At 40.7% G+C, this 122068-nt stretch overlaps 5 protein-coding genes across 5 annotated transcripts; 3 read left to right on the plus strand and 2 right to left on the minus strand.

Annotated features, from left to right (window-relative positions):
* The first annotated feature begins 9764 nt into the window (after nucleotides 1–9764).
* Nucleotides 9765–58058, plus strand: kcnq1.1 (potassium voltage-gated channel, KQT-like subfamily, member 1.1). The gene is given in 19 exon segments (XM_054616615.1): nucleotides 9765–10093; nucleotides 16921–17011; nucleotides 29312–29438; nucleotides 29945–30023; nucleotides 31020–31116; nucleotides 36178–36318; nucleotides 39660–39770; nucleotides 40626–40721; nucleotides 40896–41012; nucleotides 43058–43196; nucleotides 47990–48025; nucleotides 48296–48352; nucleotides 52897–52938; nucleotides 52941–53025; nucleotides 55556–55631; nucleotides 55956–56050; nucleotides 56746–56792; nucleotides 56889–56950; nucleotides 57748–58058. Coding segments are annotated over 19 exon segments (2097 nt in total). The 3' UTR covers nucleotides 58018–58058.
* A 5399-nt stretch (nucleotides 58059–63457) lies between these two features.
* cdkn1ca (cyclin-dependent kinase inhibitor 1Ca) lies at nucleotides 63458–64050 on the minus strand. Its single transcript, XM_054616625.1, has 2 exons — nucleotides 63657–64050; nucleotides 63458–63558 (listed from the first exon to the last, which is right to left on the minus strand). Exons 1-2 carry the CDS (start codon nucleotides 64048–64050, stop codon nucleotides 63458–63460), a joined length of 495 nt encoding a protein of 164 aa, XP_054472600.1.
* A 1444-nt stretch (nucleotides 64051–65494) lies between these two features.
* trpm5 (transient receptor potential cation channel, subfamily M, member 5) lies at nucleotides 65495–87737 on the plus strand. Its single transcript, XM_054613598.1, has 26 exons — nucleotides 65495–65521; nucleotides 67514–67581; nucleotides 67838–67994; nucleotides 68083–68263; nucleotides 68635–68807; nucleotides 68932–69109; nucleotides 70597–70661; nucleotides 71077–71262; nucleotides 71583–71682; nucleotides 71953–72071; nucleotides 72950–73297; nucleotides 74184–74327; nucleotides 78524–78647; nucleotides 78822–78967; nucleotides 80042–80154; nucleotides 80254–80355; nucleotides 80899–81157; nucleotides 83987–84105; nucleotides 84290–84422; nucleotides 85258–85432; nucleotides 85609–85777; nucleotides 85914–86092; nucleotides 86345–86477; nucleotides 87146–87218; nucleotides 87361–87451; nucleotides 87592–87737. Exons 1-26 carry the CDS (start codon nucleotides 65495–65497, stop codon nucleotides 87720–87722), a joined length of 3693 nt encoding a protein of 1230 aa, XP_054469573.1. The 3' UTR covers nucleotides 87723–87737.
* Nucleotides 87738–88041: 304 nt separating this feature from the next.
* traf6 (TNF receptor-associated factor 6) lies at nucleotides 88042–95766 on the minus strand. The gene is made up of 8 exons (XM_054610600.1): nucleotides 95679–95766; nucleotides 93579–93904; nucleotides 93277–93427; nucleotides 92668–92826; nucleotides 92459–92530; nucleotides 92117–92194; nucleotides 91656–92015; nucleotides 88042–90617 (listed from the first exon to the last, which is right to left on the minus strand). The coding sequence occupies exons 2-8, from the start codon at nucleotides 93902–93904 to the stop codon at nucleotides 90018–90020; spliced, it is 1746 nt and encodes a 581-aa protein (XP_054466575.1). The 5' UTR covers nucleotides 95679–95766; the 3' UTR covers nucleotides 88042–90017.
* Nucleotides 95767–95922: 156 nt separating this feature from the next.
* Nucleotides 95923–115881, plus strand: ttc17 (tetratricopeptide repeat domain 17). The gene is given in 26 exon segments (XM_054615526.1): nucleotides 95923–96130; nucleotides 98763–98852; nucleotides 99356–99525; nucleotides 99652–99763; nucleotides 101718–101849; nucleotides 102212–102321; nucleotides 102425–102572; nucleotides 103831–103970; nucleotides 104465–104625; nucleotides 105084–105196; nucleotides 105291–105443; nucleotides 105939–106054; nucleotides 106204–106357; nucleotides 106504–106575; nucleotides 107122–107349; nucleotides 108727–108946; nucleotides 110603–110722; nucleotides 111072–111370; nucleotides 111481–111634; nucleotides 111749–111869; nucleotides 112244–112403; nucleotides 113667–113720; nucleotides 113722–113751; nucleotides 114368–114487; nucleotides 114578–114721; nucleotides 114883–115881. Coding segments are annotated over 26 exon segments (3624 nt in total). The 5' UTR covers nucleotides 95923–95959; the 3' UTR covers nucleotides 115015–115881.
* The last annotated feature ends 6187 nt before the right edge of the window (nucleotides 115882–122068 follow it).

Raw genomic sequence — 122068 nt, forward strand, 5'->3', positions numbered from 1 at the left:
CGACAGTTTGAGTTTGGCTCTATTAAGAACAGCGACGGGAGACCAAAATGTGTCTTCAGGTGCTAGCAAAGGTGCTAGCCATGAAGCTAGCCAAGCTAAAGCAACATTTGACTGGAATATCGGCGCTAAACAAAGTGGCATTAACATGATTCAAATTGAAATGTCTTTCTGTTTATCACTATCTAATAGGTCTATAATGTTATGGTTGAAAGGTTTTAGAATACAAATAGTTTTAATGGCATCTAATAGTACTTATGGTAGTAAGCATATGCCTAATCGTTATTACGATTATGATTAGGTCCTTGGACAATTTTCTTCCCAGTAAGGGGTCCCTGGGGCCAAACAATGTGTGCATTAACAGCAGTGGGAAAAAGGTATGAGTCAATATATACAACAGCTCCTTCATTACGCGGCTGTGGCGTAGTGGAGAGCAAGGTAGTTCTCCGAGGGTCGGTGGTTCGATACCCGGCTTCGGCAGTCGATGTGTCCTTGGGCAAGACACTTAACCCCAAGTTGCTCCCGAAGGCTTGCCATCGGTGTGGACTGGATGTTGCATGAATGTTAGTTAGAGTCTGATGGTGGCACCTTGCATGGTAGCCTGTCATCAGTGTGTGAATGGGTGAATGATATGTAATATACTACTGACTGTAAGTCGCTTTGGATAAAAGCGTCTGCTAAATGACTGTAATGTAATGTAATAAAGAACATGGCATCCAGAACAACAATGTGGCTAATTTGTGTGTTTTCATAGATTTTTATTCAACAGAGAACTACGCCATAACAGGGAGATAGTTATTCATAAAAATGGTTTTATTGTTGGTCATTTTGTGAGATTTGTAAAAATCCTTTACATTATTCTCAGCCTTATCCTGTAAGCTGACCAAAAGTCCCACCACCATGCTACTGTATTGTTATACCATGTGTCAGGTTCAATACGTGCAATCCTACACCAAATGAAATCAGCTGTAACAATATGCTTCCACAGCCTCTGTCTCTCTGCTGACAGTATCATAAATGCAGGCTGCCCTCGCTGCCTCTCTCTAGGACACACAGCAGCGGGAGGCACGAGGAGCACAAGCACCCCGAGGACACAACAGCAGCAATTACTCTTAACTCTTGGCATTTGAGCGACAAGGAAACTGATTCAGAAATAACCTGTAGCACCGAGGAGTGTTAAGTGCTAAAATCTTTGCCTGAGGGGGCTATCATGGAGCTTGGCCAACACAACAAGCAACTTGAGTTACTATTTTGAACGGAAACGTCTCCCCTTTGTGCGTTTCAGAGGGCTGGAGACATACAGTAATCTGCTTTCTGAGACGCGGCATGCTAACTAGATGAGACCACATATCAGCGTGGACTATGGGTTTACCAGCACCAGGTCTCCAGCTGGGGAGCGGATACAGGCGGTACTTCAGCTCCGATTTCATGGGATGAATGTTTAAATCATGAATTCCACTCTGCTAAATCAGGTACATGAACAGGCTCTGGGTAGAGTCCCGGACCGCATAGATGTTTGTGTTCCTTATTGACGTGTTAAGGGCTCATACATTTTCTGAACTTTAAAGGTACATTTAAAGGAAACAAAGGCATCATTAGTTTCCAAAATGGCTATTTGGAGACTGAAAATATTCATACAATTGAGTGAAAGGCCCGTAAATCAATATTTATTGTTCCTGCGCTGCAAGTTCCTGCCCTGCACAAATGCTTATCACTTTGCAGATGTATGTGGTTTGAATTAATTTCCTCAACAACGTGCACCCAAAGTTGGTGAGCGCTTTAAATATTACAAACTTTTAAAAAGCTTTATTTCACTGGAATAGTCTGGGAGTCCCGGGAGACTAAAAAGGCTGTGTATTTAAAGTTTGCATATGCAAAACATGCAAAAGTGCTGCACAGGAAAGTGATGCAGCTAAAACATATTGCCAGGAGCCATAAATAAACAAGTACCGCATTTGCCTAAAACGTCCTTGGCTTTTAAATGGAGATTGTTTAAAGAAAATAAATATGTAATTCAAAAGTATTCAAATAAAGTGAAACATTTAGAATCAGCTTTATTGGCCAGGTATGAGTACTCATTCCAAGAGTCAACTTTTGTTGGTCTTTTTGCACTCACAGAAAGCCTGTAAAAACACAGCTATAATCAGGAAAACAAAGCTGAACATAACTTAAAATTAACGTTAACATTCTTTCACATTAGTCTTTGTGACGCGAGACATTTGTGTAGTTAGTCACACGACCCAAGTGAGTCATAAGTCAAGAAGTTTATTTTGAGAAGCCACTGAGTATATATAGCGATTCAGATTTATAGGGGTGTTTGACAATTATATGAACAAAACAAATGTATCTTCAAATATGTATATATAGGTTGTCATTTAACTGATGTAAACTGTTCTTCAGAGTGACGGCCAATGGAATAAAATGTTCTTGTGTCTGGTTGTTTTGCCGTTCAGTGTGGTGAGTGTGTGATCATAGGGCCTCAGAGGTTCAGAGGTGGAGCGGGTCGTCCTTCAATCAGAAGATGGCGCTTCAATCCTCCGCCTTCTCCCGTCCATGTTAATGTGTCCTTGGGCAAGACACTTAACCCCCAATTGCTGTATGGATGGCTGTGAATGTTAAGTCCTGATGAGCAGTTGGCACCTTGTGTGTTAATTGGTGGATGACGTTTAGTGTAAAAGCGCTCCTATATAAATTACAGGTCCATTTACCATTCGTTTAGGCCTTGCAGTGATGCTACCTGCCTGCTTCTCGACTCTGGAGGTGTATTTAAGTCCATGTTGGCACCAATTACTTCATCCTGCAGGCCTGATTGTCGGCTGTAGTCCCTTCTTGTGCTGTTCGGTGGCTGATCCAAACCACACAGAAGCCCTAAAGCACCGGCGCAAAGAAAAACAAATGTCAGAAACGGCCCACAATACATGCAGACATGCCAAATGGTTATCTGTGCACATATTGCCTGAGGTTGCAATAATCTCTTTAGTTCCCACAACGCTCAGTCGCATCCCCCTGCCTCTCTTTGTTTATGTGTTTATGTCTCTTTTTTCAGATGCTGACATTTCCCACCTGTCCACCAGCCACCCTAACTGTGTTTCCCCTTGAGCCTGACTTCCTGCACAGCTGGTTCTCTTATCCACTGCTGTGTCACAATGGTGTATTATACTCCAGCTCTGAGTATGTAGCGGTTCACACTGGGAAAATAAGAAAAAGTGTATTACGCTGTCGTGAACAAGTGTTTTCTGTCACCATATAATCTGTAACTAAATGGAGGTAGAGCACATAAAGCGTTGTGCAACCTTGTTCGAATGAAGTGGGTCGTTAAAGTGGTATTATGTAGTTTATTCTGTTTCCATGGCACTAAACTGTGGTTTACTTATGTTGCTATAATCCTGAATTTGAACATTGATTCAAAGAAGATGTATGTTGTTTTTATGAAGAAGGGGAGAAATAATTCTAAACTATAATCGTGTAAAGTGATCACAGGGACAATCCTTGTTTGGTCAGATGAAACAATAATCAAGAGATGAATCTTGAGTGATGATAGTATATGTTTTTTCTCCGGTTCTGAGTGCTCTGAATACAACAGCATAACTTTAGCATTGATGCTAACCAGGAGCCTTCCCACTTGGACAGAGTTTACCATTTTCCGTATGAATACGTCTGTGAAGAAAATACAGCTTGACAGTGACTTACGTGCACTCCGATGGCCTCCACAGTCACTGGATTTCAACCCGACGATAAACCTTAGGGGCCTCAGAGAGTTACAACAGATTAAAGAATCTGCAGGGGACATGTGATGCTTTCATGTCAGGATGGAGCAAGATGTTTGTGTGATATCCACAGCTCTTTGTTGAACCTCTTCCTTGAAGTATCGGCCATAAATCAAGGCCGATGCGGATGAGTAATAATGTTTCACGTTAGGATGATGGACAATTTGCAGGCCACAGCACTGGTAAATATTCAATGTTTGTTTCAATTCATTCATTCATCCAGACCTGGTGTTCATGTTAGCCTCATACCCTTTATGTAAGAAGTGGTCGTATTCACTTTGAAGTCCCCCCTTTTTTTTTTGGTGGACTGCCATTTTGAAACCTAGTTTTTGGCATTTAGGGGTTCACCTTCTTATGTTCCCGAAACCAGAAGGGACAGGAGAGGGTGGAGCTAAGTACGACCGAAGGTTGAATAAGACATTTTAGGCAACTAAGATGTTACAGTTCACTTTCATGAAATGAAAACACAACGTTAAAGAGTTAAAGATGTAAGACGAAAACACAGATAACTCTCAGACCGGACATTGGTGAGGTAGCGACCTGTCAATCACCAGGTAGCCCCGCCCTAAAGCATACCCAGCTTTATGGTCTATTTCACTCTAAATGGACCATCATTTACTAAATGAACATCATGCTGTATTGAAGAAGACTTGAAACTAACAATTAAGACCATAAACTCATGTTTACAATGTTTACTGCGGTCAAAAATAAGTGAGAAGTAGGGTCATTTTCCCATAGACTTCTATACAATTTGACTTCTTTTTGCAACACGAGTAGCTCCCTGATGGACATTAGAAAGAATGCAAATTCAAGGCACTTCTGTATTAACTTCTCTTTTCAGAAGAACTGGAGGTTACTGACTGTTAAGCCCATTTATTGTTGGAATGAAGGGAAGTTTTACCTTAACCAATTAAAGTAAAATGTAGCTGTTCCGTCAAAAAGTTTCAAAGTTGTGGTAGCAATCACTAGAGGAAGGTAATGGGTTTTTTTTCATGTGTCAACTTTAAGATATAGTAGGTCGACTTAAAACAACCTCTCCTGCTTTTTCAGACCATTTATGTGTTGATCATTTTCATGGATGTGGCTACCTAGTTAGCTTGCCATGAAGGAAGACGACGTTCCCATTCCCACAACACACAAAGCCCTGATTGGTCAATTGTGAAGGAACATCAATCAATGACCACAAAACTAGAACTACTGTACATCTGCTGAAGAAATCAGAGATGTGGGTCTTGATTCAACAGCTTGGAAACACTTCACTGAACATTTCACGAATAAGGTTTGGTCACATGATTTGTCCAAACTTCATTATTTGACCGGGAAAACCAGAAAGTGCAGGCGACTGGTGTGTAGGAGATTTTGGGATAATAGCCATTTTGGTAGAGATTTGCAATTGCTTTAAAAAAACATTTTGTTTCAGGGTGGTCTTTGAGTGGCTAGTCATATAACTGCAACATAACACCAAAGAAAGAAAAAACAGAATTATTTTCCAGCCAAAGCAAGACAAAGTTGTGCAGCCAGAGTGTTTTCATATGGGACTCGATGACAGCCAACTCTTTGGTTTGAAGTCTGCAGTGTGATTTAGCCCCGAGTATCGGCTCGTAGAATGAGGGTCACAAAGGATACACCAATTGTGTCCTTCAGATCCAAGCAGAAGCGGGACCCATTGCTCGGTCTGCATTCAGAGGAGCCTTTGGAGAGGGACAGCCTTGTCATATTCGCTCTAGAAACGGAGACTTCAAAGAACGCAGCGCCCTGAAATGGGCCACAGTGAATATGTGCATAACAGCCTCAACTCAGCGAAGCACATGCAGGAGACTCTTCATCATTAATAATTGAATTTTGCCACAAAATGTGAAACCCCTCACCTATCTTCACACGTTATACACAGAGGGTTGATTGGCCATGTGTTTACATGAATCAGGTAGTCACTGATAATTTGTTTATACGACCATCGAGGGAAAGCTCCCCCTTCCCTTTATGTGTTTTTTTTTTATTACTTATGAATATGGAGGACAATGCAGTCTGAGATCCCATGACTAATTTCTACTGACTGCCCTGACTGCTTGGACAGAGGCTGTCTGTGCTACCCTACAGAAACATTTCAACCTTATATAACTCCCTATGAGTTCAAAGCATTTATGACAAGGGAAGTGTTTAGGATGCTATCTGTGTAACGTCTCTCCTTCTCACTGTTCTTTCTTCCTTTTTCTCTCTGGCTTTCATTTGAGATTATCAATTAGTTCCCAAAGATGTTATTGTGTGTTTCCCCTTTGCTAAAAAGTTGCTGCTGTGTCAGCTGGGGCTTGGAAAAATAATATTTTAAAGCTTGGGTGGTGAATGTGTTTTAGGAATCTTTTTTTGTTGCATTTGTTGAAATTCTCAGATCATATTCTCTGACAAAATAGAAAAGAAAAACATGATCTGTAGCTGTGGATGTTGCAAGAAATGTTCGGCTGCCTGCGTGCTCTCATTGAGCATCGCCAAAGTCTTCCACGAGCTGCTGGCTTGACAGAGGCCTGATCGGAAGGGCTTGGTGTTGCCTTTGCATCTTTCTCGCTAGATTCAGGGACTTTTGCCGCTAGAGCCGCTACTTTCATCGGAAAAGAGTTGGCAACGCTTTTTAAAAAAAAATAATTATTACCATTATTATTACTAGTCACATTACTATTACTATTACCTGTACCATTAAGCATTTTAGCTTTACTTCCACCCTGAAGCCCTTTTGCTTTCTCGTTCTGCAGGTTTCCATGAATCGTTGTGGTACCTGGACCGTAGTCGTGCCTCCTGCTGTGAGCCGACTGACACCCACTGCTACTTCAATTATTATTATTAGTCACATTACTATCCCTATTTTCATAACTATAATTCTACTGTAATAATTGCTGCTGTTATTATAAGTAGTCTTATTATATGAATCATTTATGTCATATACATTGAATGTGTTGTATCTCTGTTATGCTGCTCATTCTGTACACATGACATCTATTGCATTCTGTCCATCCTGGGAGAAGGATCCCTCCTCTGTCGTTCTCCCAGAGGTTTCTTCCTTTTTTCTCCCTGTTAAAGGTTTTTTTTAGGGGAGTTTTTCCTGTGCCGATGTGAGGGAAGGACAGAGGATGTCGCATGTGCACAGATTGTAAAGCCCTCTGAGGCAAATTTGTAATTTGTGATTCTGGGCTATACAAAATAAACTGAATTGAATTGAATTGAATACTCTCTCATAATAATCCCAGTTTTGCTAAACCTGTAATCTATGTGTGTTACATCAATAGTGCTGCAATCATATGCATTACCTATGAAATGTTGGTATTCTGGAGATACACGGTTTTCACATGAAAGAAACAATATGTAGATTACTTGAAGGTTTTCAGTTAACTATCATAGAAAACCAACAAATATTTACATATTAACCATTTTAATCTTTGACATTTATGCTTAAAAACAACTTATACAATTAATCTTTTATCAAGATGCTTGCTTTTTAAATATTAAATTATATTAGATATTTATATTTCCTTCACACAATCAAATAAAGGGGTGACCTTCAAGACAACTGCCCTTTCTGTATGAAAAACAGAAACTCAAATGTAGTTGGTGGCATCTAACAGCAAGAACCAGTAATATATGTGTTTAATGTCTACCTGGCAACAGATCCTGTCATCACATGGATGTCACTCGACTCCTATTAAAACCCGCTGCAGCAAAGCTGTTTCCTCCTCCTTGGACTAGCATGTCCAAGGTCACTGCAAAAAAAAAAAATCCACAGGGTGACCTTGTCAAACTAAGCTGCATGTGTCCCCAGAGCTCTCTAGATTACACCAACACCAGCGTTGACGGTGTTACTTTTAAACCGTAATGAATCACGCATAGGTCAGGAAAAAGGCATGCATTTCGAGCAGTAACGTGTCATGTATTAATCCAGATTAGGTATGTGATTATGGTAATACTATCTATCTAGCTATTATTTATGTGTAGGTGTTTCCTTTTTCTTTTTTTTGAACAGCTCACTGTGGAGGAAAGTATGTGAATTGAAAGTTAAATCCTATAAACACACAATTCAGAGCTGCTCCGTGACCAAGTTGCTTCATCTATGAATATTTACAATCTCAACAGGTGCACAATTGAGTGCTTTTGGTGAAAAGCAGTGGCGTACACAGACTCTCTGCGGTCCAGGGTAGTACCCACATGTACCCGACCCAATGCAGAACTCTGCCCCAGAGGGCACTCCATCACATTTTCCTCACTGAAAGGAAAACCTATATAGAAATCCATCACGTTTTCCCCTAAACTCTACAACGTTTTCTCTACTGAAAGGCACAACTTGGAGGGCACTTCATCACGTTTTCTCCACTGGAACGGCACCCTAGAGGGGACTTCATAATGTTTTCTCTACTGGAATGGCACACTTTATGGCATTTCATTACATTTTCGCTACTGGTAGGCTCACCCTACAAGGCACTTGATAATGTTTTCTCTACTGGAATTGCATCCTTAAGGGAACTTCATAACGTTTTCTCTAGTGAAAGGGCCTTCTTGAGGACTCTTAATCACCTCTTCTTCACTGGAAGAGCAACAAAGAGGGCACTTCACCACAAAGTCTATCAGTTTTGACATTTTGTATGTAGAGGAGAACTTGGTACAGCTTCCAAACATGCCAGAGACTCTCTCACAATGAGTGTCGCTTCCAACTTACTGCCAACTGACAGTTTAATGAGGGAAAGCGACTGTATGTCTGTATGTCATCTCAAACAATGGGAGGCCGTTCTGTACACTTCGGCACAAATGAACTCAGCAAATCAACACTTTTTCTTAAGAGATTTATCTCACTGTACAAAAATTAAAAGTTCAAACTTTCAAATGCATTAATTGAGGGATATGAGGGGGATATGTGTGTGTGCATGCATGTGCAAACCACACAGTTTACTGCACATTCTGAAGGCCTTGAATCCACCTTGAATGAATCTTTGGTTACTTTTTGACGTAATGGTTATTCACTCATTGTCTATATACATTGTTGTTTTCATATAACTTATTGTAATGTCCGTACACAAGTTATTCATCATATAGAAAAATCAATTCAATCATTTGGTCCACATGCATATTAAAGCTGCTTACACACATTATTGTTTAGAAATTGACTTACAAATAAAAATAATTGATGTAACAGACACATTTTGTTGTTTTTTTATTGATATTAAAAGTCATGTTTATCAGTTTAGGAGCAGGTTCCAATCGTGTGCTTTGACGTTTGCTGCTGGGGTCATCCTTTTGTTTACATGTGGGTTAACCCTGTGCCTTTAGTGACTTTAAGTGTATGATTACCCAAGTGTGATGCAAGAACTTTTTTCTTTTTTTTTTACAGTATTGCAACATAGATCACAGGAAATGTGGATGTATATGAGAGCTTTGTTTGCTGCTCATTTGGTGTTGGTACATCTTAACATTCACTTCAACAGATGTGTGAGATTCAACATCCCTAAATATTTATCAATACATCCCTAAATATTTATGTAGTGAGACTCTCGTAAACTGTTTGCATTATTATAAAATATGTGTCTTGCATTTTGTGTGAAAAGTAATTATTGGGAGGGAAGACAGCTAATGGTGTGGTGCATATCTCACACGGATACTGAGGATGGAGTTCATCAGCTGCAGATTGCTTCTGAGCAGTTTTGCAAAAACAATAAAATCTCTGAACAGCTGGCGACGCACAGCTCCCCAGGCTGATAAGTGCTCTGGAAGAGGTGGGGAGAGATTCATTCAGGGCTGAGGCTGGGCCATAACCTCAACAACCAAGAGAGCTGTAAAAGTTAAATGAAAGAAACACCGTCCTGGTGATCTAGAGCATTAATAATAACTCGGTTTATCTCACAGTGAGATCAGGCGCACGACAGAAGGTAAGCGCACATGGGAGAACATTTGAGTCAGTGAGTCAGTGAACACACAAGTGTGAAAAAAGTTAACCCAGCGCCAGAAGAAAGAAAACGGGAAGCTACAATGTCTAACTCACGGAGGTCTTCTGGTGTGGCAAGAGGGAAGAGACCACCGGATTTGGAGCTGTCGGAAACCAGGTTTTGCGCACCTGGACCAGGGACCCCAGATGCATTTTTTGAGAGAGACAGAATGCCAGAGGACCTCAACAGTCGTACAGATGTACCAAATGTCCACCTCCACCCGTACTTGTCTCATCCCCGGATGTCTGTGAGGATGTCGGTGTACAGCACCGGGGTCCGGCCGGTCCTCACCCGAGCCTTCATCCAAGGACGCGTCTATAACTTTCTGGAGAGGCCGTCTGGCTGGAAATGCTTCGTGTATCACTTCACAGTGTGAGTGTTTTTTTTTTTTTTTTTTTTTTTTTTTTTTAATTTTCTTTTCCATAATCATCCATTTCCTTGGGGTATTCACGGGTGTAATTGCAACTCTGAGATCCTAATTAAACAGGGAGTTAATTGCGCATGTACTCTTGGAAGCCCTCTCTGCAAAGAATTGTTAATCCTGTGAATTTTAGAAAGATGCTGCACACGGTTATAACAGAAGGACTGGAGATCCCTCTAGGAATATTATAAGGATATATATATAAGTCTAGCAGATTAAAAAAAATACCATATAATTCATCATAGGCAAGAGAAAAATACATCCTCGTAGGAGTACGAAAGGATTATTATAAAGATCTTTCATCTGGGAGACTATTTTCCTCAGCACCACTGAACACTTTGAGGACAACAACACAGAGGGCTTTGCTTTCAGTTCAACCTGACAGGGAGATGTTTCAGTATTTGTTATCCTTCCTGACAGTATGACAGGTATGTGACACTACCTGGTTTAATGAAAATGAAACATAAATAATACAGCCATAATGAACATAGATCCTGGTGTAATCCAGTGTGGGATGGATTGTACCTGCCAAAGCTCCTACAATCATGAAGATGTCACATTACGGTTCACCCCCGAAAAAACTGATGTGACAGCTTCTTGTCAGGTAGCTTGAAAAATGAAGTGTTACTCATGATAAACGTCTCTCCGCACACCACTGATGTAATGCCAACGGATACATTTCACTGGGTTATTTATTTTCTTGGTATCACCCACATCCGGGTAACTGACAGCCCAGTAGATCCAGACCGGAGCGTTCAGGCAGAGGTTTAGGAATGTGGGACATGGTCCTCTGGCTCAACCCCTGTGTGGGCTGTCTGTCCCCACTTGCTGGCACTGATAGCAGGCAGCTAAACTTGGCAGTGTGTGTGTGTGTGTGTGTGTGTGTGTGTGTGTGTGTGTGTGTGTGTGTGTGTGTGTGTGTGTGTGTGTGTGTGTGTGTGTGTGCGTTCTGTGGAGGAGGTAGCAGGCCCCTGTCCGGCGCTGCCACCCTGTGACCTCACAGTGTCGGAGGGGGACGCATGGGAACGCGGCCTGTCGGAGCGGGTTAGAGTCTCGGTGACTCAGAGGGAGCATGAGCTAACACGGTGCAACTCAAACACATAGGAGCATTACCAGGAATAGCTGCACAATGCACAATAAAAGAGGAGCTAGTTGGCTGCTGGCTGGGATCACAGGCAAATCTTTAACCGTGCATTAAAATATCAAATACTGAACTATTAGACTGAGGGTGCAGAGCAAGATGAGGTGCCTTGACCTTCCTGTAATGGCTCAGACTGAGCAGAATACAGGAAATGCCACAAAGTGCTTCTTGAAATACAAAATCAATATGTTTTTCAAAAGTGACAGTGTCAGTGGCACATTTCTGTTCATCATTCGCTGGTGACAACTGCTGTAACATTATGATGTGAGGGATGAAACCAGTGTGCAGAGTGTCACTCTCAGCTATGATAGCTGTTTGTTTGCTGCAACTCAGCTCCAGCAGGACCCCAGAACGGTTAAAAGCTGCACTATATTTAAAGTTACTTTGAGGAACTTTTACCTGGTTATGAAAAAGTCTCAATTCAATACTGATGCCTATGATATGACCTACAAAAGTAAAGGAGATCATCCGCAAGGATAGAGAGTGCTCATACAACATTTTCTACTGCTACAACTACTCAGACGCGGATGGCAGAGAAAATTGAGAACTTTGTGGAGCTTTGAGAATGTCTGTTTGCCAAGATAAGAAACCTGTAGAGAGTATAGAGTATATATATATATATATATATATATATATATATATATATATATATATGTCATGATTCAGCCAATGTTCGTGCGAACGTCATGGTGGAAGGTATAACCGAGACTCTGATGCTTGTCATCAGTGCCTCAGGGTCTGATTCAACGTGAAATCTGACAAAATCGTGCACGTTCACAAGAAACTCCTTCAGCTCAGACTCCAGCTGTGCCGCGGACAGACCCTCAAATCAGCTTAAACACAGTGCTGGAGACCCCAGGCTGTATTGCTGGGCCTGCTGGATGGAAGGAACCACGGGAGGAACACACCCAGGACTGAATGGAGCAGACCGGCAGACCCTGCTGGAGGTTGAGAGGTTTTCTGAAGGGAATCTGGTGCTCAGAAACACTACCGCTTTTGTCCACAGGGACCGCCAAAATCGACACAAAATAAAGTTCCTAAAGGTAGCTTTAAAAGACACATGTCTCTGAGGTGTTAGTAAGCAGTGTACTCAGAGTTGGAGTTTTGTGAGATTTCATCTGGTAGATTCAATTTGAGAGTATATGGTAGAGTAGTTTAGACAACTCTCTCAGTACTATAATACAATGAGAGGTTTGTTGTTGGGTTGTCCTACCATCCAGCAGGTTATTGGGTCAGTTCAGTAGCTTGTTTTCTAAGTGTTTTAGTGGGAGGAAAGCAGTTAAGAACAAGCATGGCCTTATCTCTGACCCAGAACTCTAACGTCAGAGTGACCCGAGTCCTTATCAGAGGTTTCCTTGCGTGTGTGCGTGTTTGCATATGTGAGTTTATGTGCGTTTAGTCATACAGTTTGCTGGCAGGGACTCAGGTCGGATTCATTATGGTTAAAAGGAGAGCAACAGTTCAAATCACTGGAAGTGAACACGGTATATATTTTTAGCTGTAAGCAATTAATAAAGTATATCCCCAAGCCCCCACTGGGTGTCTGTCTGCAGTGTGCTACAGTCAAACAGTAAATGCAGCATTTTCTGCTTTGGAGCGGCATGGATCCATCCCACATGCTGGTTATGGATGAGCTGATCAGTGGAGTTAAGAGAAAACAAAAATCTGAAAAGTGTTTTTCAGACTCGGCTCCATTAAACTGAGCCATGTATCTGTCAAACAGCATCAAGTAGAAAGAAGACAATTCTGACACTAGTCTTTTAATGACTCAACAAACCGGCTAAGAGTTTATATGTTGTTATTTTCAATTTGAAGATTTTGTATTTTTCACTCCATCCTATATTTTAGTCACTGGGGAAAAGGCTTCCATTATTTTTTCTTGTCTTTTACAAAACACAGGAGCTTGAATTCCTAATGGAGCGCATATCACTTTTATCGCCCAGCTTTTAACCCAATACAAGCCAAAGTCTGCCCAAATGACAGGCAAGGCCTTAGATCTTCATCTTTTATCCCTGAGTATTCATCTAAACCTGTGTTCTTCCGTTGCATTGCTTTTGCTTGATTTGTGTTTTGTCCTCACTAAAAAGCAACGGTGATGCAAACAAAGTATGATAGTCCGTCTAAAACAGGATATTTGATGGTAACAGCCGGTGACACGGTCAGCAGCTTCACTACTAACCCTGGTACTTCTGTCCCCTGCTTTGTCTCTACACTCGCTGCACAGCAGACCGCGAGTGAATCTGCCCATCAATAATGGATGGGAGCGATGCTTTGAGCTTTTTGTTGAGAGTTCAGCGGTGTCTATGTAGCCGAGCCAGTGTATTATTTTGTCTGTTGCTCCGCCGAGCCCCACTTGAGGAAAAGGAAGTGAAATATGATGGTGCAGTTAGTGTAGAGAAGGACTGACAAGTTGGATCGTCTCAGACGGATCCAAAGCGAGGCAGAAGTGTGTGTTCAGCATACTGAGTGTGTGTGTGGGTGTGTGGGTGTGTGTGTGTGTGTGTGTGTTTGCTGGCATTTCAAACGCCCTGGAAATAATTTAAGCAGAGCTTTCGCCGACAAATTACCGCCATTAGCATATCGGAGTGTTTGGCTCGGAAAGTTTGATGTTCATTTGTATTTCTTTTGATCCTGTTTTTTCAACTGCCTCTATCATGTATTGAACATACGATTGTGTAAATTGCACCGCAAGCAATTTTGTTTATGCCCGATATTCCCGGCTCTCCTTACTGGACAAATGTGCTTCCATTTACACAAGTTGTTATGGCATTGACTATTTCTTCTGTTTCTTTCAGACAGAACCAGCTGCTTTGTTAGCTGTGTAACACACCAGTTCATTTTGCCTGAGCAGGTCTATCTCTGTCTTTTATCTGTGTTGACGTGTGGCGTGCACGGTCAGGCGTGTGCGTGTGTGTGAGTGTGTGTTACTTTAAAGTGGGGTATTTGGATTCCTGGCCAGTCTACAATAAACCCAGGCTGTAGCATGCGGTGATAAGAGCCTCCATGGTGCAAACGTTGACTGGAAACTCCCTCTACACATAGTTTCCATCAAATGTGCTCATATAGGAACAAGACAGTGGTTCTTCAGGGCTGTTTTTTCCTGAAAAATAGTTTGAAAACATTGCTGAGATGACAGAAAAGCAATCTTCCAACAACACTTTGAGGTATTCTCAAGATATAACAGCTCCATATTGGGTGTGTTCCATGCCCCAGTACAGGCTGTTCTCTTGCTTGTTAATTAATGATATTATTATTATATCCCACAATATCAATTCATCTGTAAACCACGTAATCATGAACCAGGAAGTATAAAGAGTGACAACCTCCACATCGGGAGGAGGTGGGTCCACAAACATCGGACTTTCACCCAGGAGACCTCTGTCTGTGTCCCGTGTGAAACCAGTAGTCGACTTGATATATTCATCCCTTACCTTCGGTACTAAATAACCCAACTTCTGTAGTTATTTCAACCAAAACTATGATCTCTTCCAAAACTTCACCAAGTAGTTTTGCTGCGTTAACCTAACTAAGTTGTTTCCTGTGGAGGCGGAAGTTTATTTTTAATAGATCATATACATGTAACGAGCCAAAATCGACACATGTTGCTGGACTTTCGTAGGAACACGCACAAAAAATGAGGAATCATTTTTTGTAAGATAAACTGTTGCATGAAGATATGTAGCCCAGTAACACTTGCAATTGTAACAACATTGTCCTTGGTATCTCTTTTTCAGAATTTCCTGTCACCTCTCTACTGTCTTATATTAAATAAAATGTCAGAAATAACCCCCAGAAATTAAATTTCAAGCCTTCTAGCCAGTTTTCAAGCTTATGAAAAAACAAAAACATCTGTCAATCCATCTTTTTATATATATACACGGCAGATGCATGGAACACATATTATAGTAATCAAATCATTCAGCTTTATTCTTGCTGACTAGGCTTCTGTCACATACACCAAGTTTTGAAATGAACACTGGCAGCAGAGTTACATCTAAACAGAAGGCCAACTTTCCCCTGCCTCTATGGGTTTTTTTTGGGCCAATCATGGATGTCGGTTCTGTCGATGACTGACTGGCACATGAATTCAGATGGTGTCATGTGAATCCATTCAGAAGTTTTCGCCGCCAGCGGAAATTAAAAGTTAATCAGTTTGCCCTTGCCACAATGCCAACCGTCTCACAAAGTCTAATGCACATTCATTATTCATTTTCTAAGATATCTCGCTAACAGACAAACATAATGAAAGGGGGTGAAACACAACCCCAAAGACGATACTGCAGTAACTAAAGCAGAAACAGGAGCTGAGTCAGTTCGTGGCCCTGCGGGCTAAATCACTTGTGAACGAGGTCATGAGTCTCATCACCTATATTACAGTCAGCCCTGCTTTCCCATCATCCTCCACTACCATCAATTTAAACAGGATCCCCTACTCTGACTTTTATGAACAGCAGTGAAAAATAACCACTAGAGTTTATTTGGTGTTATAAATGCACTATACGTAGCGCTCTGTTATGTAAGCCGCTCTTTAAAAAAAAAACTGATTCCTGAAAAGTTTTTGTTGAAGAGTTCAGTCAAAAACTCAAGGCCACCTAACAAAGTGTTAGTTATGTTTTTGTCACAGCAGCTTGAAGCCTGATCTCAAAGAAATAAAATGTCTTTCTCTTAAGTAGGTTGAGGAGTTACAGACGTCTTATTGTTGCTGCAGTCGAAATACTTGTGACCTTGAGGGGGGGAATAAGGAGAATGTTAAGGAGCAATTCAGTGTTTGTTGACTGCGTGTGTGTGTGTGTGTGTGTCTGTGCGAACCAGTGTGCTCATTATTTGACAACTTTATCATGCGCTTTGCATTCGTATGGTGGAGTTCAAAAAGTTCACAGTATTTCCTCCAGAGAGCTGTCCTTGAATGTTTGCTCAAACGCAGTCGGATAGTTTTCATGATAAAAATATAAAGTAATGTTTTGCTTTTTTCCCCCCAAGTTGTTCAGAAGCTCAGACGCGAATCCGACACCAACGTTGACTGAAGTTTTGCGGTTTAAATCAAAGCGTGAAATGTTGACATGAATATGAGTTTGAAAGTTTATGGATTTGTGTTTGCTTAGCTCGACTGACGACAAGTTAAATCAAGCTTTGATTTGAGGAAAATGGAGTTAAACAAGAGCTGGTTGGACATTATTATCCAATCGGATTGTATAAAAATATAAAGAAAGGAAATAAGAATGACCACCAACATAAAACTTACAATTATGACACTTTAAAGTTACTACAACAAACTTTTAACGGGTTACGAAGCTTGCTCAATTTAATACCGATGCCTCCATATGACCTATATAAGTAAACAAGACCATCAGTATGAAGATTTCTATATATTTCCATTTCTATATATATCTGTTTAATGCCTGTCGTCGGTGCCACCGAGTTGGATTTGACATGAAATCAGACGAAATGATGCACGTTCAACAGAAACTCCTTCAGTCAGAACCTGATGCAGTAAAATAAGAGGTTTTGTCAAGGGAGTGTGGTGCTCGGAAACACTCCCACTACTGACCACAGGGACCGCCGAAATCAACACAAAATGAAAGTTCCCCGTAGTTACTTTAATCAAGACTAATGTCTGATCTGCTTTGTGTCCTACAGGTTTCTCATAGTTCTGGCCTGTCTCATCCTCAGCGTTCTGTCTACCATCGACCAGTACCAGGCCCTGGCTCACACAACACTCTTCTGGGTGGTGAGTGTTGAATTTGCTTAAATTGAAAAGCAACTCCTGGGATTAAACATATACTATTGTCTGTTATTTGTCTAATTGTCAGATTGGATCAGATTGGATCTACCTTTAATTAAAAGCTAAAGATTGATTAAATCACATTAAACCGTCCTCACCTTCACAGTGGAGAGCAGTGTTTGGGGTCAAATGGGTCTAACTTTTGCTGGAGGTAATGTTGGCTCAAACCAAGGGAGCAACTTCCAGGTCTGAAAAGTGAATCTAATGCCAAACTGCATTCTTTATAATGTCCATCAGGGGGCGACTCCTCTGGTTGTATGGAAGTCTATGAGAAAATGACTCTACTTCTCTCTTGATTTATTCCCTCAGTAAACATTGTAAACATGAGTTTATGGTCTCAATCTCTAGTTTCAAGTCTTCTTCAATACAGCATGATGTTCATTAAGTAAATGTTGGTCCCATATGAGTTATATAGACCATAAAGCAGAGTATGCTTTAGGGCGGGGCTACCTTGTGATTGACAGGTTGCCACTACAGTGTTTTCCTGTCTGGGAGTTATCAACGTTTTTGTCTTAGAACTTTAACCCTTTCACATTATGTTTCAGTTCATAAACGTTAATTGTAACAGTTTCGGTCTTTTTCAGCATTCGGTTGTACTTAGCTCCACCCTCTCGTGGCACATCTGGTTGCAAAAAAACAAAGATGGCGACAGCCAAAAATGCAGAACTTAATGCTTCAAAACCATAGTCCGCAAACCAACGGGTGACCTCACAATGATTAAGTCCACTTCTTGTATGCAGTCTTTGCTCAAAACTAGAGGCTTTAAAACCCTGATCCGACCAAAATCGTCTTTGTGAAATTAATTAGGTGGTGCTGACACGCTTGATGCAGTGATTATTGATGGGGCTAAATCTCGCCTGGTCCCAAACAAACAGGACAATTAGTTTACTTCATTCAAGAGACGTATTGGTATGCTGCTCTCTCACAACTGCAGTCTGCAGATCCATCTCAGTTGTGGGGCAGTTTCCACTCCAGCAGACCAGGGTTATATAAAGTTTGACTCAACTAATATGATTAGTTCTCTTTTTCTTGGACTCTGAAGGTCTCTTTTCCCTAAAAGATCAGCAAGATATATTGCAATAAGTCAGTGTTAAATAACGTAGTGTGAAGCAATCAAAGACTGAAATCTGTAGGTAATCCTTGCAACACCTATAGAGAGTTAGAAAAAAATAAGAGAAAACTTGCTTCAACACTAGCTCTGTGGTATACTCCCATAACGATTATATAGATTAGTGCAGCACTTAGATAGAGACAACAACTTGTGTTCCTGCATGTTAAACTGCCTCACTTTGTGCTGCATAACGTAAATCTGCCCATATCTAACAAATTAAATGAATGGTAAATTTTCACACACAGAATAAGTTTCGACTGTGGATGGAAGCGATGCTCCATAGAAGGTAGCAGGGCACAAATAAAAGAGGAGAAAGAGAAGAGAGCCAGCCCTGTTAATTACGCAGCTTTCAGAACAATTAAAAGGAATCAACCAATCAGATTTATGGATATTTTATGAGGTAGCCTGCATCCAACGTTTTTTGTTGGACCTTTAGGATGTGTTTGGGAAAGAAACAGTGAATATAAAGAAACGCAGTGTTGTTTTATAAGAAAACTCCTCGGTGTGTGTTTAATGATCCAGTTCAGTGGTCCATGAACCACATGTGTCAGACAGATACTGTACTAGGAGAGTTATTGCCCCTTAAAAGAATCCAAATATCTATCTAATCTAAATGTTTTCTTGTAAAAGCACTGTTTGCATTAGATACAGCCTGTAGTCTGTTGTTCCCCTGCGGCATCCCGATCTGGTCTTTGCTTTGACTTTCACCATCTGCTCAGCACTTCTGTTTTTTTTTTCTTCTGTTTTTTTGTTGTTGGCTGGCATCTGCAAACAGGCCCGATTCTGATCTTCTGATTGTTTTGTTCCCATTGCCATATGTCATCTCATGCATGAATCAAAAATGATAACGACGCTCATGAAACAATGCAGTCAAAAGGTGTTGAATCATTATAAAGTTATTTTAAAAATGACATAATGTTGTTAAACCTTAAACACGGGATACATTTGAGAGTAAACAGAGATGTTGAATGAATCCCAGTTAATATTAAAGGTGTTGCTGCAGCAATCAACACCACGATTGTGAGATTGTTTCTAAAGCAACAAATATCAAACTTCACTTTCTGTTGTTTGAAAAGCAATTCCATGTGTTGATTGACCTATCTGCTGCCTGATGGAGAAAAACAATTTGGGGAAACTTTAGGTTGGACTACATCGACCTTTTCTTTTACCCTGCAAACAATTTCAGGGCGTCCTGCTGGCCTAAGAGGGCAACGGCTCCTCCTCTAAAGTCAATAATAAATGGGAAAAACTTAACCCTGAGACACTAGCTGCTGAGCGCAGGAACTGTTTGGGTGATGGGTGAGCCACTCGAGCTCCAACAAAAGAAAAACCTCAAGAAAAGGATGAAAAGGACTTGAGGATTTTCCTATAAGAGGCCCCGGAGCGTGCCGCATGTGACAAGTTCACCTTGGCCTGAGGATAATGGGATGAAATGGTCATGGTGTTTCATGAGCCGGCACATCACAGTCTCAAATCCTACAAGTCCATTGTTGGATTCAAAGAGGCTCCTGTGGATAAATCCCGACCTGTGATTATAAAGAAAAGTGTGATATTTGTCGATAAACACCAGAATATCACGTATTTTATGGCACAATGTTTCTCTGCCTTCAGTTCACCCGGGATAAATGTAATCTTCTTATTCTTCTCTTCAACACAGATAATGAATAATTAATATTTGCCATGCTCCTAAACCTACCAAAATCTCAAACATACATCTTTTCCATCCTCCGTCCCAAAGGGCCTGTTTTGGTACTTTGTGCCTTATAGTTCAGAGATTTGCTGTGACCCTGCCACCCTTTCATTCTCTCCTCCTCCTCCACCGAGGCATCTTCTTTGTCTTGCTGCTTTCTTCCTGCACACTCAAGGTTAACAGAGACCACGCTGTTTCTTTACTTGGAAATGCAGCGCCGGCTGGCAGTGTTTGTAGTAGTGTGTTTGGCCAGATGCTTGGCGGTTTGCCCACAATCCCAAAAGGTCTCGTTTGTTGTTTTTTTTTGGATCCAAAAAATGAGTGTAAACTCTGAAAAAGAAAAAGTATTGCTGATTTTTATTTCATTCTGGAAACAAATCCTGGTAACACAGCCTGGTTTAGTTTGATTTCGATGAAATAAACCATCAAGTCACTCACTGTATGAGTGCAAATTGCTATATTGGAAAGGGAGGATTAATGAGAGTTGTGGACAGAGGGGTGACAAGGATCAAGAATGTAGGCAGGGACCAAATGAGGGGATGAGCCGAAGGGTCGAATGGGGATCGATGATGGGCTTATAGGTCGATAGATGTTGTGGAGTGAGTCTCAGTGTGGAGACAATGACTAGATGAGATGTTTCTTGTGGATTCTGTAATGCGAGACAAGGAGGTGAGGAAGGATTTGAGGGCTGAGGGATGTGAGCACCTAGAGATATGGAAGATTAAGGGTTTAGGTAGAGGTAGATGGATGAGAGTAGGTATTGGTGTTTGTTTCTGAACTTATAATGATTTATATTGAATTTGTAAATGGCTAAGGTGTAACATAGCTGTAAACTGTAAACCCAAACTAAGCAGAGAAATCCTGCTGCAGCATGATGGATTATCAATCAACAACAGCTACGATTGGGAATAGCATTACTATAATAATAATAATAATAATAATAATAATGTAATTATTAACGAATAAATTCAGATAAACTGCTCGGCCCCCAAAAAACGTTGAGACGCAGCGCCACTGCCAGCCACCGGCCCGCTGTTCAGCTCATTTTCTGTAACTAGTGTAGCATGGTGGCATTCGCAAGCTAGCTAACTAGCCACCTGTCAGCTAGCTAGCTCATTAATTCCACCATGCTTTAATGCTACACTGGTGAAAGAAAATGGGCTGAATACAGTGATAGCAATGTGCTTTCCTATGCTGCGATAAGATTGTTTTCGCATTAAGTTGATACATTTTACTCATTCACTCTGGCTCTCTACGCTTCGTAACGTTACTACTCCACTGCTTATTTTAGTCAATACTGCAAAACCTGTCCTAACTAAGTCTGCGACTCTCTTAAAGTCTGTTTTAGTTATACCAAAGTTAGCCTGCTACCTGCAATGGCAAAGGTACCCGGTACCGCTCTGACCATCCTGCTAAGTTGATTTGAATGTAAATGTCAGTTCTACTCCTATTCCTTTTCTACTGTGCCTTGTATTTCGTGTATCCTTCGTTGGTTGGGTTGGTTAGGTTTAGGCAGAAGGAGGGAGGTAAGTTAGGTATAGGGTCAGAATATCAGTGTTAGTCAACCAAAGGCAGGGTAGTACGTGTCTTGCCATCCACATGGTAGAAAAATTAGGTCGATGACGTCATTTTGCACAGTAATTCGTTGCATGGAGAGTGTATTTTCAGACGAATGGGCTTTCCAATGGGAATTGTTTTTGATTATTGAGGTTTCAGAATAAAAGGCCTTTGGAACAATGGCATGGCACCATTAGCAGAGTATAGTCTGGACTAGGTCCCATTTGGGTCCCCGGTCGGGTCTCATTTCCTCAGAACCTGAGTGGTTCGGTAAGGACAAACCTTTCATCAGCAGCCAGATGGTATTTGCTCACTTGTCATGCTGTAGGTGTTTGAACCTTTCATTATTCTGAACACACTTAGGATGTCTCTTTCATGTTGGCTTTGACGTTGAGTTTGTCAGATCATTCGTGATTTTGGAAACATCTGTTGACAACACAATCTCAACTCCGGGTTCACATTCTTGATTGTTATTGATTTTTTTGGACCACACAACCTTCTGTGTCCGAGGTGATGAACTAATCGTTAAGCAAACACTGAAAATTTGCGTTAAACAGTCAAAAGCTCTGTAACAAGCCAGTAAGTTGACTCAAGAGCCAACTGCTGTTTACTAAGGTCAGAATGAAGTGCCCGGCTCTACTATGACTACTATTAGTACTATATATAGTAGTATATAGTAGTAGTAGTAGTAGTAGTAGTAGTAGTAGTAGTAGTAGTAGTATAGTATAGTATAGTATAGTATAGTATAGTATAGTAGTATAGTAGTAGTACTATATATAGTATATAGTATACTATATACTACTACTACTATATTACTACTATATCTACTATTACTATTACTACTATTTGTTTCTGCGTCCCTTCTGTTTGTTGATGTATTGCTCTTTTGAATGAACCATTTCTGTTTCAACCTTGAAGTAGAAATCCTCTGAGAATAAATTCAGGAATAGAAATTTTTTTCATATTCTCTTCCAAGAACACAATTTATCATTTTATGAATGCATTTTGTTGGTTTTACTGGAATTGCTATTTCATATTCACTTAAGTTTTGATCTTTGGCTCTGATGAGGGACAAACACCTCCGATAATTACAGCTTGAAAACGTGACCATAAAATAAATTTTCTGCCTGAATCCCCTAGTTTGTTCATCCCATCATTTACTGAAAAAGTGATCATGTTACCATTCAAAATCTATGAATAGGTATTGAGTCACCAACAGACAGTCTCATTTCCAAATTCTTGTCAATGATTAAGAGACAGTGGGGTACTTTCATTCGCATTCACACTGCAGTTCATTAATTTCCACGTGTTGATGTAATTGTGTGCTGTAATTGATTTTCTTTTAATCCATTTGTCCTCGGGGGGCACTGGAGGAACTGAAATGGAGCAGCTTTAATTGAGAAGCCTTAATTGTACAAGCTTAATTTTTAGCATTGGACACACGCTGTTATGGCTTGTTTCACTTTATTGTCATGCAAATGAAAAGTAATGAGAGGAAGAAAGAGAGGAAAAGGAGGGAGGAATACAGATGTGTTACGGTAAATATGAATACTGCCTGCAGCCAAGCTTAGCCTAGCAAAGAGACTGGAAACCGGGGGAAATGGCTAGCATAGCTCTGTCTAAAAGTTCCAAAATCAGCCTACTCACAGCTCTAAAAGCCGCACGTTTAACTAACTCCAATGTAAACCCAGTGGTGTCATTATTAGACTCTCAGAACGAACAACGTACTATAAAGAGCAAAAGAGTGTGGATGGGTCAAACACAGTACAAACCAATAGGAATGTTGTCATTTAGTAGTTCAGTCGTTAGTCACGCGAGCTGTTAATGTTGTTAGTCATGTGACTCACATGAGTTACTAGTCACTTAAACCACTTCAACCACACTCTTTTCCTAAACCTAACTAAATGGTTGTGTTGCCTAAACCCCACTTCCTGTGAAGACGGTCATTATTTTGAAAATAAACACTCACAAGTCAGTTAACGATAAGTAACAAAGTCCTTTATATATGCTGGCTGTCTCACAACTCTCTTAGAACGAGACACAGTCTGCTTTGGCTCACTGGGGTCCATAACTAAAACAGTCCCTGTTTCACCCGTGACCCATGGCTCCTCCGCCCCACAGTCCCCCTCAGGTGACCCCTCGTCCTGGGGAGCATGGTGAAGAGAAGCCGGGAGGCTACTTGTAGAGCCAGCAGGCATGAGCAACGTGTAGGGTTTCAGTCTATCGTAATGAACCACCTGCTCTGGTCCGTGGAGGTCCAAAGGACTTCCAATACGGTAGATGCGTCCCGGTTCTCCCTGAGACTCCAACACAGCCAGGACCCGGTAGCGTCCTTTCCAGTGGGGAGCCATACTAGATCCCCTTCTCCATACGGCTGATGACGTGACGTTCCATCATAGTACAGTTTTTGCTTCTCATGGGCGTCAGCACCACACTGTCTGGCACCACAAAAAGCAGTCTCCAGCCTCTCCGTTAGAGACGTCACAAAGTCAGTATGAGAAAGAGGCAAGTCGGGGCGCACCATGTGAGATGGCACCAAAACATCCACGGGGACACGGGCCTCCCGTCCATGGGTTAAGAAGTAAGGAGTGTAGTTAGTGGAGGCATGAACAGATGAGTTATAGGCAAAAGCCACCTGTTTCAGGTAGTCATCCCATTCACCTCCACAGGCAAGCAATGATTTGGCCAGCTGATCAATGAGAGTCCGATTAAGTCGCTCGACCATGCCGTCTGATTTTACTGGTTATACGGCCTGGTGCGTGTTTTCTTAATCCCTAACAGTTGACACAGTCTCTGAACAATCCCAGCTTCAAACATTTCTGGCACGCCATGTACCAGCACGTAATCCTCAAATAAACACTGCGCTACTGATTGGGCTGTTTGATTTGGAAGGGCATACAGGTTTACAAACTTGGGAAAGTAGTCTTCTACTACTAACACATATCTGTTGCCCTTAGAAGTCATTGGTAATTCCAGAATGTCTGTTGCCACTCTCTGGAATGGTCGTGTAGCTTGGGACCCTCCCATGGGAAGCACAGGGGCTCTCCGGGTCTGACATGGGAGACACTGCTCGCACCACTGTCGAATGTCTTTGAACATAGAGGGCCAGTAACAAGTTTGCCTTGCTCGTTCCCACACTCGTTCCGCTGAGAAATGCGCTGACACAGGGCCTCCATGAAGGTGCTGCAGCACATCAGAGACGAGCGAAGAGGGCCCGACCACCTGGTACTGAGCACCCCCTGTGAGGGAGGAAGTCACTCTTCGGCAGAGTAGGCCATTCACCACAGAAAGACGAGGATATTCAGTCCATAATTTCCGCAGCCACCTGGAGCTACCTCTCATTTGCCCCCGAGGTGGACGAGAATCAATCCAATCCAACACCCTACCAATATCTGGGTCGGCCTGCTGCAGTTCTTTCAGTCCATGTAAGAAAGGCAAGTCATTTGTCTCACCGTCCGGTTCCACTTGTGGCCCACCTATGATGAGGTCAGAAGTTTGGGGGTTTACAGTGGGTGCCGGGGACAACAGAGTGTCTGTCTGCGGAACACCTGACTCCCTGTCTGAGCCTGTGGCATTCACCTGTGTGGTGGTCTCTTGTGAGGTGTCATTAACCGTACCAGCCACCGGATCCTGTGGCCGCCATGAGAGAGCATCAGCATTAGTATGCCGTTGTCCATCCTTGTGTTGTATGACCCAGTTGAAGGGATCCAGCTCCAATATCCACCGTGCTCTTTTTCCTGTGGGATCCTTGTCAATAGACATGCCCCAGGAACACCACATGATCTTGAGCAAGATGGCACTTCTTGGGATTTAGTTTGAGACCTGCCATTTGGATTCTGGAGAAAACTTCACGCAGACTGGAGAGGTGGTCCTCAAAGTTGGGGCTGTATATCAGAATATCATCGAGATACACCATACACACATGCCATGGCAGCCCTCTGAGAACCAGCTCCATCAGCCGCTGAAACGTTGCAGGTGAGTTGGTGAGGCCCATAGGCATCGACCGCCACTGGTAGAGGCCCCTACCAGTCGTGAAGGCCGTCTTCTCTCTGTCGTCCTCAGCAACCTCAACCTGCCAGTAGCCATTAGAGAAATCCAATGTGCTAAACCACAGGGAGCCCGCCAACGCATCCAAGGAATCATCCACCCTGGGAAGGGGATGAGAGTCTTTCACGGTTACACTGTTCAAGCGACGGTAGTCAATACAGAACCTCCACTCTCCATTCTTCTTTACTTACTAGGACGACAGGCGAGGCCCAGGGGCTGCAGCTCTCTTCAATGACCCCGTCAGCCAACAGGGCTTCCACCTGCCTGTCTATTTCACCTCTCTTTTCTAGTGAGGTCCGGTAGGCACGCTGTCGCAGGGGAGGATGATTGCCAGTTTTGATGTGATGTTTAATCAGTGTGCATTTGCCCGTCACCCCTCCTGATGTGCTAAATATCTCCTTGTGTTCTGCCAGCGACGCAACCAATTGTGCTTTCTGCTGCCGACTAGCCGGAGACTCCTCCAGCGATACACAAGGTCCTTCAGGGGATGAAATGGCGGAGGCTATCTCCCCTGGGGCCCCTGGTAGTGACACTAGCTCGGACTCGTCCACAGAGAAAAACTCTCCTAGGTGCAGGCCCTCTCTCAGTATAATGTCTTGATCTGTAGGATTTAACACACGGGCGGTAGTAACCCCATCCTTCACCAAAGTAACTGTGTGAGCAACGACACACTCACTTTTACTCTGGAGGTTTGGCGCCAAGTAGCCCACAAAGTCAGGCTGCTGGGCAACGGGTCCGGCACGGGTCACACTTACTGGAACCAGCATCTCGCTGAGGGCTGGCAATGTCATAGCAGTTGTAATGGAGACATTACAACACTCAGGACACTTAAAAGTGGCATATCAGTATCCCATAACTGCAGTCTGCCACGGGAAAAATCCAATAGAGCACGATTAGAGACAAGAAAGTCCAGGCCCAGCAGTGCCTGTGTAGACCCCCTTAGTACGTAGAACACATGCTGCCAGGATTCATTACCCAGGTGCAGGGTGGCAGTTATAGAGCCTAAAGTGTCTGTCGCTTTGTGGTGTCTTGTATCAGTGCATTACTGGCTGGGCGAGCAAACCGATCTCCCTCTAAGGGGCCTGTTGGGGTCGTAGCTGGTGTTTGGGCCACAACATCAGCTACATCTCTTTTCCCGACTGGTCGGCTTGGTCCCCTCTCTTGGGAGAGATAAAACGCACTCCCCTCTTCCTCTGCGTTTCATCGTTAATGGGACCCCTGGTGGGTCTAGGGCTCCTCCAGTTTGGAGAGCTGGCTCGGTTATCATAAGGCATCCGGTAATCCTGTCTTTCCCCGGGACCTCCTTCTGCTCCACGTTCCTGCCAGGCGTAGTCAGGGGAGCGCCCTCTTTGTTCACCCCGTGGGCGGCGTGACTGGCACACACTGACACTGACCTCCACGTACTGAGTGAGAGGTTTTCCAGTCGTCCTTCCAGCCACTGGATCTCAGTCGACTGTTCTCCTCTGCCATTCTCATTTCCATTCTCATTTCTCTCATGTCTTCAGTTATTCTGTCCACAGTTCTGTACAAACCACCTCCATCAGATATGGACTGTACCATTGGCGCTGCACCGCTTCCTGTAAGAGCCTGGCGTGCATGTGTGTTGACATAGTCCATCTTTAAAGTTTCTCGGGCCATCTCACAACGGCCAGCGATGACTAGGGCCTCCTCCAAATCAGTAGCTCCCTGCTCGTGGCATTTAGCTCTCAGAACAGGATCGAGCCCAGCCAGAAATCTTCTGAATTTCTCCTCTCTCTGAGCTACATCACCGTAGCTCGGGAATGCTTCTTGAACTAGCTTGCTTATGTCTGCTGCATACACTTCCAAACTCTCACCTGGAGCACGGACACGGGCAGAGAGGTTCGCTCTGAAACAGTCTAGAAAATGTCTTTGTCCAAATGCCTCCTGCAATTTCTCCTTTACTGCAGAATAGTCGGTCTGCACGGCCGCTGGCAGGCTGTCCCACAAGAGAAAAGCAGCCTTGGTCAGCCGCGTGGGCAGAATCCTAGCAAGTTCATAATCATAGTCACCGCCGTTGCCTCCTACCAGCGCCTTCACAGCTACTTCATACTGTCGGGCCCAGCAGGGGAAGCTTTGATGTTCCTCCCCACCGAAGGGCGGCGGAAGTTCAACCCTGACGTTACTGGTGAAGGGCCTCTCCCCGCGCCGCACAGTGAAGTCCAGCGGGTCCTCGACGTACTTCCAAATCTCTGTTGCAAGGAAGTCCTTGTCAAGATGGCAGCGTACAGAAAAAACACAGAAAAACACATATATCCATAAAACATAAATCCATAAAACTTACAAATGAAAGACAGACTTAAATCAAAACAGGAAATTGCATCAATCAATCGCCTTTTTATTTTTTATTTTTTTTTTATTCATTGTTCTACTCTCTCTAGCTACTACGGTGTGGAAACGAGATGTATCCCCACGGAGAAGCGGAATCCTGGTCGCGCTAGCTAAACACTGTACCACGTTAAGCTAAGCGCGGGTTAGCAGTGGCTAAAGTTAGCTAACTAGTTTAAACTCTTCTACTCTTATCTTACGATGGGTCTTGTGAGCAGGAAAGAAATCCCACCGCTGCCACCAATGTAGCCGAGACTTATGTTGCGCCTATACTTTATATGGATAATAAAATAATAACACCGGGGCTCCATCATTAGCGCCAAGATGGACACAACTTTATTCCCCTCAACAAGTCAAAGCAGAGACACCTTCTCCTTCCTCTCCTTCCGTTCCAACCTATACCGTTCCAAACTATACCAATAAAAGCCCCAGACATATACAAAGGGAACACTGTTTCCTGGAACGATCTTGAGGTAATTCAGGACCTTCCCATAGCAACTAACAAAATAGCTTACAATACCAAAGAGCTATGTATCTTTTCCTTTTAACTTTTAACTTTGAAGCTGTTGCTCAGAGGGTATAGCGGCTTGTCTTTCAAACACAAGGATGGCGGATAAATCCCCCCCACCTCCGCATGTCGAAGAGTCCCTCAGAGAGACAATTTGTTTCCCAGAAGGTTCACAGCATCCTAAAAGGCTTTGGATGGGTTAAATGAAGAAGGTCACAGAATTCTAGCATGTATGTGTATGTAGCATATAGGGATTGGTGATATGGGGAAAGTCCCCCCATATAAAGACATCTTTCATTAATTATTGTGAAATTGCGACGATATTGTAGGGTTGAATATTGGTGCTTCTCAATATATTCAACCAATGAGATTTTTTATAAATAATCATCAGTAATGACTATATAATGACTTAGTGTGTTAAGGCAAATAACAGATTATAAATTACATCAATGTACTATAATGCAGCCTTTAAAACCACCAGGAAAGACAGCATTTATGCCATAAAACCATATCCAAAATCTAAGATAATATCTAGTCTCATATCACAATATTGATATATCGCCAAGCCCTATCTGTGTGTATATGGCTATTTTAATAGGGGTCAAACAAGTCTTTTCCCCCAAATTCTGAACTATACCTTTAAGAAAACACATTGGGTTTAAAAAAATATCGATAAATATTATCAAACTATTTGTCAAGGTGACAAAATCACTTTTTTCTATCAGGGCCGAGCACATGTAGCAGCGGAAATAGAGAATGAATCAATGTTGTGGTACAAATTAAATAGGGACAAATGTTGCAGCTGCTTGGGAATCAATGATCCTTAATGAATTAGATGGAGAAGCTGCACTTGATAAAAAAAAAAAAAAAGAGGAAGTCAAGAGAACAGTTGTGCACAGTGTGTGAAGTCTGAAGCTGCGTTAAATAACTTATTAAACAACTAATTCCGATGTTGTGTATTTGTCTTTTCTCTCATTACTCTGGCAGGAGATCGTCCTTGTGGTGTTCTTCGGGGTGGAATATGTCGTCCGTCTCTGGTCAGCCGGCTGCCGCAGTAAATATGTTGGCATCTGTGGCCGACTGCGCTTTGCCAGGAAGCCAATATCTATTATAGGTGGGAGCACAACCCCCATACACACACACAGACACACAAACACACATATCTATACGCACGCACACAAACAGTCGTGTCGCTTCTCACCCACACACGGTACTTAAACAATATCTGCAATATATCCTGAGCTGCATCCCAAAATGAGATACCTCAGAGAAATTCAGCATGAAATTAAAACTGTCACTGCAATATTTTTTTTCCACCTTCATCTTTTTATTCCTAAAATTGGACCCTCCAGGTGATTTTTTTTTTTTTTAAATATGCAGCAATGACTATTTGCATTAACATTATTTGTAACCTCTCTCACCTCAACTGGGAATAATTTTTTAATGAAAAGTAATAATTATTTCCTAATGGAGCACTTTTCATCCACGTTCCCTTTGGACTTTTTCAAACCTTATATGGAGTGGCTAGAATGCTCTTGTTATGCTGAGCTTCCATATATTGAACATCTGCATGTTTTTGCCATATTTATAGTTATAACCACTCATTTTCCGTCAATACAGATCTGATTGTGGTTGTTGCCTCAATAATTGTGCTGTCAGTGGGCTCCAAAGGCCAGGTCTTCGCCACCTCTGCTGTAAGGTAAGAGAAAGTGTATGTGGTCAAAAGTTTGTGGACACTCTGGCTCGGTTGCATGAACAAGGATTAATATACTCTAAGATTAGTTTTAATAAGAGTTAACCAAAACTGGGTTTGAAATGAGTAAATCCAGATTTGAAATTAAGCAGAGTTTAATTAAAAACTAATCTCTGTTTCGTAAATCCAATTTTAAACCCAAATTAAATAGTTTAATGAATATGGATATGCTTGCCAACCCCAATAAAAAAAATCATGAATAAAAAGATTTGCATACTGTAAGAGGACTGTAAATCTCAGGCTGCTCTGTATTCCTTAACAAAGAAGTTAGCTATCTAGCTAAAAGGTCACGATGGCCCAGCGGAGAAGATGTAATTTCTCTTTCTTCGAGAAGAACTTGGTAGCCGAATTAATGGAGCAATATGGCCAAATAATAGAAGATAGAAGAACAGAAGGAAATCTTCCACTCTTCCTGTTCAGCTCCATAACAGTTTCCTTGCTGAACTTGCTAATTTGGGGAACTTGATTGATTTTGCTCAATCCATCTAAAAAAGTGACAGCCATTTTTAAAAGTTGAAACTATTCAAGATAAGTTTAAAGTAAATTCTGCATCCCATCTTGAAAAGGAGTTTAAAGTTTTGGTGCAGCAGAATCTATTTTTTTTTTGTTATAAAATAGGAGTCATAATTAAACTGAGGTTTGAAATTGATGAGAGCATGTGGTGTTGTCTTAGAGGCAACAGTTTAATGTTTCCAATGTCAGCATGACAATGCACCACTGCACAAAGCAAGGGCCCCATAAAGAAATGTTATTCTCAATTTGGTGTAGAATGGCATGCCAGACCTCCACAAGTCCCTGACCTCAACCCCATCCAACACCTTTAGGATGACTTGGCCAACTGTGACCTCACTACACAAACTTGTGGCCTCCAAATGTGTTTTTTAACACATATTTCTGGTCTGAATACAATGTTGGTATTGAAACACTTTTGTTATTTTGCAGAGGGATTCGCTTCCTGCAGATCCTGCGAATGCTCCACGTGGACCGGCAGGGAGGAACCTGGCGTCTCCTCGGCTCCGTGGTCTTCATCCATCGGCAGGTACTCGAGCTTTGATTGAGGATATAATATAACAGCAGGAAATATCTGTCACTATGGATACGGATAGATCCCTATTGTCGGTTAAGGATTTGTTATGTTGCATTTCCGTGCAAATGGATAATGTTCCCATTGCAATCACCATGTGCAATAAAATAGATGGTCCATTCTTTATTAAATGATGGAAAGGTGCATATGGGTATAATGCAGCATTAACATGAAATCAGACGGACAGGAAAAACGAACCAACACACCAACAGAATGGCAGGACTGCAAAACAAAACACGCATCACGATTGGTGAGGGAATGAATAAAATAAAGAAATATTAATAAAAAAATAATAAATAAAATATATATATTTTAAGATGCAGCTCTCTCTTAATATTACATTGTAAAGTTAAAGAACTTGTGAGGGAGCTACGTAACATCAAGTTGTAAATTATGCCGTAGAAGACGGCAAATAGCTGAATGTTTTAACCTTGGAAGGCAGTTATTTTCTGCTGGCTTCACTTAAATCTGCAGCAATAAACATATTAAATAAATCTAGATCTTATGTTTACTTTTATTTTATAATTCTCTAATTGAACATTCTGGGATATTGAACCCAAGGCCTTGGTTGTGTGCATTATTTTTCTGCTTGATTCTCAATAAAACATTTTGAATCCTAAAGCAGTGGCACTCTCCAATATTCAAGGGCAAACCTGAGAGAAAAGTCAGAGATGAAATGCAGAAAATGTATTTTTCTTCTTATTCCGTGAATCATCTTGTGAACCCATCAGATTTATTGCGCCCCAGGCTGAGAGCCTGTGGTTTAGGCTACGTTCATGACCAAAATATAATTATGAAGATTTCTAATTCATATGAAGTTCCCTCCCTCATCAACACCAGTATTTTTCTATTCATTCAGGGTAGTGAAGGATTAGAGGGTTGAAGTTGTCAGTGACTACTCCAGACTAGCTGGTTTGGAATGGAAAATAATAATTCACCTGAACTTATGTCAGAAACACAGGAGAGAGTTTTTTTTACTATCAATAAAGCCTGTTAAAACACAAAAAAACCTGATGTATTGATCCGATGAGCTAGAAGAATCTGTGTAAATTTTTTAATATATTTAACCTTTTAATATGGTGCATCCGGCACACTTATTTGATTATGATTTTATCAAAACTTAATTTATCCAGGAAAATCTCATTGAGATTTTAAATCTCTGTTGCAAGGAAGTCCTTGTCAAGATGGCAGCGTACAGAAAAAACACAGAAAAACACATAAATCCATAAAACATAAATCCATAAAACTTACAAATGAAAGACAGACTTAAATCAAAACAGGAAATTGCATCAATCAAATAATTGTTAATAATGTGAGGGCAAGTAAATATGGTGCTTAAATATTACTTCATCCTGTTTTAAACATCTTCCATGCTTATTGAATCATTTTTCATTTCTCTGTAGAAAAAAAGCTACAGAAAACGGTACAAGATACTAGGAGTGACGAACATAATTTGTCTTCAAAAATGAGGGTGTAAGTGTGGCCATAATGAGATTCACTTTGGTACAGGCCATCATGCAATTAGTCCTGATTGTGCTTTTAAAGGCATCAGATGTGTTATGTAAAGGAAGCTTCTCTGTCAACAGAACACGGGATTATGTTATTCTGCCATTATCTTCCCTCAACACGTGGGACTGCATTAACAGCTGGAGTTTCAGTCACTTCAATCAGCATCTAGTCTTTGTGTTATCACAGCATTTAAATACACGCCGAGTAGCATTCTAGCTCTTGTGGCTTGTAAACGCAATTTGCACAGTTGCTCCTCGAATGCACGCTGGCAGATTGGAAGCACGTGTTCCCTGAATGTGTTCGGCGGGTCACGGCAACAGCAACATATCTGCTAAACCGCTGGTAGTGACATAAGATGTACCCGAATGCATCTAAAGCTGTTTACACATTCAAGTTGCAAGCAGTGGTGTTACAGGCTCTCATTTTCACTGACAAAGGTTTGATGGCCAAAACCTTCAGGGAAGAAAAGTGTAGTCATATGAAGAAATAGCTGAGTACCAATGGACCATAGTACATTTTGTGTATCATAATGCAGGGATAGGTTTATGTTATTTCAAAGGAGGCCATTACACATGTATATTTTGCAATAATGCTGCTGCTCCAGGAAGAAAAATTCTGAATGTGACAGTTTTGGGCTGAGACACAAATACGAATTTCACTCATCAGGAATTCGGGCCGATTTTATGCCGTGAGTGCTCCGACGCTCCGAGCGGTTAAACACAGTTTAAATTACGTAGAAGGTGGGTGCAGAGGGAACGTTCACTTAAAGAGCTCTTTCGGAAAGCAGTAGTCCAATTACAGTCAGGCAGGATAAGAGCAAAACCCAATTAGACTTCCTGTACAGATCACAGACAGCTCCTTATTGAATCTGCAATAAGATGCTTCATAGATATTTTAAATACACCGGCAGAGATCAGCTGTCTTGGTTACAAACAAATGTATAATGATTTAGTGCCCATCTGAATTCAATAAACACCCCTCCAGTTATTATTACGGAACATGCTTCCAGTTTAAACTTTGTTGCACTTGTGGTTTCTCCGTAACCTTAATATAATCTTTCTTTTTTGGTGCTTATGTGGCACTTTTACATCAGTTGCAAGACAAGAAATAAATATATTTAACTAATGGAGTTGGAGTTTTTTCAGCTTTTAGATAAAATGTAGTCTAGATTTCAAAAGTATGTGATAGTTTTGATCATATTTAGTCAATTTCATCCTTTTTATCATCCTAAAATTCTGTACATTTTAGTCCAGACTTTTAATCTAGATAAAGTTGAAAACACTTGACAATTCATTCATTAAAACATTTGTTACAAAGTGCTGCAAGTCGACTAAGAAATGTCATCCAAATGTTTTCAGGCTTAAAGAACTGGCATTGAAAATTAGCCACAAAATGATTAAGAATGCAGCTTTGCAGGGAGAGATGTTGTTAATTTAAGCAAAACATCCAAGCATGAAACATTTTCTGATTTGCATATTAATATTGAACAAACACCGTTCAACAAACGAGGCCCCCGGGGTGAATGGAACATATGCTCTTGACAATAGACACTAATTGACCCTTCGCTAAGCCCCGCCCCCGGCTGCTGCTCAGTCAATCTGTCCGAGCTCCGTTACCATGGTGACCACACTGTCAATTACTACACTCCCTGAATGAATATTACATATTTTTTTTGGGGGGGGGAATGTAAGCGATTTCAGAGAGAAGAAGACAGAAGGCTTAACAATATGTGTTTGAAGATATGACAGGATGTCAAAGTGCTTCAGCAGTGAAAACGGGTTGAAAAGATAAAGATTAAAGATAAAACTACAGATCAAAGTGTTAAACCTGGACATTGAGACAGAAGACAATGAATTTAAGAGACTGTAAAGCCGATTACGTCTTTATTCACTGTTTCAATCATAAAAAAAGTGAAAGCGGCATCTGTATATTTAGTGTTCCTTAGCATAAAGCATAAAGTGCTAATGCTAGTTAATGATGTGCTAACTCTGCAAGTGCCACAATTTTTTTTATGTGTTATAGAACATTTAAGAAACATATATCTCCTTTCAATCTCTCAGGGCAACCAGTATTAAACAAATATTAACCATGACTAGATCCCAAAAACACAAAACCAGCCTAAAAATGAAAGAAATCTTCATCTATTTTTAAGCTGTCTTCTATGCTGAATCAGTTAGACATTCTAGATATATTTTTCAAACGCATATTGTAGACCCTTCTGTCTCTTTTAGTTTTTTTCAAATAGTAGGAGTGCAGTTAGTGACAGTGTGGGCTCCATGGTAGCTCTGACAGCTGGGGGCGGGGCTTAGGGAAGGGTCAATTATAAAGATGGTCATCAACAACAGCAACAGCCACCTCCTTTAATGTCTGCTTTAGTGATTGCGTTGTACTAGACTATGTTGTACACTGTGTTATATTCATAAGTGTTTACAATATTTTATACACTAACAAATAGACTACATTCAGCAGTAATGGAGCCATCGAAAAGCAACCTATTACATGTATTTTAAGCAGGCTTTAGTAGAGATAGAATGTCAACAAATGCTATGAAAAGACCAAAATCAGCGCTGAATTGTTACAACTAACAAGCGTTATCTGGGGAGCCTAAACCTGATATGAACTCTATTGTTGTTGAAAACATAAAGACGTACAATGAGCCACACTGGTGCAGTGGGTGACATGTTTCTTCATTACAATATACACGGCCACTGCAGTTTATTTTGAGCCAATCCCGCATGCACCATCCTGCTGACATAAATACTTTATAGCACCATACTTATGTATTAATCTGTGGCTAAAAATAGTTAATAAAAGCTAATTAATGCACAATGTGATCCTGTTTGGGAAACATTTGCGAAAAACTACAATGCCCAGCTGTTTTAAGAAAGTTCTGAGCCTTCTAAAAAAAATATATATATATATTATGACCCATTTTTAAAGATTTATGTCTTCTGAAAGAGCAAATGGGCTTTGGGCTGAGAGCCACAGTAGTAAATGGACTCACACATTGTTGGTTTTGGTCTTTTCACTGCATTTGCCGACTAATGGAAAAAAAACATTGTATAATGCCAACCTTCTCCTTAAAGTACAACATCATTACCAAACTGATAAGTAGCCACTGCAGCTTAAAGTGTAAATCCACTTTCAGTTCATTATCAAGCCAGCTGAGACAGCAGAAAATGAAATTGAATCATCACATTCACAGCACATTCACATGAATATTCACATCCATATGTCATATTAATAGCAACCACAGCCACACTGGTCTCCAGACATGTAATTATAAAATGGTATGACTGACACAATGTGGCAATCAGGAGAAGCTGTGTCAGAAAGTACATATATATTCACAGATATATCATTTAATGGTATTGTGTTCTTTGAAATGATCCCTTTGTTGTTTATTGAGTTTGAGATATGTAATGTGTTTGTGTGTGTGTGTGTGTGTGTGTGTGTGTGTGTGTGTGTGTGTGTGTGTGTGTGTGTGTGTGTGTGTGTGTGTTTCAGGAGCTGATCACTACCTTATACATCGGCTTTCTGAGCCTGATCTTCTCCTCGTACTTTGTCTACCTGGCAGAGAAAGACGCAGTCGACAGCAGCGGCTCCACCGAGTTTGGAAACTATGCTGATGCCCTGTGGTGGGGAGTGGTAAGAATCTGTGTCTGTGTGCATATGTGTGTGTATGCATATGTGTGTGTGTGTGTTTGTGATGGTTGTGAGGAGCTTAGTCAAAAGTCAAAAGTGAGTGTTGACCATCTGTATGAGACACATTGGGCTTTCTAGTAACTACAATGTATACCCATCCGCGTCATTATGCTTGGTAGTGTGATGACGTAGTATAAAGAACAGCAAAAAAAAAAGGGAGGGAGTGGAGGTAAATGGGTCAAACAAACACAGGACTTTCAACCAGGTGACCGGTGTTCGTGTCTTAAAGTGTTGTAAGATATTTTGAAGATACGTGTTTTCCGTACTTTTGTGACATTGGTTACACTTTACTTAGTTTACATACTTATTTTAGGCCCAACCGTGATGTTTTTCCTAAACCTAAGTAAGTGTTTTTTGTTGTTTGTTCACAACGCGGGGCTGCACGGTGGTGTAGTGGTTAGCACTGTCGCCTCACAGCAAGAGGGTTCAATTCCCGGGCTGGACAACCTTCTGTGTGGAGTTTGCATGTTCTCCCCGTGTCAGCGTGGGTTCTCTCCGGGTTCTCCGGCTTCCTCCCACAGTCCAAAGACATGCAGCTAAGGTTCATTGAAGACTCTAAATTGCCCGTAGGTGTGGATGTGAGTGTGAATGGTTGTTTGTCTCTATATGTCAGCCCTGCCACAGACTGGCGACCTGTCCAGGGTGAACCCTGCCTTCACCCATTGACAGCTGAGATCGGCCCTTAACTGGATAAGCAGGTTACGGAAAATGAATGAATGAATGAATGTTCACAACGTTAACCCAGTGTTGACTGCAAGCGTAGTGGAGCGCCATATCTTGACGCACTGGGATACCCAGTGTGTTAGAAAGTGACGTCAAGAGTGTCAGTATGTGACGAGTTGGGATGAAAACATGTTGGTTTTTTTCACCACTAATAAACCAGGGGCATCAAATTTATATTTACATCAGACCTAGTCCAGCCACTTTTGCAAACTATTGTTGTATATATGAAGGATATGATGAGGTTTGATTGACTGTGTTTTTATTAAAGAATTTCAAACTAATATATTCATCAAAGGAGCAGTTTGACATTTTGGAAATATACTTTGATTCAACTCTCATGTCTGGACGATCACTAATATAAATATATTAATATTGTGCTTGACTATTTCTTGGCCGGGAGTAGGAGACAAAACCAGGCTAGCTGTTTCCCCCTGCTACCAGTCTTTATGCTAAGCTAAGCTAAGCTAACTACCTGCTGAATGTACCTTCATAATCAAGAGACAGACACAAGAGCGGTATTGATCATCTTAATTAACCCTCAGCAAGATGGTGAATAAGAGTACTTCCCAAAATATGAAAATATTCCTTTAATTATCAGTTAATTAAGTAAACTTTGTTGATTAAATACATTTTACTCATTTCCATTATTTGTAAAAAAAAGTATATTAATTGATTATACATATATCATCACACACTTTGATCAGACTCTACAGAAATATTATCTTATGAACATTAACATTAAAATTAATGTATTTTGTTTCGGAGAAAGTGTAATTAACTTCTAAATATTGTTTAAGTCATTTTCTCGTCTTGCCAAGAAGTAAGATTTTGCAGAAACACATTGAAGTGTTTTTTTTTTTACAGTATTTGGCAAGTGAAAGGTGAAAACACAAACTGTTTTATATGTACTACTGTTGTTACAGTAGGAGTTGTGTGAAAACCCTTGGGCACATGCAGTGGGCCGCTAATACGAGCAGCAAAACAAGTAGTGCAGAGAATACAGGGTAGAAATTTATTTTCAGACAATAAGTCACCACCCACTCTGCTTTCTGAGAAACTTCAGGGACTCTGATATTAAAACACGTACACACACAGCAGAGTCATAACCCTTTCTCTCATATAAATGAAGGTTTATTTGCAATATTTACGCTTTATATTCACCAAAAGTTCGGGTCCACTCTCACATGCTCAAATCAGTATTGAATACTCTCAGTGCATAAAGATGTAGGTGAGAGTCAAAGGCTCGAAAAGGTTAGAGTTGTGGTTGAAGGGTCAGGGAAAACATGAACCTCATTCGCTACAGCAAACACTCAATATAGATTGATCACGACCCATTAGAGCTGTTTTTTTGGGTCAAGTCACCAATCATTTATATGTCAAGCAGTAAAATGATGAATTTTTGAAGCTGTGCCAGGTCTCTTTGTTTGAATTGGTGATGCTTGGTGTAGGCATGGTCGGACTGTGATGGACAGTGTTTCCCTGATGTCGATTCCTAAAAGGTTAAGATGCCGGCCATGTTATCTGCCCAGAGATTGGGCAGATCCACCTGCTGTGAATAAAAAAAAAAAAGCACATTTCTTATTCTTATTCTTATTTGGGATGGCAATGACGGTCAGTCAGGTTAACTTGGTCTTGACTCATAGAACTGTTTAATGGATTGCCATGAAATTTTGTACATACATTCATGATCTCCTAAAAGTGAAAATGACTGACTTTGACGATCCCTTATTTTTTCCAAATGCGCCCTGGTTCACATTTTTGTTTGGCGGGAAATGTCTCAACAACTATTGGATGGATTAACATGAAATTTGGCACGGACAAGTGAGTCTTCCAGGCGCCAACCTCCGGTTCTGAAAAGTGCGGCCAATGCGGTGTGCCTTGCATTCTTTCTAATGGCCATCAGGGGGCGACTCTGGTTGTGAAAAGATGTTTGATTGTGTAGAAGTCTAGCAGATAATTATGAGTTTATGTTTTCAATCGCTAGTTTCAAGTGTTTTTTTCAATACAGCTTGATGTTTATTCAGTAAATTATGGCCCAATTTAGAGTAAAATAGACCATAAAGGGTTTGCTCTAGAGTGGGGCTACCTTGAGATTGACAGGTGGATACCACATTGTTGTCCAGTCTGGGATTTGCTCTTGTGTACGTCTTAGAACTTTAACCCTTTCGTGGTGTGTTTTCAGTTCATGAAAGTTAGGTGTAACATTCCGGTTTTCTAAGAAAGTCTCATTTGGCATTTGGTTGTATGTAGCTCCACCCTTCTGGACACTTCTGGTTGCAAAAAAACAAGATGGTGACGGCCAAAATGTTTAGTCTTACATCCTCGATTGTGTGACTCAATTAAGTCTCAAATCTACAGATCTTTGGGTGCTTCAAAAATGCTTAAAACATTAAAGATAGTTTTTGTTGTTGAAAGTTTTTCTTTCTTTCCTTTTGCAAAAGCTATGAAACAAATGTTGTCAAGTGTTGGAACATTCTGACAGGCGTGTTAGCTTATAAATAAACTGCCAGAATGAAGCTTTTTGTTTTAATTCCCATGTTTGTTTGTTTTTTTCTCTAAAGGTGACAGTGACTACCATTGGATATGGAGACAAAGTGCCCCAAACATGGATTGGAAAGACCATTGCATCCTGTTTCTCAGTCTTTGCCATCTCCTTCTTTGCTCTGCCTGCAGTAAGTGGAAGGAGACATTGCTGAGCCAGGGCTTCTTTCTTGCATATTTGTACTATTTCCTTCAGGTGAATTCCTATTGTACTCAATTTGTAATTAATTTGGTCTTTTAGGTATGTTTTACGAAATCACAAAGTGCCTCATTTTGGTTCAAGTGTAGCTATAATTCATGTGTGAATCGCAAAACCATTTTACAAAGCCGCCTCGCACATGTTTTACCAGCCACTACAGTTAATTCTTGTAGAGAACATTCATACTGTCATAATATTGTGATTTAAGTGCTGTAAGGACCTTGAAAAGGGCTTAACATTGTGCTATAATTCTCCCAACTTCAGTTAACAAGGTTAAATTAGATTGTTTTTCATTTTCGTTACTGAATGTTGGTTAGTTTCAGTTTGATTTTAAAAATTTTCAGTGTACTGTTTATGCTGATTGCGGGTTGTTCCCTCGCACCATCTTACATTATCAGTAAATATTAATATTAGTGCCTTTGGTCTGAAATAATTAGGATTAATCATAGTTAGCAGTCATATTATATTCAGTTTGCAATGATGTGAAATTTAGAAAAGCAGGGAACCTATCACATTTAAAAAGATGTAACCAATAAATAATCTAGTTAATCTTTGGTTGAGAAAAGACCTAAGTGATTAACATTTTAATCTATTGTAAACTATTAAATTCCATTTAGGAACAGAGTGAATAATAGACTCAAATGTTTCGCATTAAGCAGCCCATTATTCCTTAATTTTTGTTTAACTTTCTGTTTATTTTGGTCTTTTGAGTCATGCTGCTGATGCCTGGAAGTGTGTCGTTAAAACTGAATTAATGAAGTGGTATCTGCTGTGCTCATGCTCACAGGGAATCTTGGGCTCAGGCTTTGCCCTGAAGGTGCAGCAGAAGCAGAGACAAAAACACTTCAACAGACAGATCCCTGCAGCTGCCTGTCTCATTCAGGTATTTCACCAAAGAACGCTGAAACAGAACCGCAACACAGCCGGCGGAGTGAAGTGTCTCCGAGCCTCGGCCTTATTATTGTTACCATCCTTTCATGTCGGTTACTTTCTGTCTCGCATTGGCATGAAATTAGTCCTGTCCAACTAATATTTTGCTTTTTTCATGCCCCTTCAGACATCCTGGAGATGTTTTGCGGTGGAGAACTTTGATTCTGCCACATTCAAGATGTTTGTGAGGAAGAAATCACACATCCACGCCTCCTCGCTGCCCTCCCCCAAGCCCAAGAAATCGGTTAGTTACCATTTATATAGATTTCACTGTAACTGCTTCTTACTCTGTTTCCAGTTTAGTAGGTACACCGAGGCAAAAACTAATGCAATATGAAGCAACATCACTGCAATACTGTGAATTCTGCTTTAAACAAGGTTATAATGGTCAGTTTTTGGAAAATGTTTTTTGAGGGTTTTTTATTCAACTCATTGAGTGAAATAGCCGCTGGCAATCGGGGGATTCCTTTTACATTGTGCTTAAGTCTTACACAAATAGGTAAGCAGACTAGATCCTACATGATTTCACGGGTACAAGACGAGGTAATGAACCAGGCTGTAAGCACTTTGCAACAACATATCCTCATGTGACGGTTCGAATGATATCTTTTGAAGAAGTTCTTCATGATTTTTTTGTGGGTTTTCCAACAAAAGCCAGCAACACCCCGCTGGTTATAAGAAAAAAGCATGTCTTAACAGGAAACAACTTATTTGCGTTTAGGCAACAAAGCTACTTGGTTAGGTTTAGCAAAAGATTGTGGTTTGGGTAAAAATATCTACAGAATTGGCGTAACTTAAGGACGGCAGTTACAATTAAATCAACGTTTCGTTCCACACAGAGCACAAAAATCAGTCACCTGGATGAAGGCCCAGTTTTTGAAACAGCCTGCTTTGCACACACATCACCAAGGCTTTATACTATAAACAATAAGGCCACTTACGCAACAACCATGCCCTGCAAACAGAATTCACACAGCACACACATCCTTTCTCTCTCTAACCTGACACACATACACACAACTGTGTCGCCGTACAACTCTTTGTCTTATGTGCAGCAGGGCTATCACAATTCAGTCACAGCAAACAAAGACTTAAAAAGAGACACAACATTTGCATTGCATATCATTTGCGAGAGAGTCATCCATGGAACAAGATCTTAGTAGAAACAATACACACATACCCCACTTATTGTAAGTCGCTTTGGATAAAAGCGTCTGCTAAATGACTGTAATGTAATGTATTGTTCTGTATTCATTTTGAGAATGAATACTGCTGGAGTGAGCTTTTAAAAGACGTTTAATGACAATTGCAATTGAAAAATTATTCTTTTAATGATTTTTCCAGAGACCCCCTTAAGTTCTGCTACTGAGGCTATCAGGGATTCTCAAGTGCCAATCAATGGGTCTGTGACCCCCCCAAAGACTCTCCATTTTTTCACCATTGATTCAACCTTTGAGGGCTGTAATTGGATTGAGAAAAGTGCCACAAGTGGACTTTTGTGATGCTGTAGTTCATAAATGAAATAAATCAAAGCCAAAAGTATAGCCACCACATCAATTACTGTCCACAGATTTAAACGATCAAAAACTGGTTGATGAAACTTGAAATTTAAGTTTGAAATAATTAGCATAATCATTTATGTTATGGTTTCTATGATGGTGTGAAATTTCTAGGGGGAAAAAGAACAAGAAAGTGAGTAAGAAAACATATATATATATATATATATATATATATATATATATATATATATATATATATATATATATATAATATATATATATATGCAATTAAGACAGATAGCAGCAGTTTAATATTAATATTCATTATTCAATTCGATGTTGCCGCAGACCATGCCCACGCTAATCATTACATTTTATGCAAATGTTGATGTGTGTCAAATGTGTTCCCATTAGACTGAACAGGGTCTGACCTCAAGTTGTGAATTGTCTGATTAACAGCAATATAAAATATGTTAAATATATGATATGAATATAATAATATAACTGTAATTCCTGTGCCGCTGCACTTAGACCCTCAATCAATGTTCATGCATTCATTATACAATCACATATACATAACAAGAATATAAAACCTCATCTTTGACTGCTCCTTTATTGGCTCTATTAACATATGAAATCAGCGACCACAGATTCCTAATATTGCTGCAAAGCTGAATTATTTTGTCCGTACCGATTACAGGCTATGAAATTGACAAGTATATGAATATGTGAAGGTGGTTTTGCTGTCCACAGAAACACTTGAGCTGAGATGTTTGCATTTCTTGGGCAGGTGAAGATAAGGAAGAAGTTCAAGAGCAACGACAAGGACAACGGTCCAACTTCACCCACAATTCCGACCATCACCTACAGCTCTGTATTTGACAGCGGGAGGGAGCTGAGTTCAGATGTTTACAGCACCGTGGGCACAGGTACCAAAGACAACAGTAACAGTACAATATGCTCATCTCTGATTGTGTTCTAGTGAACTTTAATCGGTGAAAACAACTTTGTGTACAACAGAACAAATGTAAGAATACAATTTTGCTGGATGCTTCAAAAAATACCGTCTTTTTATGAGTTTTTAAACAATTTACACGGCTTCATTTCGATCTGAATAATCTCTCACTAAGTTGCTCAAGATGCCGCATAAGCATGACAAGAAATGACTGTAGAACTTTCTTTAAAAAATAAAAAACACATTCAGGGATGGTACTGTAAAAGGAAAATGTTTGATTTAAACTTCAGTTGTGCAGGGTTGTAGCCTCAGAAGGGGGAGAGGACAAAGTGCAGACATTAAAGATGAATGAGCACATTGGCAGCAATACAACTTGAGGTTTCATTGATTAGCATGAACTCCAGTGCTGCACTGCTGAACTTACAAAACCCCACACAACATACTGTACTGGATCTTTAGTGGAGAGCTGAAGACATTCTATGCACTTTGTGTTGCACATCCCATGTGTCTGTCCATACATTTAAAATGAGTTGCAGTTGCCGTTTCAATTAGGAGTATTGGTTGACGGAAAATGAAACAAATTCCAAAAATCTCAGTTGACTTTCATTTCACAAATGCCTTTGCGATCACTGTTCCGTGCACTCAGAGACGTGGAGCAGGACTCACAGGCAGAGTAGTTCAAAGCGATCAATCGTTTACTTGGTTGGAAGTTCAAAGCCGAGTTCAGCAGCAAGCAATCAGTCAGCAAGGGCAAGCTTAGCAGGCGAGGGGCAGGCAGGCGGGAACGGGGAAAACACGCCGGCAAGAGACGGAAACAAGGGCCGGACCACCATGACTGTGCAGTGGGTCTACGCCAGACTATCTGGAAAATGACTGGTGGAGAGAGGGCTCGTATATATGCAGGGGAGGTAAAGAGGAAATGGGCACCAGGCATAGACTGTATATAAGAAGTGGACGTAGTCATCGTGACCTCACCCATTGGTTTGTACCAACCCATACCTCAAAGAACTTCTCAACATACATAGCACAACACGCTCCCTCCGCTCCACTCACTCTAACCTCCTCCACATACCCAGAACCAAACTGAGGACCATGGGAGATAGGGCCTTCAGTGTTGCCGCCCCACGCCTGTGGAATGCCCTCCCTGACACCTTGAGGGCACCACAATCCACTGATTGTTTTAAAAAAGGTCTTAAAACTTTTCTTTTTAAAAAAACCTTTGGCTCCCACTCTTAGATGTTTTTAAAACCCCCTTTTTATTTTTATTTTTGCTTTTAACCTGTAGCCCTTTGAGATCTTCGGATGAAAAGGGCACTATAAATTAAATTTATTATTATTATTATTATTTGTGGACTGCGGTTTTGAAGCCTCGAGTGCAGGGATTTCAAGGTCGCCATCTTGGATTACAGCTGTAGCCATGTTGTTTTCTTGCAGAATATTAAATGGAAGTTACCATATTTGGTATGCGGAGTAGTGACGTAGAGACGCCATTTATGTCTCTGGTAGCGGCAGCAACCTGTCAATCACACTATAAAGCATACTCCACTTTATGGTCTGTTTGACTCTAAATGGAGCATCATTTACTAAATGAACATCATGCTGTATTGAAGAAGACTTTAAACTGGAGATTGAGACCATAAACTCATGTTTACAATGTTTACTGAGGGAATAAATCAAGAGAGAAGTAGAGTCATTTTCTCATAGACTTCCATACAAACGATCTCTGTTTTGCAACCAGTAGAGGTCAGTAGAGAGCAATGCAAGTTCTGAGACACTTCCGCATCGGCTTCACGCTGCAGAACAGGAGGTTGCCGCCTGGGAACAGGTGTGCGTGTCGTGACTTTGGTGATCCCTCCCTCACATCAGCTTAAGTGCTAATTGGCAAATGTAAGCATGCTAATTCACTAAACCAACATGGTGGACGATGTAACAATATATATGCTTAAAGGTTGACTTATGTATTTTTCAACCTGGACCCTATTTTCTCATGTTTTTGTGACTAGTTGGGACAATTTTAGAAAATGGTCCAGTATTGATTTAGAACTATGGAGACGCAGTGTAATCGATGCAGTGTAATCGCTCCATTTGGCATCATTGATGTTCATTCACTAAAGATGCTTTTTTTTTTGCCACTAAGAGGCTCGGATTGTTATTATAAGTGTCTGATTCCATTATGGAAAGAAATAAAAGAAGAACAGAATAATTATACTTCAATGATGTTTCTTACTGCGAGTAACCCCGACCTGGGTTTGTTTTTCAAGGGCGGATTTAGTGATTTGGAGCAACGGGTAAAAGCTTTCTTGCTTCACTTAGTCAGTCAAACCTTTTTTTTACTATTAACTATTTATAGTAAAACTACAAATACTGCACAGTAAAAGTCCTGCATTCAACTTTTTTATTTCAAGTGGAGAATGAAAGATAGTCATTGTCGGCATAATGCTCTTACATTTCCTAACATCTGTTCAATGTGGAGTTTTCAATTTGAATTGAATACCGAATAATTAATGAATAATAATGTATTTGTATATTTTTATTGTTTTTTTATGTTCTGGCCAGGTTGCCTACCTAGAGTAAAGTCTGCCCCTGGTGTATTTCATCTATGTTTCTGACTGTGAGAAGCTTTGGTGTGTGACTGAACTATTTCATGGTGGTTTTAATGGTCAGGACCTAAGAAAACCCAGTGTCGAGTGTGAAGTTGTTTGTATCAGAGGTTCTGGAGAGAAATGCAAGTGAAGAACACTGAAGGCAAAGCATTCAGCCCGTTCTGAACAGAAAGGTTGTGAACTTGTGTTGCAAATGTGAGTCAGAGCATAAATGATCCTCAGTGACCTTGTGAAAGTCCTTGTCACAGACTGGGGATGAAAGTAACTGAGATGTTTTCATCAAAACTAAGCACTTATCCAGAGCAACAAACACTAATTAAATATCATCTTTGAAATGACCTCATTCATTTTCCACGTTTATTCAAGTTAACCTTCACCGCGTCCCTCTATGTTTTCTCCTCATTTAGTGTTTTACATGTATTTGTAAACCCTACCTTTTGAAAGGATTTAAACAGATTAAATTAATCTTCGTTACCCAAGCAAAGGAGGATTTGTGTTTGGTTCTGTTTGTTGTTCTGCTTTTCAGCAGGATTGTGAACAAAATCACCCAGATTTTCATGAAACTTGGTGGAAGGGTGTAACATGGGCCAAGGAAGAACCCAGTAGATTTGGTTGTGGATCAGCCTTGGCTCTCCGATGTCCTTGTAGTTATTATTATAGTCAGTGCTGCATAGACCTGGGCATTGGTACTCGATAGCTTTAAGGTCTTGAGCAATAACCCGGTACCAAGTTGTATCGAAACTCTTCCCGTCAAAAGAAGAGTTTCCCTTTTTATGTCCAAGATCTAGAAAAAAAATTTGGGTTTTTTTTCACAGCCAATCACTGCCAGCCTTCTTCGATTTAATGAGACATTACAGATTGGCCCATTATGGTGAAGTCGAGCTCTATGTATTTAAATTAGCAGTTCAGCCTGTCGAGATGTCACCAAAACCCTTATTAGTGCGGCTTTACTACGCGTCTGAGGCGTCTGATGGAAAGACATATGCTTGGTGGCCAGCATGTGCCTAAATTCACATGCTGGATATCAAATGAAGTAGAAAAAAAAGTTATTCTTAAATGAATTACTCTATTGGTATTGTTATCACTCTAAGAGTACTGGTAGTGGTACTGTTATCGTAACTTTTTAGACAATCCCCAGCCCTACTGCATGGAGGGCATTGAGGGACTTTCTGTTCAATGTAGATGGACGAAATGAGATACTAGAGGACAGTCTGTCATATATGGACAGACTGGTTTATGCCTATATTATGCAAACATCGAATTGGTTCTTATTTTTTGTTGTGCTAAGTAACATTTCCCCTTTAGTCTCACACAAGCTGGTAACCTGAAAAGCCGCTTACATGTGCAGCAACATCTCTGCCAACGACACGTAGCCACACAAATGGTTTCTGCTTTGCACTCACGATTCCAGCACAACGGCAGAATTTAATTTGCCCAGTTGCGAACACGTTTCCGTGACTGTTCGCTCCATGTTGAATGAAAATCAGCGTCTTTGATTTGAAGCTGAATAGATTATACAGGTCGCGCTGCTCATCTTACATCTACTGCATGCTGCTTTTAACGATGAATCATTTAACTAAATTGCCACGTTGCCATCTGGTGTGTGAGTACATTGACTGGATGCACAACGCGCTCAGCTGTTTACAGAGTCAGTTAACGCTAGTGGCCTGGGTGGGTTTTCACAAAAACATGTATTTAAAATTCAGTAATTTCAGTAATTATTTTTTTTCATGCTGGTTTTGAGCAGTGCTGGACATATTACTACTTACAATTACAAGTTTATTAGGTACACCTTGCTAATAATAATAAAGTCTCCTACAACAGTTCTGAAACTAATCCGTTGTCAAGATTATAATGTTAAAAAAATTGTACGAACTATTTTAAAGAGGTGTTAATTCATCTTTATGATGATTTTGGAGAATGCAGTTTGTGGTACTGTTGAATTGTATTATGTTTTACTGACACTGCATCATTTTTGTCCACTCCATTTATAACAATTAGGGTAGGATACATGGCAGAAACAACTCTCATTGCATATATATATGTGTGTGTGTGTGTGTGATAGTGTGTGTGTGGTCTCTACATCTGCTTATTTAATCCAATTGAGCTGCCTTTTTTTCTTGCTTCTCTCTTTCTTTCCTCTCTCAATGTTTTGTCTTTGTAGCTGGTTCAGCAGGATCCCACACTCTGGGCGGATGTGGTGAGCTGCTGTTAGTGTCCACGTTCTGCACACGTCCTCAGTGCACTTACTGTCCTCTCTCACAGCCTCCATTATTATCTTTTCACTTACTCTAACAGCATTTTCTTTATTTTACAATCCATGCATGAACCAGTGAGTAATGAATGGTATTGTATGCTTAGTTAGAAACGGAGTATGTGACTAACATCATTGTTGTTGTCCTATTTTTATTTTTTTTACCATTTGGTAAACATTGATCATGTTTGTGTTTTGTCGTCACGCGGGCCTCAGATTGCCAGCAGTCCTGGACGTCTTTGTCTTCCCTTCAGTTCAACTCACAGCCTCCAGGTAACAACATGTGTTCACCTTTTGTTTTTGGGTTGATTTGTCTCTCCAGACGTTCAGAGTTGCATTGCATGGGTCAGATGTTGATATCTCAGGAGCTCGGACCAGGAGGTCTGGATATGTTGAGTTCATCTGTAACGTTATGTTTGGCATTTGTTTAAAAAAAAGAGATTATAGAAGTTTTACTACGGGAATCACATTCACAATTATGTATCAAGAAAATCATGTGATGTGAGTTTTAACTGTTTGATTTTAAACATGTGTGAAAGTACCACACAAGTACCACACAAACCCTCAAAGTGGTCAAAGCACTTCTCTCAAAATGGCCTTGTATTAATGAATATTTTTACAGTACATTTGTTTTTGTTTGATTTGATTTTATAGAGTTTTAACAGCTTTTATGAACAAAAACATTTTGTAGCTTTGGGATAAGATATCATGAAATAGTTTACATTGTTTTCCTGGCTTTCCTCGTTTTAATGTTTCTGTTTTCTTTCTTACCATGTCTCCTCCTTTCTCAAGCTGATTGAGAAATATCAATCAGCTTGTCATGGTTTGTCGTGTCGCATGTGTTAATCCTGCTTGACAGCACCATTTACATCCATTCAATTCAAAGCCCATTTAAAGCAGACACATTTATAACCACGTTTTACCTTTCTGACCGGTTGTATCATACTTCTCTCGCTGGTGCAGTTTCAAAACACAGCATTTTGCAGATACAAATCATTCTCAAGGCTGCCACAACAACTCCGCCGTCTTTGCTGTAGACTTCTTGTTGTTGTGGGCTGCGATCAAATAGTTGAAAAAAAATTGACGTCCTATGTCTTTTCCTAACCACTTTTCTTTGACCTTAATGGAAAACGTCACGAGGTCAAGGAAAGATACGATGGAGAATTCATAAGAAAAACACGGTTTGGTAGTTGTTTTTTAAAGCAACACATTGAAATGATAGAGCATAGGGAGTAAAGATTCCTGTCCAAAAAAAACGAATCACACCTCCTAAGAAGGATGTTTGCAATTTATTCATAATGTACAATTAAACAACAACGGTGACCAATTGTTGTGTTGCTTTAAATGTTGCTGCTGCAAGGAATTGTGGGACTTCGCTATGTCCTTTCCTTTGGTATAGGTGGTTCAGTGTTTCCTATGCTAAAGGAGATAAAAAAGGAAGCATTGAAGCACCTTTCCTAAGCATTCAGAGGATTTGTCCAGCTCTTATCAACGCTGCCACTGAGATACTTCACTCAGTTAGAAACATCCGAAGCATCGTCAAAGACAAATAGAATACGAGTTTGTTTGCGAATACATATATTTGATTTATTTTTATTTTCCTGTATTCATTTACTCTTTGCACTTCAGGGAATATCAATCAAACTGGTGGGGGTTGTTTTGATTAGATATCTCAATTTCTGTTCATTTTCATAAATCGTGTTTATTTTTGTTGTGCACTCGAGGGAACATCAATCAAACTGGTGTTGGTTTATTCATCTCAACAATATCCTTTACCTGATTCTGCAAATGAACTATTCTGTGCACAAAGTACGCTTTCTCACAAGAACAAAATGATTTTTGATATTGCCACGTTATACATAGAACTAGAAAAGGCAGCACAGCAGAAAAAACACAAGTAGCAAATAAACTTTTCCTCTCAGGTTTGTGGAAATAAAACAAAGCAAGCTAATACAACATTAAGGCTCATATGTTTTTCTTATCCTGATGGGCATTGTAGGACACACACCATTGGTGCAGCAAGAGATCAACAGAGACTAATTAAATAAATTACATTGTGAATCATCAAATCTCAACCCGACGTGAGTCCAAAGCTATAAAAAAAAGCAAAGCACGGAGGAGTGAGGTAGTTACGATGGGCCCCAGTGCACGCTAGTTTGACGGTACACATATACACACATACAGTGGATATAAAAAGTCTACACACCCCTGTTAAAATGCCATGTTTTTGTGATGTAAATAAATGAGACCAAGTTAAATCATGTCGGAACTTTTTCCACCATTAATGTGACCTATAACGTGAACAATTCAATTGAAAAACAAACTGAAATCTTTTAGGGGAAAAATAAAAAATAAAAAAGTAAAATAATGTGGTTGCATAAGTGTGCACACCCTCTTATAACTGGGGATGTGGATGTGTTCAGAATTAACCAATCACATTCAAACTCATGTTAAATAGTAGTCAGTACTCACCTGCCATCATTTAAAGTGACTCTGATTAATCCCAAATAAAGTTCAGCTGTTCTAGTAGGATTTTCCTGACATTTTCTTAGTTGCATCTTACAGCAAAAGCCATGGTCCGCAGAGAGCTTCCAGAGCATCAGAGGGATCTCATTGTTGAAAGGTATCAGTCAGGAGAAGGGTACAAAATAATTTCCAAGGCATTAGATATACCATGGAACACAGTGAAGACAGTCATCATCAAGTGGAGAAAATATGGCACAACAGTGACATTACCAAGAACTGGACGTCCCTCCAAAATTGATGAAAAGACGAGAAGAAAACTGGTCAGGGAGGCTTCCAAGAGGCCTACAGCAACATTAAAGGAGCTGCAGGAATTTCTGGCAAGTACTGGCTGTGTACTACATGTGACAACAATCTCCCGTATTCTTCATATGTTTGGGCTATGGGGTGGGGTGGCAAGACGGAAGCCTTTTCTTACCAAGAAAAACATCCAAGCCCGGCTAAATTTTGCCAAAACTTATATGAAGTCTCCCAAAAGCATATGGGAAAATGTGCTATGGTCTGATGAAACCAAAGTTGAACTTTTTGGCCATAATTCCAAAAGGTATGTTTGGCGCAAAAACAACACTGCACATCACCCAAAGAACACCATACCCACAGTGAAGCATGGTGGTGGCAGCATCATGCTTCGGGGCTGCTTTTCTTCAGCTGGAACCGGGGCCTTAGTCAGGGTGGAGGGAATTATGAACAGTTCCAAATACCAGTCAATTTTGGCACAAAACCTTCAGGCTTCCGTTAGAAAGCTGAAGATGAAGAGGAATTTCACCTTTCAGCACGACAACGACCCAAAGCATACACCCTAATCAACAAAAGCATGGCTTCACCAGAAGAAGATTAAAGTTTTGGAACCCAGACCTGAATCCAACTGAACATCTGTGGGGTGATCTGCAGAGGGCTGTGAACAGGAGATGCCCTCGCAATCTGACAGATTTGGAGCTCTTTTGCAAAGAAGAGTGGGCAAATATTGCCAAGTCAAGATGTGCCATGCTAATAGACTCCTACCCAAAAAGACTGAGTGCTGTAATAAAATCAAAAGGTGCTTCAACAAAGTATTAGTTGAAGGGTGTTCATATTTATGCAACCAGGTTATTGTAAGTTTTTTATTTTTTATTTTTCCCCCTAAAAGATTTCAGTTTGTTTTTCAATTGAATTGTTCACGTTATAGGTCACATTAAAGGTGGAAAAAGTTCGGACATGATTTATCTTTGTCTCGTTTTTTTACATCACAAAAAACCTGGCATTTTAACAGGGGTGTGTAGACTTTTTATATCCACTGTATATATTGTATGTATTGTAAAGAGCGCTTCAGGAATGAGTCCTAAAATCAGGATATGAGTCTGTATATTTTAGCCTGAAATAGGGTCTCTGGTTAACACAGGCTTGAGAGATTTTAAATTTTTGTTCTATGATATAAAGTAAATAAACCTCTTGTAAAGCTTGTACATGTCTTTAAAAAAGATATTTGCTAACAAGTGGCTAAATGAGTGAATGTCATCACGTCAAGCCTTGTTGTGTATTAGCACGCTCTACAACCGTGGTGCAGTTTGTTTATAGCCTAATGTTAGCTATTAACTTGCATTTGCAAATATCGTTATGAAAATAATCCACATGGATTTTGTAATCAGTGCGATGCAAACTTCTGGGTTGGCCTACAAAAACACAAACTACAACATGGTCACTTCACTTCACGTCACCGCCACTAAGCTAGTCTCACTAAGCCACTTGTAAGCAACGGCTTTATAAAGCACATTAAAGCTTGAAAATTCACGAGTTGGGTATCTACTTGCATATTTAATGTTGTAGAACTAAACGTTAAAATCTCCCACCGCAGGGTATCGGAAGTGCAACAATGCTGACTCATTCCTGCAGCACTCTATTGAGACAGTATAGAGATCAGAACATCAACATACACATTACCAAGCAACAATCATTGCATATATGACAAAAAAAAACAAGAAAAATGCTTAATTAATTTAGCGTTTTTGTAAAATAACCATCAGATTCTGTTATGGATTTCTTCTGACTGAAAAAAAAGAACTTGACAGAGATGGGTTTGACTTTTTGAGGGCATATAAAGCGAAAGGCACCAGATGTGATTCAACTGAATTCCTTGAACTCAGGTGTTTTTCAAAGGTGCCAATTATCGTGTTCCGTTGTTGAAGGCCTGCTCTCCGTATGGGCCCCATGCCTGCAGTGTCTGTATTTACGCCAAAAAAATAATCAGCAGAATCACTGATTCACAGATGTGTTATACCTAAAGTCCAATGCATGTGTGCCTATGTGTGAACGCGCAGCCAAAAGAAGCCCCGGCCTCTTGGACGTCCACTCCCCCGGCCCCTTCAGAGGAACTGCAGCTTTGCAGACGACCTGGAGCTGGAGGCGGAGCGATACAGCGAGCTGGCTCCCGTCAGCTCCGTGTCACAGTGAGTGCAATACCATTGAATTGATGCTGTGTTGGACGTGCCAATGATGTTTTAATGAGCATGCTGGAGAACGTTTTCACATTTTTTCTTTTTTTTTTTGCTCCTCGTAATTAACCATTGTATGTGCCAAACCCCAGAGTGCTCCTGTATCTGCTCTGAAGTGAGCCTCTATTAGAAGAAAAAGCACTCGGCGCCAACCGAGGCACTTGCACAGCCAGAGATGGAGACCCGATATGAGGAAATGACTGTTAAGTAACTGTAGTGCAATGCAAGTTGCACAGTAAGTGAAACAAATGGCGCGACAGTTTTGACCCGTGGGGATTTCCTTTCTAGACGGTGGGGTAATGATGCAGAGTGGGAATTGCATGCAGCAGCGTTGCTGGCGAGGATCGCTCTGTGCTCTGCTGACTCCAAAATATGTAACCAGCTGTTCACACAGAGCAATGCCACATCAAATCCCATGCTAAATTGAACCACTACGAGATACTGCTGCTTGTTTCATCCATGATGAGAGAACACATTGTTTAAAAAGCTGGGAAATGTTGCTTCTTTATCCCAGGTTGGATTTCGATTTTGAGCTGAATTGCAGATTGAATTCCAAATTGCCCATATTGTGTACAGCAGTGGAAAAAGCTCAATTTAGATGCAGTATGGACTCTGGTAGTTTACAGAAGTCATATTTCTGCAGCTGCCCTGGTATTGACAGACACAGTGTTGGTAAATTGAACACTGAGGTATCAAGGGTTATAACAGAACTACCACACATTTATCACAAACAGAGACAAATTACACCTCTAGTCACGCAGCGGCACACATGAAACAAAAAAAAAGCTGTGATTGTAGCAGTTGGGGGGGGGGGGGGGGGGTAAAGGTTTACAGACTACCAGAAAGATATTTTTCATGTTTCTCACGTTGTAGTGTTACTTCCGATGTCCTGAAGCAGCTGGAGCGATCGCAAGAGAAAACTCATGGTGCAAAAAAAAAACCATCAATACTTTTCCTCGATGGTGACAGAAGTTTTAATTGAAGACAGTGAATCATGAATAATGCATTTTTTTATCCAGCCAGCCAGTATTCAAGAATTTCTGCACAAGTTAGAGATAACTGCAGAACAGTGAAAAAATATTATACTTATAGTGATTAAAAAATAAGGTTGACAAGTTGGGTCACGGTAAGAGAAAAGGGCTGTACCTTCTCAGAAATGTAGATTTACTGTAGTTTCTGATCCATATACAGCAGATGTATTTTTAACATTTAGTTAATTTGTAATAAACCCCCAACTTTCTCTTCAATGTTATTTTAAGATTAACACATGTTCCTTAATGTCGGGGTAAAGATAAGGAAAAAAAACTACGGTTCTGCCGAGTGGAGCCGATGCGGAAGCGTCTTTTAACTTACTTGCATTCTCTCTACTGACCAGCAGGGGGCGACTCCTCCGGTTGCAAAAACAAGTCAGATTATATGGAAGTCTATGAGAAAATTACTCTACTTCTCACTTGTTTAGTACCTAAGTTAACATTGTAAACATGAGTTTATGGTCTCAATCGCTAGTTTCAAGTCTTTTTCATTACAGCATGATGTTCATTTAGTAAACTCCTCCACTACGTCACTCCTCCACATTGCAAATACTCTAACTGTTCATTTGCTGCAAAAAACAGGGAAACGGCGGAAATCCAAGATGGGGAGGGCGAAATTGCCGGACTCAAAGTTTTATAACGGCAGACCACAAACCACAATGGGTGAAGTCACGATGACTACGTCCACTTCTCATATACAGTCTTTGTTCAAACTGCACTTTCAGTAGTATTCATTAGAGTCTAAAGACCACCTGTTTGACTCATTGTCTGTTTCCATATAATAGGGTCACGGAGCACTTTACATTTCACGATTTGACAAAATGTTATGATTCATTCGCTACATTTGAATGTCAGACCGTTGCATAGCCGGAGAAAAATCCATTATGAGACACACACACAGCCTTGTTTCTCTCGTCTTTCACCCTACTGGACTTGACAAAGAGCTGCTCCCCACCTCCCATACTCATTTACTGCCTCTGACTGTGAACCCAGATGAGTAATAGCTCCTTAATACTTCCCCACAACATAATAATGGAGGCCAAATGCACTGCGACTATTCTGGGCTTTTTTATTAATGATTTTCAGAGAAAGACACAGACCCCACAAATTACAGTAGCTCACCTTGACGTTCAAAGGAAGTCATAAGGTAGAGGCTTTTTCTTGTAGGCTGAACAGTAATCAGGGAGCTGTGCTGCACTGAATGCTTTCCTCTAAGTTTGGGTGTGAAGGCCATGTCTACCATCCTTTCATAGTGATGTGTTTCATAAAAGGAAAATAAAGCAGAGGTCTAAAGGAAATCGAAGCAGACTAACACAGATGTTAAAGTTGTTCATGCTTTATTTTTGATTTTCTGTAAAGAAAAATGAAGCAGTCATTTTCACCATACTCCCAGTTTTGTTGCATTTTTTCTTGAAAGAAATTCAAACTGATTCATATTAAACTCTTGTACACAGACTGACAGAGTCACACCGAAAAGCCATCCGGGTGATCCAGAGAATGCGTTATTTTGTGGCCAAGAGAAATTTCCAGGTATGTAAGATAGCAGATAAAAAATGTCATGTTTCTCAATTGCTAACATTTTAGTAATGCAGTCAGCAGCAGAGATTCTGGAGACATGATAAAAATTAAAGTTAAATCTACAGGTGGATGAATGTTGGGCTTATTATGATAGCGCCAGTGGAAACAGCAAGTGTTTCAGCAGAGCGAAAAAGCATTTTACAGCAAATTAGCACCTCAGCAGCAGCCGACAGAACAAAGAATTGGCAGCGCTTTGACAGCTTAAATTGCCCAAAAAAACATTTGTGATTTATTTGATGTAACAGATCCAAACCTTTTTTTTGGTTCCTGTTGTAGCAAGCTCGTAAACCGTATGATGTGCGCGACGTGATTGAGCAGTACTCCCAGGGTCACCTCAACCTCATGGTGCGGATCAAGGAGCTGCAGAGAAGGTAAAGCGCTTAACTAAGAAGAGCTTCATGAGAAATATTACACGCCTTTGTTAAATATTCGCCGTTATCATTTTACAAAAGAAATTCCTTTTTAAATGCTTAAGAAACCTCAAAAAGGGCCTCAAAATTTACACTTGAGTAAATGTTTTGCAGCCAAATCCAGTTGACCTTCATTTCATTATTATGAATTTTTATACTTTGTATAAAGTAGACTTTATAAAAGCAAAAAAAGTAGTCCACGAATATAAGATATGAGTTTAGTTAATTACAATTCTGCCTCGACATTGGGGAGGTTGGTTGATGGTGTTTTGCTTTTTTAAACTCATCTTCTTGCTTCTCCACAGTGCATTTTGATTTTATGCCGTCTGGCGTTTTCTGAGAATAATGCAATGAACAGCGCGTTGAGCATCATCGCCCCTGTGTGTACTTGTAGATAGCGTACCATCTGCAGAATCTTGCGCTATGGTGTAACATGCAAGTGTAAACAAAGCTTAACAGACTGTTGCTATGTCTGTTTAAATCAATGAAATACATTTTAAAATCAATATATTGTGTTAAATTAGTTATTTTAGAGTTGCAAACATGTCAAAAAAACCTCAACAAAAGAAGATGGTGGGGGAATGACGTGAAATACAGAGAGAGAGGGTGTGTTTATATATTTTCCTCTGACATGAACCTCCCATTGTTTTTCTCAGACTGGACCAGTCTATAGGGAAGATAACGTTGTTCCAGTCGGGGAACGGTAATGAATCACCCCACTGCTCAAAATATATTACAGTAGTTATGGACCAAACCACAGTCCTAATCCTCCTGTCTTATTATTTACTTCCCTCTGAAGACAGAGCCAAAGACAAAGGCACCAACTCTATCGGATCCAGGCTCAACAGGATGGAGGACAAGGTGGGAACTTGTGCAACTTGAATGGAAAATTGAAGCAATATTCCATTGCTTTTTACTGTTTCAGATTATCTCTTTTGTTTGTGAAAGAGCACGGTCAAATATTCACATGGTTGTGTTCCTTACTCATATGATAATGCAACTAATAAGCCTCTCTATTGACCAAACACTGGCAGTTTCACTTATCAAAATAAGCTCAAATTGAGAATAGTTTTGGAGAATGCAGCAAAAGTTTAACTGCCTTTGTTATATGGAACATCCGTGCATAAGACATGTGGCACTAGAATCAAATACAAAATGTTTAACAGCTTGTGCCAGTTCTGCAGCATAAAAAGAGGAACATTGATGTTGTGTTTCTTTCTGTTCTTTTTAAGATGTGTCAAAACAAAAATGTTGAATCACAACCTCCCCTTAGTGTGCCTCATATTACTGCCTATTCAACCATGCATGAAATTACACAACAAAAATCTTTGTTTGGGTTGAGAAATTAGTTTTGTAAATAATGGGGTGGTTTGAGCTTGTCATTTTCACAGTTAAAGTCGTATTCTGTCATTTTGAATTCTAATGAAAGCCTGTTATTTACACTGTTGTATTCCTTCTTGAAGTGTTATTTTGTTTGATAGGCCATTATAGTCCAGTCAATGACATGCTGAAGATTAAAACTATAATACTTATTGTCAAATGCAACAAAGGACATATTTGTAAATTTGAAAGTGACTGAAAGACTCATAAGTAGTGAATCCAAATCAGAGCCAGTACATGTTGCTTTAATTTATCAATATTTGATTCGTCTGTCATAGATAACGCACATGGACCGGACTCTAAACAGCATCGCCGAGTCCATCACCTTTCTGCTGGACCAGCGGGACGTCGGTGAGGGCGAAGGTGGAGGCAGGCTGAGGCCACGGTTTGGACGGAGCAGTAATGTCCTCCCCAGCCAGGACAGCCTGCCAAGCTACGACCAGCTGTCCTCCTCACCTTCGTCCTTCTCCTCCAACGCCGCTGGCACCGCCACGGCCTTCACCAAGCAGCCCGTCAGCGGCACCGCCAGTCAGGACGAGAGTGGCTGAAACCTGGGAAAAAAACAGCCTCAAAGTTTTTCCTCTTTTTAGTGTAATTTATGAAATGCAATAAGATCAAATGCAGTTTTTTACTCCATCTATGTGTCTATCTGGCTGATCAAAACTGAGTTATATATCAAATTCTGACTTTTTGACCTATATTTTACTAAATATTTTACTCTTTAACCAAAGAATGATGTTATGCCATCACAAATGCAAAGTATCATTTCTGCAAAACTAGCTTTTAACATTTGCAGTTACTATAAATTATAACAAAAAACTAAGCTTAACTGCAGTATCTAAACTATTTTCCTAATCACTGAGCTCTTACTGCACTTATTGCACTCTCTGCCACAGAGACATACACAACTATAAAGCTAAGGCTACAGAGGCATAACAAGTAAAAGATAACTAGCTGGTTAGATGAACACAGCTAGTCAACTTAATTAGATTTTCCCTTGGTGTTTTCTGTAAATTGAAAATACTCATTTTAACCGACATATCAGTTTGTTGTACTACATAAGTAAAGCTAAAGCTAAATCCATTCATGATGAAGAAAAACTCTCCAGCTAGCTATACTCCTGCTAAAGCTAATGTGACTAGTTTAGTGGCCTTTATTTCCATCATCTCAGCTATTGACTCAAGTAAATTTCATGTGCTGCTGCTAGATACTGGGTTATTCTCTTGCAATAGGTCAAAAATATCCAAAGGCCGATAATTATTATTACCCTAGTCATTATTATTATTGTAGGGAGATACAGACAACAATAAAGCTTACGCAACAGACGCAAAACAAGTGCAAGGTTGCTAGCCAGAGAGAAGGACACAGCTAGTCAATTTTACTTTATTTGATTTGTCCCAAGGCTTTTTCTGTTAATTAAAACATATATCAAATTTGAACAGTTTGTTGTACCTCATAACGAAATGAGGCTAAGCTAAACCCATCCATGACGAGGCAAACTCCCCAGCTAGCGGAAATCCTGCTAACGCTAAACGCTTTGTCGCCTATATTTCTGTCATCTCCGTTTTTGACTCTAGTGGAGTTCATGCGTTTTGAGTTTGATAAAGAGAGACACCCAGCAAAATAGATACACTCAATTTCTAAAAGCTATGGACTGTACACATTTTAAAGGAACACTTTGTAGCATTTAGGGGGCTTTATTGGTAGGGATGGAATATAATGTTAATACGTTGGTTTTCTGTGGTCTATGATTGCCCGAAATACAGAATCTTAGTGTCTTGATATGTGCAAACATTACATTACATTACATTATAGTCATTTAGCAGACGCTTTTATCCAAAGCGACTTACAATCAGAGCAGACCTGCATGTTTCTGCAGTGGCCCAGAACTGAAAAAAACAACCTTCAGCTTACACTAAATTAACTCTCTTATGCCCTGCTGCAAACTCATTCACTCATGAAAATGCGCCACCACTCTCTCACTCTCACTACTCACTTTTCAGTACACACACACACACTGCTATTCTCCAAATGACCAGCTTTAAAATGCATAAAATGAAGGCATTATTACATTTTTTTATCTGTTACACAGCATGCCAAATAATATGTGAAACATTTTTCAACCTCATTGCGTTTTATTACTATTGCCTTTTTGCTGAATGTTGTCCTATTTAAAAGAAACATCTCCTCAGATCCATTTGTGAAAGAGAGTTATGATTGAACTCACAACATTGGTTTTTCAGTATATTTTATTGGCATTAGTTTCATAACCTTGACGCTTAGAGTCTTTTAGAAATTATTTCCTGTAGGGTTCTTGTTGCCTTTTTTAAAAATATTACTTGAATGTTGTCAGGTTAATGCCAAAGAAGTTGCCACTGCCACGGCATAATAAACTGTGATTCAATATGCTGTATTCTCTTGAAAGTAACACATTTAAGAAAATCATATTTCAATACTTCACTTGAAAGATTTCAGTTAAATCAAATGGTGTTTTCACTTTGGTAATATTTAGAAATATTCTTCTGTTGCAATAAAAGATTGTGGTAATTATTACCAAGTGTCTAATGTCTTGTGTCTGGTGCCTTGAGGAGAATATCTGACAAAAACAAATTAGCTAAATATTTCATTATATAGTGAGTTTTCTTATGATTTTGCCAGAGGTTGTTTGATAAAAGCAAAAAGTTCAGTTTCTGCATTAAAATGAGAATGTTTTAGTAGTTGCTTTTATCCTCAGTCATCAATCAACATGAATGCATCGCTTCAGTTTTAAAGTTTCATTCAAGTTACTTTATCCTTGAAAACCGCATATCACTCGTGCTGGCAGCAGAGTTTTCTTTCTTGTGTGGAAGAGGGTGTCTTTGTTGTGTCTTCACTGACTTAGGGAAATAGCCGAAAGCAGTGTGGCTAAAACGATACTCCTTACATGGGTGACCTTTGGGCAGCAGATGGTGACCTTTTCCCCGCTGACCATCCATGGGGTGTCCAGGCATTCCTTCACACAAGTGGCCATGTGGAGAAAAGGCCCAAGTGACCATCTGCCTCTGGTGTCCGCAAACAATGGACCCCACCCTCCTAAAGTGTGCTGAGGGTGCATGGCCTTTGTGCTGACCAGGAGGTGGGGGAGGGCAGAGTTTCACAATAGGGAGGGTGTTGAGGCTTTAAAAAGACCCCCCCCAGGAAATGTGTAAAAGAATACAACAGTTGTCAACACAAAACAGAACTTAATCGTCTTGTTTGTGAAATCTGATTTGTTTAAATAACTATATTTAAATGGCTGAATCATCAGTATGAAGAAAATACACAAAGCTACGAATAAGATAAATTCTTTATGATTTTTGGCGTCATTTTTATACACCTTGAAATTTCAAAGCTGTGCATTTCTGAATCTACACTCCAGGTTGGCTTATTTATCAAATTAAGGAAACTTACTATCTTTAATTAAGATACGTTTTAGACTAGCATCTGCCTCCCCTGCAGTTTTTTTTTCATTTAGCTCCTACTAATTTAAAACAAATCTGATAAGAATCAGCAGAAATCATGCTGATTAATACAATTTCCATTCCTGAGTAGTAAAAATGACAGCGTAGGTTTTAATTTAGTGTGTGAACATACACGGTACATATCTAATACATTTATCACCATTACTGTATTAATTGACACAATCTTTGCATTCTTAAACTTAATTAACTGAAGATGTACTGAGCAGCTTGTAGTGTACGTCTTTAAGGGAATATAATGAAGGTGTTGGGTGGAGAAATTGGGATCCCACGAGACCATTTGGACCCAATGGGATGGTTTGATTATTGATTTCTTGTCTGGTATAGACACAAGCCCATTGTAGCAGAATGTAAGATCATCTGCTCCCAATGCAGAAATAACACACTTAACATTGGCTGTCCTTGGCATTTAGGCGTTTAAAAATGTAAATGTAATGTTTGCTCTTTCCTTTTTTTTATGCTTGAACACACTTCCTTTGCTGTAGTAGCATGCAAGTAAACATGAGCCAAAGTGAGAATAAACATTAGTGGGATTGGTTTGGGCACATGTCAATGATAATAGCCGCTTTGACTTTGAAAAGGGGATTGAGTGAAAAGAGAGAAACGCTTAGAGAAAGACCTGGGGGGGGGGGGGGTCTAGGAGCTCCAAAGGCTGATTTGCAGGTGAAATAGACGGCACACTCTTCTTTGTGGCCATTGTCCTGCTCCGCGGACAGATGGCCTCTTGGAATTCTTTAGAGCTGAAAAACCCCAACACTGTGGGAGTGAATACGCCTCTGTGGGATTTGGCCTCTCTAATGGGCTAATTTGGCAGTTACAGCTCATATTAACGGATATAATTTCAAGCCTGACAGCACAGTCCTTATGATTGTGATTATGAAACATCTCATAATACAACCCAGAAAATGCAATTACTCCAAAAACGAGTTTTTTTTCTCTCCCTTCGATTGCCAAACTCGCAACTTGAATTGATTTCTCCGCGACTTCAGAGGCACACTTATTATTAGCTTACTCATGTGTGGCTGCCACGGAGTCAGCACAAAACCAAAGATGTGCCTTCTCATAAGACTGCAGTCATATTGAAGATCTAACACTTTCATGTCCTCTTCATAAATCGCTACAATTGTACGAGCCTAGGGTTCAGCTTTTTATGCCAGTAATTTAACACAGCAGCTTTTTCATTAAATGTTAGTCGCGCTCATGATGAGGACATTGCTTTTTAAACCTGAAACTGCCCTTAAAGTAACATTTTATAGGAAAAGAAGCAGTTAAAATGTCTAAAGGTGGAATATACGGCCTTCAGAGCATTAAAACAACTTTTTCATATGTAAAGCTAAAGTAGAGTAATGTCTACCTGGGCGAAAATGAAGTCACTTTCCCTCTGTGTGTGTTGTTATCAAAGCTTTTCAGAGCTTAGATGACAGTGTTCTTGCAGAAGCGTAGCACTTTTGCCGTTGCATGCACTGTGAGCACTGTTAGCACTGTTAGCTGTGAGCCGCCGGCTCAGCAGTCATCATGTTGAGGCAGTAGAAATGCTCCCAATCTCTTATATAGCACCTTTAACATATAAAGGCAAAGGCTGACAAGATGTTGCTTCAGGCAAACTGTCTCAATACAAAGAATACATGTTGTTTTCCAATAAACATAGGCTACTCTGTGTTGCATATAACAGCTCAGTGTGTTTGAAATACTTATTTATCATTATGTGCTGCAGGGTCCAGTTTACTTGGAAGCTTGAAGTCCTTGACTTTAGAATTGGGAGGCATTGTTTGGAGAACTGATTAAGTTTTTCTGAGCTATTCATCCTCGTTTTCCACAAGATAGGAAACAAAATGAAGATGCTAATAATGTTCTACAAGACTGATAAAATCACTTTGATGGTTGGTGGTTGCTAAATTGAATAAACAAATTAAAATTAGACTGCGGATAATTGCATTTTCGTCTGTATATGAAATGTTTCAATGCGCCGTATCTCGAAATTGAAAGATTCTCAAAGGAGTCCTCAGCAAATATAATAATCACCCAACCAAAAGTAGAATTAGTGTCACAGATGAAACAGTTTATTAAAATTGAAAACATTTGCAGTCATTCACAGTTAATTTAGGCAAACATGACAAGGACAAGACAGTGCTTTTTCTGTAACGTTAACAGAAATAGCTCATATTACAGAAATCCACCAACAAGATTGACAAAGGAGATGAAACATACAGAAACAAAAATGCATGTAATTTATCAATGAGAAAACAAACACATATAAATAAACATATTTGGAAAAAATGATCAATGAGAAAATGTAAAGACATTAAATTAAAAGTCCATAAATAGAATAAATAACAGAAAATGGTAGAATTTAACCCCCGGTTAAGTAATACAAAAACTGGCATTAATAAAATAAAATAAAATAAAATAACATTAAATACAATCCTTTGGTGCAGTGAATAGGCCTTGGTCCAGTCCATTCATTATAAATAGTCCATGTTCAGCAGCTTGGTCACCTTATCGTTTTGCATGAAGCTGCTTCACTGGAACTTGTGTGGAAAGGATTCTGGATGCTTTTGGTTTCTGTCGTCCTCCTTCTCTTTGCAAAGAAATCTGCCAAAAAAAGAAATGCATTGAATAATCTTGAGCTTTCAGCATGAAACTTTTTTTAAAGTCATTACACATCTGCAAGACTCTCAGGTGTTTCTCACCTGTGATTCGTGCGTAATTGCATCCAGGCTTGGCTGCAGGTTTGGAGAGCATCCTCTTCCTCCGGACGGGCGTCACTTCTGCGGGACACTTGTGCGTATTGGAGACGCTGGAGCGGTTCTCCTGGTCCGTCCCTGCACTCAGCCTGTCCTCCTCCTCCTCCTCCTCCTCCTCCTCCTCCTCCTGATAGACTACCGGAGCGCAGTCTGCGGGTATTTCCTCCCACTGGAACCGGCCGGACAGAGGTGTCTCAGTCTGGAAGTGGAAGTTCCAGCGACGGCAGTCCTGCTCCTCCATCTCCCGCAGCTTCAGCACCAAGTCCCGGCGCAGCTGGTCGTGGTCCACCGGGCCGAACAGACTCCTGCACACCGCCTCTCTGGGATCCATCCTCTGCATGCTTCTTGTTGAGTTTTTTTTTTGGTGGTGGTGGAGGAAAAAGTCTTTGGTGTAGTTGCAGCTGATCTCTGCTCTGCTCTGGACATCCAATGCTTTTAAAGGCTGCAGGAACCCACGTTGTCCTGTTTGTACACAAAGAGCAGAGGATGCTGATTGGCTGCAGCTCTGTGAATTGGCAGACAAGGGGATGGAGGGGGAGGGGGGTTGGAAATTCATTCATTCATTCATTCATTCATTCATTCATTGTGTGATGAATACCCCCAAGACCATCAATAAAAGCCCCCCCGGATCCATTTGGGATACTTTGTGTATTGTTGTGAATCCTCTTCATGTCCTACTTTCCATTTGAATGACTTCAAGCCGATTAGCACGAGGCACAACAATCCTAAACAAACCTCAGAGTTGTAGTAATGACATTTCTGTTTATGTACATTATGGGGGTTTTTTTCTGAATGAAAAAGGAACCAACATGCAGCAGTTTATCCTCGAGGGAACGGTGATTAGTGGCCATTAAAAGGAGTTTCTCCCAGGAGGCCATAGAGACAAAAGTCTGCTTTCCAGAATGAAGTAGAAGTTCATGTAAGGTCTGAGTTTGAATGAGTTTTAGTTTAAGCTGCATGTAGGTCAAGATTACAGTAATTAAGTCTTTGCTTTAATTGCTTTGGTTTTACCCATTGAAAGAAAAAGTTCCCCAGAGATTGGAGTGGTCCTAATTTTTTTGCAATTGCTTTAGAAAACACAAATCAATTTAGCCGTTATATGCTAATTACATCATAATTATTACTTGATTAAACAGTTTTTGTCGTTTCTCTGAGGAAGGCCCTGTTCTCACTCACACAATTAAACACACTAATAGGGTGTTTTCATGCTAGAAATAATAATCATAGTTGGCAATGTGAGCCACAACCCTGATAAACTACTGCTTCTCTATCTATTGTCTTTGCTATAATGATGGCTGAGTAAAGAATGTAAATATAGAGCGATACTTCAACCAACACGCACAATAATCTGAAATTCATCCGACAATTACTTTGACATATATTACATATTTGTCTCCTCATATTAGATATTGCAAAGCTGTCAAATTGACCGAATGTGGATCAATGCTGGAGCTCAATGGAGGAATTAAGTTCATCTATTTTCCTCATTGTGCTATCTGGAAATGTAGACAAAGAAAATATGTAAAATAAATAAATACAGTAAAGCAATTGAAATAAATGCAGGAGTGTGTTTGGTCCTGATGAGAGCGATTTGCAGCGGCTGACCGGCATGCAAAGCGACGGTGCTCAGCAGTGTCTGGGATTGGCCGGAGGGAGGAGAGCCCCACCTTTGTGCCGCTTCCTGATCGCCCAGGTAAGCTCACCTGAGGGCTGTGCAGGAAAAAAACCCTCAGCCCTCACAGGTGTGGTTCAGCAGGAGGACGAGAGGAGCATTCATTGGAGCCATGCAGGAGAGACAAGGAACACCTCTGGTGAGTACGGACAGAGCAGCAGCTGTTTGTTTGTTTCTGTTAAACACTGAAGGGACATCTGCATTTGGCAGTGAAAATATTTATGTAATATTTGTACACGATGGCCAACATTTTCCGCACAAAACAGTGTGTCTTTTCGTAACACACATCCGGCCTACATTGTATGTCAAGGGTGATAAAGCAATATGGGAAACATCATCACTATGATTTGTGTGTTGTGTAATGGAAAACAGTTTATGATTTCATAGCTAGAGGATGCAATTACAAAGTTTGACTTTGAAAATGAAACACAAGTTGTTGGTTTCATCCTTTTCTTAGCCATAACAACCTATACTTATGTACCTACAGGATTCTTTCTCAAGTATTTCAAAAATGAATTTCATATATTTCTCCCCTGAGCTATTCTTATATCACTCATTTGTTATGTGCAATATGTTTTCTCTTTTGGTTTATTAAAGTGAAAGATTAATTATTCTTCCCATGACAATAATATTTCAAGTGCTTGACATTCAAAAACAAATATTGATTTTTGGAAACACAGTATTGCTTTTTCTCTCATGAACGCATCAAATTTAATAGAGGTTTCGATATGAGTCCGAAGGGGGTTGCTGGGCCCAACAGCTCGCTGTAATTAGATTTGGACATCCCAGATCATCAACTTGTCTGCAAGATAGAAAGACAAGTTCATTATACCAGACTTTAAGGAAGATGTAAAGTTTTTGCGTCCTTGTTATTAGTGCTTGCAGAAAGGTTACTTCTGATTTGCAGGAAAAAATATTGTTCATTCTCAGTTAAAGTGGCCATGATTATTTCTGCCACATTTGTACTGCGGATAAATGTTTAAATATTTATGACAGTGAGGTGAAATTATCCCTTTTTGAAAGAAACAAAGAAAGTTTTTGTGGAAAACGAACACTCAGTTGGTGAAATAATGGATGCCAGCAGTTCCACTGCCATATATGGAGGTCCATTCTTTGATAGGAAGACATCTCAAGGATGCAAGACCTCTCTTGGCAATTTCTTAAAAGAAAAAACACATTTGCAGTGATATTCTGGGAAAAAACCTTAGAAGAAGAATTTACCAGAAACAGAGGTCCATATATGTGTGTATTGGTGTGATGGTCCACTGTTGGTCATTTAGAAATGTATGTGTGTGTGTGTGAGGGTGTCTGTGTCCGTACCTTTGCATGCAAATCGTCCTGTTTGCATACCCAATAGTCTTTTCCCTCCCACATCCAGACCTGTAGTCAAATTAAGGCCTCCGCAACAAGCTGCTCACTTACATTAGAACAGATGGCTCAACACAAATTGACTCTCAGTGTGTGTGTGTGTGTGTGTGTGTGTGTTAACCATCGCACCAAAATTCTATTAAGACACTGTTCTTACCCAGGGAGGCTCTTTGTCAAAGAAATATGTGCTTGTGCTGCATTTTTTTCGTTCTAATCATCTTTCACAAACAGCCCACGCAATAAGGCTGGCTGATAAAAGTCTGTGTTCACTCAGGCAAGCGGATTATCTTATCAATAATGAATGAGTTTCCTTTCTGAACTCAGTGTCATTTATTTCCATGAATATAAACATTCAGAGATAAACAGACTGTGGCTGTTTTCATTGTAAAACAATAACTCCAAATGAACCAGGTCATAATGTCAAAAGCAGACTCCAGAATGCTTAAGAAAACCTAAATATTTTATTGTCATTCGACAAAATATCAGAGAGTTTTGTTTTGTTTAGAGATTCTGGTGGGAGCCCACAGTATCGTGGCCCAGTTTTCTTGGTTTCATGTATATGACTGACAGTCTTTGACAAATTTCTAGTTCAAGCATCATGCAGGAAGCGTGTTTTGCATATGAAGCGAGGATGAAAATTCTGCCAACTTTGCATTGACCACAAGTATTTCTAAGAGCCTTTCCCCTAATGTGCAAAAGAGTGGTGAGCGGGTCATAATGGATTTAGGGGGAAATTGTTATCTGTGAATTCATTTGTTTACAGGAGATTCTGCAGCCACAGACTCGATGTCTGCGATGTGGGGACGTACTGGAGTGGTCAGAGGAGCACAGGTGGGTGTGTAGAACTCAGAGACAACACAAACAGATACAGTAGACTCAAATGCTTGCTACACTATGGGAGATCAGGAGGAGAGAGATAGTCTTGGTGCATGTTTCTGAGGAACACAGTGAGACGGATGTCCCAGATGAGCAGGAGATCACAGATCATGCTACAGACGTTGTTGGTAGTTGGCGTGTGTTGGTAGAAAGGACTGTATGATAAAAATATCACATATCCACATATCCACTGAATGCATGTTTCTCTCAGTGTCCTGCTGGGCTGTTCCTGCTGCTCTACAGTGGATGAGACGCTGGAGAATGTCGCCAGAGGTCTTGCAAGCAGAATGAAGAAGGAGAAGAGCCACTGGGCGTCCGGAAGAGTGGGCGACATTGACTTCGTTGGCCCTACTAAGACGAGAGGAAAGGTGAAACCAACAAATACTAAAGGTTATATAACGACATTGGTAGATCTTTCAAGAACAATGACATATCGACTCGTTTCTTTATTTCCAGTTTTTGAGGGTCCGCAGCGACACGGACCCGGTGCTGATCTACCAGATGTTGACGGAGGAGTGGGGCCTCTCTCCCCCACACCTGGTGGTGGCGCTGGTGGGCGGAGATGAGATGACTCAGATGAAGCCCTGGCTCAGGGACACTCTGAGAAAAGGACTTGTGAAGGCTGCACAGAGCACAGGTGATAAATCAGTGGGCCAAAACTGGTCTTGGCTTTTTGAAAACCAACAACAGATGACGGAGAATGTGATGTCTGTCGCCCCATGTTGGCTGGTAGCAGAAAAGACCAAATCCTAATTTCTTTTTTTCATGTGTTTTTTAATGGCATGAAGAGTAAAATATTTGCATGACTTAAAGGTCTAACACAGAATGCTTCATATCCACTAAGGCGGTAACCTAATTAGCACAACCAATAGGTCGACTGGAATCCAGGACAAAGCTCTCTGGTTTGACACATAGAGACTTGCTTTTACTTCTCATAGATCCTGCTACAAGGGGCACAAAAAAGTGACCAAATGCACACTTACATACAACTTCTTATCTGTTCTCCAGGGGCATGGATTCTGACTAATGGCCTTCGCTTTGGCATCACCAAGCACTTGGGCCAGGCGGTGAGAGATCATTCGTTGGCCAGCACCTCCTCTAAAGTCAGAGTAGTGGCCATCGGCATCGCGCCCTGGAACATGATCCACAACCGAGAGGCGCTCACCAGCAACTACCCCAAGGTCTACGTCATAAACAGACGATATGTAGAGATAATCAACACAGCAGCAATGTCCAAAAAAAGTAGATATTTACACCTCGTGCCATCCTCTTGTCTCTCTGCACACCCTTATTCCTGTTCTCAAGGTGGACGAGCCTGCAGTGTACAAGCCGGAGGACTTGCCCCACGGGTCGGTGTATTCTCTGGACAGCCACCACTCCCACTTTGTGCTGGTGGAGGAGGATCCCAACAGACCAGGAGCCACCAGTGAGATGAGGGTGAAGCTGCTCAAACACATCTCTCTTCAGCGCACCGGATATGGAGGTAAAGCCCCTTTAGGTCCGGAGAATCCTTTACATGAGCAATGACAACATACCAGGATTTAAAATATTCAATGTTGAAGTGCTGCATTGACTTCAATAAATAAACAATATAAACAGTAAAATGCACTTTAATATTAAAAGTAGGAGTATTCATTTTATTTAAATTATAGAAGCGTTAACTATATTTTTCTGTCGAGCTGTTTTTAATACAGGAGGCTGCTTCATATACTGATGGTTTAATGAAAAGCCTGCTTCAGATTTTATGACCTTATCATATAGCTGGCTGTAAAATCATAAGCCTCAAAATTGTAAAGCTCAGTAAAGGCACATCTGCTCGCTTTATGCAATACGTCTGCAATTGAATTTATGTATGTTGGGAATGCGCTCTTTACTGCCCAAGGGGAAGTAAATATATGGGATTGAAAACAAACTGTCTCCAAAAGAACAGAGAGCGAGCAGAATCCACAACATTAGCACTCACATTAGTATTCTTTGACTCTAAAACCACAAATGAGCTAAGAGAGATAACTGGTGCTGCTTTGCAAGATTTAAGCAGAAATCCAAGGTGGAGTTTTACTTAATAACAAACAAAAGTTATGTTTACACTCATTAAAATGCATTGTGTGTACGCTTGAGGTCAGAAAACATTTGCAAAGCCATTTTTAATGTAGTTTATAAATGTAAAATTAATTCTTTGTGAGTCAGTGGAGGACCCTTAAAGGAGCATCATGAATGTAAATTTGACTTTATTTGTTTATGTAGCTATTTTAAGCCCAACCATGATGTTCTTTCATCAACCCAATGAGGTGGTTGTGTTGCCTCAACCTAAAAAAAAGTGTTTTTGTTTGAATTCACAACATGAAACACGTGTTTACTGCAACCATGCACCGGGCTGACCAGTTTAAGATAAGATAAGATAAGATAAGAAAATCCTTTATAAATCCCACAGCGGGGAAATGTGCAGGATTGGACAGTGCAAACAAGAGACATAAGTAAAAAAAACATGATCAAAACAAGTCAAATAAATAAGTAATCACACAATAAGGAATAATAAATAAGTAAAAATTGTTAAAATCAGCAGACAGACAGAATAATTGTTTTCGAGGAAACCCTGGCCTAGCACGTGCACATATTAATATATTGCTTTCCAATCTATGAGTCGGGACCCCTCAAGGGACCACAAGATAAATATGTGGAGTTGTAGGAAAACAAAACGTGCCACGGCGTGCACATTCTGCTAATGTATCCGACTTTTCCTTCTACTCAATGTTATTTGATTGTTCTACTCTTGTTTGACCCCTTGAAGCCTCCAAAACGGTTCCCATGTAAAAAAAAATTGGGAACATCAGTCTTTGGTGACAGGCTACCATGCAAACCATCAGACTCTAACTAACATTCATCATCCAGTCCACACCGATGGCAGAAAATAATTTGAGACAATGCACAAGATATTATTATTATTGATGTAAGATACTTTGGTGCTTTCAGGCGTGGGCAGTTTCGAGATCCCTGTTCTGTGTCTCCTGGTCCACGGGGAGCCCAGAATCCTGAAGGTGAGTTTAATTTCATTAAGCTGCTTGTTAGTCACTCAATAACTTTAAAGCCTAGACCACAAAGAGACCTTTTGAGAGCTGGATATCTGTTTGTCATGTGAATGTGCACAATCAAACAGTGGCTTAGGCTTGAGAATTAGGCTCCGAATCAAATTTTGGATGTGCCACCTTCCTGAAGTTGCGGGCCAAAGCCAGACTGAGGAATCAATTCTGTTTTCATAAACCTAATCCCTTGGGCTAGAAAAGCCTGTCAAAGCCACCCAATTTGCATAAACAGAGCCACAACCACAATTACGAAACGCGGCTGATCGATATAATGCTTTGTTTATGTTCGCTGTCGAAGTTATTCAGTGGAAAACGAGGGTTGTTTTCTGAGTTTGCTCCTGAGTGGGAACACTGTGTTCCCTGTCTGCAGAGAATGCACAAAGGCATCGGCAACTCGACACCGTGGCTGATCCTGGCTGGCTCGGGAGGCGTGGCCGACATCCTCGTCACGCTGATGAATAGCGGCTGCTGGGATGTGGACAGTGTTCACGAGCTGCTGCTGGACACCTTTCCGAATGCCCACCACGGCACAGACATCAGTAACTGGGTCAAGCTGGTGAGAGCGATGTGCAGTGCGCAGCGTGGAGGCAGGCACACACACACACACACAAATATCACGCGTTCATGCTGCCAGAAAAATGGGGCACAGTGGGGAAGATTGTGAGGGAAGCTAGAGTGGGATTCTTTATCCTTATCTTCAGAATGTGTTTGTGATGACCTAATTAAGGATATGAAGGTGGGGAGGGAAAGAAAGTAATGATGTTCTTTTTTTCCAAGCTGACACACACACAGTGAAGGGATTGTCATTTTAAAGTAAACAATGCATTATCAAATGTGGAATTATCAATAACTGACTGTTGATAACCTGCCAATCAGATCCAGAAGATACTTGATCACGGGCATCTCCTAACTGTCCACGACCCTGGGCAGGAGAGCTCCGAGCTGGACACGGTCATCCTCAAAGCTCTAGTCAAGGGTAAAGTACCTTGTCAGAGATATGTTGTCGAGAAACTTGCAATTTTTCTCAGGTTGTACAATTACAGCTCGGGTTTTCGTGACTTAACAGCTTCATGGAGACAGAGCGAGATAGCCTTGACACTTTGAGTACTTCATCGTTCGTGAACATGTTGACATCTTATATGTTGTGTTTGTTTGTTTGTGTGTGTGTGTGTGTGTGTGTGTGTGTGTGTGTGTGTGTGTGTTGTGTGTGTGTGTGTGTGTGTGTGTGTGTGTGTGTGTGTTTTAGCTTGTAAGAGCCAAAGCCAGGAAGCCCAAGACTTCCTGGACGAGCTGAAGCTGGCTGTGGCCTGGAACAGGGTGGACATCGCCAAGAGCGACATCTTTAATGGAGATGTGGAGTGGAAGGTGAGAGGAACAGTCATTTTGAGAAGAGGTTTGTAATTAAACTTCTTCTCATATTCAGAGGTGTTAAAACTGTCAAGTTTGAATCGTAAATCATGTCGAAGTTTGGCATTTTAAAAAAAAAATGAAATGAACTGTACGAGCAGTGAGGCTAGTTTAGCTTACACAGTGAGGGTTCTAACATAATTTACTTAGTTTAGTGTTAACCTGCTAACACTTTATGCCTTAGATTATCTTAAATAGGTGAGTTTTATTTACATTTCAAACTCTGTCTTGTCGTGAACAGGGAAATTAGCCTAAAAGACCAAAAACATTCTTAAAACCAACATGTTTATTTCTGTTGTAGAGTTGGGCATTTTAACATGATGGTTTATCAGGACTGACTCACTTTTGGAGCCAGCCTCAAGAGGCCATTTGAGGAACTGCAGTTTTTGGCACCATGTTGGCTTCATTTCGCAGCCACTTGATTAACACACATCCATTAACTCATTGACGAGACATTTCACTGAAAACCACAAATGTCAACCTGATGAGGAAGCAACCAGGAGATAATTAAATTAATGAAGATTCATTCTCTGGGGATCATGTATGTCTGTACAAAACTGACAACCCACCCAACAGTTTTTGAAATAGCTCTGTCTGAACTGAGTAGTTGACAGATCAACCGGAAAATTCCCACCCCACGAGCTTAACAGCTGGCGTAGCTAAAAATAAGTATAAAAAGACTAGCTAAATTATATAGTGCACAAATATGAGTGGAATGCCAGTTTACATGACAGTAAAGGAGGGAAAAGCCTCACCATTACAAGGCCTTTTCACAGTAAGAAGAAAAGGATGTCTGCTTTACGAGTCATTCTAACAAAGACGCTCCATCTTTACAGGCATGCGACCTTGAAGAGGTGATGATGGATGCGCTGGTCAATGACAAACCCGACTTTGTGCGCCTCTTTGTGGACAACGGCGTGAACCTGGGCGAGTTCCTTACCTACGGCCGTCTGCAGGAGCTCTACTGGTCCGTGTCGGAGAAGAGCCTCTTTCACAACCTGCTCCTCAAAAAGTACGAGGAGAAGCAGCTTCTGCTCGGAGCCGCCAGGACGCCCGGTCCACCTGGGCACCACCCGCCCGAGCAAGGGGACCGGAAACCCCGCTTCACCCTCTACGAGGTCGCCAAAGTGCTGAAAGACTTCCTCCACGACTCCTGCAAAGGCTTTTACCAAAAGATTCCCACAGTGAGTGATACGCTCTGTCTAGAAAGTTCCAGTAAATCATATGTACTGCACCGAATGAGAGATCCTTTTCAACTGATGGATTAAGTTCCATCTTGTATTTATTTTTGCAGCGGTTCTCATCCCTTTCAGCTTGTGATATCTTAAAAAGAAGCGATGTTTACAACATTTCTGCTCCCCTGTCACAGTAAGAATTTGTCTTTGAGTTGTGAGCGGACAGGGATTTTCACTTCTAAACCTCTCAGACGGTTTCATTTAAAATCCTTAAATGCCTGAAAGATGCAAGAAAATATACAGACTTCATGGTAAACTCACTTCCTGGGAAACAGTGAACCTTTAATGGTGATGTCACCTTTCACTTGCAAGGGTTAAACATAAAATCTAACCAACAAAACTCAAAAGTCATTTCAGTTCTTTATATCCTGTTAGCCAAAGTGCAACCCTTCAGATTGTTCCTGTGACTGAGGCCCCTCGATTCACCCATAATTGCAGAAAGAAAGAGATGGATCATCACACATCAAACCTGGTCTCACACCTTAAGAAATCACATCTATATATACCCTCTGGGTTTGCAGTTAATTACCCATCTCTGTATGTTGTTAGCACTGTATAATGCTGTAAAAAGGAAACTATAGCACAGTTCAAGACTTAAAATCAAATTGCTTCTTGGCAGAGAAGCTGCCAAGAAGCTCGTTTCATGCATTTATTTTAAAAAAAAACCTACATATCCTGTGGACAGACCAACAGAATACCAGGTACCAGAGGAAGTGATTTGTTTTGCAGTAATGACCATAGATTGTGTGACTCATGTAAGAAATGCACACTTCTGTAAACTGCGTGCAGCTACTCTGTGAACTATGCATATTTAATAAAGTGTGTGCGTTTATAGGAGAAGCCAGCGAAGGGCCGACTGTTCCACACCCAGAAGAACCTGGCCGAGTTGGAGGAGCGCTGCGAACATCCTTGGAGAGACCTCTTCCTCTGGGCCGTCCTTCAGAACCGACAGCAGATGGCCAACTACTTTTGGGCTATGGTCAGTCTCGTCAGCTTCTTTAATACACTTGGGCTCCGGCTCGTACACTATCTCACTCTCTCTGTGTGGTTTCAATCGATGAAAGCCCAAAATGTGCCTGGCATTGGCAAACACTATTCTAAACCAAAGTGAAGTGAGTTAAATGACGCTGTGCTAGTTTGTATTCTAGGTTCAGGAAGGGAACGAGAGTGATGTGGGCCGGCGCAGCACAGGTGCAGGTCAGTCCTGCAATATGAAAATGCCACCGCAGATAAAAGAGCCCTGCAAACGGCATTATTTATGAGGAAACTCAGGTGAACCAAAAAAAGCTATCTTATCTCCAAGAACATTATTCAAACGAAGGTCATGCTGCTTCATGAGGCAGCGCATTCAACGAGCTGTGAGGTAGTGCGGGCGTATCTAAAGTCCTGATGAGGTTAACATCCTGACACGGGATTGATGCACTATGAGTAGTTTAAAAGACACCAATCAATGATAATTACTCTTTGTTTTCAACGACTCTTCAAGGCACCTTTCATTTCCTTATTGCCCTTCCCCGAATTAAGGGAACCAATTATTTTAATCTCACAAGCGGTCACCCTCATGTGCTCCTTTTTTCCTGCGTCTTATTTCAAACATTATCTGAAATTATGGTAATTGCATTGAGTGTGTGTACAACCCCCACTGCAAATCTTTTTTTTTCTTTTTTTTCCCCTCTCACACTCTGGCTGGGATATCTGCATTCATAATTTCATTGTTTGAAGTATCTCTCATGGTGAGAGCCTCATCACAATTATCCTTGCCGTCTGGCTTATGCTTGCAAAATACCCCCCTATATAAATGAACCCGGGAGGAACATTATACAGCTTGGTGTATGGGAATATCGATCATTTGAATAAAGAGGGTTGAGGTCCACACCGCTAAGTGTAGCTTCAAATGGAGAGACCTCTGTTTTAGTATGTTGCTTCTTCAACATATAGGGCCATTAAAGGATACATACCATGCTCATTTTCAGATTCATACTTGTATTTTGGGTTTCTACTAGAACATGTTTACGTGCCTAAAGCTAAAAAAACACTTTCTTATACTGTCTGTCTGAATATACCTGTTTTTCAGCCTCTGTCTGAAACGTTTTAGCGCATGTCTATTTAAGGCACACTACAGAAAAAGCACAGTCTGCTCTAAGGGTCTGATTGGCAGGTTGACAGTCAGTTATTACTAAAGGCAGTTCATGTGACACAGGAAGTCGAGCTAAATTTGAAAAACTTGTTGAATCTCATGGTTATGGATCCAGGCAGCCCACAAAAACTACTCACTGGGTTGTGTTATTTTACCTTTTGTGAGTTGGTAGGAAACTTTAGTGCACAAGCACTAAAAAAGTCATTCATGATATGTCCCCTTTAAATGTTACTAATACCTGTTGATCATAGAAAGTTACAATATAATCCAACAAACATAATCTACTATAATGCCATAATAGACAAGTCCAATGTTTTACCAGAGAGAATTAAAGATTTTATATTTTGAAAGAAAACACATTGATTATCACCCTCTTATGACTAAGTTGGTAAAATCAACGTGGTGGTGTTAAAACACTGGTTTAAAGATTCAAATTTCACCTACTAGGACCCATTAAGATCACTAATGAACATGTTACATCTTATTTAATCTGTGCAAAATCAGAAGTGTAAAAAAACAAGTTGTAGTTTTACAGAGTGACGTGCCATTACAATTTCTTGGAGCAGTTTTGCTTCAGAGAGAAAAAGAAAGAGAGAGAGAAAGAGAGAGAGAGAAATCCTTCGGACTGAGCCAAAAAACTTTGTTTTTTTATTTCCAGTCATTATGCAAAACTAAGCTAAGTCTCTCTCTGCTCCTGCTTCATTTGTGCATGGAATGATATGAGAGTGATATCTATCTTCTCATCTCACTCGCAGTAAGAAAAGAAAAATGGTGATGCATATTTTGCAGATCAATCATGTAACTTGCAGTGAGTAAAGTGAATGAAGACATGATGTTCCTCAGGTAAAAAGTAGGCTGTTACATTCCGGTGCTACTAAAAGATTCAGTGCCGGTGTTATGTCGAAGTTTGTTCTCCAGATGAATAGTGTTTCCCTCCTGTTAAAGTGATGTCCCCCCCGTCCTCCTTATACAACAATCTGTCATGATCATATTTCAACAAGAAATCCCATCTGCTAACATTTAGGGTCCACATAAACAACAGTTAGCTATGCTTGTCTGTTTGTTTGTCTGTTTGCTAGAAGAAAACAGACTAAACTACTGATCCGACGTGGCGGAAACACAAATTATGTTTCACTTTCAATGAAGTTGCTGAAGGACAGTGCACAGTGGCGACCATGAGCTAGCTAACATGCATTAAAAACATGCACTGCCAGCCCTGCTTTGTGAACACAGCACTGAGAAACTCTGATAACAACACACACAGAGGGAGAGTGACTTCATTCTCTGCTCAGCTAGACAGTACTCCTATATCTTTACATATATATATACATACATACATATGTATATATATATAGTTATTAAATGCTATATTAATGCTCTAAATGTCATATAAAGACAGTTTAACCCTGCGAGACAGGCAATTTGTGCTGCCTTCATGTGGTGTTGGAATAATCTGAAAATGTTTTGATGCTCCCTGAAGTCAGATCGACAATTCAGAAACAGCTAACCTGTTATTTAAAAGCTCTGAGCAATAAAATAACAACACATCTTATTTGTAGCACTCACTATTTGTTCTCACACAAACACACTGATTTTGGAAGAATGACTTCCTACGAGGACATAAGGGATGTCCTCTTCAGTAAAATGACTTCCATTTATGTTGATTTCTTTTGGCTGGATGATTATGAAACACTCGAGTTGCGTTTTAGGAAAGGAACCTTCTTTGTCGCAGATTGTATTTGCCAGGCCGGAGGAGAGAAGACAGAATGTTTTCTTTAAGATGGAGCGCTGAAGCAACATGTTATTTTGTAATCAAATGTGACTTGATGAGATGTGGATCCACTGCAGCTGTATTGTTGGTGTCTTGTAAACCCATGAAGGTTGGGCACGTTTTTTGTGCATGACACGAAAATAAAAAAAATATCATATCTATATCTATCCATCCTAACACAGGAAATGGGACCATCCAAGGAGCATGTGAATGCACCATTGTCTGCGCTCTAGTTTTTCTTATGAAATTGCTTCTAAATTCTTCCAGTGTCAGTGTGTTTGTGCCCAGTACAGACCTGCGGGTTTTTTAATCCTTGCTGCAGGGAACCGCGCTGCCTTTCCAGAACAGTTTCTGCTGGCAAACGTCATCTTCTGCTGCAGCTCGCTGTCTGATATCGAGTGCTGTGGGGTTGTTTGGCAGCCAGCCGTTCCTTTGCAAATAATCTTTCCAAGTGTAATGATCGACAAAAGGCCTTGATGTTTCAAGATGAGTTTTATTCCAACTACACGGACAGCAGGTCAAACGAGCTGTAAGACTCCCGGGACTCTGCTGGCATCCCGGTGTGCGTGCACATCTTTACTTCCTGAACGCACACTGTGCATGCAAACGGTGGATGAATTTAGCTGAAAGTTTGTTCCAATTAAAAAAAAAAAAACATTCACAAACAATTATTTGGCACTTAAACAGCATTTAAATGAATCATTTCCTATTAGTTTAAATGAATCATTTGCCATTTGACCTCAAGTGTTTCTAATTGTTTTTCTACATCACACATTCGTTAACAAAAAGTTAAGTATGCATGAATCATAGCAAATGGGAAAAACACTGGCAAAGTCCTTTAAGTTTGAGGGTAGTTTTTCTTTATTTCAGGTCTGTGAAAACACCATTAGAGTCATGTCCAAGGTGAGATGAGTCCACAACCAGAATTCAAAGCATAGGGTTTGAACCTGCTATCACACTCAAACTGATTGACAGGTGAAGACAGGCAGAAACTACATCTAAGAATGTTCTCCACTGCTGTTCAAAAGTTTGCTCCCATCAGTGGTAAATACAGGGTAAAGAGGTCTATCATTTCAAATATGATCACTTGAGCAACACAGGAATGCTCGCATTTTATGTAAGTCGTGAACTTATGCACCATATGTGTGTGTAAGTATTGCAGCCGGATGTACACAGTACTAGGTAGCTATCTAAAATTCTTAACTAGATTTCTCAGATCCCTCTCTCAGACCCATTTCTTGGATCCAGCTTTCTTTTAATCCTTCAGGGCCCTGAGGCGGTTGCGGCAGCGCTGGCGGGTTGTAAGATTCTGAAAGAGATGGCACGACTGGAATCCGAGGCAGAGTCTGCACGCAGTATGAAGGAGGCGAAGTATGAGCAGTTCGCCCTTGGTGAGTACATCAACCATTCTGTGACAAAGCAAAAAAAGGACAAACATAGCAAGAGGTACACTCACTGACCTCGAACAACACAAAGAATGGAAAGGGAATGAAATATGAATCTGCAAATTCTTCAAATTCAGCCGAGCGGCTAACACTATGTACCTACTGTGCTAATTGTGGCAGATGTCTTTGGAGAGTGCTACTCCAACAGTGAAGACAGGGCTTACGCTTTGTTAGTGAGAAGAACACATTGCTGGAGCAAATCTACGGTCCTTAACTTGGCCACTGAGGCGGACGCCAAAGCCTTCTTTGCCCACGATGGAGTTCAGGTAACAAGGACACACGTCCATATGCTACTTCGGCTCCAACTGAGCTGATTCTTTCAGCTATTGTGAAACATTTAAAGGGGACATGTGATGCTCATTTGTCGGGTTCTAACCTGTATTTTGGGTTTCTACCTGAACATGTTTACAAGCTTTAATGCTCATAAAACACTTTATTTTTCTCATACTGTCTGTCTGAATATACCTGTACTCACCCTCTGTCTGAAACGCTCTGTTTTAGCGCCTGTCTCTTTAAGAAAAAAAGGTGCACCCTTGCAAAGGTAGTTCTATAGCTGCAGCTCGTTAGATAAATATGTTTTCTGATCTAGGCAGCCCACAAATGCTCACTGGGTTGTCTTATTTCACAGTTTGTGTGTTGGTAGGAAAGCCAGATACCCAAATGTATGCGCACTATCACTGACCAAGTGAGTGTCCTCTTTAACTTTCACCCAAATATTGTGTATTTGATTATGTAGGTCATTTTGCTGCCTTATCTATTGAAATACTGTGATGCTGTGCACTTAGATACGTATTTCAAAGTCATATCACTTCGCTTGTCACTAGACTCCATTCTTTATACAATTTTACAAAGTTAGACGCCCTTGTCGTTTCAAAGTCCCCATTGAGAGTTAATCGGGATTCAATGTCAGAAGGAAAAGGACAGTTAGTGTGCAGAAAACTATCAAAAAAGACCTTTCTGAATGGGAAAGTGCTTAATGTTTGGAGAGAACATGAATTTTACTGTTCTGTTACAAAAGGTGGACAAACCCATGACTGAGCATCAGGTGTCCTTTTCATGTAAGTGACTCATCAGACTGCAACATGACAGCTGCGAAAAAGAAAATGGTTCACACGTCATATGAAATGGTGTATAGAGGAGGGAAAAATTAGCATTCTTCATCTGATAACCAGCTGGGATAGCTCTCTGTTTCTATGCTGCCATGGATTTAGTCACAAGACTGAAAGGCAGAAATACTCAGAGGCCTCTGATGCCCTCTTGTGGTGAACTTCATTCAGACGTTGAGTTAGTTTTTCCCCTGCTCTGATGTTTAATGATACAAAGCTAAACTTTTATGCCAGGCCCTCCTCACAAAGATCTGGTGGGGGGCGATGACGACGGACACGGCCATCTCCAAACTGGTGGTGTCTTTCTTCTGTCCTCCGCTCATCTGGACCAACCTCATAAAGTTCAGGTGATCAATCCTAAGTGATTCTTCTCAGCCATGTGGATGCACTGTACATCTTTTTTTGTTGTGTGCTCCAACACACGCTCTCTTTCATGTGTTTTTCAGCGATGAGGAACTTGATAACCGAAACAGCCGTGAGCAGTTTGTGGAGCTGGACAGTCTGGACACGGAAAAGGCTTTACTGTTAACTGACGACGACGACCCTTCGTGAGTTTGCAGTGGAATAATACTTAAATTGCTGATAAATAATATGAAAATGAACTTCATTATAATTATCTCAGATGTTTAACTGCTCAATTTCTTATTTTTATTCTCATCCTTATCTTTCTGCATCGTATACTGACAATCAAACTGTACCTGACCCGAGCTTCATTTCAGCTACAGCATAAAAGTCAGATGCACCACATAGATTCACATTTTCATTTCAACTTCAAATGTATTTTCCCCAAGTGACAGCCAAGTTAGACACCAGCAACACAAAGACTTGAGCAAAAACAGGATTAAACACATAAAACATATCATAAAAATGTGTAAAACCCCTGCTTAAAACAACACACACACTCACATAAGACAATGTGATGACATAACATAAAACCCTGAGTGCATCCTGACTGCATCAACAAACCAGAATCATCAAAGATTAAAAAAACATCAATAATATTCCCATGGTCCAGCTTTTAAATCACTATATTGCTAGTTATGTTTTTTGTTTGTGAAAATGGTTGGAGAGTCCTCTGTTTGTCTTCATAGGGACACGTCTCCTGGAGGTCCGGCAGCCCAGAGCTGCGCCTCGGTCTGGTGGCGCTACCTGCTCCGCCGCTGGCGCCGCTTCTGGAGCGCCGCCGTCACCGTGTTCCTCGGCAACGTCATCATGTACTTCGCCTTCCTCTTCCTCTTCACCTACGTGCTCCTGCTGGACTTCCGCCCGCCCCCGCCGCTCGGCCCCGGGGCCGCAGAGATCATGCTCTACTTCTGGGTCTTCACGTTGGTGCTGGAGGAAATCAGACAGGTGACTCTCTGGCCCCTTTATAATCCTGTTTCCCAACACATTTTAAGTTCCCACATCATTGTTTTGTGATATATTTCTTTTGTTAAGGACATATATCCATGCAGCTTATTTAGATGTGATTGCATGCCAGCGTTCATGCCTGAAAAGTCAGCGTGAGTCGCTACAATAAGCACATCCTCTCTGGGGTTTTAAGGATTCATGAGCTTTTCACCTTTCCGCTCTGACTCTCTTACCCCGTGAGCCTCCCCCCCTCCCTTGGGCTCAAAGTCCCCAGATGGGACAGGCCTCGTTCTCCCTTCTCGCTTTTTATTTTCAACACGCCTCTCAGAAAGTCCCCGAGCCGAACAGAACCACGGCAAAGGTTTCCAAATAAAGAACCACACTGCTTCGGGGACCCTATCAAGCTTCCGAGCCCAGGGGTGCATGGTTCTCCCCAAAGGACGACAATAGCATAGGGGCCTCTATTGTTTGTCATAAAACGAGGTGACAGAATGGGATAGATGGGCTGGTGTAAGGCTGCTCGCTCTCATAAAGATGTTAAATCCGATATGTTGTTGCATCAGTTGATAGGTAGTAATATATGGTAGATATGTAGACATCACATGCTGGTTGAGGACATTGGCGTATTATTTCATACAATTTGTATAATGTCATTCTGGGAGAGATTTAACATAATCAGGGCTGATTTATAGTAATTTACACATTATCACTGCTTTCTATTAAACTGACACCAATTCATCTGATGACATTTGATTAGTTAGCCCTCACTATCTTACTCTACACCTTAGACCTTGAAACTTCCAGCTCTTTTTGCAAATCATGTACGCTCTGAAAAGGTCAGATATCATCAGCAAGAAAAAGAGCAAAGGAAGACCAGACTCCCCGCCTGCTTTAATTAAAATATTATGGTGGGGAATTATTTCTCTTAAACACGCTGAAACCGAACAGGTCTGAACAGAAAATATCTAGTAGAAGTAGATTTAGAGTGGCTTGCCAAAGCATTCATGTTTCATATTGTTTTGCATTATAATCTGGAGTTTGATTAGATTTGGATTTTATTTATTGGAGCTACACAAAATACTCAAAATTGGTGAAGTGAAATGTAATAAAAAAAAAAAATTTATTCACCCACTTTGCTATGAATCCTGAAATGCTACCAATAACCTTTTAGAAGTCACATAATCAGTTAATTAAAGTCCACCTGTGTGAATGTCACATGGTCTCAGTATGTATACACACCTGTTCTTAAAAGGCCCCATAGTCCTAAACACCAGAAAGACCAAGGAGCTCTCCAGGGACAAAATTCCGGTGAAGTCCAGATCAGGGTTGGGTTCTAAAAAAATATCTGAAACTTCCCAAAGAGCATCACTTAAATCCATTATTACAAAATAGAATCAGAAGTCAGAAAGAGGACCAATACCCTCAGCGGGCCAGGAGAGCATTAATCAGAGAGGAAACAAAAGAACTACAGATAACCCTGAAGGAGCTGGAGGACATCGGTGTAGCTGTCCATGAGGGTGGCCATTGCTCAAAGAACGAAATAAGAAAACACATTTGAATTCTCACACGTCTTTTGGTTTATTTTTTTATTAATCTGGACTTCACAAGAACTTTGTCCCTGATCTGTTGGGAGAGCTCCTTGGTCTTCATGGTGTTGTGGCATTTTAGAACATGTGTGTGGATATAAAGTGAGACCATGAGACAGATCATGTGACACTGAGATGGCTAACATGGGACTTTTATTTAACTAATTATGAAACTTCTGAATCTAATTGGTAGCACTAGCTATTAATTAGGGCCTTCATGGCAAAGGGGATGAATACTGGATGCAAATATATATATATATATATATTTTTTTTTTTTTAATTTCTTTTCACCAATTTTGACAATTTTATCGAGCACCATTACATAAAATCCAAATAAAAACCCTTTAATTCCAGCTTGTAATGCAACAAAAAAGGAAAACACCAAAGGGAATAAATACTTTTACAAGCCACTGTAGCTGTGATAGTGCTGCTGATTATTACAACTGTGTCTTGTGTAGTACTTCGATTACTTGGTCTTTGTTGCAGCACAGCCAGCTCTTACACAGCAGTCCATAACTTTATAAAAGCAGCGTACTTTCCTCACCTTGTTCTCAAACCAACTGCCCCATCGGGGGACCAAGCGGCGGCTCTTGATGCACTTACAGGTGCTCGGTTCAGACCACAGGAGACAACTCAACCTCACACTCTTAAGTGCAAGAGACATTTTTACAGGATTGAGAATTTGGGACACATGCAGGTGCTTCTAAAGCAGCGGGACCGTGTAATTGCTAACTCCCTTTAGGCCCCGCAGGCGTGTCTGAGGAGGACTCCAGCGTCTGACATGGCAGATAAAAATGTTAGTTGGTTTAAAGAAGTGCAACAAAAAGCTTAATTTACATATAAACCAGGACTATTAGGGTCTGAATGTATTACCATATGAAATGGAAACTTTACAGCAGCATACAACCTACATTTAGAGACATTAAGCTATGTTATTTATATTTCATTCCCATAGCAAAAATGTGTTAATAGCATCCCAATATTGAATAAAAAAATATCAAGGAAACACATTAACACTATCAACTCTGTACACGTTGTTTTTTTATTCATCTTATCTCAAAACAAAACTGTTTTATCACTTTCTTTTATTCCTTGTGCTACAAAAGCAAACGATTTTGGATGTAGAAACGAAAGCCAGACTCAGTCTTGCAAAAGGAATAGAACACATCACACTTTTCATATCAAGTATAAGGTTGCTGGACAAAGAATTATAGTAATATGTGAACTATCTTTTATGACACAGAGCTTCTTCACGGACGAAGAGATGAGCATCTTGAAGAAGTTCAAACTCTACGTGGAGGACAACTGGAACAAGATGGACATGGTCGCCATCTCCCTCTTTGTCGTCGGGGTTTCATGCAGGTAACTGGTATTAAAGTGCATTAATGATACCAGAGAAATACAACATGACACAACAGGCTCTAGATTTGTTGTAATGTTGGTTTAGAATTGAGCGATAAAACAAAGGAGTGATTGAATGAATGAATACCTGAATGGAAAGAAGGAATAAACCGCACAGTATCGTCGGTTTTCTTTGACTTTGCAGGATGGTTGACGGAACGTATGAGGCGGGAAGGACGGTTCTGGCGATAGACTTCATGGTGTTCACTCTTCGTCTGATCCACATCTTTGCCATTCATAAGCAGCTGGGCCCCAAGATCATCATTGTGGAAAGAATGGTGAGCAAAACAAAAACATTGCTATTTAAACAGTCTGATTATGAACATTTTTAAAGGAGACGTATCATGCTGGTTTTAAGGCTCATACTTGTATTTGGGATTTCTACTTGAACATGTTTTAAATGCTTTAATGCTCAAAAAACACTTTGCTTTTCTCATACTGTCCGTTTGAACATGTCTGTGTTCACCCTCTGTCAGAAATGCTCCGTTTTAGCGCCTGTCTCTTTAAGTTTTCCTCCCGAAAAACGGATACCTTTTAGCGATGTTCAAGGGTATAGATGAAGACAATGACTGCGTTTACATGCACACTGATATCCGACTATTGTTCAGAATATGACAATATTTCTTTCCCTTTAAGACATGTGGAATATGACCGTAATATTAGTTTCATATTCTCAATGGGGGTTTTTACTGCAGTTTGCAACACAAGGCCTGTTGCATGTTAATGGTCAGCTCTGTGCGTTGTACAGTTATCCAACTGCCAACAGTTTTCTGAGATGCATGCCCAAAAGAAAAGCTCATATTTCTGGTTATAAGGACTTGGATATCAACAGGTTTTTGGATTTGCACACATACTATGGCCCACCTTTTCAAAAGGTGGTTGTAGGAATGAAAGAGGGAGGCTGTGTTCGAACAGTCCACCACTGGTAACATTAATGGGAGTATGCACGGCTGCATGTAAATGGTAATAATAGTGGAATAAAAAAAATTCAGCCATATAAACAGCCTGAGTGAAGACAAAAAACACAATATTTTGTTCATGTAAATGTAGTCAATGTAGACCTTGTGTAGCCCATTGAGAACATAAAAACATGTATTTTTTTCTCCTATACAGATGAAGGACGTTTTCTTCTTCCTGTTTTTCCTGAGCGTGTGGATGATTGCGTACGGCGTCGCCACCCAGGCTCTTCTCCACCCCAATGACCCGAGGATCGACTGGGTGTTTCGCAGAGCCTTGTACCGCCCTTACCTGCACATTTTTGGCCAGATCCCCCTGGAGGAAATAGATGGTAAAATAACAATAGATGCTATTTTTGCAGTTTTTTAAACGTGGATTCATACATATAAGAAATGTGCGATGTTGTGTGAAATGTTGTTTTGTATTTATTTATGCAATCAGGGATGCTCACCATTGGCCTGGATGTTATGTTTTCTAATCTAATTTTCTCCATTTAACGGAGCACAGCTGCTCGCATGCCTGAAATCAACTGCACCAATGACTCAGAGGAGATTATCATGGGCCTGAGGCCGCCATGTCCCAACATCTACGCCAACTGGCTGGTTATCCTGCTGCTGGTTATCTTCCTTCTTGTCACCAATGTCCTGCTGCTGAACCTGCTCATTGCCATGTTCAGGTCAGAGGCAGTGTAAACAGAAAAACCCTCCTTATGTTTGTCCGTCTGATGACATGCATTGACATATGCTGGTGGCATATTTGCAAATTTCAAACTCCTTGATTTTGTCTTCTTGTTCTTCCTTTACAATTTGCAGCTACACATTCCAGGTAGTGCAGGGCAACGCAGACATCTTCTGGAAGTTCCAGAGATACAACCTGATTGTGGAATACCACAGCCGTCCGGCACTGGCCCCGCCCTTCATCATCATCAGCCACCTCTCTCAGCTCCTCCTCAGCATGGTCAAACAGCCCGGGTCCAAGCAGGAGCATCTTGGTACGAAGGTTATATTTGTACTTCCATTAGGAAGCCAATTGTAGTTAATTTCAATTTGTCTAAATTAAAAGAAATTAAATACTGGAAACCAACTGTGTGCTTATCTCTGTTCTTCACCTGCTCTATGCATGGAAATTGCCTGTTGGTTAATTGGGCTGTTACCTTGTGTATGTGTGTGTGTATGTGTGTGTGTGTGTGTGTGTGTGTGTGTGTGTGTGTGTGTGTGTGTGTGTGTGTGTGTGTGTTTTCCAGAGAGGGAGCTGCCGGCGGGGCTGGACCAGAGGCTGATAACATGGGAGACGGTGCAGAAAGAGAACTACCTGGCCAAACTGGAGCGCCAGCATTGGGAGAGCAGTGAGGAGAGACTCAAGAGTACCTCCTCGAAGTAATTGTTGTTTTGTAATTATTGTAAAAAAAAAAATCTGTAAACCTGTCATATAGTTGGGAGTATGAGAGGATATAATCCTTTTAGCAAACAAGCTCTAAATACCCCAGTGGACACTACCATAGCGGAGGTATCGGTTTGTAGACGAGTTTTTGGCCATCGTCATCTTAGTTTTTTGCAACCAGAAATGACATGAGAGGGTGGAGCTAAGGATAACCGGAGGTTTAATAGGGCATTTTAAGGCAACCAAAAAACACACAAGGAAAGGGTTAAAGTCTGAAGACAAAACATGGACAACTCCCAGAAGGGACAACGCCGTTGTAATGACCTTTCAATCACAAGGTAGCCCCGCCCTAAAGCATACCCTGCTTTAACGTCTGTTTGACTCTAAATGGAGCATAATTTACTAAATGAACATCATGCTGTATTGAAGAAGACTTAAAACTAGAGATTGAGACCATAAACTCATGTTTACAATGTTTACTGAGGGAATAAATCAAGAGAGAAGTAGAGTCATTTTCTCATAGACTTCTATACAACCAGAGGAGTCGCCCCCTGATGGTCATTAGAGAGAATGCAAGTTTTAGGCACTTCAGCATTGGCTTCACTTTTCAGAATGATTGCAGCACTGAATATGTTTATAACTTTTTCTTTTGCTTGTGACCAAGGGTTCAGAGCTTGCTGAGGATTGTCGGTGGCTTCAAAGACCAAGAGAAACGGCTGGCGTCCATGGACGCTCAGGTAAATCTGAAAAAGTGACAGCACCATGTGACCCGTATTCACCTTTTATGCATTTTCCTAAGCCTGTTTCATATACCACTATCTTTTAAGTAATCCAATATACAGTTTGAATAACCACTCAGTCATTTCTGGCGTTGTCTAGGTCAGATATTGTGGAGAGGTGTTGTCCTGGATGGCAGAGTGCTTTGCTCAGAGCACACTGAAGTGCGGGAAAGAAGCTCCAAGAGCGCCAAGTGAGTCTAAAACCTGAATGAGTGACTCATAATTGCATGTGACAATAGACAAATACTTCTCTCATCTAATAGTACTGTGATTATGCTCTTGCACTGCTGTATGTATTTTGATCTAATGAATCATCAATATATGACTGCAGTGTCTCTAACAGGCACGAAGGACGCACCTCAAAGTCAACCAGACAGAGAAGTGAAACCAGAAGAGGATGAAGCCAAACCAGGTCACTCCGGATATGGAGCTAACAAGAAATTCCCTTACATTGATGAATAAAGTGATAACAGTACAGCACAGCTATTTATGATACAATATATATATATATGATTTTTTCGAGGTATAATGATTGGGGGGGGAAAGGGGAAATTGATTTGCATGGACTTTAAATGAATAAAATGATGTTTTCTCAGATGTCTCGCTGGTTTTTGTCGCATTTCCTAATAAACAAATTCACTTAATTCCTCTCAGTCTTTTTTACGAGTTAAGCTTTCGAGTTTAAAAAGACTTACTAAATCTTCAACATCTGAAAAAAGAATAACTTTAGCTTCTGTAGGACACATTAATAATTGTCATACGGCACCATGTTGTTGTAAGACCAGACTTATCTGAATGTACCTTTATTAGAGGAAATAAGCTCCTTTAGGAAAGCAAAAAGTATAACATTTTGTCCGTGGAACACAATTTCATATTAGACATAACAGTGGAGGTGACTTAAAGTAAGCTTAGGGCTATTTTCATCAATATTGGATAATATAACATCTCGTTACATTTTTTTTACCACAAACAGATATCATTTTTTTTACACAGTCATATTACTTTGAATGAGAATCCTAATAAGGCAATGTTACAGATGGAGAAACGACATTATAACAAAGAAAACAAGATATTAATTACGTCACGTAAAGGCTTAACAGGCAGCATGTTGGCTTAAAGTAAAGACACCGACCCATGATGGAATATTTATGTCTGCTTTTGAAATATCGGGTTGAGGTCACGTTGGGTATGAACTTGTGTGAAAGGCACCATGAATTCTGTCAGAAGCAACATGAGCAGCTTAATGACCAACATGCACAGCTGTAATGTAATATAATATGCATGAATCTGCAGAGGTGATGAAACCGTGTTAGCAGAAGCTCCATGTTTAAAAAGAAAAGTGTCAAGAACAACACAGTCAAAAGTAGTGAAGCATGAAATGCTGAATTCGGAATACACATGAATGTGTCGCTATTAATTAAAATGACATTACTTGAAAAAGTGTTTTTTTGTGTCAACAAAGTTTCTCATCAAAATACACATGTATGTATGTATGTATGTATGTATGTATGTATGTATGTATGTATGGTTGAGGTGCAACAAATAATACATTTGCGAAGCAGATTTTTGAATATTTTGCATTTTTTTTCCAGATATCCATACAAACACTTGTTCTTCATCCTTTGCTTTGAAACATTTCCAAGTTTCTTTCCATGTTACCGCCACAGAATATCCAGTGTAATACCATGAAACCGAGGGATGTGATATAACCCTCCTCCTCTTTGAAGAACGTGTTGAGACTTGACATAATACTTCTCAGCATCTTGTGTCCCCCAATAGATATATATTAAAATAAATGGATACCAAATTCTTAGAACAAGATAGCAACTTCCATTCATTCAAATGGAAGTTGCTCACCTCAGGTTTCCTTGTCTTTGGACATCAAAAGCATGAAAATAAGATGATGTTGGAGCTCTTCCAGATGTTTTTGTTGGACTAAGATCTCAAAATGTGTTTAGAAGTAATTTGGGCCTGTTTTAAATATGATATTTTCACCCGTTTGGCTTTTTCTTCATTTTTATGTCCCCCCCTCTTTTCTATGTGACCACCCTCTGCAGTCATAAGTGTCTCATCAGCCACATGCCCCCTGTGCATACACGTGGATCCTCGTGTTTGCTAGTACACAATGATTTAAAAAAAAAAAAGTAAAAAATACATACAATGGAGAGAACTTAAAAGCACATTTAAAAAAAAAACATATCTTTAAAAAGGTGCTAAATTCAAAACTTCTGTGCATTTCTATGATCGAAGGTTTGCCTTCACATGGCTCTCAACCTACTGAATTTCAAATTTAGCACCTTTAACATTCAGCGCCGTCCCCAACAACCAGAGCAGGAGCGCAAAGTCTTTCTGAAATGTTCGGAAGTGTTCAGCCAGCAAGGGCTCATCTTAACCCGGAGAAGTCGAGCTGATTAAACAAACCATTCAGGTGACTACATACATTTCAGATATAATTAAAAAGGATTGTTCGGCTTACATTTATTAAAACAACAAACACAGACATTTAAAAGTTGGTGAACAAATAAATACTACTACTTGCAGTGTCCAAATGTGAAATGTGTGTGAACATTACATTTCTCTCCTCCTGGTGTGCATTAATTAAAATGAACCGAGCAGTATTTAAACACTGAAAGATGTGCTGTTCTGACATCTCGGCATGATGATGATGACGATGATGACGATGATGATGATGACGATGATGATGATGATGATGATGATGATGATGATGATGATGAGACTATAGATACGAGTTTGACTTTAGTCCCTCGAAACCTCGGGTCCTCTGGGCTGCACGGCCGGTCCTTCGCGGTGGAGCGTATTGTCAAAGCGTGGCGTCACCTCGCAGCGGATGAGCAGAGTGTCATCTTTCACGAAGGCTCTCTGACTCAGCTGATGCAGGTGCAGAAAGGTGACGTAGCCGAATCCTTTGGGGTTGCGCTGGATGACGGGCTTCTGGAAGGCTTGCAGGTCCGGTTTGGTCTCCATCACCTCGGTGTGGTGCTGAGCCTCGGGGCCCTGGTCCAGGATGGCCAGGCGGATGGTGCCCTGGAACGGCCAGCTCAGCTGCCCGTCGAAAGCTCCCTGCATGGTGTGCACGAAGAGGGAGATGAAGTTGGAGCAGCGCGGGGCGTTGGGGGTCTGCAGGTGTAGGCGCAGGCACAGCTTGTAGCCCGGGCAGCCCGTGTAGAAGCCGGGGCTGTGCTCCACCACCGGCAGGCCCGCATCCTGGTTCCGCAGGTGGGCGGAGAAACCTCGGAGGCGCCAGATGAAGATGCCGTGACACTGCTGGGACTCCAGGTCCTTCACGGTCTCCTCCAGCATGGACACTCGACGCCTGAGCTCTGCAAGCTGGCCGGCCTGTGGAGGACAGAGATGATGGATTTACATGGAACAAGGCCTGCATGAGTCCACACAGGAAGGTGTAGCGTTAGCAGTGCTCCATCTGTGTCCACACAGGAAGGTGTAGCGTTAGCAGCAAGTTAGCAGAGCCGCTTCAGTGCTCCATCTGTGTCTATACAGGATGCGTTCAGGCACTGTACTGAGGGTAGGTCACCTGAGTTTTGGCAATTTTTTTGTATTGCTGCTCAAGAAAGTATTATAAAACAATATTGATTATTTTCTTAATTAATTGTCTTCTTTTTTCTTTTTTTTTTAAATCACAAAATAATCAAAAAGGACAGCTCGCTCCTGGGCAGACACACAGTTAAAATGTGCTGAAACAGGTAGAGAACAACTAGAACAGAGACAAAGTGAGTGATGAAGGCAGAAAACATCACGTACTTTCACTAGAGCTATATTGTTCTACGCAGCAAGTTTGACAGCTCCTTATTCACACTTTACCACCAAATGACTAGGGTCTAATAAAAAAAATGAAAAAAATAGTACACAATAAAGAGGTATCCCTCTATGACATGAGACACACACTACCACACGAGTACTGATTCTTTTGTTCGTCTTTGCCTTCTAAAAAACGATCAACTAGTTTTGCATTAACTTAAATAAATTGTATTTCAATCTTATAACTGGAAGTTAAAGTCATGAATCCGTTATGACTTCATATTTCATTTCTCCAGAGATCCAACACATACAGTACCAGTCAAACGTTTGGACACACCTTCTCATTCAATGGTTTTTCTTTATTTTTATTTGTTTCTACATTGTAGATTAATATTGAAGACATCCAAACTATGAAGGAACACATATGGAATTATGTGGTAAACAAACAAATGCTCAACAAACCAGAATATGTTTTATATTTTAGATTCTTCAAAGTAGTTGAATGAGAAGGTGTGTCCAAACTTTTGACTGGTACTGTATCAGACAGAAAAGATGCATCACAAATTGTGATCGCAGATTCTGTGATTCCACATACGTGTGCTGCAGGACGGCCTTTACCTGTGTTTCTTTTAGGATGATGAGCTCGCGCAGCTGGTGATCCTGCCTCACCAACCGTCCGTCCATCTCCCTCAGCCTCTGGATCTCCTCACTGGACTGACTTGGAGCACAGTTAGTGCTGGTGCTGCTGCTGCTGCTGCCGCCGCTGCCGCTGCACGGAGCTCCTCTGGGCGCACTACAGGCTGCTGATACTGATGCCGCAGCAGCGCCTTGATCCTCGGGGGAAACCGAAGGTCCTAGCGTCCACAGGGACTTGGGCGTGGTGCCGTTGAGGCTAAGGCCGCGCAGGAACTCGGCCATGTAGCGCATGTGCATCTGCGTGAACTCCTGCATGTGCTGAGCCAGGTTGTGGCGCTGCATCTGTGAAGAGGTAGACAGGTTTTATTAGACGCGTAACAAACGGAGCACTCGGGGATTGTTCTTTTCGGCGGTGAGTTGCAGATTTGAATCGGATCACCCACCCTTTCCTTACAACCAAAGGTGCTGAAGTTACAGGCGATGGGTGCTTTCGGACAATCTGTGTCACAATGAGATTCAATCTGAAAGACAAACAAAGAAATCAGCAGTTTATTCAAATCAGGATTTCAAGCGAAACATTTCAAAAAATCAGATGCAACGAGGGAACTTCTCTTAGAAAAAGCAGACGTTCTGTGTCGTGTAGAAAAACTATTTAAAAGGTGGATGGCCTGTTCCGTGCCCGTGTGTGGAATGCTTCCCCATTCTTGTTAACAGAAGTTACCTTTAAATGATTAACAATTCACACCTATAAAAGCGTAGCAGAGGAAGACTTTGTTTTGACTCACCTGGTCTCTGATGAGATCCATCTCGCAGTACTGGCACTTCACGCTGGCGAAGGGACACTGCTGCTCATGAAGCTGAGGGGAGAAAGCAAAACAGATCGGTAAGGAGACTAATCCTCACTGATACACAACGCAGCAGTGCTAATCTCCTGTGAAAACTAAAAAAAAAAAGCAAGAGGAGCAAGTTAGATTGTAGCGTGAGTCCACATTACCTCTCTCTCCTCATAGTAAAAGGTTGCCAAACAATCTTGACAGGACTTGGATCTCTTTTGGCACTCCTCAGTTTTGTGCTCCTCGAGGTGGCTCTTTCTCACAGACTGCTGGCACTGTGGGCAAGGCACGGTGGCAAACTGACACCGCGCCAAATGGTTCTGGAAGAGGATAGCAAGACGTCGAAACAATGCAGTTTATTTTATTCTGTGGCGAAGAAAGCATTGGTACTGTTTCATCGTCCACACCAGAGGAAGATAGCCATTTCTTTACTTGGCACTTAGCGCAGTTTTTATGCCAAAAACAAGGATGCAAAGTGTGAAGATATGTTGGAACTCAGAAATAAGAGTCTGTGCTGGTTATGGTGGTGTTGAGTACAAGTAGTGATGGATGAACCATAACTGATCACAATTACATGTTCTGTGATCAAAACAGTATAAAAAAAAAAACACAGAAATGTAAGCACAATGACCTAAATAAATAGGAAATCATACTATGATACTCAAAGTCGTGTTAAATTCTGGGTTTTTAACTTAAAGCATTCTGTTTCCATGTTCTTGTTTGAGCTGCATTCCAAATTCAGAGATGCCTGTCCATCTCAAAAAGCTCACCTCTAAATGCCGGAGCTCCATTTTGTTGGCACAGCCGGAGTTCGGGCAGCGAACGGTTAGCGATAGAATCTCACGTTTGGCAAAGTTGTCGGGAAACAACTGGTCTTCTAACAGCCTCTCGTTGTCCACGGGGCACCTCTGGCCTGCATCACTGTTTTGCAAGAGAGAAAGTTATAATTAAAACAGCACAATTATGCGTTGTGCATTATATTTAGGAAGAAAAGTCAGCAAAATGTTGCATAATTTCAAACAAACTGTACGTAGAGCACATTTATTTTAAGAAGAGATGCACAGTAGCGTACCGAATAGACTTCTCGATGCAGTTCTTGCAGAAACGGTGACCACAGGGTGTTTGAATGGCATTCCTCAAAGCCATGAGGCAGATAGGGCACTCGTATTTACTCTCTAGGGGGGGGTCAAACTCCACATCGTAGCCCTGGAGCGGGTCAGCGGCCTGAAGGCTGGTGGAGTTGCTGCTGATGAAGGTGCCGGGGCCCTCTGACGGGCTGAGGAGGGATTCCCGCTCCATCTCCAGCATCGCCAACTGGCAGATGGACAGATCTCCACCGACGGCTCCTTCATAGCTGTCCTCCTGCAAACTCCCCTTATTGCTTTCAAAGGAGGCCATCTGTTGAGAGTAAGACAAATAAATTGGCATCAGTATTTATTTCCACGTTTGAAGTTGGAGGTCAATGCTTAAACTTTAACAGAACTGAAGAAAGCTCCGCAAATACTTTTTCTATTCAAGACAGATGGAAAGGTTTTATATCAGGGGATGGCGTGTTGATGCGACTATCGGGCTGGTATCGAGAGCATTGAAATAACTGTGTGGTACACCAACACCTCAAGAAAAAACAGCCAGACAAAGCAGGTGTGAACTACATCATGCTCACAAGACAGGAGCTACCATCATTTGCTGAAATTTACACCATAATGCTAAACAAAAAAAAAAAGGGTCACAGAATTGTTCACTTATAACCATCTTTCCAATGTTCTCCCTTCTTTTAAAAAATTAAATAAAAATATCAAACCTACAGTACCAGTCAAAAGTTTGGACACACCTTCTCATTCAACTACTTTGAAGAATGTAAAATATAAAACATATTCTGGTTTGTTGAGCATTTGTTTGTTTACCACATAATTCCATATGTGTTCCTTCATAGTTTGGATCAATCTTATTTTATGATCCTTATTGATGAGATAGATAGAACACTACATAGTTGGTTTGTGATGATAATCGTGTCCCTCTGTGAAAGAAATTCAAGACTGCCATTAGAATTGATTTCCATTATTGAATAATAAGTCAATCCGTTCTTTCAAATAATTTATTTTTTGGTTTTCTAACACGTTTAATGTTTCAGTAAGATGAGGTTATGTCACATCTTTAGGTTTCTGTTTTGCTTCGAATGAAATTCACCAAAGCAGATGACTATCAAGTAAATGAAATGGCAATAAAATGATGTATTTTGAATCCTGAATCTTGAACTTGTTTATTGATCATGTCACCTCCTTATATGAGGAAATATACTGTGGATTTATACAGTACCAGTCAAAAGTTTGGACACACCTTCTCATTCAATGGTTTTTCTTTATTTTTTTCTACATTGTAGATTAATATTGAAGACATCCAAACTATGAAGGAACACATATGGAATTATGTGGTAAACAAACAAATGCTCAACAAACCAGAATATGTTTTATATTTTAGATTCTTCAAAGTAGTTGAATGAGAAGGTGTGTCCAAACTTTTGACTGGTACTGTACATCAACATAATTACTGTGCAGATATATTAATATTAATACAGCACCTGTATAGTTACCAGTAAAAGTGATTTTTAATTATTGAATAATCAGTCGATGCGGTTATGTGACATCTTTAGGTTTCTGTTTTGTTTTAAATGACATTCCTATCAACTAAATGACACTAGATTGATATATTTTGAGTCCTGAATCTCTCATGGCACCTTCTTATATGAGGAAATACACTGTGGATTTGTTGCTTAACACACATTAATACCACCATAATCACTGTGCAGATACATTAATGCATCACCTGTATAGCTACCACATCTATTACTCACATCACATGAGCTCATTCTGCTGTAAACTCCTGTAAACTAACGTTACACCCAGAATGGGAAGTCCAGTGTAAAGTCACATTATTCACAATAAAGCATGATTAATCAAGCTTATAACCAAACATGCTAAACTAAGCAACACTGAGGCACTGTTGCAAACTACTCCACAACAACCAGGTTATATATATTATTATTATTATTAACAATGTTGCAATGTTGTCACTTGATGCAGTCACACAGTCATGCCTCTGGATGCGGAACTGCAGCTTGTAACCAAACTAAAAAGGTGTGTTAAATATAAGATACAAAGCCAAACATACTGACCGTGACAAACACACATCCTCTGCAGAAACAACGACGTTCAAGTGCTCAGTACAAGTGTGAAAAATTATATATAATATATATATATATTTTTTTTGTTAAGCTCTTGAAAAAAAAAAAAAAATGTCTGGAACTTTTCTTTTTTTTTTAAGTTTCTGCAGCATTTCCTGTTTTCTTTTTCGTTACGTCATCAGCGGCGTGTTTAGAGGCTGTTCGGGTTGGTTGTCGCCCCCTGGTGGTCGGAGGCTGCAACTACACCACATTAAAAAAATGGGAAAAGAAAAATGGCGGACGTCGGGAAAATCCGTCCTGAGTCTTTGCGCTGTCAAGTCAACTATTCACGCAGACAGTGGTGTCAGGGGAGGTTTTTCATCCTCCTCTGCGTGCTCATAGTGGACTCCGGAGGGGCCACGACCCACTGGGTGGTCACGGAGGACGGAAAGATCCAGCAGCAGGTATGACAGTCACCGCTTACGGCTCGCTGACCAATGCTAGGTGCGCTAGCTCATTTAAGCTAACGGTGACGTTTTTGCGTGGCATGTCAACACAAATTGTCATTGTTATTACAGTTATTATTTTGACTTTAATCAGTCTGGTTGAGTAGCTTAAGTGACGTTATAAATAACACATAAAAAAACTATATTTATGTGTGTTTTAGTGGGGCTAAGTTGGGGTTAGCTTCCACTAGCTAGCATGTTTAACCCCGCCTCTCTTGCTGTGACGTCATCGTGAGGTCAAGATGACCAATCCGCTGCAGGACCACGTGGGGGACCTCTTGTGTGTACTGGTTTAGAGATGACAGCTGCCAATCAAACTCTGATGTATTTAAAGAGGGAAACAGTGGTGATGCACACGTGTGTGACTGGGTTTACAATGTCTGACAGTATACTGGAAATACTAATACACTGGAAATACTAATACACTGGAAATACTAATACACTGGAAATACTAATACACTGGAAATACACTGGAAATACTAATACACTGGAAATACTAATACACTGGAAATACTACTAATACACTGGAAATACTAATACACTAATACACTGGAAATACTAATACACTGGAAATACTAATACACTGGAAATACTAATACACTGGAAATACTAATACACTGGAAATACTAATACACTGGAAATACTACTAATACACTGGAAATACTAATACACTGGAAATACTAATACACTGGAAATACACTGGAAATACTAATACACTGGAAATACAATACAAATACACTGGAAATACTAATACACTGGAAATACTAATACACTGGAATACAAATACACTGGAAATACAAATACACTGGAAATACATACAAATACACTGGAAATACTAATACAAATACACTGGAAATACTAATACACTGGAAATGCTAATACACTGGAAATACTAATACTAATACACTGGAAATACTAATACACTGAAATACTAATACACTGGAAATACAAATACACTGGAAATACTAATACAAATACACTGGAAATACAAATACTAATACTAATACACTGGAAATACTAATACACTGGAAATACTAATACACTGGAAATACTAATACACTGAAATACTAATACACTGAAATACTAATACACTGGAAATACAAATACTAATACACTGAAATACTAATACACTGGAAATACAAATACACTGGAAATACAATAGTTATAATAGTTTCTGTCTGTGTTAATGGTTTTTCTTTATTTTTATATATATATGTATATATATGTACAGTACCAGTCAGAAGTTTGGACACACCTTCTCATTCAATGGTTTTTCTTTATTTTTATTTTTTTTCTACATTGTAGATTAATATTGAAGACATCCAAACTATGAAGGAACACATATGGAATTATGTGGTAAACAAACAAATGCTCAACAAACCAGAATATGTTTTATATTTTAGATTCTTCAAAGTAGTTGAATGAGAAGGTGTGTCCAAACTTTTGACTGGTATTTTATATATATAGAATAAAAAAAACATATTTATAAAATAAAAATAAAGAAAAACCATTGAATGAGTGTGTCCAAACTTTTGACTGGTACTGTACATATATATAGAATAAAAAAAAAATAAAAATAAAGAAAAACCATATAAAATAAAAATACTGTAGATATTTTTTCATTTTCGTGTCATGCACAGAACGTGCCCAACCCTCATGGGGTTTACAAGACACCAACAATACAGCTGCAGTGGATCCACATCTCAGCAAGTCACATTTGATTACAAAATAAAAGGTTTGCTTCAGCGCTCAATCTTAAAGAAAACATTCTGTCTTCTCTCCTCCAGCCTGGCAAATACAATCTGCGACAAAGAAGGTTCCTTTCCTAAAACGCAACTCGAGTTTTTCATCGTCATCCAGCCAAAAGAAATCAACATAAATGGAAGTCATTTTTACTAAAGAGGACATCCCTTATGTCCTCGTAGACAGGACGGTAAAACAAAAAGTGCACCTCATTTTCAATTTCACCGAGCTCACGCAACAAACGGATTGTGTCCTCCTCTGGAGTCTCTAGGGCTAATGCTAATGTTCCTGAGCATAACTGTGCACCTAGGGATCTTTGTCTTTTGTTTAAGTTGTACTTAACATAAAGTTCTGCATTCTAGTTATTCTTTATGAGACAATAAGTTCGTAACTTTGGTTTACACCATATGTAAACTGACCATTTTTTCCATTTTTAACAGTTTGGTCCTAATATCCTGAATATTACAAAGTAACCTGTTCTGAAAAATGAAAGACAGGTCGGTCATATTAAACAGAGATTTCAAACCCTTAGCCCATGGATATATAATATTTCAGTTACTGTGGATTCTTTACTGTTTTTTATTGCTCATTTGCTTATTTATAATACTTATTTTTGATCTTGTTTTTTCTTTTTTTTACTATGTCTCTTGTTTGCACTATCCTCTCTGCTGCTGTAATCCTGTAAATTTCCCCGCTGCGGGACTAATAAAGGATTATTTTATCTTATCTTATCTTAAATTGAAGTTGGTAATACTGTGTCATGTCCTGAAATGAATCAGCAGGTTGCTCTGCATTCATGACTTTTGACTGTGTGCCAGTCCTAACGCCCTTGTTTTTTTTGTTTCAGGTTGACTCCCCTTTAAATCTGAAGCATCCACATGATGTTGTGATCTTCATGAGGCAAGAGACTCGTGTTAACTACCTCAAGAAGCTGGAGGTGTGTGTTTGTGTGTGTGCTGTGCAAAGTGTGTTTCCCTTTCCCTTTTTAAATGCTAATGAGTTTCTTGCTTTCTGTTTCATTTGTGCGGAAAAGAGATAAGTTTCCCAATACTGTTGGGGGAAAAAAGAGCATTCTCTTTAGCGTTATTTGGAGCATAAATACCCTCTATCGCTAGTTTATACTACTATATAGTACTACCCTGAGCCTTCCACTTAGCACTTATTGTATTCGTATTAGTTTGTTTCTGTACTTTTGCTCTGGTTTATGCTCTTAGATGCTTGTTTAAGAAAGGAGATGCACTTATGACTTCTGGTGACTAGTAGTTCTCTTGAATACCTATGTAGAATACACTTCCTGTAAGTCGCTTTGGATAAAAGCGTCTGCTAAATGACTGTAATGTAACGTAATACATTGAATACCGCTACCTGTGCGGTCAGCTGTCCATTTCTTGTGCCTTTTTTACTCTTCGCTGATTGTTGTCCTTGGCTGTTGTTGAGCAGAAGCAGCTAGTGGCGCAGAAGATTCACATTGAGGAGAATGAGGACAGAGACACGGGGCTGGAGCAGAGACACTACAAAGAGGATGCAGACTGCGTCATGGCGAAGGTTCCCCTGGGAGACCTGGACCTATATGACGGCACATATATTTCCCTGGAAAGCAAAGACATCAGGTAAGCTCTCCTCAATAAAATTGAAAACATTTTTGTTGCATCTACAGTGATTTTGTTAAGTGAGTAACTCTATGCTTATGATGAAATTGTCATCTTAAAGAGACTTTTCTCCTCTCCTGCTTTCAGCCCTGAGGACTATGTGGATTCCCGGTCAGCTCTGCCCCCTGATCTAGAAAAGCCTGACTGTGCAAAAGTGTTTGAGCTACCTTATAGTATCCATGCTTTCCAGCATCTCAGGGTGAGTAGAGGCCAAACTGTTTTCAACATCCAATGAATAATTTGTTAGAATTGGTATGCTGACTTGTTGAGAGGTAGGGATGCACAAGCAGTATGCTGTAACTATGTGTAAAAGCCCTCTCCCCGCTCTTATTTATGTTTAAATTGAAACTTAACTAGTCACAGGTGCTTGAAATAAGTAATTTTATTACATTTCAACATTTTTTTATTTATTAAATGTAAGCATCTTGTTGGGAATGTATTTAACCTTTTAGCTTGGTCGAGCTGGCATTTTACAGCAATGCTCTGTTTAAAGTTTCAGTGGGAAATTATTTGAGAACAGACACATACAGGAGAGAATGATCTACAGCCAGACATGTGCAGACACACACACACACACACACACACACACACACACACGCACACACGCACACGCACACACACACACACACACACAAGCAGACAGACAGAAAGAGGGACAGAGATATTGGCTCTGTAGAAAGCAGCAGAGGAGCATGTTTACCTGTGTGGAGAAATGTGCTTCTTGTGTGATCAGCCAGGTACTGCTTGTGTAAGTATTGACACAGCGCTGCGTTTTGCAACGTGTCCATTGTGAACATGGTGTAAGAGCTCAATGGGAAATGCACTCTAAAGGCCTGAGGCAGCAGCATTCTGATATTTAGCATCTAAATAATCCAGAACTGAAAAGAAGAAGAGGTCAGGGGGAAGCTGGTTTGGTTTCACTGAAAAAAAAAAAGCTTTTGTTGCAGTTTATCAGCAAGGTTGTTTCCATGATCTTTAAATGTTAATCTTTCATCAGGACATTAATAGTCTGTCACCATTTTAGCAATAAATGTTGCCTCTATAAGCCAGAAGGAAGAGATAAGAAAGTCACTGTAATCTTTGTCTCCAAAGAACAAGTTGATCGTATCTTAAGGTTGCATTCAAGTCACATTTCTTAAAAATGAGGCCCTTTGGTAGAGATTAAAGGGCAGCGGTGTGTTTGAGGGCAAGTAACAATAAATAAAGTTGATATTTTGAAATTATCAGATTGAAAAAACCACATCCCTTCGCCACATATCTTTCAGTCACCCAATATTTATGGCTCCATGGTCTTCCCCTCCACATAAATCACCAACCTTGGAGTCATCCCTGACCCCGCCAACTCCTCCCTGCCCCATGTCACCCAGACGCCAAAACGGCCTTTTCTCCTCCGACCCTCACTGTCACTTACTGCACTTTTGTAACATCCAGGCTTCTGCAACAGAATCCTTTATGATTCCACAAACTAGTATTTCACCCGCTTAGGTGATCACATGATCCATGACCTCCACTGGCTCCCAGTTAAACACAGGATAAACTTCAACATTGTACTCACCACCCGCAAGGCCCTCAACAACATGACGCCCCCCTACCTGTCCTACCTCCTCCACCAGCGTGCCCCCTCCCGATAACTCTGCTCTGCTGATTCCAACCCCCTGCAAGTCTCAAGGACCAAACCTGGGGTGACAGGGCGTTGTCAGTTGTCTTCCCCGCTGTGTGGAACTCATTACCAAACCATATTAAAAAGGCCTCCGACATTGTCATTCAAAAAGACCCTCAAAACACCCCTCAGACTTGGCTGTTTTACTGCTTGTTTTTTATTTTATCTACAGTGTCTTTGAGAACTCTGAAAAGCTTTATAGATCTAATGTATTATTGTACGTATTAACTTCCCTTATCAGTTTAAGAGTCCAGTTGGCGGCTACCAGCGCATTATATTAACACGGATAGCATTGCAGAGATATTTTAAGTGTGTACTTTGAAAGTTGGTATGCTCTTTATGTAGTTGTGAAATACTTGAGATTTTCAGTAAGCCCTGCTGTCCTTCGCTATCATTTATGCTCCGCACACAACAGAGATGTAGCCTTTGTGTGACCGATCACATGCTGAAGTTCCAAATAAATGGCTCTGTCTGACCTTTGTATCTGTTCCAGGGTGTGCAGGAGAGGGGAAACTTGACCTCCCCACTGCTTTCTAAGGAGGATCCAATTTTTAGTTCACTGTCTCATAAGCTGGGCCGCAGCATTGACGAGGTGGGCCATCGCATCCATCAAGAGTTACTGAGGGTAAGTACCGCCTGTACAACTTTGCCTCACTTTGCTATACAAATATAAAAGACCATTGTTCTCCACTCTGGCAGATATTGGACAAAAGCATGGAATGTGCACAGATAATATACAATATCTGCTAATGGGTAGCAGACCTGGTTTTCATTTAGGATTTTGTGTACATTTCGTCTGTATATTTTTGTATTTATCTGCCTTTCTCTCAGCCAGTCAGCCCAGAAGGACTGAGACAAAGGTCCATTATTCAATGTTGCAGAACTATGTTGGGGAAAAGCAAAGATCCAATAGAGTCTTAACAATTGGCAGTTAGTCCTTCGAAGTGTGTCTGTGTGTGTGAACATCTTTATGATTGTGTTTTCCAGAACTCATCATCCTGGGTGCTGTACAACATGGCGTCATTTTACTGGCGCATGAAGAACGAGCCTCAGAGGGCAGTGGACTGCGTGGTGCGTGCTCTGCATTTCTCACCGAGGTACTGTCGGGCTGCTCAGAAGGACGCCGCAATAGTATACTGTTTATTAACAGGTGGTCACGTTCTCACACTGTATCTGTGTTTTGGTGTGTGGTTCTTGTAGGCAGCACAAGGATGTGGCCTTGGTCAACATGGCCAACGTCCTGCACCGCGCCCATTTCTCGGCAGATGCTGCTATTCTTGCCCACGCGGCCCTGGACCTTACCTCGGACCTCTTCACAAGCCACTACACCTTGGGCAACATTTATGCTGTAAGTCAAATAAACATCATAGCACTGCAGTAGACTCACATGCATCTGGGTTTTTATGGTATTAACTGTTTGGTTAACGGGATCACAGCTATTGCTTGTGGTGTTTGTCAGAACACTGTCTTGCATAAGGTCCACTCTATGTGTGCATGTTTAAGAAAACCCTCACGAAGCGAGTATTTTACAGACTTTTCTTGTCTGCCATGTACAACAATCTGAAAGTCAATATATCCAGTGAACTCTAGCATTAATTAGATATATTGGTAGAGCAAAGGTGCATTGGATAAATGGCGAAATGCTTTCAATTTCAACTTTTTTGCTTCCCACCTGTTCTCAATTACCAATGCAAATTTTTTGGTGTTTGGTAAGAAATACAATCTAATTGAGACTTGGCAAACTAAACTGTAGTAAGCTTTCTTTCCGGTTCTTTCTTTCCTACTATTACTACAGTATCTCACAGAAAAGTGATGTTTTCCTCTAAGATGGTGGCAAATTTATCGATAAAGATATTTGCTATCTCACCATCTGTTGTTTAGTTTCTGGGTTCCCATTACACAAATGAGACAGACTTCAGCTGTCAGCATCTTATTTTCACACTGGTAAGTATATTGAAGGTACAGCGTATTATCATCAATAACAAGACTTTAATACTTGCGTAGGGACTTTATTATCTCTATAAACAGACTCTGCATTCATGTGCAGAATCTGCAGGAAACGGGACAAGATTTTGGTATTGAAATCGTTCTGCTTTTCCGTTTGCAGCCGGTGTTGACCGATCATGTTTGAGCAGGCTTTGGTTATATGCAGGAGAAAAGTCCTTGTGGACAAAAGAGGCAGAACACATGAAGATGATTTTGCTTTTTTTGTTGTTTTTAAAATCAGCTTGTAAACTGGCGACTGCAGGTAAACAATCCGGATCGTACACATTGTCTCTCAACTCCAACTCTGTTCTGGTATATCAAGTTGCTAATCAGACAATAAACAATGAGCAGAGCACAGATAAGGAGTCTTGTCCTGGATATCTATTGGCTTCACCGGAATCCCAAAAATACATCCCCTTGCTCCCAGAGGCTCGTTATTGTCAGACAAATAGCCAATGGGTTATTACTAAACTCGTATATCCCCAAAGCTTTATACCAGGAGTGTGTAGTACTCATTTTAGTTTTATTACAGCATGATTTCTCCATGAAATGAATCACCCTTTGACCTCTGCTATCTCCGCCATCCGTTTGTCTCCCCCATCCATCTCCGTCCTAAACAGATGCTCGGGGAATACAACCACTCGGTGCTGTGTTACGAACAGGCACTGCAGGCCCAGCCGGGCTTCGAGCAGGCCCTGAGGAGGAAACACTCTGTGCTCTGTCAGCAAAAGCTGGAGCAGCGCCTGGAAGCCCAGCACAGGTAGGAAGGCATCCGTACATTCACACTCTTCACTACTTTGGTTGGATAAGATTCTCACAATGATGGATGGACATTTTCAAACATGTCCCATTGCAACTATTCTTGACAAATAGGCTTTAAAGCATGTTTTAAAGTATATTTCTTTTTTTTGAACAAGGATTGGTTGGTTTAGGATTTCATGAAATGATAAGAGAATCAGTCAGTTTAAGGGATTCGTAATGATACCAGTAAAGACAATCGACTTTCCCCCGTAGAGCAATTTTCCTTTTACTTAGAGCCATCAATGAGGAAGTCAGTTTTTATGTAAATGAGGTCCACAAAGCTGGCATCCAGTCAGTGTTTTGCTTGTGAATGCAAAGGGGATTCTGCTCAGACACCAAGCCTTTAAAAAACGTCTTGTAGTCGTAGTGTACTCATGTGATAAGCTTTGTTTCCCTGCGATGCATTTCGGCCTGTCCCCTATTTGCCTTCCTCATTTTACTATATTTTTTTAGATCCCTGCAGCGGACACTGAATGAACTGAAGGAGTACCAGAAGCAGCATGACCACTACCTTCGCCAGCAGGAGGCACTGGACAAACACAAGCTGCTGCAGGAGGAGCAGATCCTGCGCAACATTATCCACGAGACCCAGATGGCCAAGGAAGCCCAACTCGGTAAGATGCCACGCACATAGGACTGAGAACACCTTAAGGCGTGTATTACTTTTTGGATTTTGTATAGTAGAGTATATCATCATAAAAGAAAAGTTAATTGCTTTAGGTGTTCAAGAAAGAATGTGTCGACTTGTGCTGTGGTTCAACCTGCTTGTGGCTAGAATAATGCAGATATTTATAAATATGAAAAGAAAGGATATATATCAATTTTGAGAACGCTAAAGTGAGATAAATGTGATTTTATGGAATTCATGACTGTGAGTTGTCTGAAAAGATGTGTTGTCACGTTAATCTAGCTTTGATCTCCATGCACATTGCTATATAGACATGCTTTGATTTGTCAGGGCAGAGCAGCACCTGAGTTTTCTCTCTCTCTCTCTCTCTCTCTCTTCTCTCTCTCTCTCTCTCTCTCTCTCTCTCTCTCTCTCTCTCTCTCTCTCTCTGTGTGTGTTCTCCAGGGAACCATCAGATGTGTCGCCTCGGTCAGCAGCAGCGCAGCCTCTACTGCCCCTTTGACCTGCCCGTGCGCTATCACCGTGGCGATCTGTTCGAGCATGTCCACTACGTCCAGGTGAGTCTTTGAGATGTTATTTTCCTTAAATCCCTAAAAAATATTCCTTCAGCTTGTGTTTCTCAGTTGTGTCTGTTTCTCCGTTTGTTCATAGTTTGGGGAGGAGGTGTCAGTGGCGTCCAGCGTGGCGCTCGTATCAGAGCGCAACTCCAACCAGACCGGAGCGAACCCCCAGCTGCATCCCTCTGTGTCCGGAGACCAGGACCCTGCTGCTGCCCTCTGGGGCAGCCACCAGGATTACACCCAGGCAAGACAGAGAACTACATTGATGTTTTTTGTTCGTTTATGATTGAATTCCTTTTTTTCACCATCAATTTCAACCAAAAGGAACATTGATACCTCTGCACCTTCGGAACTCATTTAGAGTGACTGAAATGATATCTCGTTGTGAACCAAAGATTACAAAATTCAGTAGTAGTAGTTTAATGGACTAATAGAAAATGTCAGAACAGAATGGCATGTAGGGATATTTTAAATGTGTTTGTTGTTGCTTTTGGCATCAAAGAGGTAGTGTTTTGTAAAAAGGTTTGACACGGGAAGCTGTAGCTTCAGGGTTACTATTATGTAGAAAAAAAGTTGTTTTTGTAGTGTACAGATTTGTTTGGAGTAGTTTTCATTATGTTTGTTTTTTAGTTTTTTCCAATTTGTTTGTGTAATTATTTACAGACTGAATTTCAATTTGATTTTAAATATTATATTCAATTGTTTTGGAGACTGAGAGCTAAGTGTGTTTTCACTTTAGGACATGCAGAAGATGTTGTGGCCTCAGAGGACCGACTGTGCCCACGAGTACCCGAGTGTTCCCCCTGCTCACCTGCTGCCGACCTTCTATCTTCCACCTGAATCACAGGGCCTCGGGTCAGTACACGGTCCTGGATGAAGGGGGGGGGTGTTTTGTGGTTACAAAGAATGATCTACAAAACTGCATCCTTGTGCATCCAGAGTAACATATGGAAAATTACCACATAAAAATGACTTGTGCAATTTGTCTAATTGTGTTTATTCAGCCCCGTGGCAACTCTCCTCTACGGGAGCAGCAGTCCTCTGACGGCGGCGCTGCCAGACTGTGGCCCCGTCCCCCAACCATATCCAGCCCTCCTGCCTGCCTCACTAGACTGGCCTCTGGAAGAAAAGAAGCTGCCAGATCCCTCTGCCTCCCAGGTATCTGTCTGCCTGATTATTTGTGTTCGTGCGGAGATAAATGCCAACCATGTGCAGAATGTTAACAGAATGACTATGCCCTGACTCTGCATGTGGAACTGTGCAGAAGAATATCCAATCATGTGTATTACTGTGTGTGATCACAGGTACTGCAGATACGTAGTGGAGGATGGACGCTGGAGCAGATCGGCTCCAGAATAGCTCAAGCTATTAAACAAGTAAGGGGACCAAATCTGATATGAACTTGATATGAACTTCTGCCAGTGCTGCATGTTATTTCAACCTGCAAAAGTGACATTTTGGGTGTTAAAAATGGGGAAACTCCTACCCAGATGTTTTTTCTACACACGATCTTTGCTAATATGAAAAAGAGAGGTGAGATAACAGATTTGTTTTCATCCGAGCTTAGCTAATTTTTGACGCACGGCAGGTGTCAAACAGTCAATCACTGGTGCAATCAAAATATTGTTTCACCTTTACACACTCTAATTACATCTCACATAATGAGTGAAATGCTCGCGCTGTGGAGCCAGGCTGAATGGGAGCCATGATGCAACACTAGCAGGCTTAGGTCGACAAAACACAGTGGAGTCCAGTGAAGAAAGGTTCTTCTATACCCGTTTGTGAGACAATGCACACGTTAGTAAACTAGAGTCACATATGACAATTTGATTAGAAATCGCTCCCGAATTGCTCCAAACCTCCCTCGTCCGAACCATCGTCAGTCGTTCATCTTCAGAGCTAACAGTCGTTTGTTTGTTTAGGCCTCTGTCCCCCGCTGGCTGCTCCACAATGAGGCGGCTCTATTCTGGCGAGCCAAAGGCAACGCCAGCCGTGCCCTGCAGTGCCTGCGCCAAGTGTTGAGCTCCGCCGCCGCACCCTCCCACCGCCACTTGTCCCTCACCAACGCTGCTAACCTGCTGCTGCACCACGGCTTGACCACCCACGCACAAACACTGCTGGAGCAAGCGCTGGCTGTCAATGCATCAGAGGTAAAAAAAAAAAAAAAAAAAGCACATCTGTACACAACCTGCAGGGCTTGACCCTCTTAGTTACATTTACTTTACTTTTTAGTCACATGGCTTGAACGTAGTATATTACTTTGACCGGTATTGGTGTATATTTCTTAATGCACTTCTTATGAGAGAGACAAGGGGATGAGGGAGACAGAGCTCTGACACCTCACATTTTTCCACACATAAATTAAGGTAATATTAAACATAACAACATACAACTAACATTCAAAACAACTGATTTGCCACAACATCTTGTGTTTTTACTGAGTATCCAGATGAAAATCCATGACTGTCCTTATTAACAGATATATCAAACTATAACTGAACAATAGCATTGTTATAGATTCTTATCAATCAAGTTGGCCAAAAAAACCTTTCCGATTGATTCTGAATTAAGCCCCGCCCTCCAGTGCTACTCCATCAAGCTGTCAGAGCTACCTCACGCTGTCACTAACTTCACTCTCTGAATAGATATTATCAAATTTTGGGAAATGCAGAATCAGACAGAAGGGTCTACAATGTGTGTTTGGAGGATATATCAAGGATTTCAAACTGATTCAACATTGAAAATGGGTTAAAAAGATCAAAAATAGAAGCCAAAGTTACAGATTACAGCGTAAACGTGAACCACAACACATTGTAATCGGGAAGAGAAACCAATGAAATAATGCAACGACGCTGTTCCTGTAAAGCCGTGTTGGTCTTTATTCACTGCTCCATTGATTAAACAAAGTGTACTTTGTCCAGCAACCCAAGTACTCCAAAGATACCCTGCTTTTAATACCAGTTGAGCAACATTTTAATGCCACATCACGCCCAAACTTTGCTCTCTAAGCACATCTTTTAATGACCACACACTGTACCCTCTGTCAGTTATAGGCATCCAGCAGTATATACTGACATTTACACAAGTCTCTCATCATTTCAAGGTGGTTCCAGGAAACATGAATATAAATTTAGTCCTCTCCGGTGGCCGAGCAGATTCTCCATATTTCAACCCAAAAGAGTACCTTTGGCAAGATTTAAAGTGTGTGTCCCACAAATGTGCAGGATCAGCAAGATTGTATTGAGTCAGCATGAACTGAAATCAATAGAGAGCGTTTCTAACATCTTGTTAAATGAAGCCATCAAGACGGGGACTTGCAGAGATAAATAATGCATGTTCATGGTACACCGATCCAGGAACAGCAGGTAGGAATATATATGTAAGAACCGGAGCTGCATGTGCGTTTCTTTTCTCCCTATATCTTTCTAGGACGAACATATATCTGCTCTAGCTGAAGGTGAGTTTGCACCGATGTTCCCCAGCAGCTGATGTGACCCTGTTTTGATTTTACACCCCCCCCCTCTCAGCCCCACACCCTGCTCAGCCTGGTGAGCGTGCACTTGGCTCAGGGCAACGTGACAGGTGCTCTGGCTTTGTTCCGCCACATCCTGGTGACGGCCCTCTCCTCCTCCCCGTCCTTCTCGTCCTTTGCCGGCTGTGATCAGTGTCGCAACAGCCTACCTCTGCTGCGCTGTCTGCAGTTCTACCCCTTCCTTTACAACCTGTCCCAGCGGCAGCCCTGCTCACGTAAGTGGATCAAATATACACACAACGACTTATTTTACTCCCGTCTCTCTTAAGTTTAATGGATTGTTTCCTCAGAATGCTACTTACTTAACTTTACTACTTATAATGGCGCACTCCAAGATACATGTTTGAACAGGAAACTAAACTGTTACCTGTGGATAAGATTTCTGGGATTTGGAGACACTGTTGGGAGCTAATGCCAGAGCGAGGGTTCTGGTTTTTCAAGGCCTAACAATTGCATCATTAGACTGTGCAACTGAGAGTTTCTTAATAATAATAATAACTTCTTTGTTACAAACATGCTGGGACAGAACAGAAATAATCATCATTTCCTGAAGTTGTTTTTTTCAAAATCTTACCGTTGGCAATAAAATAGCTGAATAACAGACAGATGGAGAGACCAGGAAAGCTCATTCATAATTTTAATTTGAAATGTAGGCTTTTTTTTTTTTTTTTTTTTTCATTCCGAATGACTTATTTCCAAGAAACTTCTGAGCTAATTTCTGGTAAACACCCGATTGTAAGTGGTGCTTTTGTGTGAATCATTTTGGAGAAACTCCCTTTTACAGATCTGTCGATTAATCAACTGATCAATTAGTCGACAAAAATGATTTCATCTCTAAATTTGTATTTAGTTTTAAATACTATAACTATAAAATGATTAATACTGTTCAGTGCAGAATCAACTGCATTGTGTAAGTTTAATTTATTGTTCTGATTTATAAAAAAAAAAAAAAAAAAGTATTTATTGGAAGGCTTACAAAAATTGTCAAGCTCTACCAGCTACCTGCAGTGAGAAAATTAGCCTCAAGCTAAAAATGCACTTGTGCGCTGTAGGCCCGAAACAGGTCCCTCCACACACACACACACACACACACACACACACACACACACACACACACACACACACACACACACACACACACACACCTTCCCCTTGAAGCTGTTAGAGTAGCTGTGAAAAGCAAGTAGTGTGTTGCACTCCTAACGTGAATATAGGCTGCATCTTCTTCATTATTCACATCAGTGGGAGTGAAGCGAAAAGTGCTTTGAAGTGGAGAAATTTTGCCACTCAATAATTTAGACTACAGAAAATAGCTGATGCCAAAATTAGAAGGGTCTATATTTTACTCTCCAAAGCTAAATATTGCTCCCTTCAAAACACGGCGGGTGCATGGGGTCAAATAAGCACTTACAAAACACACGCCCACCCCAAGTTAGGGCAAAAGGTTTACATAAATACACAAACCTTTCTCCTGTTAAATATTATGGTTTATGCAGTTCCTCCCACATGTCAAACAAGTTGTAACAATTTGGGCTCGATGTCTTTTTTAGAAAAACAACACATCATACATGGCTAGTAGCCAACTATTGCACGTGAGAAACAGCTTGAAACCAAATCCTACAGGGTCAAATCTGCCATCTGTGGTGTCTCTTGCACCTTTACAGCTGTTTTCATGGGTCTCCTCCATGACTCCTATGAGACTGTGACATCCAGTAATGAATTGCAAACATCTAATGTCTTTCCAGTGATGGCAGGAGTTTCAAAGTTGGAAAAAAATATTGTAAAGCTTTGCCTGAGTCAGCAGAGTGTTGAGAGAGAGAGAGTAATGTTTGGATGATAAGTGTCTCTGAACCTAACTTGTGTTGATCCAGAGGGTGCTGCCTGCATGGCTGAGAAGGACCTCGCTATACAGCTGGAGGAATGGGAAGGCAGCGAAGAGAAGCAGGACACACCGGCCATATCTGCCATGGAGGACTCCCTGCTCTTTGAGAGTAAGGATATGATTTAGTGGCTATATAAAACATCATACTTATTTCAATTATTGCAAGCATGATCCCTAGTTGATATATAGCCATCTTTGGGTCCTTTATTCAGTCAATGATGTCAGTTAATAGTATCATTTTTTTTTAGTTAACTGACAAAATGTCATTGAGAATTAGACCACGACCGTCTCACATGTCAGTTGGCTTAATTGACGACCCTGAAAAATATAATTATTAGGCTCTAATGGGGTGTTTCTGTCCTGGAGAGTTTGCTAAGTGCTCCTGTAACTCAACACCTCTCTTAATTGTTCTCTTATTTCTTCCCTGTTCATCTCCCCCCTCCACACGCACTCTTCAGAGGTTATCTTGGACAGCAATGGGTCAGGCGAAGCAGCCGGACAGCAGCAGGCTTCTCCCTCCCCGGCCTCAGCAGCGGCTCAAATGGCCACGCCGTTCGGCAGCGGCGGAGCGGAAGGCGAGGAGGAGTGGCAGCTGAAGGAGGACCTGATGGGAGCTTTTGAGGGAGCGCTGGACGTCGGAGGCAAGCGAGGGGACCTGCGAGGTATCCGGGTGCTGAAGAACGACCGCGTCATGGGCGCCCGGGCCGGTGGCGGGCCCTGCTTCGGAAACTGTGAGGACGACGAGGGAGCCGAGTGGGTACGTGTACAATGCCCATCCTTTTTCACAAAATAGAATTATGTTTGAGTTAAAAATCACCAAAGAACGGGAGATTTCGGGGACTGAAGTGGCTGACTTTCGTTCATCAGATCACCTTCCAGGTAAAGCGGGTGAGGAAGGCGAAGGTGGATGGAACGGAGAGTGTTTCCATCAGTGATGACGGCCAGAACGGGGATTCACTGCCTGGAGGACACTCTGTCTTGGAGATAAGCGGCCCAACTATCCCGTCGCCTGGCCCTTCAGGTACCACATACCCCTGCATTTCTCCTTCTTTACAACAGCATGAACACAGAAATGAAACACTGAGGTGCTCGACTACTAAGAGAGATGTCTTTGTGGTTTGTTTTTTTCGGGCAGGCCGCTGGAGGGACTACACAAGTCTTGGCTGGCCGGGGCCAGAGGAGTGCCAGCGGACTCGAAGGGTAGACCTAACCACTGTAGCAAGCACCTGGTTGGCTGTTTCTGCCAAGAACATTGAGTAAGACCCTCACTGTCCTGATCATGCTCACAGTTTCATCTTACGTTATATTGTAACTGTTTATATAACTGCGAATTTAGTAGCACTAAATCATTAACCATGTACACTTGTTAGTTTTGGAAGTAGCAGCTCTTATGAGTTCTCTTTATGTTCACAGAATAACTGGAAAGACGATATCCACAAAGTGTTTTTAGCAAACATCTGTTAGGTGTTTAGAAATGGAAAACCATGTTATCAAAGAAAAGAAAAGAAAACATTCCTGCCTCACTGATGTTCTTGCATCACAGCATATCAACGACCAAAATACAGTAAATCTAGTTTGAAGTCTTATGATTGATTTTTTTTTCCCCTTTTCTGTCTCTTTTTCTTTCCAGCATCACAGAGCACATAGACTTTGCCACTCCTCTCCAGGAGCCAGCTGCTGAACCTTTATGCAACGCCAACCTAGCTGCCAGTATGCACACCCTCGACCACCTGGCAGGCGTGGCCAATCGTGCCGCCATCCACTACACTGGAGAGAGCCAGCTGCGTGAGGTAGGCCCAGGCACAAGCCACAGATTACAAGAAACTCTCCCCTTTCTATACGTAAACAGTATGCAGTCCCAATAACAGTGTCACTTTAATGAAATGTGTTGTCATCTCCATCACAACGATATTCAAGAAACAGAATGACAGACTAGTTGATTTTCGTTCAAAAATTGAATGTTGAACAAGCTCATCCAAGACTTTCAGTTCCACAGCAGGGATGCCGCGATTAACTGACTTTTACCATAATCGTGGCTACATAACATCACAGTTCCATAACCATAAGAATTTTAAAATAATTGTTTTGTGAGTGAGAGGACTTCGCCACTCAATGTTGAGAAGAGGAGCTGTAAAAAAAAGTCACAGGGAACAGATATTCCAGCCTTATGTCCTCCTAAAAAGATCCATTTTGGATATCTAAGGAAATGACCAGGGAATTGTTGTCTACGACAGATATCATACATGTGAAGGTGAAAGGTGACCGCAAAGTGGGGTCCATCACTTTGAAAATGTTCCAACATCTTCAAGATGATCAGCCACCCCTTTATGTCAAAGTCAAGGTAGAAGAAAACTGTAGAAATGTACAGAATAGTTTCAAATTGTCCAGAAGTAGTTCACAATATTTACTCTCAGGATCTTGCAGGGAATCATATTACCAACTGAGGAGGACTGTGGGTAGGGCTCTCTCTCTCTCTCTCTCTCTCTCTCTCTCTCTCTCTCTCTCTCTCTCTCTCTCTCTCTCTCTCTCTCTCTCTCTCCCTCTCTCTCTCTCAGCCAAATGTTACACTACAAACACTAACTGGATACAGTTGATGATGATGATGATAACTAATATTTTGGTTCATAACCTATATTACAAATAGTGTGAATAATAGGCGTGAAAAACGTGATTTTTCAATCAGGAAAAAAAAAGTCCTTATTCTACAGTTGTAATAAAGCATGTGTTGAATGTAGCTTGGTGCAAACTTGTGTGAAGAATTCAAAGAACTTGAGCTAGGTAACAAAAATAAATTTGCGGCAAGGGTATACAGGAGATTTTCTAAAACAGCCAAGACAATCATAGGCCGATTTATAAAACATGCAACAGGTGTGGATAATGCATGCTCAAGGTCAGTACTAATGTGTTGAAACTCTCAGGTGGAAAATCATTTGAGAGTTCTACACTTTTAGAAAAAAAAAAGACATGATTGACAGTCAGACTATTATTAAATAACCAGCACTCTTCTGAGGTAATAGTCTGATGTGAGCCTCCTCTCTTGTCCTAACCTCCAGGTCCTGCAGAACCTCGGCAAAGATAAGTTCTCTCCTCAGTCCTTTGAGCAGGTGGGGAACGCGCATCGCCAAAGTACTGGAGAAGGTAAGAGCTCTCACATCTCTTCCTTAAAGAAAACCTTTTGCATTCAAATATGGAAGTTTAGACATTTTGAATGTCACCTCAATGGCAAAGACAGCTGGCAGATCATTTTTTATGCGTTTTTGTTCCCTTCTACGATACATTTAACTACCATTAAACTACTACTAATAATGTTAATGTGGATTGGAAAGGATCAGATGTCACTTTATATTGTGTTCAATGTAAAAAGACATTTCTCATTATCCAGCTCTTTAAAGCTCTGCTGCTGTTATTCAGAACACCTTCAGTGCTTCCCTCCAGAACTGAATGTGACAAACGGATCTACTCCATGTGAAACTCTTTGTACTGAAACTCGTTTGGTTCTGTGAGCTCAATTTGTCAAACCCTACAGATATTCTGAATATAGGTTTTTCAAAAAATGAAATAACCATTTATATTTAGTTATTATAAAAACTGTTTTGTTTTTTTTACTCACTGAGGGAAACGGCGAAATGCCAAGAAGATTAAAGTAGAAGGATTTTTTTTAATCTAAAGATGCAACGTGCTTTTTCTTTGCGCTTTTACTGTACTGTAGATTTAAAGTCTCCATTTATTCCCCCTCTCTCATCCCTGTCTGCAGAATCAAACATCATGGGTTTTATCCAGCATGGCTGCACTGTACTGGAGGGTCAAAGGTCAAGGCAAGAGAGCCATCGACTGCCTGCGACAGGCCCTCAACTACGCCCCCCATCACATGAAGGCAAGTTAGACGATCCGCAGTTAACCAGCCTGGTACTTTTACAGAACAAAGGATTGTTTTTAAACATGAAAACATATTCTCTGTTTCCAGGACGTTCCCCTCATCAGCCTGGCCAACATCTTCCAGAACGCCCGGCTGTGGGAGGACGCTCTCACAGTCGCCCGCATGGCCGTAGAAATCGCCCCGCACTTTGTCGTGAACCACTTTACCCTCGCCAACGTCTATATAGCAATGGTAAGGGCTACTATCACATGTTCTGTTTGCTGTTTGATCCTCATTTATTCTGTCGTTGTGACACGACTCACTGCTCAGCTTCCAAAAAGTCCAAATAAACGTATCCAAGCAGAGATGAGTGTCCTGATGGTGACGTGGTCGTTGTTTGTTTCGACCATCAGGAGGAGTTTGAGAAAGCCATGCGCTGGTACGAGTCCACGTTGAAGCTGCAGCCGGAGTTCGCCCCCGCCAAAGATCGACTAAGAACCATTCAGTGTTACCTGCTCACCAAGAGGGAACGCCGTCAGCCCTAAACCACCGAGCCAGTGTGTTCACAGGAGTACTCCTCAGACATCAACACACATACCAGATACCAGATAACAAACACTCACAGACACGCACTCATCTGAAGACCACAGATATAACTGCAAGCAACTTAAATGTGGTTAAAGGTGAGGTATCAGGATTCATATCCAGTAGAATCTGGGTTCTAACTCCCCAAAAGAATTAGGTTTGAAACGGCACAGAGTACAACTGTAGATAATTTTGCCCCACAGCTTCTATGTCAAATTCAGGACATCTTGTTTATCTAACAATCAAGAAGTTCTGATTGTCAGACTTTTTTCTTTTTTTTTTCTAAGTTTCCTTTACTTGCAAAAGGTTGAATATAGATAAAATTGAATGAGGTTTTCAAATTCCAGTTAATTCTTCTGCAATATTTTGATATCAATATCAAAAAGCTCCCATTGTCATCTTTAAAGACATTTTAGCATTTTGGTACAATGCAGTGGAACAATAACACACTACAGCCTGCAGATGGCGCCATGTTTTTTGGTTTTAAATGAAAAGGATGATAATCGGTATTTTTCTGGGATGGTAAGGAAAGCGTCTCTGAACGGTTAAAGGAGTTCAAATTGAACGGTTCTGTTTCTGCTTCATAAAAATGGATAGTAATTCTCAATTTCTTGCACTTTTTTTTTCTTATATCATTCCTATTTATATGGGACCTACAAACTTTGATTTTGCTCCAAGGTAATTTAAATTCAAAAGAGAGAAACTACAACATGTTATTACATTTGCTTCTTAACTTATGGAAACCATAAGGCAGAAAAAGGATTCGCCATTATTAAATAAAAAATAAGTGGAATCTGTATTTAATGTACAGTAATAAAGGCAGTGTGTGGATTTCATTAGTTCATTTCTCCGCGTCAATTCTTTGTCTCTGGGGAAAAAAAATAAACAGAAGTGTTTGTACTCATTGAAGCTTAAATTTAACTGAAGAAGCTGCAGCTTTTCATCATAAACACTTAACAGACACGCTAAATGAATTGTTGATTTTCTTCTAGTTAACATTTTTTAAACTGACCAAATGGTGGCACTGTTTGACTTTTTAGCCACAGTCCTTAAATCAACTTCTACAATCCCTCCCTCTGTATAAAAAGTGTGACAAAAAAACAACAGCATTCCAGTTTGCAATATCTTGCATATTTTAAGAAAACAGCAACACATTGGCTCTGTAATTACTGATCCATATTCAAACGTCCAAAACAGTCTCTAAGTTTATAATGTTTTTTATGATAACCTGATATAGACCTTTTATTTCTTAGTTACAATGGTGGAATCATTTTACTGTAAAATATAGAAACATGAGGTCACATTCTGGGTTTTTGCATTGAAATTCAGTTTATCTTGAATATAATTCATCAAAATAAGGCTTTAACGTCTTAAGAATCAGATTTAATTATTTCTGACACATTTCTGCTCTTCCATGTTCACACAATTGTAAATCAATTGGGAGAAAGATGAGCATTCTCAGATCAGCAATGTATGCACTCAGCATTACTTATTTAAAGAAAATAATAATAATTTCCCTCCAAAGTTCCTGCTATTTGTTTTTTCCCCAACTACTTATATAGTACCACCATGCTTGCTTATTTATATATATATTTTTAAACTCTTTTGTTGGTTTTGTAGTCTAGAATAATTGGTGAAGAACAATTCAGATCCATAAATCATTACATAGCTGGTCATACGTATCGCATACAAAAACACACAAAATCAGAGAGACAAGGTACAAATATGTATATAATAAAGCACACATATACATGCAAAGGGGACAGAAATGGACAATACATGGCTAGCCACATTATACAATGAAACCATATAATATAAATGATAAAAAAAAAAAAGGTGTGTTGGTTAACCTCCCTTCTAGACACCAAAGGGCTGCACTAAACAACAAAAGTGAGCCAACTAACAACCGGTGATGTACGCAACAAACATGCTATATGCATCGGTTTAAAGTTGTATCATACACTTTATATCATTTTTCCTAAAAGAACCAAAATTAAACTCACCAAGTTATTGCAACGATATCTGGTCACTCCCGAAATGTAACGCAGTTTGCTGCAGCAGAATGTAAGATGATCCGTGGACAGACATAAGCACTCACCATCACTCACCATCGCACGTACAAACGCAACCGATCGCATTATCCTCCTGATGGACATAATAATAATTAGAAACTTAAAAAGCTATGTTGTTTTGCAACTATAACCCTGCTAATTTTTAGCTCGTTGCCAAAACAAAATGCTTCCACACGGTGTATAATGCCATAAATGTTGAGGACATGTATTAAAACCTTGCAGTTAAAGCTAGGGTGGGTAATTTCTTTACTGTAATATTTGGCAAAACTGTCCTAATAGCCAGTCAGCTATATGTAGGTGAAGTGCTCTGAGAATATCTGCTCATAACTTTGCTCTCCCCTGCCTCTGTGGGCCGCACCCAAAAATTGCCACCGCTCATGTACACTTTGACCAATCAGAATTCTCCGTTCTTATTGGCTGTGGGACTGTCCGGTCACCTTGGCAACGACGTTGGTGCGTCCCTGCGTGTTTCGTCTTCCTATCAATGTAACTGAATTCACATGAACGCGCATAACTGACGTTCGGTGGGAGGAGCTACAGCAGGTAGCGTGGCAGGGAGAGGCCAGAGAGCACGCGACGGAATCTCAACGGCTGTTTTCTCCAAAATCGCCCACCCTAGCTTTAATAGCTGTTTATTTGAACACGATGTTGCCGATGCAGCACGAAACATCTCGGAACAAAGATGGAACAGTGTGTCCTCCAAAAAAAGGGGGCATCCACACAGTATCCGTGTAAAACAGCACTTTTTTTTCTCCCCCCCTTTAAATTGCAAAACCTAAAAATGGCTCAAGCACAGTGCAGCCTGCTATTTATAGCACTCTGTAAAGGAACAAGATGGTTGCAGAGGAGCTGGAGTGTATGCACAGACTTCTATAAATACAAGCACAACACATGAGAGGGTAAATTTTATTTGCCGCTGCACATTTCCCGCCCTTCTCCTTCAGATTTCGGTACCGCTGAGGACAAACGGCCTGCTGCATTGCTAATGGACATTATTTATTGTTAGCCCGTCGGTCTATTCCTGTGCCGCCGAACACGCTCCCCCTGCTCTGTTTTGGAATGTTTCTCAATGAATAATTGACTGGAGTGGTATTTTTTGAACAGCCTTGTCTTGGGTGCAGTGTATAAATAGCTCATGTGCAGCAAAGCGTGCATGGATTTGTCAGGGGCGTTAGGCCTGGGAGTAGGAGCCCTATTATGTAATGGGCATGTGAGTTGGCACACCACAGAGACACTGCATTGAATGTGTGTGTGTGTGTGTGTGTGTGTGTGTGTGTGTGTGTGTGTGTGTGTGTGTGTGTGTGTGTGATGCTCTGTACCCATTGAGTGTTTTCAGAGCGATAGTATACTCACTGGGAGTCCTCTGTTAAGTCCGCTGCAGCTGATGCGGCTGATTTTATTATTGACATGATTTTATACATTTAAATAATGCGCTTTGTTTTTAAATGTTTATGCATATATAGATTATCAGTAAAGTATGCCCATCAATGTTTTATATTGATTAAATAAACATTTTTGTCTCGGCAACTAAGCAAATCCACGTTTATTCGAACTCGTAGTTTCCATAAATTGCACCGTTGTAGTTGAGCTACGTGATACTTATATAGCAAATATCCCTGACAATCTTATATTTATCAGTTGCATGTTAGTAATAGATGAATAATCATTTTTTTGTGCAACACTCTGGAGTGGTAAAATCATAGTTTTTTTCTATCTTATATCTTTTTAAGTGCCAGACAAACTCGCTTCTAAATAGATGCTGAAAGGTCATCTTCAGGTTGAGGAGCATTGTAACAAGTGGGCAATGTTTTGAGGTTGTTCTGATGGAAAAACATTTCGATGCACAATCCTAAAGTTGAAATTTGTTATTGCGTATTGTGTAGATATATTTGGCTCGGCGTCGCTGAATATAGTAACAGTGAATGGATGGTGCTGCAATATATTACATAACGATAGTGAATTTGCTACATCGACTTGAAAGGAGATGAGTATTTTAAAGACACTGAGACTAAAAGAGTGGAGCAAGATTTCAACACACAAGGTCTCATTTATGGCGTAGAGACTATCAAGATTAGAAGATTTCTCACTTGCGGCATAAAAAGAAAACTGGACTGATTTGAAAAGGGATGTGTCATATAATTATTTTCTAAATATGAAAAAATGATATACTGCTTCAACAAATAAAGGGAAAAAAGAATATAATCACGCAGTATAAGCAGAATGTGAAATACCCATTAATAATAAAAGTAAGTCGATAGAAAATATTTATTACATAAAATTGTAGTTTTGCAGCAGTTTTGTTAACTTGCAATAGTAGTGTGTGCGTAACCAGGCGACTCTGGCTGTCTGAGGGGAAAATAAAATCTAAAGATCAACAGCTGCATGCAGTGGGGCAACGGCATGAAGAAAGTTTCTGGAAGGGCAGCCTAGAGGGTACTTTATCCTGTTATACCTACAGTAGAGCCATCCAAGATGGCACGTATTTATGTCCTCTCCACTAGAAGGGCAACAAGAGGGCTGACTATAATTTTTTTCTTCACTAGAAGGGCACTATATCATGTTTCTCCACTGGTAGGGCACCCCGGAAGGCATCTCATCATGTTTTCTCAACTGAAAGGGCACCCTAGAGGGCATTTTATAGTGTTGTATCTATTATAAAGCCACTTCTTCATGTGTTCTCCACTAGAAGGGCACCCTAGAGGGCACTTTATAGTGTTTTACCTATTATAAAGGCATCCAATATGGCACTTCTTCATGTGTTCTCCACTAGAAGGGCACCCATAGGGCACTCTATCGTTTTTCTCTCAACTAGAAGGGAATTCTATCATGTTTTCTCCACTGGTAGGGCACCCTAAAATACACTACATTATGTTTTATCCACTGAAAAGGCACCCTAAAAAGCAATTCAATTTTTCTCCACTGAAAGGGCATCCAAAATGGCACTTCTTTTTTTCTCCACTAAAAAGGGCGTTTCCCCACTGGTAGGGCATCCCAGAAGGCACCTCATCATGTTTTCTCAACTGAAAGGGCATCCAAGAAGGCACCTTCATCATGTTTTCTCCACTAGAAGGGCACCCTAGAGGGCACTTTATAGTGTTTTACCTATTATAAAGGCATCCAATATGGCACTTCTTCATGTGTTCTCCACTAGAAGGGCACCCATAGGGCACGCTATCTTTTTTTTCTCAACTAGAAGGGCATTCTGTCATGTTTTCTCCACTGGTAGGGCACCCTAAAAGACCCTTCATGTTTTCTCCACTGCTAGGGGCACCCTTGAAGGCACTTTATCATGTTTCCCCACTGGTAGGGCATCCCAGAAGGCACCTCATCATGTTTTCTCAACTGAAAGGGCATCCAATATGCCACTTCTTCATGTGTTCTCCACTAGAAGGGCACCCTAAAAGGCACTTCCTTATGTTTTCTCCAATGAAAGGGCACCCAGGGGATACTTAAACGTGTTTTTTCCACTTGAAGGCATTCCAGATGGCACTACATCATGTCTTCCCCACTGGAAGGGCATACAAGAAGGCACTTTATAATGTTTTTCTCAGCTGGAAGGGCATCCTTTAGGGCACTTCTTCATGTTTTCTCCACTGGAGGGGCATTTAAAAAGGTACTTTCATGTTTTTTCATGTTTTCTGACTTACCTCCTGAGTCCACCAGTATGTGCATGTAAGTATCTTTTTCACGTGTAAACATGCATTAAATCTGGATATATACACACCATGAGAAAATATAATCATACGTTTTTTTATTTACAAAATAAATGGACACTTCTGATCTGGATTATTCTCTTTAAAGTTAAGTAAGTGCATCTGAAGAGCTCAAAGTCCATATCATGAAGAGTGATAGATTTATTGAAATCTATTTTCTTGTCTAAGGCAATAATTCATTGAAATACTGCACTACTTCACTAGACCCTCATAAAGCGTGCATATTCTTTTGCTACGATGTATCCACATGGGATTTACTGGCCGTTTATTTCCAGCTCAGTCTAATAAAAATGTATTGGCCTTGTGGGGACAACAGTTTCACCGCCATTAACCCCAAAGTCCCTTCTTCTTGTCTCCCCGCCCTCTTTACTGTTACCTTTCCTGCGCCTTGGATCTGTTTGGTTCCGTAGTGATAACTATACAGGTCTAAAAGTCTGAACTCACTCCTGACTGTGTTAACTGCTTCACTGTTGTTTTAGTACCATGGACAGCTCCAAAGTAACTCCACTATCTCCACAGCATTCAGTTTACCACTGAAGTTACAGATTGAATATACATACTAGAAAGCTGTTAAGCGACCACAAGCTTAAAGAATAGCTTCAATGCACCTTGACAGTTCTGTAGTTCTACTGAGGGCATTATCGTTGTGGAATAGACCACTCCCATCAGTTATTTCCTTTTAAATCGTTTAACAAAGCACATCTTATACATATATATATTCTTACACCTTCCTATTATAAGGATTATGTGCACAGTTGTAAGTCAAATACCAGATCAGGTAAAGCAGTTCCCAAATCCTCCCAACCAGTCTGTAAACAAAATGTATTCCATTTACAAAACTAAAAACAGTGATAGTTTGTAGTTTATCATATTAATGTAAATGCTTTGTCTTTTTTTCTGCTTTCTCTTAAACAATCAAGTCATTAAGTCATGTGAATTGACTCAAACCACATGTTTCCTATTCTCTCCTCTCAGGGAAGCTCTCTATTTGCTATTTGTTAGATGATTAGAACAAATTTGACCCTTTTTTTGGGGTTCAAATCTGTAGAGAAAATGCATAAACTGCATTTTTGTGTAGCATTTGGGGGGAACTATTGGCAGAAATGTAATATCATGTTAATAAATATGTTTTCATTAGTATATAATCACTTGAAAATAAGAAATCTTCGGTACATACATACATACAGAGCGGGTTCTCTCACAGAGCTGCCATCTTTCTACAGTAGCCC

The sequence above is a fragment of the Anoplopoma fimbria genome, chromosome 2 (genome assembly GCF_027596085.1).
Source record: "Anoplopoma fimbria isolate UVic2021 breed Golden Eagle Sablefish chromosome 2, Afim_UVic_2022, whole genome shotgun sequence".
Classification (NCBI taxonomy): domain Eukaryota; kingdom Metazoa; phylum Chordata; class Actinopteri; order Perciformes; family Anoplopomatidae; genus Anoplopoma; species Anoplopoma fimbria.

What these genes read in the sequence shown, in the direction of transcription:
- trpm5 (XM_054613598.1), top strand. Translation starts at nt 65,495, where the DNA reads ATGCAGGAGAGACAAGGAACACCTCTG. An exon ending in TCAGTAACTGGGTCAAGCTG is followed by an intron (nt 71,263 to 71,582) that starts GTGAGAGCGATG and finishes CCTGCCAATCAG; the next exon opens with ATCCAGAAGATACTTGATCA. An exon ending in TTTACCAAAAGATTCCCACA is followed by an intron (nt 73,298 to 74,183) that starts GTGAGTGATACG and finishes GTGCGTTTATAG; the next exon opens with GAGAAGCCAGCGAAGGGCCG.
- cdkn1ca (XM_054616625.1), bottom strand. Translation starts at nt 64,050, where the DNA reads ATGCAGAGGATGGATCCCAGAGAGGCGGTGTGCAGGAGTCTGTTCGGC. An exon ending in CAATTACGCACGAATCACAG is followed by an intron (nt 63,559 to 63,656) that starts GTGAGAAACACC and finishes TTTTTTTGGCAG; the next exon opens with ATTTCTTTGCAAAGAGAAGG.
- traf6 (XM_054610600.1), bottom strand. Translation starts at nt 93,904, where the DNA reads ATGGCCTCCTTTGAAAGCAATAAGGGGAGTTTGCAGGAGGACAGCTAT. An exon ending in TGCATCGAGAAGTCTATTCG is followed by an intron (nt 93,428 to 93,578) that starts GTACGCTACTGT and finishes CTTGCAAAACAG; the next exon opens with TGATGCAGGCCAGAGGTGCC. An exon ending in TCATCCTAAAAGAAACACAG is followed by an intron (nt 90,618 to 91,655) that starts GTAAAGGCCGTC and finishes TGTCCTCCACAG; the next exon opens with GCCGGCCAGCTTGCAGAGCT.